Below are 114,557 nucleotides of genomic sequence, written 5' to 3'. Positions count from 1 at the left end.
CACCCCCCTCCCCCACCCCCCCCAAAACAGAAATTTCCATTTTGTGTGTGTATGATTGCCATTTTCTAGGCTCCCCCAGCTCACCCCCTCGCTGGCTGAGCTCTACAGCTGCTGGTCCCCCCCTGCCCAGGCTGGTGTGCCCTGTCCCACCTGCCCCCATGCAGCCAGAGGACTTGTCCTGGCCCTTGTTTCTGCATGACACAGCACTTCATCTTTGTGAATGCAGCTGTTATTGAAGCTGAAGGACTCTCAGGGCAGGGTAGTGGCTTACTGCCAGAACAGGGTTGCAGCCCTCTGAAGCATATGTAATCCATGCCCTGCCAAGCTGCTGAGGGAGGCAGAGCAATCAGCACAGTGGCTGGAGCCAGGCTAATCGCTCACTTAGATCAAGTCCTTCTCGAGACCTTCTTAATTATCTCTCTCTCTGATTGTGAGATTGTAGAGGAAACAAATCACCGATGTTTTGAAAAGTGAAGGCTGTCATCTTAATACTGCGCAGCCAGGCTACGATTTCAGGAAGCTCTGCTGCAGTTCTGCCTCTTAATTAGGGAGTGCAGGGTGGTGGGGCATTTGAGGTGGGAACAGGCTTGGGTTTAAAAGATGCCCCAAGTGCCCTACCATGTGCGATGACACCTACTCAGCAGATTTCCTATTTTCTGTTTGTCTCTGCTCTCATTGTGAACAATGTTTGCCTTGTCAAGAGTGGGGCTGGCAGATTAAATCGTCTGTTTGCCACTGGCAGTGCTGCATCCAGAATATGATCCAGTTTTCAGACCCTCCCCAATTCAAGAGGGATGTTAAGATGCTGGAGAGGTTACAGTGATGGGACACCAAGACATTGAGTGACCTAAAGCATATCACCTACAAGCAGGTGTTGAGGGATCTGGCCTTATTTAGTCTGGTGATGGCGTGGCTAACTAGGCATCTAACAGCAGTCTACAGCTACTTGAAGGGGACTTACAAAGAAAGTGAATCCAAGCTCTTCTTCCAGCAGTGACAGATGATGGACACAAGTTAAAGGCTGGGAGTCTCAAAGTGGCCACTAGGAAGAAACACCTCTGCTGGGCGTGTACTGCGTGTCACTGGAACAGGTTGCCCAGAATAGCTCTGAGCCCTCCATCCCCAGAGGTATTGAAACCTTGGCTAGTCAAAACCATGACCAACCTAGTCATGGTGACCTTCCGTGGGCAGGTGGCCCAGCTGACCTCCAAAGTCCTTTCCAACAACACAGTCATGATAGTGAGCAGGTATTTGCTAAATGCATCCTAAGTGTAATTTATGGTGCCGATTTCCTCACCCAAGTTTGTCTTCAAAGCCCAGCTTTCTGGCCCCAGTGAAAACCATGGACAAGACCATGCAGGTTTGGGGACTGCTGGAAATGTTTAACTCAAAGCCATTAGTAGTGAACTCACATGAAGGTGAGCAAGCACATAGCCTAAAGCTCATCAGCTAGCTGGAGTTTATGTCATCTGACTGACTCTAAAATGCCCTTGCTCGAGGTGGGATGATGTTTCTGGGCGTGCGACAGGTCTTAAATTGACAGCCCTCATCCTTGCTAGCTGGGAACTTGAGAAGAAAGGGAGCAAAGAGGAATGTTGTTAGATAACTTTAGCTTTCCTGCTCCATAACAGTAGGTAATTTTGAGTCTTCTGCTTGTCCTGCCACAATAACCTTGTGAGAAAGCAAAGCTACGCAGGCAAAAATCCCACCCTACAAAAATCCACCCTTAAACCGTGAGCCAGAAATAAAGCACACAGAGAGGAACTTTCTTTCTTCAATTTAATTGAAGTTACTTAGAAAAATAATCAGGCTTGAATGGCTTTTTTAAGGAAAGATTCATGAGCAGTTCACACTTGTGTTGGCAATGTATAATTTAGCTTTTTTCTTTATTAACAGTATATTTAGGTATGAGGAGATACTTTTCTACAACAAGCCTTCTACTGCATACAAATAGGTTAAAAAAAAAATCCAACCCCACATCGATGTTAAATTATTCGTACACATTGTATTGTGCATGCATGTAAGAAAATAACACTCTCTGTAACAAGAGTAATAGTAAGGACAGTCCCTTTTTGTACCTGAAAAGTGCAGCAGACTACAGTAAAACCCTAAAACATCTGGGGTCAACTTCTAAAAGCACTTCTGCTTGTGGATTATTTATTTCACTTATCTTACGCAGCGCATGGCTCAGGCAGTTTGCACGTTTCTGCGATAATGGACATGGTTTATGATGAGGCTGAAGCATGGACGACCAAGTCAGGTTCGGGGGGACCTCCCACCGCCCCGGAGTCACCACCATGTTCAGGTGGGCCAAATCCAGCCTGGGCTCCAGGTTAAGGTGCTTGGGGCCATCTGGGGGGGAAGAACCCCCGAACAAACTGGTATCCCGCTGGGTAAGGAGCCGCAGGCGCTGCTGGGCTCAGCACTGGCTCTGCCAAATGATGGGGAGGCACCGGCTGCTCAGAGATGGGGGTCATTGCTGCTTGAGCTCAGCGGCTTTGAGGGGGCTGGGGACAGAGGTTGGGAGCAGGACCTTCTCCACTGGGTCCTCTCTGTGCTCACCACTGCTCCACCATAACTAACGCACATCGTTCTAAACCAGCAGCTCCCCGGGTGGCCCTTGCAGCCCCACAGGCACATCTGGATTTTGCGTTTTGCTGTGGTTGCAGTTTTGCCCGTTCCTCTCCCAGGACCAGTTGTGGCCAGAACAAGAATGAACCCAGGAGGGAGGCAGAGCTCAGGAGCAGAGCATCCCCTCTTCTCCAGCGGCTGGGAAACCTCCTGGAGACGTGGGGGTAAAACCAATCTGGCTCCCCAGCTGCCCCACGATGCAGGTGGTGACCACCAGCTCACTGAGATAAGGAGGAACGACCCTGAACATCCTCCTGTGTGGGTGCAGTGGAAAGAGATTTTTTTTTTTTTTTTGGCTCAGTTAAACAACAAACCCAGTAGACCTAAAAAAAAAAAAAAAAAAAAAAAAAGGCTATTCCTTAACATTTGTGTTTCTCCTCTGACCTGGTGAGGGTTTTGTCCTCACTGCGCAGGACAGGATCACATCCAGCATGTCAGCTGTTCATTTTAAACACAGATCTACTGCCCCTTCACAGCACCCCAAAATAGATGTAACACACTAAATGGACAGTTTGCACTAGTTTGGGGTTGAGGTTTTTAAAAGGAAGTGACTTTTAAGTACCTACTGAAGTCTACATAAAAGCTATCTCAGTGCTGAGCATCCGCCTGCAGGGTAGCCCTCAGCGGGGAGGCAAAATTTGGGTAATCAAACCCAAAGCTGCTGCTAAAAATCCCAGCTCGAGCAGCGCTCATCCCTCAGATCTCCTGAACATGTTTTTCACCTAAAGCTTTTCTATCATAGCTGTCAAATAGGGTTTTTGTGTCTCCAAAGCAGTGAAACTAAAGAGAGTATTTCAGAACAGAAAAAAATGTGGTGATGACAGGGAGAAGTACAAAAAGAAAGGGGGGGAAGCTTACCCCATTTTAAAATATTTACTTTCTGAAGCAACTTTTTTCTTAAATGAAAAAAATTCCCATCACATTCTGTTGCGGAGTGGATGGACAGCTAACTGAAGAGAAAATTGTACCTAAATAAGAGCACTGTTGGCTACAAGACCAAACAAGCACACAAATAGCTTGCGGAAAACACTGGAGGAAGAAGAGGGGGAATCTACCCTCAGACAGATTTTTTTTTTTTTTTTTTTTAACAAACATATAATCATTGAACTAAGAACAAAAGAAAGCCAGGGCACACTGTGACAGGCACTTGCAACAGCTCTGCATACTCTAGATGAGACAAAACTGCTTTCAAGTAAAACACCAGCCAGCGATCAGCAGCCGCTCAGGAATTCAGAGCTGTTGGGCGCAGACAGCAAGCTCTTCACCAGCCACTGGGTCAGTGCTCTGGGTTATAGATAGGACCTGGGTTACAAAAACTGTGGCTGTTCCAGAATGGATAAGAGACTTATTTGTAGGGTATGATAAAAAAAATAATGACCTGAATCCTGGCTAAGAACAAATCCAATTGTGAAAGGACTTCAGCTGCTGTTTGTTATGTTAATTTGTTCTTCGCTGAGATTTGTTCAGTGATTTATTTTTATAAAATAAGATTGAACCTATTTTTCTTCTTTAACCACATATGTGTCCTGGAGACTAATGTAATTCAGTAGATATTATTGGCTACTGTATAACATGACATTTTCAGGATCTGTCTCTGATACTGTTAAAACAGCTCTGCCTTCAGCTGAGTTTATTTAAATCTTCATTAAGTTTTGGAAGGATTCTATCTCATCATAAGATTGACACGCAGGCAAGTTAAAACCCCATTTTAACCATCAATCAACTTTAAAACAGATTTTAGGTTCCAACAAGTGCCTTGATTTAAGGCTCTGCCTCCTTCTGCCCATGAGATGGCTGCTAGCCCTGCCGGCCCAGGATGGGACAGTTTGGGGGGGGCTGCAGACCATTCCCAGGCAGGCACCGGCTGCCCTCTTGGCCATACACCACACCTGCCTCAAACTGAAGCAAACATTTGGAGAAGCCTGTACTTCTGCTCACTAGCTTGCTAATACAGCTACACTGAAATCCCATTTTTCATTATTTATTTGCTGAGAGTAGATTACTGCTTGCTTGCCCAAAACAGTTGCTCTGTGTGCTATGCCTGGCACAATCTGCCATCCCAACAAGCTGTTACACACAAAACAACCGCTACTGAGACATTCACCTTAAGTAAAAAGGTGATGGTCTCCCGCTAGAGCTGACTTAGATGAAATAATAATCCACTGGAAACTAGAAACATCCTTGTCAATGGTATTTAGGCATTAACTAAAAAAAGCACTCCTCTCTCCTCCTGGGAAAATGCCACGAAACCAGCATGTAGGAAGATGAGACCTTTTTTATTGCCTTGCGTGATTAGAGATCAACACAACGATGACTTTCTGACTTTCCAAATGACATGCCCACATCCTTTATAGCAATGTATCGTGACTGATGTCTTTAGAGTCAATTTTGATTGTCCATCTTAAGATCACTTAGGAGGTGTGACTTGCAGAGGATAGAGCTCCTCCAGCCCCATCCTGGATATGAATTAAGTGAATGTCAATTGCTTTGGGAATTCAAAAATCTCTACAGTCACTTTCAAAATGCTGATTTTTTTCTGATGGACCATCTGCAAATTTGCATTCACTTGGGCTGGCAGAGTTCAAATTAAGGGACAATGGGACTGGTCATATTCATGATAAACTCATAAAGTCCAGACTTACAAAAAGATCATGGTTTCTCTTCCCAAGGAGTACATTCACATTTCTTTCAGTCATGGGTTTTAGATATCACGAATCTATCAAAATCCATTCTACTATTCCTTTTCAGGGCTAGATAGATTTTTTTTTAGTACACTTTGCAATATCACTTTCTGAAGAAATTGTTTCCACCACTCTTCTCAAAGTGTGTGTTATCAAGAGCCATTCCCGTATTTACCTGCCATCAACAGCTAGTGGAAGAATATTATTACCTAGAGACAAGCTCAACTGAGGGAAGCCCAAAACCAGACTCCTGTTGTCCAAATGTTATCTTATCTCTGCTGCTGAAGTGACACCTACCAAGAGACCATGTTTTAAATAAGTATAAATAACATTAATTAGAATTGGAGGAATGCAAGATCAATGAAATTCACCAGAACACAAGTAACATTTTTTAAAACAGTGTAGCAGTATTATTAATTTCTAAAGCTAGATCATCACAATCCTGTTACCCTGCAAAGAGAGCTGTCCTTTCCTACAGTTGATTTAAATAATTTTGACTGTGCTGCTCGCAGCATCATTCAAAAAAAGAAAATATTAATTTACAAAATAACCCATTCTCCATATTTATTATGACAAATAAAAATCTTAAATAAAACAGGCTTTCTTTCCCCTCTCTCCCCCCGACCCATCCCTCATTCCAATTTCAGGTAGCTTGGCACTGAGTAATTGAACATTAAAAAATCAAGTTTGTAGACTTCATACAGCTGTGTTTGGTGCTCGGAGCTGATGTTCTGGAAGAACTCTGTGGTCATTTCATCAGTAGTTCTCGTAGACTTTGCATAGGTGGGGAACTTCAGGTAGTTGCCTACTCCCGCCAGCTGGAGAATGTAATTTGAATCCTCTTCGAGTGTTTCGTATTTTCCTATGAGGTCGTAGTGGATGTGGCAAGGGTGGCAGAGGGAGTACACAGTCTGCCAGTGCTCGTTGAAGGGCTCCTCTCTTTGGGTGTGTGGATCAATGAGATACGCCACAAACTCTTCAAATTTCACATCATCGCCTTTACGCAGAGCTTCCTGGGTCGCGTTTTTCCTCTGGCGCCTCACGATTTTGGTGCCGTATCGCTTGTGGAAAGAAGTGTTGTACTTCTGGGTGAACTTGTTCCTGTAGGCTGACACCAGTCTCTCAAAAGGCTCACGAACAAAGAGGAACTTCATGTAGTTTTTCAAGCGGTGGTTGATCTCTGGGATGCTGTACTGGTTGAGGGTCTTCAGGTTCGAAGACACGTGGGCTTCACTGGCTGGAATTTCCATCGGATCGCCGTACTTGCCTCTTCCCGTCAAAACCATCATGACTCTCTTCCAGTTTGTGCAGGCGACTTTGGGAACATAGCAATAGATCATTTCATGATCTTCATCCACGACCAGGTGCTTGAGATCATTGGGTGTCAGCACACGGCGCTTCCTGCTAGATACACTGTTTGCTCGGCATGTGTCTGTCACTTGGTCTCGTCTAATCTGATGAAGAATTGCCGTGTTGGACAACTGCAAAGAAAGCACAGGCACCAGTAAGTCAAGCGGCTGGGAAACTCTTACTGCCTTTTTTCTTATTACACAAATTCATAGAGGAGTAGATTACTGCCTGTTCATATGTGGCTAAATAAAATTGTTCCTACACTAGAATATAAAACTTTGTCTCCAAACTTCTTGATACATGCTGCTTAAATGCTGTTCACAATGAAAGTGTCCAGGGCTTTGCTTTGAAGCCAGCCCAAAGGAGCACAAACACGCACACAGACTGATGGCAAGTGCATTTACAGCACCCTCATCCTGAGATGTGATCACCGCTTTTCTTTGTCCTGCAAAATGGATCTCCTCTCCACCCTGCAGTCCATCCCATGGCTGCAGCAGTGCTGGACCCTGTCTGACCTTTTGCTGCAGAGATGGGGTAGGGAGACACCAGATTAGGAAAATCTGCCAAAATAAAAACAATACGTCCTCTTGTTGCTCATGTCTTTTATGCTAGAGAATTAATAATCTTGGCTTATTTCTCAGCTATGACCTTGGCAGAAGAAATGAAGCCCATGGAGATTCCTGCTACTCCCAAAGGGGAACATTCACTCACATGTGACTTCTTGAGGAGTGGGGAGAATGTGAGCTATGAATTTGCCTCTCTGCTAAAGCCGTATTGACAGAGAAGGAAGGAGCGCATGGCCTTCTAAAACACACAGCACTGCGTTCACCCATAGCCCTTTATTATTTTGCTAATAGCACCTTTACTTTCTACTATTACTGCTACTGGATGCTTTGGAGAGGCTGTAATCTGCCTTGGGGAGGGCCACAGGGCAGCTGCGCAGAGATGGCCATGGTCTCGCCACCAGCCACCTCCCGCCCAGACTGTGTCCAGCAGCAACAGCAAGAGCTTCTGCTAAGGCAGGTAATGAGCTCCTTTGGAAAATGGGGAATATTAGCCTGAGCAAAGGACCATGCTGACGCAGGGCTCCTGTGTTTGGTTACTCAGAGCCACCTGAGGTGTCTCAGCAAGGCACAGTGTTCTGCTGTGCAGCCCTACCCTTGCTGCTACAAATGACACTTTACATATTCTGAATAAATTGCATCAAAGCAACAGGGGGAAGGTTTTGATAATGTTATTTACATTTACTTAACACCACCTACCTGTGGATTTCAAAGAACCTCATGCTCAATAATTAGTTTAGCCGCAAAGCCAAGTATTAAGGCAAGTATCAACCTTCCCATTTGATAGGCAAGGAGGTCTCAGATTCCTTCTTGAATGTTGAGTCTTTCAAAAATATTTATCTGATGCCTTCTAATTAGGTTAACATGAATCACAGGATGCTGCAATGAAGCATTTGAGGCAATACAGCCAGTATACATCTGCTATGGGAGGGGCTTTGGTTAGAGGGGTCCCCCCCCTCGCCAGTACAATACCCTTGGCAAGTGGTTTTGCACCAGCTTGGAGCTTCATATTGAACCTCCAGTTCCTGAAGTCATGGGTCAAATCTCTGCTTTCAATACCAATAGTTAGCCACGATTCATATTAAAAAAAAGCCCTCAAAGAACAGGATCCAAATGCACTTTAGAAGCAAAACCCAAACCAAACCCCAAGATGGGACCAAGCCAGTTGTAGGATTTCTGAGGCTTGGAGGTTAAGGAAACATAAGTTGTATTGTTACAGACAAGCCCGAAGAGCCCAGGTTTCACCCACCCAAGGGGCAGCAAAAACTTTTGCAGCACATAAGCAGCAGACTCTCCCTCCCTCTGAGCTGCAGTGGGTTGCAGAGGAATGTTTTGTGGGATGGGCACCACCAAGGGACTGGTGTGCCTCAGACTTGGGCAGGAAGTTTTTTTTCTTCAGGACAGCATTTATGTGCCAAGCCTGGGACCTCTGTGTTTTGTACAGTGCCACCCATCACTTCTCTGAATTCCTTGATACTTTCCTCATCTCATCTCTTTAGCTCCTTTGTTCAGTAAAACATTGGCTAATGGTTAAAACATGCACTAGCCCAGTGCAGCTCCTTTAGACGGCTTGGCTTGTCTTTTGTGTGTGTGTGGTATCCTCCTGAATGTCTCCCAGGTGCACTTCAAGGGCAGTTTTGTGTTATAGTCAAAGAGATGAGAAGCCAGATGTGAAATGTGCTTCATGTTTCCTAGGAAAACTCACTGGCAAGGAGTTTCCAAAATAAGATGTTAGAAAGCAGTTTTCAAGGACCACACATATTTTTTGAAGAAAATTACTTTTTCTGTTAAAAACCCACATAAAATCCCTATTTCAATTCCCTCTGTCCCTCAGAGACACACGAAGCTAATGATCAGCTCTATACTAGCTAGAGTTACCAGTGAATAATTTTCAAAGAACTAAAAATCCTCTGCAAACACACAGACATCCAAATTCTCATCTGCAGACAGATAAAATGCTGAAATTTCTCCTCCTGCAGATTTCCATCAATATCATATAGCACAATACTGCTGCTTACCTCTGGTTTTAGAGTAAAAAAAATAAGAAATGCCTGAATACACTGCTATGCTACAATATGTTAATGCACCGTATTTGCTTTTCTGGTGCTGTTCTTGGGACAAATACAGAATTAAGTGGATGAGATTCTAAGGCCTGTATTAGATAGAAGGCCAGATTTTATAATCTAATGGTTGTTTCAGACCCTAATCTGCAGACAAATCTGTGTAGAGCTGTGCTTTACTCCTGATTTCACTCCTACATCAATAGGCTAAGCACTTCTTCCCCATACATTAACATTAATGAGATTTTCAGGCATTCAGAGTAAAGGGAAAAATGCAGCCTTAGTATTTGCAATTACAAATGAGATTGTGCTACATTAAATTCACTTAAAAGATTAGATACTTGTGCATTTTGAAGTGGTACTTGTCTCCCACTCTTTTTAACATGGACAAAACATGAAGAAATGGCATAAAAGTTTGGTCAGCTACATTTACTAATGCATCAGCACTCCAGGGTCAGCTCTGCACATGCTCTGGCCTGTCTGGTAGCACACAGAATACATATTAAATATCAATGTAACAGTAAAAGGATATTGCCCTATCCTCATAAATTACAGTACCATTTGGTATGGCTGATGGATGGAGCACCATGAAGAAAACACAGTTTTGAATGCTCTACTCCCATATTTTTTTTTTGCCTATTGACTTCAGCTTATTGAAAAAAACCACCAATTGCTGCATCCATGGTCATTACCAGAGGTCCCCACTGATCTTCCAGTTCAAGAAGACACAATAAGAAATGGCCTAAATCATCCCACTTTGGGAAAGAGCACTTCTAACATGTGTGATGGTTACCCTGAGAGCAGCGTGAGAACAGTGATAAAGCCAGTGCTTGAGACTGTCCTCTGACAGTTCAACTTGGACTTCAGCTGGGCATTAAAGGTTTTGGGAAGACATTTGATGAAAGCATCCATTCTTCCCTGAAAGAACTGACAACACCATAGATGCACTTGATGATGCATTTTTTTTCCTGAAGAAGTTGTACAGGGGGACAGAGAAGAAGGGCATGTCTGGATGAAAGTTTGTCTTCCTTTTTTGATGCAGCAACCGAGTTGAACAGGGAGGCAACAGGAGCAGCGGGAGACTCCCAAGCTCTGCAGCATTCAAAAGAAGAAAAAATAAAAGTAGTCTGGGGACACTCTAATCCCAGAAGCTTCTCATCTCCACCAGTCCCAAACTAACAATGAGGGAGGAAAGCTGAGTCCAGCACACTCTGCTCATGTGGATGCCTTCTGTACAGAACAGCCAGGGGGGTGGCTCAGTGTCGTGCGCTAGAGAATGTACTGACCAGAAATACACATGCTGGCCAACTGATAATCATCAACCCACAACATGCAAAGGTTATTCAAGGTAAATCACAGTAACGAGATGGGAGGTATTTTCTTCTGGTTACTTAGGCACAGCAGGATAAAATAAGCTTTCCAAGCTGGACGGCCAAGCAGCAAGTTCAGATTTAAACACAGGATATTTATAATTGATGTTTTTTCTGAATATAGTAGTGTACTGCAAACTAGGAGCAGAGATCGATCCAATTCACAGGTACCTGCACTGAAAGCACTTTTTTTAATAGAAGGATGGAAATACCTAAGTGTCACTCAAAAAGAAACTCTATTAATTAAATTTTGTCTCACTATAAAAAATTAGTGTGCAAAGAAGTATCCCCTACACTTAGAAGGCAGGGTTTTATTTATTTCTCTTGCATTGCCTGCAGCTGCTGCTAGTTGTGCACATTACTGTAACCAGGCTCACAACCAACCTACGCTGGGAGTGCTAACATGACATTTGGGCATGGCAGACTAAAGGGCAAAATTATCCAAATTAGTTTAGAGTGGAGCAAGGAGGATAACAACTGTGAATGGGTTTTGTAGTCCCACGCTCTGCTAAATTGCTTTTTCTCTTCAGTTTTGCATTAATGAAGACTTTGCATCTGCCTTTGACTCTTCAGTTACACTTGTGTTTGGAGGTTTCTTTCCTGTCCTAAGCTAGAACCACGCAAGGTGCTGTGGGGTTCCCCTTGTCTGTGGTCCAAGCAGCTATCAGTCAAAATCAGCTGCATCTCTGCTGAACACCCAGTTGGGTCTATCCAGTAGCACTGTTAAGCTTAGCATACACATGAGCTCATCTCCACCAAATTCTTCTTAATGGTATTTGTTTAGAAGGTGTGTGCAGTAGGCTCATAATCCATTGAAAACAAGGTCTTAAAAGTGAAATGTGTCAGATAGACTAACTATAGGTGGCACTAACGGTCCTAGCTATGTGACATCGAGAGAGACTAGTATTTCAGTTGACTAAAATCTCTCAGGTATTATCAGCTCTCCTTCCACCAGCCCATCAACCAGACCATCAAGTTCTGGGAGGTGTTTGTTATTTAATATATAAAATGTTTCTTGGCATTATTTATATTTTCCCAAATGCTTCAGGGTTGGTTTTTTTTTTTTTTTTGAGCATGAGGTTAGATGCCAAGCATGTTTCTAATCCTGTTTTCACATAAAAGTGTGAATAAGATTCCTGCAACTTGATTGACAGCCTTGAAGTTACAAACATATTTCAGACTATTTTAATACTTGGCTTTTACAATTTGGATCCATAACTGCCCTGTGTGGTGTATATATATTCTATACACCGAATTCTAGACTGTTTTCTTAAAAATATTCGGCATTAGACAATAAAGGAGAACTAGCATTTTTTCATACTTGACAGTCCAAATACAAGCATTTTTCAAATAATCACAAATAATTATTGCTCTTTGTAGATTTCTACAGATGACAGACAATTACAGCTATGTGAATCACAACACTGAATCTAAAAGAACAATTACATTTTAGATATAGGATTTTATTAAACTGACCTGGACTGCAATAATTTTTTTTTAAAGTAATAGCTTTGCAATGTTTCATACTTTCATTTACTTGACATTTCATATGACCATAGCGTATTATTCCTAACTTGACTTTTTAAAAAACTTCCTGGTGCTCACCAAAACCTCAATCAATATTTGTTCACACTGCAATAAAGCAGACTAGAAAGCACATTGTGTGTACTGGAGATGGAAATGCTTAACATCTTCCCTGACAACTTGCAGACAGACAAACTGGAATACAAGTTTGCTATGAAAATGTCTCTACAGAGTGGTTGGATAATAGAAGATAATAAAACTAATATTAACTTAGGAGCATTTTTACTAAGCGAGAAAACTTTAGAGACAAATTATATCCTCTGAAAAAAACTTGAAATATTACAAAGTTGCTTTCTTTTCTCCATTTCATGCATTGAACTTATCGCCCCACAGAGAAGATAAGGCTCAATATGCATTTTTTTTCAAATCGTTCTCTGTATTGCAGCCCAAGATAACCACACCACTTTCAGTTCCCACTGCACAGAATGCAGCGGGGCTATGAAGAGAAGGATCAAAGCTGTTGAGAGTAAAACATACATACACAGTAGCTGCTAGCACTGTATTGTCAAAAATCCTAAATTGCTTCACAAATTCCCTCCTTCTTCCTATGCACATCCCCAACTTCGTCCATGTGCATCAATGTGCATGCATGTAAAAGGGAAGGGCGAAATAATTCAGCAGCTGCATTACTTTGGCTCTAGAGGCTACCATTATTTGAATAATGACACACCTCAAACCTGCATCAACTTTGGCATTTGCTCTTCTCTGTCCAAGTACATGATTGGGGTGCTAGAAAAGAAACAACACTAAACCAGTCAAAATCCAGCATCAGACACACATGCAACACATGCTGATACTTCCCTGGGAAAACTTCACAACTAAGTAATTAAGTGTTGGTCTTTTTGTCTTGGAGAGCCTAACTGACACGAAAACCTCCTTGAAAAATCACAGCCTGGCACCAAGTGATACCAGCTGTATGTTAAAACCAGCTTTTTAATCAGCTTAAGGCTCTGTCACACAATAAGGTATGGATTCAGGAAGAAAAGAGGGAGCCCCCTTCTAAATGCCACATTCTCCTATATAATCCCAAACATCTTTGGAAGTCTTTCCGTTCCTATTCTCCCTTCTTGAAACTATTTGGTGTCAGTACATAGGGATTTGAGCTAATAAGATGAATGTATGCATGCTGTAAAACATCCCCTCTGAACAAGGAGATGGAAAAATGGGAAGTCCCCAGGAAGACCAGGCATAAGGACCTATGGCCTGGTCACACAGCAGGTGAAGGACGTGCTGCCATGCGTGTTGCTGTTCTGAAGCTCTGGGGGAATCTTACAAACACAGGGCAGACAAAATCGACATGACCGAGTTGAAGTTCAATACACCCGAGAGGTAAGAAATCATCAGGAAGACCAGAGGAGCCTGGAGCTGAGAATAATTAAAGCAAAACCTCTTTGTGTTGGCGGGTTTCTTGGGATTTAATTTATAGAAGACAAGTTTGGGTCCTCGTGTTGCATGTATGAAGAGCACTCTGCATCGTCTTTCCGTTGGCTGACGCTGGCTGTCAGAAGGGAGGGTGAGAAGGGGGATTTGGCAGATGGCCAACCCTTTTTCTCCTCACAGCAAAAAGGAGTGGACGAAACCCCAGGCAGGGACCTCATCTACCGTGGTGGAGGGTGATGGAGCTGCAGTGCTTTCCTGTGTCAGAGGCTCTGCTGCTGGCAGCCTGACCTCCCCGCACCGCTGCTGAGGCGGCTCACTGCCGCTTTGATAGAAAAGGACAGCACGTGATGAATTTGTCCACTCCTGGCTCATTCTTTAAGTGCAGCCATAAATCACTGTATTAAAAAATTGAAAGGTTTGGCTGTCCTAGCAATTTAATTTTAAAATGAAAACTTTCTGGCCCTTCCTCCCCTCCAACCACACACACACATGCAGATGTGCACATGTGTGATGGCTGAAGCTGAGCTCTCTGTACCTGTGTGTATAACCTGTGACACACACAGGGACACAACCACGGTCCTTCTAACCCTCCTGGTCCCTAGGCATGGATGTTTCACCTCTATGCTACAATCACTGGTCACACAAAACTGTCTCAAGTAGCCCTTAGGAGTCCCCCCCCACCTATCACCCTTGATGGACTTAATTATCCTAATGGGTGATTTGACAAACATACAGCAGCAAAAAGTGAGTTTGCTCTCACACAGCTGGGGGACGGGGAGTGGGGACATGGCAGTGGGACACAACAGCATGTGATATCTGAGAGTGTGAGGCTGCACTCCATCTTCTTGGCTGAGGGGGAGCCGATTGCATTGAGTGCCTCACCTGGGAAAGCCCCTTCCTGAGGATAGGTCACTGCTGGCTGCAGCTGCTTGGGAAAGGGCCAGGCTTGCAGAACTGCCTCCAAGTCACCAGGGACTGTCGATAGGGTCAATGGGATTTCCACTGTTTATCTCACAACTCCCAGGTTGCGATCAAGGCATAGATGAATCACAAACTGGGACAACCCAAGCCTGGGGACATGCAAATGCATTGGGAGGCTTGAAGCCAAGGGAGTGACCTGTAGCTGCTATACCCTGCTATTACATCTCTGCTGTGGCAGCTGTTGATGTGGTTTTCAAGGAGAGGCTCGAGAACTGGTTAGGAAAAGGCATGCCACGGACATCTGCAAATGGTGCACCAGGAGGAGCACTGGGCTGGGGATGCATGGAGTCAGCCAGGGCGGAGCTGGGAGTAGCCCTTACAAAACAGAATAAGAAACTGCATTTTTAATGTCGCTGGCATCTAGCAGACAATGGAAAAACTGACATTTATTTCTCTGTTCAGCTGACATTTATTTCTCTGTTGCAAGACGTTGTGGTAGTAGGGGTGAGATAAACTGGGTGGAGGGAGGAAACAGGAGGAAGTAGATATGTAAATACAAAAACATATAAAATAATCCACAAGGAGAAAGGGAATAATCTGCTCTCTGCACTAATTGTGGTTAGGACAAGTAGCAATAAAGCTGAACAAGAGAGACCCAGTTTAGATGTAGGAAAAATCCCAACAGAAAGGGTGAGATATGTCTGTGCTGAAACAGAGTGAGGAAGTTCCAGCAATGGGAACCTCCAAGAACCTGCCCGAGAAGGTGTCAGAAGGACCCAAATGATCCTGCTGCCATGCAGGCAGGTGTCTCCCTGTGGGTCCTTCAAGCTTCACAAAGCTGGGACAGTGGCTTCTGGAAGCTAAGCTCACTGTTGCAAACCTAGGTATTTTACATGCTTCAGGAACAAGGCTTTCAGCAATGCTGCAGAGCCACATAGGCAGAGGGGCCAGTTAGTGCTTTGAATGAAACCTCTCTCGGGAAAAGGCAACAACATCAAACTACAGGGCGGGCAGAGACCAGACAGGTGCTCAGACACCACCAGGACAGACACCGTGCGAGACCACGCCCAGGACATGGTGGAGGAGATGTGGGCAGCCTGAATGCCTGGAGCTGCCTGGGACACATGTGCCCTGCTTCACCCCCAGCAGCTCTGACCTGGCAGCCAATTTTAATGGATTTCTCGGTAACACAAATCCTCCTCCTCTACCTCCGGGTTGCAGCTCAGGTGTCACACAGTCAAGTAGAAATACTTATTTTTCTCTCAGCAGGATATCTACTATTTTAACTGAATACAATTTACTCAATCCCATGCTAAACCAGGGTAATACGCTTCCAATTTTTAACTCAGCATGCAATGCATCAATATTGCTCCAAAGCTTCTGAAACCCAAATAGGAAAAACAGAAGATAGCTGCTGCATAGCTGGTTTCTTGACATATAATTCACAGGCTTTAGCAACCTGCTGGAAGAGAGGGGAACCCTGTAATTACATGTTTAGCTGCGCTGGGTCCCCTGTACCCCACAGCCGGGGCAGGCACTCTGTGTGGGACATTGTGGGATGTCCTGCTTCTAACATCTCCCTCCTGTGAACCAGGGATACGGGCTCAGGCCCCCACCAGAAAATGGTGCTGCTTTTTTTAAGGTAAGGTGTTGGAAGTAGGAGTGATAACACCCGATGCTGTATAACCCTGCTGTAAGCTCTCCACCGTGAGGCGCACTTGTTGTCTAACTGGATGGCGCAAAGGACCAGAGGAGATGGGAAAGAGAGAGCTCATCTCACCCCACAGCAGGTCAGTGGCAGAAGCAAGAACAGATTTCATCTCCTGTCTCAGTCTGACTCTTTTTTTTTTTTTTTCATGTAATGATTTGAATGAATTCATCCAGACACAGACGGGCAAAATACCTAAATCCTTTGGATAATGAATTTTCTTCTCCTCAATAAAACTATCACAAATTAACACTGAATTTCTTTTACTTCCCTTTGGTGAGGTTATATTGTGCTCAGACCAACCTTGCTGTTCCAAGGTAACCTTTCCTGGCACATTTTTCCACACCACTCACTAGTATTCACAGAAGGCAACTAACCAGGGTTGCTCTTTCTCCACAGACCTAATTACAGTTAACCAGAAACTTTTCACCTTTCTGCTGCTGTACTACAAGAATTAGATGACCCCCTGCTAGCATCCATTTATAATCTTAATTACAACAGGAAATTTTCCCAGGAAACCTTCTGGCTGTGGAATCAAGTAGTACAGAAATAAGATTCTGGGTTAACATGGAAAGCCTGTTTAACCAGTAGCGTCTTAGGTCTGATTTCTTCTACCTCGAGACAAGTCCCAAACAAGTCTGTAGGAGTAATTTAGTCCAACCATAAAGCCATCAGGATTAGGCCCAAGCAGGGACCAAAGCGAAAGACTGAAGATGTACCATGACACAGGAGAGGCATTTGTTTGCTTTTGCAATATTTTCTGATTTTGTTAAAAAAGACCCCAGATGTTTCAGTCTTTATGCACCGAAAGAAACTCTCTGCCAATAGCCAACCACAGATGACTCCACCACAAGCTTCTCCAGGAGGCAAAGAGCATCTACATAAGGCTGCTCTCTGTGGGCCACCGATGCCTCTTCCCAAATGCCAGTGTGCTCCATCCACTGTGCCAGCTCTACACAGATGACAACACCAATGCTCTGCGGACCCGACCACCAGGCCCTCGCTGGAAACTTCCCGTCTCCCTGGATCCCTCTGAACTGCAGTGGGGCAGACCTCAGCACAGCAATAAAAGAACAGAAATCATGCCTAGGTAATCCTCCTTAAATCCTGACAAACCTAAAAGTGTCTTGGTTGTATAAGCATCTGACATTAAATCTTCTTATGTCAGAGCATGAGGGCAATGTTAAAAGTAACTTTCATCAGTGATTTAAGACAACTGGAAGGTACAATTATTAGCACGATGCCTTGTTAATTTTCCTCATCTCTACAGCTGTGTTTACTGTGATTTCTAAGAGTTCTCTGTCTCATCTAATAACAGATCCATTTAGGGACTGCACACAATGTTAATTTACAATAGAAGAACAAATTCTTAGTATTTCTTTAAATGGCAACTATTTTTTTGAAACTGTTCCCTCAGCTACATCCTGAAAGAAGTTGCACATCATCTTTTTTTTCCCCTTTTTAAAAATGCTAATTCTTTTTTAAACTTCCCAAAGAAAACGAGCAGAAAAGGCCACTCTGAACTCTTGCTTTCGGGGTCCTTCTCTGGCTGCAGCCAAGCGCTGCCTCCTTCCTCTCTGCTCCTTTCACAGCTGCTGAATGAATGCCAGCCTCTCCTCAGTTCCCTCTCTATCTGATGAAAGGACTGACTCCCTCTTTGCTGCTCTCGTATCCTTGTCATCTGCCTTGTCCCACCTGCAGCTTGAGCTTTTTTTAAGAAAAAGGAGCTTCAGGACTGAGTTTTCAGCTAGCTCTTGCTCTGCAAGCAAAACCCCCAGAGTGGGTTCTTGCTGAGCTAACTGCAGCACCAGGCAGGCTCTCATGGCATTTGTGAGCATGGAGGACACTGACAGACCTGGGAGATATCCCCTCTCCCCAAGCAGCAGGGCAAGGCGAGTGTCAGAGAAGTGCCAACCTGCAGCGGGGTGGCCCAAAGGGTCAGGAGTGAGTCGAGGCATTCAGCTGCGCGGGCAAGGGGAGCCAAGAGCGTGCTCGATGGAAACGTGCCCTTTCCTGCGCAGCGGGGAACAGGACGGCTCTGTCCCACACACAGACCCACGCTGTTCCACCTCCCCCGGGCTCCTCGCGTAGCAGTGGGGTGAGCTTTGCCTTCAGCTCAAGTAAAATGCAGCGCCTGGCAGTTTACACCCACTGTGCTGCTTTTTGGTATTACAGCCTTGGAAACGTGCTTACAGGAGAAATGACTGCTTGGCTATCAAGACCTCCAGCTACCACTGGCTTCTGCTTGCCCACCTGTACCAGCCTGTTACTCTTTTCAGGGCTTTTTATTTTTCTTAAAGTTCTTAAAGAGCTACTTAAGTTTCTCTTTGATCAACAAATAATGCTATAGTAAGCTGGTTGGGAATACATACACAACCCTGTATACATGTGGATGCATACGCTTAAATACATCCATGCCCATGTCCCAGGGCTAAGCACCCAGATGGCCCGTTGGCTTATGTGGGTCACAGACCAGGGTGCAGAAGTATTTCCAGGCAGCACTGAAGCACTGAAAGGTGTTCTCATGCATAAGTAGGTGGGACTGAAAAAATTCATGAGCACCGTGGAAAGGAAGCATGCACTGGCGTTGATCTTGTTCAGGAGGGTGATCTGAGAAGCATCCATGGTCCTCACTGCCAGTCAGTACCTGGGAACTGCTGTCACCTCTCTGATGATCTCAATCAAGACAGCAGAGGCACCTGATGGCTCCTGAGAAAGACTGGGAGTTGATGCTGTTCTGGCTTATTGAATGGAGGTTGTCCTTCTCCAGGGCTGCCAGATGACATGGATTCAGAGGTGGAGAAAAGTGACAAGTTCACATAGCACTAGAATAGGTGGTATTCCTGAAGGAGAAGTAAACCTAAAGTACAGTTTCTAGCTAAGAGAGCTGTTATTTTAGATTCTCTATGCAGCAACTTCCACCCACTGGATCCATGAATGAAGATCTAATGATTCCTCCTCCACCTTGCAGTCTGCCTGCTGCAGGACCCATCTGTGTAAGGCAGTGAGACCTGCCAAGCACTGCCATGCCCTTCACCCTGTGGAGGGGCTTCCATGGCACAAACACCTCTCACAAATATGCTGATAATTAACAGTGGATTTTGCTCTTTGAACATATCCTGCCTTTTATGAGATGCATCAGCACATCTGACCTAGAGATTAACAATGGCTTCCAACTGCTTGCAACCCTTTCAGTTTTGCATTTCAAATACAAAATTGATTTAATGAAAGTCTGCTTATCCTGTCGTTTCTAAATCCCTTCTGGAGGTTTATACTAGCTGGAGCAGATCACCACGTGAAAGTTCATTTGCAAGGACCACACTTCTGATCAGGTGTCTGCAACCCTATATCCATTGCTGTAATCCATTCCCGTGCATATTTTCCAGCTGCTGTGTACCCCAGCTAGCACAAGCAGGGAAGTCTCACAAAGCCTCTTCCCAACTTCTCCTAGTGTTTTTAGAGACTTCCTCTTCCTGCTCCATGACCTAACTTTATCTCTGGCTTTGCTTGTTTAAAAATAATCTTTGCTCACAGGGGAAAGTAGTACATGGGATTCACTGTTTCCAGGAACAAACTGTAATTTAATTCAACTTATTCTGTCCTTCTGGGTGCTCTCTTCTTCCAGCTAGCCATCACCTCTCTTTATGCACATGCAAGTGCAAGCCCCCAACTTCAGTCCCTCTCCCCAGTGCTCTTCAGAAGTGGCCAAGGCCCCCTAACTGACCTTAACACCACTGTGTTCTCTCAACCCCTGGTTAATGCAATACAGGGTCCAAGGTAATCCTAGTTATTTTAAGGTTAGCCTTAACTCTTCATTCTGCCTGAACTTCTTTTTCACTTGTGCTTCTCACTGCTCTTTCCTCACTCTCCTCGACTGCTCTTCATTTAACCCCTCCAAGCATCCTTTTTGCCTGCTGCACTCAGTACCGCTAGAGCTCAAGTTGAACTTTCAAACCCACAGAGGGCTGGGAGCAGAGGGGGGAGATGCAAACATTTTCAAAGGAAGACATGAATGTTAAACACGATGAGTAAGAGGCTGCTCTGAAACACACATAGTACTTAGGAGACTGAGATAAAGCAGCTACCATACACCACTAGTTTAAACCTGATGCAGAACATCTGCTCCTGTTGCACTTTTAATGATTCATGTTCTCTTGTCTGCAGCTCCGGAGAAAGAAGGACCACCTGAGCAGAGATAAACCCACAGGTTCGCTTAAACTGTTTCTAGGAGGAGAAAATACTTACCAAGATTAGCTGAGAAAAAAATGAACTGCTGAACAGCCAGCTAGGCTATGCAGAGCCTACACATCAGACTAATAATACTATTTGTATCCTCTTCACTCACCACAACATTGCAGACGGGATTGGGCCCCTCTCGTTCTCCCCTTCCCACTTAGGTTTTGTGGATCAATTGAGATCAGCAAATCTTAGGAACTCAACAGTAGCCTAAAATTACAGCTTCTTGGAAGTACTATAAGATCTCTCTACTCCCTAAGGTGAAGTAGTGGAGCAGTCCTGAGTCCACTAAAATATGGGCATATTTTAGCTATGACCTGCCTCATCAGGGACTGATGGCAAGAGATGTACACATTCAATGGGAATAATTTGCAGGTTCCCAGATAAACCTCAGACAAACTGCAGAGGGATCTGCAGGTGCTGTCAGGATGGCCAATTCCTCCTGAAGCTGCATCTGGAGCTGCTATTGCAGACTGAGGTCTGGGATAAAAATAACACTCAGTACTTATCTAGTCTTTTTCCATCTGTAAACTTCAAAGCATAATGCATCATCCCTGCTTCCCAGATGTGAGATGCAAGCCACAAAGAACCAGTCCAGTGTTGCCGCATTTTTCTACCATCTTCACAAGCTGAACCTTCTCCTCTCCCAACATCTCCTCCCTTCCCAAGTGCACCTCTGCTGGTTTCAAGGCAAGGCAATCCAATGCTACCAGCACTTTCAATTTTCTGTGGCTCTGCTCATGCTTTAAGATGGAGGATGGGGTTTATTTCTCAGCCCTGGTTCCTGGTACTTCTCTGGGAGAATTTCAGAACAGAATAGCTCTTTATATATTTGTGCTCCACAAAGTTCCTAGTCCTCCCAGTTACAAAAAGGTTAAGTAAATCAATTAAACTGGAGTCTCAAAATTCAGGTTCAGAAATCACGACAGTAAAGAATGCTGGTATCAGCAGATTACAGATAATCAAAACATTTGGTTTAGACTTACACATTTCCCTCTTTGTTTCTGTCCTGACCAACACTTGTGAGATTCACCATTGGGTGTAACTTCCATATCAAGTTGGTGTCTATTAATTACAGACATTTGGCACTGCCTGTTGTGAAAATGTATAACATGTACTGCAGCAACACATATAGTTCTCCATTTATCAAAACAACTATCAGGTATGCCACTGAGATCTAATGGAAAGTCATCAAAGTTCAACGCAGTCAGAGTACTCCAAGATGTTGTACTGGGGTAAAAAAACCCCACACTTAAAGTACAAACAAAGAAAGGTTACACAGGTTGGTCTGGTTTTCAAATTGATAATGTGAGCTTGCCATACCCCTGAAAATCAACCTGTATGTTACTGAACAAAACACAAAGTTCACAGATCTATAAAGGTCATGATGAGAAGCAAAAGGCAGCATTTGTTTCTTTCTGGAAAAGTACTGGGTTCACTGCAAGAAAGAGGGATGTGAGAAGCATACAGTTTGTCTGGAATAGGTGGACAATTTAAGCCAAACACACCCAATCTGGAGAAGCAGCACTAACAAACTGGTTAGTGGGTACAGCTTAAATGAAGTCCTACAACTCTGCCTACCTGCTTTAGCCTACGACAACTTACTCATCTGTATTAAAACCAACTAGAAACACAGTAGAAGGTGAAGGAAAGCATAAAGGATGACAAGTCTTTTGAGGGATCCATGAAAAGAAAAACTGTAACAAAATCACTGGCTGCCTGGGAACAGCTCTCTGGGTTTGAATGGCATCTGGTAGCACAGTCTGGTACCTTGCCATTGGTACAAAGGTGAATGAATGTTCTAAAATGTCTGCCCATAGAGAAAAAAGTTAGTGAACAGGTTTATAAAGCATTACAGTCCTCTCCAAGGAAGCAGATGAAATCAGAGCCTGGCTCTGGCATTAAGAAGTGAAGGGGAAGGAACACAGAGAAGAAAACAAAAACGATACAGAGTAAAAATATTGCTCCTGCATCTCTGGGCTGAAAAGCCTCCCTTGAGAAACTCTCCCTTTTGATGGCAGAGGATGACATCTCTCTGGGATGAGAGAGGAAAGAAAAACAGAAAAGTCTGTGATAGATGAAAACTAATAAACAAAAGTGACTGTCTAGGGAATTAATATTTATGAAATGCAAAGGAGATTGTAGTAAAATAAAAGACAACACAAATAAAAGCAGAGTTGTTCTGAATTAAAAAAATCAAGATGCAGAGCCTGCAATCTCATGCTGTACTATCAAGAAAACAATTGCCCTCTGTCTCAGGCAATGTCAAAACAAAAAAAAATCAACCCAACACATAGGCCTGATCCGAAAGCCAGTGAAGTCAATAAAAAATTTCCTCTTGATTTCCCAAAGCTTTTGATTTGACTCTCTGGGAATTTCTGATGTTGCTAAGAGCTGGACCATCACCACTATCATCCCCTAAAGAAATCCTGTCCATCACACAGTGGCACAGAGAAATGCTATAGGGCCGAAGGGTTACTGCCAGAATTTGAACAGCTTCTCTGCTCAGCAGAGAATGATGATGCATCCTAAATCCTGGTGTGGGGCGTTGGGGGGAGTTACATGCTGTGTTACGGAGATGATTATTTCTGAAACTGCATACAGGAGTTGCTGCACCAATGGCCTCTTGATGCCTTTCAAAATCTTCCCATATCACAGGTATGAGCTAGAAAAGACATTTTCACTCAGAGAACCTCCTCCTGTCATTGAGTATCATAGTGTGCCATATTCAATGCACCGTCTACTTTTGTTTTTAAAGCCCATTTGGTTTGGGGGAGGAAAGTGTTTTATAATCCTAGTGCATCTCTCTGTTGAGAAGCATTTCTTCTGATTTCTGCTAAAGTTTATGTTTCCCTTCCCGCCCCACCCCACCATTAAATATAGCCATGGCCAGAAGATCACGAATGTGGAAATGCGTCAGTCAAAAAAATGGCTGAATGAAAACCACTGTGACAACCTCAATTCTGAGTTTGTTTCTCTGTGGGTTCACTTCTTAGATGGAGTTTTCATTTTAGGTAGGGTTGTTTTTCATTTACAGGCATGGATTGCTCTCGTTTGTGCCCAAGGACTTGCACTAACAAAGTCCTATGGTTCTGTGAAAGGAGTTATAAACCTAGATGTTAATCTGAAAATCTTACCTTCTGCATTATTTCCTTGTTTTAAAAGTGCTTCCCAGAGCACTTTAAACAGTGTAACTGCAGCCCAGGTCCCCAGCCTCAGTGTTATAGATGCCACATAAATTGTGGCATCCTTTCCTCACAAGTGATCATGTTTGAAAGAGCATTTGCTCTGACAAGGAGCGAGCATGTCCTCACCCCAGGGCACTCACAGTGCATGGACAGCCAAACCACGCAGACCCTCTGCTCAGACCCTCTTCCCAGGAGCATCCCTCAGTGACCAGCTCCGAGTTGAAGAGGGATGCTTACTCTGAGCCAACTCAATGTTGGGTCAAGGCTGTGTGGGGGGCCACAGGGTCCTTCTTCCCAGGAGGTGTGGTCAGGGGACAGGGCACAGTGCCCACAGGGGCAGCGGAGCGAGGGTGATGCTAACTCACCTTTGTCCCTTTGGTTTGCACAGGCATGACGGCACAGCACAGATGCCACCTGGCCTGATCCCACCCTGAGCCCATGGCCGTCTGGGTGACAACTCTGTACTGCTCCTGGAAATACCAGCTTCTTTCCAGGAAAGAAGGAGTGACCCTCTAGAGGGAAATGCCAGGTCACAGGGCATTTCAGGTCTATTAATATAATTTAGAAAGAAAAAGAAAATCCATGCTGGGCTATTAGCAAAAGTCAGGTGTTAGAGTGCAGGGAAGATGCATAAAACACTGCATTAAACTATGGCAGTTTTGCTCCACCTCAGAACATAGTTTATTGAACGGCTCCCAGAAGAGGGGAAAATGGATTTGGCACTCAGCAATGAAGTTCATAATTAATTTTTTACAGAAAATCCATGAGCTGTACTTGACTCTTGACAATTTTTTGTGGCGTTGGCTCGTGAACACCCTTGTCCAGTGCCGTCATTGGTGAGAGCAGGACGTACAGCTGGAGGAGGGCTCTGGGCTCTCCCATACCCTTTGCAAGCTGCCATCACAGAGGAGGAGCCCATGGAAGAGCCCAGTTCACCCTGCTGTGCCATTGGAAAGGAGCAGCAATTGGTCCCTTCACCCGTTCAAGGCCACCCCAACCACCTGGACAGCCATCAGGCAGGACCAAAGCTGTGGTTGACCTGACCTCCACTGAGCTCTGAAGCTGGGGGGAGCAGTGGTAGTGACCCATTCTCTGAGCTCTGCTGTGCTCAAAAGCCACACTCATGAACGTGTCGGTGGCAAACTAGGCCTGGTGTTTTGTGACTCACGGACCCTTGAGCATTTCTAACCATCTGGTTTCCCAGAACTGGACAATCTGATGGGTTTGCTGCCAAATTAACAAAATAAATTAAATGCATGGATATGTGAAATCATGGGAATGCAGTTAGGGACGTAATATATCGCTTCATGGAGATTCAAAACGCTCTGCACGTGAGATAAGACAGGGTGGGCATATAGAGATGGAATAATTTAAAAGATTCACCAGCACCATCCAAAAACACTTTCTGAAATTATTTATGCAACAAAATTTTATGTTAAAGGATGCTAGAGTCATGTAATAGGTAGCTAACAGCTATACAGCTACTGCAGAGAATAACAAACACAATTTTGGATGGAAAACTTATAGATGTGTTTTTAAAATGCACATGCCAATACCCACACTTTGCTTTTTTTAACATCCCTGCCTTCTGTGCATTCATGGCCTTCCTGAACGTTATGCGAAGTTTGAGAGGACTTGTAAATCAGTTTCTCTCCTGGACCTTTAAATAGCAAGGGATTAAAACTCAAAGCAATCTCTAATTGTATCAAAGAAACCGCTCAACCAGTTCTGGCTGTGGTCATCAGGCATGATGCAAGCTTGCCCCCTCTGTGCCTCAACAAAGTAGAGAAACCACAGACTATTCCCAGCCTCAGTTCTTAAAAGTCTAAAACCAGACAACTGTAATTTACACTATGGTTGGTCACACTAACCTATCTTTTATATATAACCTAGAAAGACCTTCAGAGGGAGAAAACACATATTTTACTTAGAGATTAAAGAAGAGCACTCAGCAGTGTTCTCACTGCTTTACACTGAATAGGTGAATGCCAAGAAAAACATGACTAGACCAGACCCATCTGTCATCTAAACATAAAGCAGCAGCCTTTCATTTGGGATATTTGTGAACAAGCAGACAGTTTATGTCTTTGTAGGAGCATATGTGATCCCCACAATTACAAACTCTCAGCCCCACTGTGAAGCACACAAACATTATCGCTCTTCAATAAATGTGAAACTTGGTCAAGCTGACATGGTGAGTCTGTGGCAGAGCCAAGCTTGACACCCAACAGTGTCCTGGTCTCTTGTCATTAACACCAGCTTCTGCAAGCAGTAAATCTACCAAAGTAATGAAAATAAAAGTTTACCAGTTTCTAGTCCAATGCTTCCCTTTCTGCATCACACTTTCCAATTTTCTTACTGAGTTCAGTGCTCAATGAAAAATGCATTTGCCATTGACAAGGCTGGAATTAAGCACAGCACAATTTTTTGCTGTGTCCACATTTCACTGCAAGAAGACTGTGGTTCAGATCATGGGCCTTATGAAAATTAATGTCAAGCTTGCCAGCGACTTCAAGGAATTCAGAATTTCCTCTGTTGTGTTTGTGCAATGTCCAGAGCTGTGAAGGGCTGATTGCTAGCTGAGACCAGTAAGTCTGGTTAATCATAATAATAATTAATAAAAGTGACGGAGAAACTGAGCAAACCCAAATTAGAAGGCAAAGAAAATGCACAACAGTGACCATACAGACAAATACCATTAAAATGCTTTGCCGCCTCATGGCAATGTCCTTTTCACTGCAAAGCCAGGTATGGAAGGTTTTCTTTCAAATGCCTTAGGGCTAGTGCATCAACAGCAGTTTCAGAGAAAAGTGACACTTTTTATAATAAGGGAGTGCACAGCAGACTTTTGTTAGGAAAAAACCAAACCAAACCAAACAAAAATCTACACATTTTTCCAGTTTCTACTCCTCTATGGGGCTGCTGTGTTTCATCAGCTTCAGATGATGGGAATTGTCCAGTAGCTATCATGAAAATATCCATCTGAGACAGTTATGAGAATTCTTGCAGGATGCAACGCATCCTGCTGAGGGCTGAGCAGACGACCTGCTATACATGAGGGAGATTTATATTATTAGGAGAGCTGCCCGCAGGTTTTATTATTAAGTTTCACACCAAAGTTTTCAGATGGGAGGAATTAAAAAATGACAACGGCAACTATTTTGATATCCTAAGCATGAGTCCAGTCCTGAAAGTTTACATGGTAATGTGACTGAGGACTGCAAACAGACGAGAAGAATTTGATGTCTAGATCAACAGACTGACAGTGTTCTGCAGGTGCCTCCTGCAGTGCTGGTGTTTGTTTTAAGCTCTCTCTCACTTTGACGAACATAATAGAGACATTGAGGTTTGGTAAGTTCTGACCTGAAGACATTTTTTCCAGCCTCACAGGTCATGTTTTCTGCCTCTTCAGTCACCAGGAGCCAAGGGGAAGTTCATGTCAAGATAGTATTTCATGCTCTCAGTAACAATTCAATTTCTGTAGCCAGATTTTTGGAACATAAAGTTCTTATTTTGGGCAAATCCCATGTGAAGGACATGCCTTAGTAGACAGAGGGATACCTTCAACTTACTGACCAGCTTATAGAATCTATTATTAGACAGAGAGATAGCCAAAAGCAACAAGTTAACAACAAGATACCAACAAGTGCCTCGTTGCACTTCATATATGAAAAACTATTTAGTGTAATGCATAACCTTGTTAATGCAATCCAGAAATACACATACTTTAAGTGAAAGAGAAAAGGTCTTCTTGCAATATTCTAATTTGGACCTTGATAAAAAAACCAGTCACTTTGTACTTCACGGTTCAGATGATCTCCAGAACGCCTGTAAAATGTTATGACTAGGGTGGTCGTAAGGGGAATAGGTGCCTTTGCTGGAAATTTCCATATTACATAATTACATTAATTTCCATATTGCAGTACAAAATTGCTATCTACGAGATAGAAGATTGCCTGGTTCTGCAGGCAAGGATGCGGGAACCCTCAGACTGGTGCTTAAGAGCTGATCTATGGAGAACCAGAACAAAAATCCCCTTTTTTAAACCAGCAATTTGTACAAGGTTGCAGCAGGCTGTCATTTTTTTTGTGTCTGCATAGTCTGGCAACCTGAGCACAAAATTTCTGCTTTCAGATCCACAACGTACTGAGGATCAGTTAATGTCAATGGAAATCCCTCCTGGGGACTGAATACAACATGAGAGAGAAAGATGGGTACAGAGATCTGAGAGCAAAATTTTCGCCCTGCAATTGGAAAGGCTGTTTTCTGGAAGGCACTCAGGAAAATGCCTCGTCTGTGCCACTGTCAGTCTTTCTGCACAACACTGCATAGCAAAGCGGCACTGGTTTTTCCACTAAGCTGGACCCTTAAAGAGTCCTTACAGGGGACCTACAGGAGAGACACTCTTTATCAGGGAGTGCAGTGATAAGATGAAGGGTAATGGTTTTAAGCTGAAAGAGGGTAGATTTAGCTTAGATATTAGGAAGAAATGTTTTACTGTGAGGGTGGTGAGGCACTGGAACAGGTTGCCCAAGGAAGCTGTGGATGCCCCATCCCTGGAGGTGTTCAAGGCCAGGCTGGATGAGGCTTTGAGCAACCTGGGCTAGTGGGAGGTGTCCCAGCCCATGGCAGGGGGGTTGGAACAGATGATTTTTAAGGTCACTTCCAGCCCAAACCATTCTATGATTCTGTGATTTTATGACCCTTTTTGAGCCATACCTGCAAAGAGGGTCTGATCAAAATTGCCAGCCTTCCGGGCAGACAGCCTGGTAAGCAACTGAGCATAACAGCAGGCTGTGTGGAGTATTCGGTGTACATCTCACAGATGTGATACGTAGGGCAGGCCCACCAGATGGGCAATCACATAACAAAATTTCTCTGCAATGCAATACCAGCTTTTCCCTTTCAGTCGGGAACCACAGGATGGACGGGTGAAGCAGCAGTATCGAGGTGGTGCAAAATAAGGTTTCCCTGGGCATCCAGATCTTGACCCTGGCTCACCTGTGCACAAGCTGAAGAAGAGCCCATGGTTGCTACAGTCTCATCGTCACCCTTGTTACCAGACTCAGCTGGGCATCCTGAGCTGGGTTCTGTCACAGCGAACTGGGTTTCTGTCTGGGACCCATGCAAAGGGGACAGCGAATGCCCTGGTTTGGGTTGGCTCTCAGCTGCCACACTGAGGGGACATAAAGTACATGTATTACCCTAAATATGTATGAAAACCAAAAGAAACCAAATTCACCATGCTTTTTTTCTTCCTAAGCTACATTCAGTCTATGGAAATTCTATGAGTGATTTTAGTTGAAAATAACAGGCCTGGTCCAAAGCCCCTTTAATGTCTTAGCCTGCTCAAATTCCTGGAGCCTGGATACACCATCAAGCTATGCAAACTTTACAAAACATTGCTGCTCTGTGTGCTTAATAGTGCTGAGTATCGGCCTGAGCTCTGCTCCCACCAAAGTCAGGTCAATGAGATAAACTCCCCACTTCAGTGAAATCAATGTAATGGCAAGTGCTTTTTGAAAGTCCCACCTCTCTCGCTTTGCAGTTGTGTGTTTTTATTAATTAATTGTTAAATTACAATTGAGAAAGGCAAAGCTGGTAGAAATACAGAAATAATAGCCAAGAAATATTGGCGTCATCCCACAATACCTAACTGAGTAACTGGCATGGCTCATCTGACCACTTACTCTACTTCCCATTGAAATGGGGTCTGTAAATAAGCATTGAGTAGATATATAACCCATGTGCCGAATTTTATTTTTGCTATAATAACAAAAGCCACAGAGAGAGATTCGTGATAACATGAATCCTCACTTGACTGCATACAAGCAGCAGCATTCATTACATGATGATGATGCATTTAGCCCTCAGAGTACAAAGAGAGTTAGGACTCTTTACCTTTTTTTTTTTTTTTTTTTTTTTTTTGCAATTTGCATGAGAAGTACAGAGCATTTAGTCTTTGAATTAATCAAAATTCACTGAATAAATATATTTGAATACATGAATAAATAATATACTGAGTAAAATAATGAAACTAATTTAAAATAATGCTGAGAACGAGGTCACAGTTTTTTATTAAATGTGACATTTTCCACAGTGTTTATACTGTAGAAGATAATGGCCTATATATTTTAAAGTGGGTAACAAAGCATCAAAAATCAACTTTAGATAAATTAAAGTAGCTTAATTTTCAGCTAGTAATAGGCTTTTAATCTGACTTTCTGAAAGTCAGGTTAAGAAGATTCAAGATGAAACTTGAGCTTGTGTGCCTAGGAAGAAAATCTTCATTTAAAACCAAAGCAACCACTTGACTGACAGTCAGTCCTAAGGACTAGGGGTCCAACTGAAAGATCAAACTTACTAAAGCTCTCAGATGCTTACCCTCAGAATTAAATAGAAATATTTCATCCAGTACTTGCATTTCAGCTATAGACATACCATAAATACAATATGCTGATTATCTTAAACATAAATGCTAAGTTTGAGCAAAATCCTGTTCTTGGAAGCAAGCAGAGAACTCCTATAGACATAAACAGGAACTAAGTTTGAAAAACTCTCATGAAAACCCACTAGATACAAAATCTTTTCACCAGCAGTTGACTTGAGGACAACTCTATTTTACTTGGCTGCCTAAAACAATTGCTTGCCCAGAAAAGTCAGCAAACAAAAATGCAAGTGAAGCAGGTACTAGAAATTAACTCAATTAATTTGTAAAAAGAAGAGAAAGAAAGGAAAGAAAGGAAAAAGACGGACGACATCTTAAATAGCGAAATCCATGGAACAGATCCTATAATACCACCACCACCTTACTTCATCCTTGGTGTCCTACCAGCCCGTATTCGACGAGCAATAAGGAAAGAGAGGACATATCAACGCATGGTAGCAGCCTGTTGGAAGATTGTTTTCATTTGCTTCTGCCTCCTCAGGGGTCATGTCAATTAGCACAAGGTAATCAGTACTTCATTAAAAATGTAATTAAAAACTTAACTCTAAGAGAGATTTCTAATGTTGTCCACTACCACCATATTTGAGTGCTGTAATTAAAAAAGACCTTCACTACACTTCACCACTTGTAACTGTGACTCCCTGTTAGGTTTCACCCATTGAGCAGCTACACTGAACACTCCTTCATGATCTGCTTGTTATTTACCCCTATGGTCTCAGCTGGCTGACAGGATGAGTTTCTTAGATTAAAAGGATCAAACAACTTAGCAAGAATCGGGGTAATTAGAAAGGTTTGTCCTGCTGTGCTCTGTCCTCCAAGGTAGTGGTGGAAAGGTTACTTTGCCACTAATATGTAATATGATGTACGACCATAGTAAAATGGGTTAAATACCCAGACCACTTGATGAAGCTACCTAATTCAGTGCATTAACGTGCTAGCCTTTTTTCCGCTGAACGAGATTCAAGTCCAAAGTTAATCTCTATACCAATCAGGCTGGACAAACCCAAGCCTGGGCCTGAGGACTGGTCTGCATGGTCCATCCCAGCGGTCAGCGCTCTGCCAGGCCCTGCGCAGCCCTCGCCCAGACAGTCCCTGGGCACGGTTCAAGGATTTGCCCCAACCTGGACCATCTGGATGGCTTGGATATGGCCATTCTGGTCTGGAGGCGAGCAGTGTGAGCTGCAGGGAAGCAATCTGTGCCATGGTAGTTCATCTCTGGGCCAGAGAATGATGCCTGGCTCTCTTTGCTCACTGTTACATCCCAGGTTTTGTGTTCGCTCTGCTCTAAAAAGCAAAATATTTTAGTTTATACTCTGCTATGCTTTTGAGTTTAAAAGCCTTTTTGGTCTTTTGGTTTTCACTAAGAAAAATTGTTGATGTTGCCCATCATTTTAACCTTTTCATCAAAGCCTTTATAAATCTCATGCATTCTAATGCAGTAAATTTTCTGGTATGGTAGAGTTATTTGCCCAAAGCAATATTCTATTCAGAAAGCATAATGCAAGCAGTGCTCTCGGCAAGTCATTAGGATTAGTGATGAAATGATCTGCAGTATGGCTGGCCCATGGAACCTGCAGAGAAAGAGCTCAAAGACTTTAGCTGACTCCACATAAACCTTCCTCATGTACAAAAAAAAAATTAATTTAGTCTCACAATAACTCAAGTTGAAGGCTGCCTTTAGGCTCTGATAACCTCCCCCCATCTAGCAAGTTTCCCCAGTAGTCCTGAGAGGAACTTTTCAGTGCTAGGAATGCATGAGTGGTTTCCACTGCTATGCCCAGGTATTTCAGCAGCTGAGGAAGTGGGTGGAGGAGGAGTCTGGGAGATATTCTTGGAAGACAAGTGGGGAACTGAGGATAGGAAAATCATGATTTATAGACCCACGTGAGTAATCCAGGTTGTAAGTCAGTGCCAATCACACTGCTACGAATGATGTCAGTGGAGTCGCAGAAGCAGGACAGAGATATTTCCCCAGTTCCAGCCAGTTAACCCTGGCACACCATAGATTACAAATCCCAGTGATTTATTATCCCAAGTCAGTTTACTAAGTCTTTGCCTTTAAGAGTACTTAGGTAACTGAGGTGAATTAAGCACAACCTCCAATGCAAAAAGCAATGAGTTTTGGAGGCCGTTCACAAAGCTGGCATTAGATAAAATAGCATCGCTTTAGGGACATACTCCATCCCACCAAATCTTTCCCCTCCAGTCTGAAAAATTGCTATCTTATGTCCCTTTTAATTAACTCTCATTTAGGCAATAATACCAGCAACTTCCATGTCATAACTCTTGTTAGGTAATTAGAAACAACTTGATACAAGCACAGAAGTCCTAGGTCCATGCGCAAAACCCTTACAACAAGCAGTGCTGCTCAGAGGGGACCAGATAACTGAGATCCCACTAGTATCGTTAAATAATGCCCACTTTAATAAATGCCATCTTCTGTCACCTGATATCCCCCTTGGATACTCTGAGCACAAAGTGTTCACTACCATCTTTTAGTCTCACAGGGCAGAATACTCATTCTGGGGGCGTTTCTGTCAATAATGCAAATACAATCCTGAATGTTTGTGAGAATGAGGCTGGGACTGGGCACTGCTGGACAGCAAGGCCCCAGTCATGCCTGGGTTAGTGTTGAGAGTTAAGCCCTCTGCACCGTCCGACGTGGTGAGCTTCAGAAACTTCCATGAAGCTTCTTGAAAGAGGCCCTCATGCAACACTGCCTGGAAGGCAGGTTCCTTCTCCAGGCTGAAGGTGCATGGAACATGTGACTTGGTGCCTGGTAAATACACCATGTAGGAAGTTAAAGAAGTGAAATCAGCCTTTTTTTTTTTTTTTTTTTTTCCCTCACAGATTTTTGGAGAACCTTTGCAGGAATAACTCCCAGCGTAAAGTTCTCCAGAAGGAGATGCCACATGGGAAGGTGCCAAGGACTAGGTGGCAGGAACCACCATAGTATGGACAGCTTGAGGCAAGTAAATAAATAAATAAATGAAACAAAAGTAAGGGGAACCATGCGAAGCACAAAGATAAAGAAACCAAATGAGCAGAACTGACAACCTAGAGGCATGTTCCCCATTTACATCCAGGCACTGGGATGGAGAGCACCTCAGTGCTGTTGGTAGAAAAGGAAAGTCTCCCATCCTGGCTGCCTCCCACCAAGGTCAGAATGGCCACATGGTATGCACACTTCAGGAGAAAACCTAGAGTTTACTTGGAAAAAAAACGTACTTGGGAATAATTCTGCTTTGACCAACTCCGGCAGCTCTGGGCCAGGCCCTTAGCCACAGCTTTCCTCTCATGCAAAATGCAGTTGGCAATTCCTACAACTGCTTGACATGCAGAATTATACGCATTTTCCCAGCATTTAGGAGATTAAATACTCCATGCTGTTTGATTTATTTCTGTTACTCTTGATACAAATCACACAAAACCATGATTCATGTTTTAATATTGATCCTGTAATTAGTTCAGTGCAGGTAAGCATTCACACGAGATACAGTCCTACATTTACTCACTTGGACGCCCTTGTAAGATTGGGCTTTAGATGCTAAACCTTTATAAAGAATCCTGTTTCATGGTATTCAAGAGCCTGTTTCACACTGTGGTAACAGCCTGCTGTAACGATACCTTATCTGAACTAGACTTCTCATCCAATTTGCATGGCCTCCCTCATGTACGCATCCAGATGGGACGTGAACAGCATCATCCTTGTTACCTAACCCCTACTCCTGGGGAGGAAGTGTCGGACAGTCAATGCACAGACTGAGGCTCCACAGGAGCCACCGATCTGGCTCATGCTCCTCTTGTCATCTCTCATTTTAAGAACCATCTGATGTCTCAGAAGCTCATCTCTAGCCATTCATGACAGCAATGCAATGGCTGCTGACTGCCTTCTGAATGCTCTTTACAGCTTTGCATTATCGCTGCCCGCCACACCGTATCGTTCTTTTTTGGGCAGAAGGAAATGCAGGGTGCTGGCATGGTATGTTTGAGAAGCTGCAGTGCACAGCATCCAAAGCACAACAAATTCACTGAATGCCACCAGAACCTGCTAAGCACTGGATCATAGCTTTAAAATCTCCTTACAGAAAGCTAAAAAGGACCTGACCATGGGATTTGGAGAGGGTGGAACCCCGGATCCCGTGACAAGCCATCTTACTGAGCCCTGCCAAGAGGCCTCCACCTCCAGCCGCAAGGCTGACGGGCCAGCCCGGCTGATCCTGCCAGCTGCAGCACCCTGGGTGGCTGGTGGGGACATGTGGAGGGTGAGCAGTCCCTTCTGCCGGGCTCTGGAGCAGCTGAGGATATGGCCAGAGAACCCAGGAACCCTTCTCTACCCCTCCAAAACCTCTTGCCGGGAGCCCCAGGGAGCTGAGCCCCGTATCAGATGATGCACCTACCCCACCATCTGACCTTCCCTCGCCCATCGCCACACTATGCCGGTGTGGGGTCCTCCTCTCCCTACAGAGAAAGAAGTATTTGCCCTGCACTAAAGCAGCTCTGTAGCTTCAGAGAAATTCTTCTCACTTTAGTTAAAAAGGGAATTAGAAATCCACTGGCTAAAGCTTAAAAAAAAATACTGCACCTATCTTACTATACTCTGAGTTTGGTGTGGTAGTGTGTGTAGAAAGTTCCTAATTGAACTGGACTTTTGATAACAAAACAATCATGTAAAAAACAACAACAACAACAACAAATCCTGTTGAATTTTGCGTGGCTATAAATACCAAGTCTGAACATTTTACAAGCCTTTTCACTGCTACCAGCATATCCCACCAAATTAAATACTAAACCATACCCACTTATTCAGAGCATTACATGGATGCAGTCCTTGGCTATTTTAGGCTTCCTTTTCAGTCTCACACACAAAGCACAATTGCAGATTTTCATGTAGTCTTTTTCATAAAGGTAAATTCTCATCGCAACTGATTTAGAAGCAAATCAGAGACATAGCCCGTAACACAGGCCCATTTTAGACATTCAGCACTCCAACTGGCATCACCCTGTAAGCTGAAATAAGCTTCTCCTTTCATTCAGGAGAGAGAGAAGGGAGCTATTTGTACGGATGGACATTACAGGCACTGTCTACTTCAGAGAACACATCCAAGAAGTGGCATTCAGCTGATGTAGTTAGTGGCCTGAACAGATCACGTATTAAAGGTCTTATTTACACAAATTTTTGAGAAAATATCAGACTCCAGTTTAGCTTATCATCTTGATGCAGCCATGCACTTAAATGTACATTTAACGATAAGCTTATGCTTGATTGTTGTGAAAATCAAGCAGCTGTTCTGCCACTTTGCAGAACTGTGCCTTCCGCTGTTTAAGAAACAGCTACAAAACTAATAGAAAAAGTTACTTAATCTCCCACAACATGCTAAGAACCTTTGAGGCCCTTATGAAATCATCATCATCATCATCTCTTTACATGACTGCTACAGTTTCTCAATACACAAGAATGCAATTATCCCCACACTTTGAGGGCAAATATGTAATTCCAGAGAATCCTGCCATGTAGTATGTGCCACTTGATGTCACATAAAAAGCAGTAGTTCCCAGACTACTGTCTTCCTCTATTGCTACTCCCTTCAAAAGATGAAGAAATGATTGAGGAAAGCTATGTTATCCAAACTGTCACCACAAACTGGAGATGGAGACTGAGAAACAGTGCTAGATACAAATTCATAGCTCCCATCTTCCCAGACTAGGCAGTGGAGATGGAGAATTATGTATTTATGAAGCATGCACCTTCCCTGAGGAAGTTCTGTTGAAACTAGTTGCTGATGTATTTGAGAAGGGCTTGCTTGAGGTGATAAAGTCAGTGGAATTAATTGCTTAAGTCAACGGAAGTAGTTCAGGACAACAAATTTTCTGGTTGTCAGGTTCATCATGGCTTTAACTGGAGACCCTGGTGCAGGGGACTACACTGTGAGATGTACAACCACATCTGCTCCCATGAACACAGAGAAAACATCATCCTGTGATACTGCAGCAATCACATACTTGGGCAGTAGACAATGTATTCTAGTGGTCTTTTATGGAGTGTTTTTGGACCATCAGATGTGAGAGTAAGGATAGCCAGCACCATCTGACTAGCCTTTCTGTGCCAAACGTCCTGCTAGCCACTGACACTGCCCATCTCCAGCAGTGGATCTGCTGCAAGGCACAGCTGAGAGCGGTCTCACTGCCCATCTCTTCCTCACGCAAGTTCCATTACACATCGGCAAGGTGTGACAGCAAAATCATGTCCTCACAACCTCTGCAGACCAAGCATTCACATCCTTCATTCACAAGCATTAACCTCAAATAAATAGACATTTCAGAGGGATCTAAGGATAGCCAGCTTGTCTCCTTGAACTTTTGCTTCAAAGAAAGCCTGTTTGTAAGCCCTGAAAAATAATGCTAAGGATGGATAAGTACGGAGTTGTCCTTCAGTTAGCTGCAGCTTTCCCAAAGTGTTAGGCTTGCACTGTGTTTTAATTATGAAAAAACAGGCCCTATTGCTTACATGGTAGAGAAGAAAGGATTTATAATGGCGTATGCTGCTTTTATTTTTGGTCTAACATCTGCAGAAGTGCATACTGGGAGGAAACCTCCCCTTACAACCTATCGGGAACACCACAGGCATGGTAGCAAATGACCTTGTGCGTAGAAAAGCGGCCAAACAGGACTCACACCTCTTGTGTAAAGAAAACATGTTGGGAGCAACAAGGAAGGAAAGCTGAAGCACATGCCACATTGGCTGTTGTCCTGAGCTACACATTAGTTTGTCTCAAGTTAGAAAAGCCCTTGGGCCACATACAGCTACACAATCAAAGTCTGTTTTATAACACCCAGAGGGACTGTGTTAAGGTTACCAGGCATCTTTAATCCTTTTCTAAGTTCTGAGAGACTTTCTTTTTCATGCATTCTTGCATGCAGCCCTGTTTAACTTAAAGTTAGTGATAACCACAACTTTTAACAGCAATGGAACTAAGAAGAGTCAAGGGAGCATTTGTGTTAAGGAAAGAGGAGAAGCTCCAAAGAGAAGTACAGATTCATCCTCAGATTTGCTAAGAAAATTGTTGTAAATTGCATTATTTTGGGAAAAAAATAAATTGAGAAGTTTCAATATAAGGAAAATGACAAAGATGGTGGAGACAGTTACTTCCTAGAAATACTTCCTTTACCCATGATAAAGGATCCTTTGCTAATCCCCTTAAGCACTCTACCAATATGAACACATGCAAATACACCAAATTCTTACAGAATACAAAGAGGTTTTCTCTCTGCAAGAACAATAACATAGGCCACAAGATGCATAATCTTCAGGATGCTGACTATTTTGGTCAATTACTTGAGTGGGGACAGCAGGTCTAGTGTCAGGAGAAACAACAGAGCTCTTATTCTTGGAACCAAACACAGTTATTTCTGAAGCTGAGCTCACAAAATTAACTCACAGACCTGTCAGTCAAATAAAGATCAACATGTGCCCAGATACAGCTCCATTGTAGGAAATGAGTTACTGCTTAAGAGAGACTCCCTTGAGATGAAGTTCACCTCTGGCAGGCCAACACCAGGAGACCATTATATCTCTTGGAACTTAAGGGAGGGATGTGAAACCAAGTGAGACCAACCAACGTCTTGACTGATCAGGGATTATTCACTGTTGGTTCTGCTCAACCATCAGGTACTTGACTGTAGCACATCTGCCCTGGGGCTTTGAACTGTGGATCTGTGGTATCCAAAAGCTTGAATAAGGTCAGTTTCATTGAGATAGAATGACAAAAAGAGGGCTCTGGGGAAAGCCGTGTTCATCTCTGGAAAGTAGCTAAGATGATTATGTTTCGAAAAGCTGCCTTCAAAGGAATAGCAAGTCTCAAGGCTGAGAGCAGCGATATTAGGATGACATCGAACTCAGAGCTGAAGCCTAACCCAAGAGGGCAGATGGCTGTTGGTGCAATCAGCTAGAAAAAAAACATATATACACCAAAGAAGCATCAGAGCAGAAACCATTCTGTCTTGTCCATGAGGGCAAGTGCTTGTAGCCTTAACAAATTGTCAAGATCTCAGTCAGAGCATAAGATTTACAGAGATTTACATGGAATTACAAAGCTACAACTGAAAGCCTGAGCGCTATATATATATATATATATATATATTCTTATTCAGTGTTCTTTTTAAGCAAAAGCCATGTTCAAGATAAAAAACCAGTCTGCACTGGATTTGATCACTAAAGATAAGCTTCTGCTGCTGACTTAACTCATGTGACTGGCTGCCTTGGTAAACTGAAGCTGGTTGCGAGTGACCATCCTGCAAAACCTTACTTGAGATAGTACATCCTCATGGGTACATCACACAGAGCACCAGACATAGCAAAGCCTTGTAGGGGAAAATCACCTAATCTCTTCCCAAAGTAGCTCTTTAGCACCCAACAAAGTGAGGTCCTGTCTGTCTTTCTGGGCACATTATAAATAGCAGAAAATCCTGAGGCAATATGAGAGGATTCTTGAGAGGGGGATGGTCCTTGCAGGACCCTTGCTGCAAGGAGGGCTGGTAAGCATCTGGAAACAAAGCAATATCTGAACATGTTGCCAGGTCGGTCTGCTGCCCCACCTCCTAAGCACCACTATGTCCAGAAGGGCAGGTTTTGTGTGCGGTCAAGGACTCTGAAATAATCTGAGTTGATGCTGCAGATAAGATAAAATCTCAGTCTGCAGCCCACTTGAAGCTCTCTGTTACACGAATTAAATTGCAGAAACACAAGACACAAGGATGATATTTCACACACCTGGGAATTATCTAGTGCAGCGGCTGGGGTTGTTAAAAGACCAGCAATTAACATAACCACATCTCACTCTACGAGAGGTCACTGTTTTTCAAGCCAAGGCTGAGATCATTCTCAAGGACATCTGTTTAAATGTTCCTCAACCTCCACTAACTGCAGGATAAGCATAGTATGTCACATGAATATACTGTAGATCAGTGCTTCATGGTCACAATTTTATAAAAGTGTACAGCAAGACTCAGAAACAAGTTTTAGATAACCTCTACTAAATGAGGTTGAAATGTACGAAAGGGTCCCTCTTACTTTTTGAGCTCTCCGAGTAACACAACAGATTAGTTTAATCCCAGTGGATATAAAATGCAATGATTCTGCCACAGCAATTTATGCACTGGATATTATTGGCCCTTAACATTAGCCATGGTAATTACTGTAGGAAGTGAGACAGGAACACAGGGTCTATCGGGGTCCTTTCAAGGGAAGAAGCCCATCAGCCTCCAGGCAGGCAGAGGCTAGGTCATGTCCTCACTGCCCCTCACTTGCCCTCAACCTGCCATTTTTTGAAATAACTAAAGAGGGTGGAGAATAATGTAGGCACAGAAATGGAGGTAAACACATTTGCTAAGGCTGAGATCCATTGCTCCTGGTGAAAAGTGCTCGACTTTCACCCATTTTGCTTCTGTTTCCCTGCCCACACCAGGGCTGCTCCATGACCAGTCACTGCTTTGAAGTGGGTAGAAGAGCTCAGGGTGAGCTAGACTGGGGAGGTGTTTCAGTGGAGTCAACTCACTGCAGGCAATGGGGTCTTTGCTGTCTGTTCTAAAAACGTGACTCCACACTGGGACTTCTGGGTGAACACAGATCTCTGTGTCAGGCACATATTTTATATGCATATGCATGTGCTTTTTTTAAGGGCTGTAATCACTGGATCTAAAAAAGAGGGAAAAACTAACAGAAGAGGCAGCCGACTAGCAAAAAGGACTTCTCTGGGTCTTAAAAGAGTTCACAGATTATATGCTAGCCTTCCACGGAGAAATGAATTTCACATGCCATTTCCCATCTTCCCTTCAAATATCTGATCCTGTTTTCAGCCTCTAGCCCTATTTAGAAAAATACTCTGTACTCCTGTGAAAGCTCAGAGCTAACTCTTCTATGGCTTGTATTAACAAAGAGTCTCTGTTGCCCATTTCCTGGAGGCAATCACGATCAAGCCCTCTATGAGTTACTTTTCCTTCAGACATATTCATCCATGGATGGCCGAAGCTTTCCAAGCTTCAAGTTAACACCACAGTACCTTTTACAAATTTTTGAGCAAATGTTTAGTTTCAGAGCCCGCTAAGGAGAGCTAAGAGGCCATCACAGGGCAGTCATTTGCTAAGCAAACTCACTTATCATCAAAGCAGAAGAGAAAGGAATGAAATACATTGATAAAAGTCAATAAGTCATTAAGAGAAGGAGGAGAAATATGTAGATGGTTGTTGAACATACTTAGAAAGGATCCCCAAGGGATCTAAAATTACACAGCATATATTCAGACCAACTGCTCAGCCGGAGGTAAAATAAGCAGATCCAAGATACCTACTCTTCCTTAAGCATGTGCTTTCTCAAGAACAGAAGGGTCAGATGATTTATTTGTGGAATGTCTTTCTTTTTCACACACACGCAAATTATTCAGCAACTCTAACCCACATTAAGACAATGACTCCAGCTGTAACTGCAGCCTCTTTGTAAAATGACAGATCATCTTATATTACCTGTACACTGAAAAGACAGACCCTATAAAATGAACTGCAAATGAAGAGCTGGATTGAAGCTCTTCTGAACTCCATCTGAAGGTGGTTCAGGAATCTGACTCCACCAGCATCTAAATGTTACCTGCCACCAGCACACCCTCTAATAGGAAGTAAGCTCCTCCCAGTTAGGGAAAAAAGCTTTCACTGTGATCTTTCTTTTGATGTACTCACAACTGTCAGCAAACCTGCAATTCATAATCTGTCCGGTTTTGACATGGAGGATATAGTTTGGTCCAGCATGTCAGACATCTTCATATCTTTGTGTAAGTGATCAGCTCTTCAAGAACTAACAGCCCTTTTAAATGCTGTTTTTCAGTTCTCAAAGCTATTGATCCAATTCCATTTCATAGCTACAAAGGAGGCTGTAGTGAACGCAAGGGCAGCACAGAAGAGTGATGGACATGTGTTCCCCCTTCCCAAATCAGGGCTGTACAGACTAGCAGGACCTCAGTGGTGGCTGGGAGAAGCTGCCTCTCAAGAAGCACGACGCCACCCAGCAGCTGCCTGGCAGTATCCTGCCTCTATGCAAGGCTCTCACTGAATTTCAGATGGGAAATTTTCTTCAGATAGGAAGAGGAAACCACTTCCTTGCACAGGACACTGTGGCTCCCAGCTTCTGCAGCCAATCTTGGCAGCTGCGCCAAATTTTGCTGTCCCCTGGCAGGCTGTTTCTCTTCATGTATCTGCAGGCAGCAAAGCAGATCTGCATCAAATGACACTCAGAAGTGCAAATTCTGCTCTCTGTTACCAGTGCTATCGGCTGGGGCAATCTGTGTCAGAGCATTAGGATGTATGAGGGAGGTCTCCTGTCTGAGCTCCCTGCCTTGTAAGCCTGATCTGAAGCTTGCTGCAGTCAGAGGAAGTCTTTCATTATTTTCAGTGAGCATGGATCAGCATCACTTTAAACCTTAATCACAATACCTTCTAAACACAGCCTTTCATACCTGAACGCTGTGCGAAGCTGAACAAAAGCAATATGCTTTATATAAACATGTGGAGGAAAGCATTATGAAATTCTTTATAAATTTCCTTTAATGGTCTTGTGAATTGAACCCTTTTACTCAGCACCTCATCACTATAAGAACCCATCATTATCTTCCTGCATACAGCATGAAAAACTAAATGTAGCCTCACTTTCCTGTACTTTCTTATTCTTCCTCACCGCTGGAATATCAGCTACAAAGGAGAGTGCTAACCTTCCAGCTAGCAAAACCAGAGTTTGAGTCACTGTTTAAAAAAATTATGTAACGTGACAAAGTCTCCGATGCCTCCACCTCCTCCAAATTCAATGCAATTTGGCCCGATAATTGTCCTGGAGCAAAGACAGAGAAAGTCAGCTAATAAAACCATGCTCCTAATAAAACCATCTAACATTCCATCCTCCGACATTGCCAGTCAACCACTCTTAAAATTACCCTTCATAAAATTTAATTCCTAGCTTCAGAGGGCCACAAATCCTCTGGAAGTCTAATTATATCATTTCTTGAACCCATGAGACTGATTTTGACACTGTATCTTCTTTAGGTAAGGTGCCATACAGAAGTGATTTCTTTTTTGCATACTGATGGCTCTAGCCCAACATCAACATGGAGAAAGCCAGAGACTCTATATGCAGCTAGAAATTAAACTTAATTTTAAGAACACAGGCATATATTTTTCTTTCACATTCATACAACATTGTCTACAGTGTAGCTGGCATACTCTGAGCTCTTCAAGGAAGGCAGAAAATACCATACAGTACCCGCTGTATGTTTTAATATCACTTCACTTGTCTATGGAAAACCCCACAAATTACAGACAGCATTTGATAGGGAAAATAAAATATCATCTACATTGCAACTGGTCTGCTGCCAGCTGTATGGTTCACATTTGAGATGCAGCTGCTGTATAGACAGAGGCATTTACCAGTTTTACCTAAGGCAGACGGTTAAGTAGGTTTCAGCTGCTACACAAAAGATCGTGAAGCTTTACTTGCCTGCAAATATAGTCTCTGCAGAGCCACAAAAGTTTTGAAGCCGTGTTGCATTTCAGATCCCCCAAACTGGGCCTGAATAGGCTGAGTATATCAAAAGGGTATTACCTAGTTTTTCTGTTGTTGATATGTACGCTGAAAGAAAAACCCTTTATTTCCAAACTATGTTTTCTTAAAATAAATTTGGAGTTTCAACTTTTTCATCTCTCATAATCCTCACAAAGCAGGATAGTGTGTGCCTTGGGAGGTGTTTAACTTGAACTTGTTGAAACAAAAGGCTCCAGATTTCATCAGTGCTATGTCTTTTACTTGCTGCAGGCAAAAAAACCCCAAAGCTGTGAGCAGTCCCATCAAGCTATTATCTTTGGGTCGTATTCTGACTGCTGGCTCCCTGCTCTTGAAGCAAGCTGCTCTGCTACAAAGAAATAGCTTCGAGTTGCAATTGAGACTAAACGTAAATAGATCACACCGAGCTGACCAATAAAGTTTGTGTGAATGTCTTTCTCTGATGGTGTTTCATTTGTCTGTGGAACATGCAAGAGAACAGAAAAGCATTCAGACAAGGAAAAAAAATGAAATATAACACAAAATTTGTCTGTAATTTTAATACTAGCAGTTGATTCATGCCATGGGAGGGCGGGGGAGCAGTTCTGTGGCAGTCTAAGTATCAACGATCATTTTTTTCCAGCATCACCGTAGCAACACTGTAGTTATTGTCAATGAAGCACTTTCATTCTAAGGTGCTATTTTTAGATGATTTTACCTTTCCAGAAGAATTACCCTCTGGGCTGCAATTTATCATGTTTGTTCCTTGGCCCATGGGTGAATTTTAGCGGGACCTTTATTTTATTTTTAAAGCAAAACCAACCAGCTCTGTTTTTCTCCCCGCAGACATTTCTGCACTCAGCTCAAAACGTCTCTGCTTTAACAGCTCAGACCTGGCAAGTGTCAATGAGGACTGAGTTCCTGGAGGAATTAAAAACAAAATGCCAGCCTCCCTCCCCCAACAACCACTGTTAAATGCAAAAGGAAGAACAAATCCATTCTCAGCACACAGAAAAACTGGGGCTGAGGATGGGGAAGGGGGAGAAGTGGGGACACTTGCAGGGAGGCTGAAGATCCAGCCTTCTCCAAGGCTGGAGCTGGTAGTTGCAGCAGCCTCCTTTGCCTGTGCCTCATCCATTCCTGGCAGCTTCCCAAATCTCGGCCTTTCCCCCATTGCACCATACCAGTAAGGCAGCTGCTGCCCGGCAGTGAGTATCCCTCTTGCCGGGATGCTCCTGCTTAGGCTGTCCCATCAGTGCAACCACGTGATGGCCAGCCTGTCCCAGGGGCTGCTCTGTGCCACTGTAGATAGAGAGGAGCATGGACTGGGAAGGCCACCTAAGAAGCAAGTGCCACTAAGTGTCCCCAGCACACCACATTCTGCATTTGGAGAGGTTAAATATATATTTATCCAGTGGATACACAGGACTGAGATTGCCACATATGTCCATAGAGCTTCAATTCAGAAGCACCAAATGGACATAGTAATGACTCAAAATCATGCCTGATCGGGCAGCCTACAAGCAGGAGCTGAGTATGCAGACACGAGATCTCTACTCCTACCTACTGCTATAAAGTTAAATAGATCCTGCACCTACTGAGTGCAACTGCATTCACATGAGAGGTTGACTTGGTAAAACTATTTCAGTATAATCCTCCATTCCCACATAAAATGAAGATAAATCTCCACATTACAGCAAAGCCTCAGGTTTCTAAGGACTGAGGTGTTGAGGAACGGTTTGGTGGGCACGTGATCAGTCAGTCAGGGTGACAATCCCCAAAGCAGTGCCACAGGACAAGCAAACAGAGACACCCAGGCACACAACACACGCCTGCACAAGTGCAGCCAGTTCTGCTGAGGAAAGTGTCTGTGTGACTCTCAGTCAGGCACAAAAGGTGTGCTTAGCACTGCTAAAACCACTGAGGGGGCACGGTGCAAGCCCCACGCATGGGCGACAGTCTGCTGGTGGCACCCTGAGGGCCCTCCATGGGGTTTTTTACATCCAGACATAGCTCCAGCTTCTGAATCACAGTATCTCTACAGCACCATGGCATTGTCATGAAACAAAACCAGCAGCAAACAGGTTAAGTACCTGGCCAAACATGGGGCATGGATCTGTATAAAGGCAGGAACAATTTCCTATTCACATTGCTGAATAATATTATTGCCTGAAACCGCAGTTGGCTTTCAGGGGCTGAAAACAGTTCCCGAGCCCCATGGTTTCCTCCACCCTCCCTCCCCCTCCACCCCTCCAAGCTGGGCTGAACACAATCCCTTGGCAAAGATACCATCCTCATCCCAGCAGCAGCTGTCCTCAGGCGGGATTTGGGAGCACTCCTGAACCTCTTGCTCCATCCCAGCCCCACAGCTCTCATCAAACCCTTCGTAATAACATCACCCTTTGCTCAGAGCCACAATCTCAAGATACCAGACACCCAACTAATGGAAATCAGAGTTTGGAAAACACTAGTTTTGCTCTCAAATTCAATCTCAAATAGGTGAATTATCCACCTGTTACTCTGGCACAGGTTTTATACCAGATCTCATAAAGCTTGTTTTTCTTAAATAACCATAGTCACAGGTGAAGAAGAATTTAAACAGATTATGGGGTGCTTTAAGAAGTCAAAGAAAAAAGTATCTGCTGCTTCCTGAACAGCTAAAACATTTCTTCAAAATGTAGGCTACATAGTGTCACACATTCTTCATACCAAAACTGTCTTTATTGATAAAGAAGCTAAGGAGATAACCTAGGTTGCTGTCTGATATATGACAATAGATCTACATTGAACCAGCACTGAAAACAGGACAATACTTTTCACAAAAATTCCGTTCTCCACTTCTGTTAGACTTTCTATATTTTAGAAGAAGAAAAACAAGCACTTTTCAGGCTTAACTATGTCTGGGAAAGCTGTAGTAAATCAGAAACTAGGATAATGTCACTGTTCCCAAACAGTTCTTTCACCTGCCACACTTCTATACTTACAGCACATCTTGTTAGGTTTTATTTTCATATTAAATTGAATGCCCTCATTCTGCTCTCAGCTTGTGGAGGCAGTAACAACAAGCATTTCTACAAATTATCTTTTCTGAGAGCTGCTATTATGCACCTGCACAAACTCCCTCCTTCTTCATGTGTAGCCTGCACAGATGAGAACGATTCACTGAAACACCAGCTTATGAGAGTATCAACTTTTTGTGCTGGTGATGGGGATACATTGCCATGCTGAAGTTTCTAATCTAAATAACTGAGTGTCTAAAGTATTGCAGGTTCATCATATGATAGCACAGGTTGGAAATCTTAACAGCCCTAAGATGATCTGACTGAAAGTTGGGCTGATTTTATAGATAGTGGGTCCAGAAGCTAATGCCAGGACCCAGCCAGTCCAGCAATATGCATGAGAATATAAGCACCCAAACATAGTGACACACCAAAAAATTTTGCTCATTGCTTAAAATTATAACTATTGCATTAAAAAAATCTATCTATCTTCTCCCTAAAGAAAACCAATTTAAGTGGAAACAAATAACTAGCATCCAGGGAAGCAGGAAAGACTGTAGAAACGCTAGCACGTAGGGCAAATTTCCTGAGGTAGTTCCTTTTCCTTAAAATATACCTCAGGCTGAACAAATCTGTCCACAAATTCAACAAACTATTTCAATCAAAAGTGGCAAACTTTTAGTAGGTAAGAAGTCCAACTATTTAATCGATAAAAATATTTTAAAGTCACTTGTGGGAGAAAAAAACCTAACATGCAAAAAATTATTTTTCTGTTCCATAAAAAATCATTCAGCTTGGGCTACGGAACAAAAAACAACTAAGCCCCCTTCATTTTGGATTTCATTTCAATTAGGAAACCTCTTTCTTTTGTTCACCTCAGATACATTTTCTGTTATTCTGTTGGACTGGCCAACCAGCTCAAGAAATCAAGTATTCAGCTCAACTACTACCAAGCCATGTATAATTCTAATTTAAGGTTCCTGTATGGCAATTGCTTGGTGATGACATGGGCCAGGTTTTGCAACAGCACAGCCTGCATCTTCTGCATACTTGCCAATATTTCAAAAACTATAAATGGAAATCTTCAGAGAGGAAAGTAGGGACATACCTAGGGAAACGCGCTAGGTTTTTTTTAGACTAGAAAATAGTCTGCACCTCATCTAAAAAGGCAAAGAGAAATGCAAGTTGACTCTTCTAAAGAAATAGAACTTGTACCTCATAATTATAAGGGCTGCTAATCACTTCTTTTGGGGCAGAATTTTGCCCTCATTTTTATATATGCCTATTGCACAATTCTGACTCCATTTTAGAGCAGAAAAATTTTAACTTCTTTACTGCTACCAGAAAGATCCACCTTTAGGCTCTCTTCCCTCTCTATCTGGATGACAAACTGCCTCAGCTCCAGTGTGAGCTAGCTGTCATCATGATAACAGCTCAGCTGAAGTCAGTATTACTATTTACCTGCCTAAAACCAAGCTTAAATGCAGTTTGTTGGATTTCACTCTATTTTGGTCTGCAGTTCTATCCTCCAGCCCTCACTGTGTATTTTAGCTTTTTTCTTTTTTTTTTAGCATATGATTTGGATTAGCCAAAGAAATTCTTTAAAAATACTCCAGTGGGAAGTCAAACACCAGCTCAAATAATCCAGCATTAAACTTAGAAAGTTTAACACATGAGTGCCAGACAACACTTTTGTCAATCCAGAAGCCAGTTTAGCAATTACGGAAAAAACAAAATACAGATCAACCAGGTTTTCCTGGCATTTCTTCCTTGGTCCTCACATCTCTTCTCTGAACTACTAGAAGTGGATGTTACCATCCATGTTTGAGGTGGAGGCTCTTCTCCCGCAGGCACTGTGATTGTGGCTTCTGCTGTTCCCTTATAGATCTAAAACCATGGTGTTCAGATGTGTTTTGTGGCTTATGATAGTCAGGGCAGAAGGAGAAGATGCTCTGTGCATCCTCCTGTGCTTGAACAAGGAACTCCCACAGCAAACTGGGTGGCTCCTAAGGGCTGAGATTGCCAGTGCAGGGAAGGACAATTGTGGATATCCAAATACAGTTTGAGAAAGGCTACATGCCCTAGCACATCTCCATCTTCAGGATCTGGAGGGCCACAAAAATGATCAGAAGGCTGGAGCACCTCCCATATGAGGACAGGCTGAGACAGTTGGGGCTGTTCAGCCTGGAGAAGAAAAAGCTCCAGAGAGACCTTATAGCAGCCTTCCAGTACCTAAAAGGGGGCTACAGGAGAGATGGGGAGGCGCTCTTTATCAGGGCATGTAGTGATAGGGTGAGGGGTAATGGTTTTAAGCTGAAAGAGGGGAGATTTAGATCAGATATTAGGAAGAAATGTTTTACTGTGAGGGTGGTGAGGCACTGGAACAGGTTGCCCAGGGAAGCTGTGGATGCCCCATCCCTGGAGGTGTTCAAGGCCAGGCTGGATGAGGCTTTGAGCAACCTGGTCTAGCGGGAGGTGTCCCTGCCCATGGCAGGGGGGTTGGAACTCAATGATCTTTAAGGTCCCTTCCAACCTTAACCATTCTGTGATTCTATGATCTTTAAAGACATGGTGCCTCTCCATAATACAACACAGTACCATGCAGAGGTGCCTATACTGGCAACCTGGACACCTGAAACAATGACACCTATGCAAAAATCTTCTCCCAATTATCTTGCATGTCGTAACATGGCTGCTGGACTTCATTCAGCCCTTTCAGAGGTAGCTTGGATATCTCCAGAGGTCCCTGCACCCTGCTGTTTAGCGAAACCTCGAGAGAAGCTAAGCCACATGGTTTGGCTACTTGCTAATCTGCAGGCAGGGAAGGAGCTGATGGAAGGGATGGGCTCAGCGTTCCTCCTCTCCTGCATGTCACTTGCCTCTGTCTGCTGCAATTCCCACTGGAGAAGAAATTTTGGGTTAAAGGGCATCCACCATCTCTAAAATCTGTGAAACACTGAAGCCAACCTGTCATTGATTTGATGTGGGCTATGTAAACAACATTCTAATTAAAGAAAAAAATAATTCTGTGTACTCTTGCTGCACATTACCCTTGAAAGTCTGCAGATTGGTTTTGCAAGTCTTAAATCATTCATGTATTTAAAAAAAAAAAAAAAGCTTTTCAGGTGGTTGCTTTTTTCCTGCATTTACAGGGAAGGGAACACCAAGACAGAAGGGCTGGGTTCTGCAAATCTTCAGCCTTCCCCATGGCCATTGCTTGGTTTTCTGGAAGTTTAGCTACAGCACAGTGTGCAGGAGTAGGCCAGCAGCAGTGCATTGCTCTGGGCCACGTCAGGAGCCTGGGAAGAGCCCCTGTCTCAGTCCTGCATCTCCATCAGGTCGCTCCTAACGTGGTTCCTTTGTTCAGAATCTGCAGCCTCTAGCATATACAACCCATGGGGGAGACAGCTCCTCATCTTGCATGTGTACAGTGTATGTCCTCATCTTCATTTTGGCACACTAACACAAACTATGTAGTCATACTAATAATAGCATTGGTATGGTTTTCATTTAAACATTTACAGTCATCTTTTAAGCTTTAAAAATTACTACAGCCCTGTGTCCTGGGCTGCTGCACATTGGCACAGATCTGTGTGCAGGTGGGGGATTTGCCTTACCTCTGTAAAGCAATAAAACTGTGATGTATCTTTTTAGTCTGCTGTTTTGAGCTACAAACATCCACTAAACTATTGTTTGTTACAAGCCTCCCCCTCCTCTGCATTATAAAACCTAAAACAGTTTTATGCTTAACTCCTAGTGGAAACATTACATTACCTGTGAAAACCTGATCAAACACTGCTGCTCTTTATGCCCTGTCACTGCTGATAGGCACAGTAATATATCCTGCCTTTCTCAATATAGACTCCCTTCCAATGAACAGGCTTAAGCTGGGGTATTTAAAATGAAATGCTCTTCGACACAAGGTCGTGCACCCCTTGTCCCCTCCATTTGCATTTATCACTTGATCAACTGAATAACTCTTTGTTTCCCACTGTCTCAAGCTTTTTTTTTTTTTTTTTCTTTTTCTAAAGCAGTTCTGTATGTTTTCTGGTCTGCTTTTTGTAACCACTATAATTCACTCCTCCAGCTGAAGGACTGATCATTTGTTTAACCCAGCTCTGCTTGAAATAAAAGCTTCATTTGTTGTTTCTTGCTTCGTTTACTTTTTAATGATGGCTAATAAAGACTAAAACACATATATACTATATATTTAAAAAAAACTCCAAAAAATCAACACGGAGGTGCAATTTTCAGTCATTGCTCCGGAGGGGCATGGGAGAGGAATAGGACTATTGTCAGGTAAGCCTGGGGTGTTTTGGAGGGGTGAGGGAAATGCTCAGCGCTTGCCAGCATCATTTCAGGCTGTTCTCAGTCCTGCTGGGTACTGGCTTTTCATGAGTACTGAAATACCTTCCTCTTTTAAATACATGAATAAACAAACAAACAAAAAAAACACTAAAATAAAAGCAAGACTGCCTGAGATCTTGCAGGAGCGGGGAGGGGTAATTTCAATGTGTCATTTGTTTCAGTCCAAATGACCAGCCAAACACTGCTCTCAGGAGTTTAGCTCCAAGCCCTCTCGCAGAGCAGTCATGCTCCAATGTCCCACTGCAAAACAGTTTGCATCCTGTTAAGGCTGACAACGCTATGTAGCATGTGCAGTGCACACATCCTAAGCCTCTGGAGGCTTCCATTTGCGCTAGTATGATCGAGGTCTGGATGAGCAAACCTGTTGTAGACTTCCCTGGGCATTGGGCACAATGTGTGCTGCTTCACTGATTTAATCGATGCTTGCAGATTGTGTTTGGTATCTTAGGAATTACTCAGACTTTCACCTATCTCAAAATGGTGACTCTTGCCTGCAGCCAATCCAGACAAAAAAAAGAACAGAAGAAAAAAACCCAAACCCTGACTAGATTTTATGAATGTACTGGTTTTGTCAAAGTTGGATTGTGCATGAGAAATGTATTGGTTATAATTCAGCCTCTAAAGCTACGTGAACCTCCAACAATCCAATTTACAAAGGACAATGGTTCTGTCAGAGCTGGTTTCTGTGCACTCTTGAAGAAAATTTCGTTTTGAATCAACTTCAGTTTTTCAAACACAGATTGTATTTTGAAGACCCAAGATCTGGGAATGCCTCACTGCCAGCTGCTTCAATTATACAGCAATTTTCATAATAACAATATGTTCTTACAGCCTTAGTGGCTGGGAGAAGGGATTAGGCTACCTCGCTGACACACCTAAATGAGACTCTCATCAGCCACCCAAGGTGAGGGAAAGCAGGACACCTCCCTGACATTTGAAGTCACACAGATGTGAAAGCACATCATCAGACTTAAAAACTAAACAGGAAATAAAACCAAACACATCTTTAGGTGTTTTATTTTTCAATCACACAACTCATTAGTTCTTTTATTATTTGGGAGCCAATGATGGTTGGGAAATGTGGCCCTTGGGGACTGCACTGAGAGTTTAAGGGAGCAGTGACAACCTGTGTATTTTCAATCACCCTCAGAGAGCCTCAGCAGAGGCAAAACCATCTTCCTGTTATCACCCTTTGGAAGATTGTACCCAGCACAGAAGATAAAACACTGGATAGAGAGAGAATCTGTCCCTCTTTTCCTCATGAGAGGGTGGCACCTAAGGATAGGACTGGGCCGAGGATGAATCTAGGGGGAGATGGTCCCTTCGTCTTGCCATGCCCCTGGATGCCAGTGGAGGAAGCAGTCCCATCAGCCAACAGTTCCCTCTGGAAAAACAGGAGACAATCTCAACAACCTCCAGCTTCCATCAATGGAGAGGAGAGATGTCCCTTCAGCATACGGGAGCAAAACTACCCCGTGCAGCAGCTGTCAGCAAAGAGGTTGCAGCAGCACAGGACAGGGAAGGAGTGCGAGGGCTTGCTGCAGTCCTGGCCTCCAAAGTGGAGTTCCTGGGCTGTTTGAATAAATGGGGGTTGACCCTACAATATGAAAGAAGAACAAGGTTAATTTGTGTCTCAGACAGAAGGAAATAAAGTGCTTGCTTGTGCTAAGCTTGACTCAAGCCAGCTATTAGTATAAAACTTGGCTATAAGGAGTGATTCAGTGGTGCTGCAGCAGAGCCTTCCTCCAGACAGCAAGTAAGCACGGGAGCAAAATAAATCTTCCCTTGGTTTCACCTCTGGATTTGCTCCCGAGATCACTCCCCCACTCCAGACACTTACAATCCCTATTGTGTTACCACTGTGATATATCATCATGCCAGGGATGTGACAGCATCTCTCAAACAACATTTTATAGCAGACATAAAGTTTAAGTTGGGGGGAGAGGGAGGTAGTAAAGGGAGAAATGATGCTTGTTACCATGCCAATCCACATGAAACCAGAAGGACCAGATTGCTGTGCTTTTCCAAAGAGCAGTTTTAAGCATAATTTCTCTGACGGTTCGTTTTTCTCTGTTTAACACTCTCACCAGTTATCAAAAATATTTTTAAGAGCACATAACTGCATCTGGAAACCCTTTGGGCCAGCAGTCCCCTAAGTGGACAAGCAGTCCTTCTCACACTTGGGCCTCTGACTCTGAGGGAGGCACTAGGGACAGGATCATTGCTAACAAAGATAGAGCCCCAAACCTGTATTTTTGAAAAGCTCCTCAGTTCAGCAGTTTGCTTTCTGTCTTTTTCTGTGTGAGTGATTGAATGGGATGTCTGTTGCTGGAAATCAGGACAGGGTGCAAGAAGACATGGGATTTAATAACCAGGTGTGACACTGCACAGTCACCAAACCCTTCTGAATCTCCACCTCCCTGCTTGTGCATGAGTATAATAATTACCATCTACCCTATGGGGTTTATTAAGTGTTATTAACTAATAGCAGGAGTGCTTTGCCTTATGATGCCCTGTAGAAGAAAATACTGTTGTGGCTACTCTCTGATTAAGAATCCAGTGGGTGCTTTACTCAGTCCCTAGGTATTCCTGATGGGCAGCAATAACAAGAAAGCTGCTTTTGAAAGCTAAAAGGCAGAGAAATGCTACTTAGCAGCATATCTAGTCTGACAGCATGTTGGAAAGGTCACTTTGAGGCTTACGTGATGACAGGGTTTTGTGCACACAGAGAATCGCTGTTCAGACCATTAGAGGACATAAAAGTAACATCTACCTAAACATTCCCATTATTCACCACACTTTGCAAACCCATCGTTTGTTCTCACCAAGCCTCTCCGATATGAGCAAATACCATTATCAACACTCAACAGGTGAGGGAACCGAGGTCCAGTGATGACCAAGGTGCCTCGGTGAGCAGAGAGAAGTGCCCAAATCTGTCCTGTTATCAGGCTGCCAAACAGCGGGGCCTTATGCAAGGCAAGACCTGCCAGCCTGCCTCACTACACGGCTGTCACATTACAGGACCCTTAAGCCTAAACACGCTGCTTACCACAGGTGATGTTCTGTCTCTAACAAAGAAGTCGTGTTTTAAGACCGCTTGTGAGGCAGTATGCCTCCAACCATGCCACTGACACAAAGTGAAGGACGTGGAGCTTGTAGAATACAAATATTCACCAGTTGGGGTCCGCTTAATCAGCTGTAAGCATGCTGAAACCCAAAAGCAAAGGCAGCAGAGGACATTTTCAAGCTGCAGCCTCCAGCGGACTCAGGCAGCCTGTCGGCATCTCCTTTGCCAGCAGCAGCTAAAACTCCAGTTCCCCTAGAGCAGCAGTCAGTGATAAACGTTTGAACAAATCCTCAAAAAATCTAATGCCTTGCAGGCTCTGGTCACATTTCCAGAATGCAAACATGAAGCAATAACTTCTCAGTTTGACAGTTTAAATTGGGAAATGGATAGGGTAGAGAGTAGCTGAAGAGAAACTTGCACTCGGTGCTGAAACAGAGGAGGAAAGCCCTTCCAAAACAAAACCAGAAACTCACTATCATTTTAGAAAGGGTAAAAAACCCCCAAACAACAAACCCCCCTAAATTCTTGGAAATACCAAGGTAATATAAAAATTATTCTCTTTTCTAGGCCAGAACAATTTTTTCATTCTGTATAATTATGCACAGGATCCAGGACAATGAGCCCAGATCTGTGGCACAGAGATGCTACCAACAGAGCAAATAAAGACCAGTGTGCAAAAGAAAGAAGTGGATGGCATCAGGAAAACAACCCTTAGACCTCTTTACATTCTGGTTATTTGTAAAGCTACCTGATTTTCAAGTGTGGAAGGTGCAGGTTATGATATTCCATGATTTGGGAAAGACATCAAGATTCATGACATTCATGATGTCCCTGAACTTCATCACCGTCTTACTGAGCCAGGAGCTGTAGAAGCAGAGGGTGAAAGTCAATCTACACGTAATCAACTGACAGGTTTTAAAGTGTATCTAAAAATACCATGAAGGTATGAGCACTTTTTTTCCTTCTTCTATAGACTGGGAACTAATTTTCCTTACAGAGGTCTGGAAACATTCCTGTTCGAGGGGTAGAGGGGTCAGACATCTCCACTGGAACCTGGGAAAAAGACTCCCTGATCTGACTATAATTTTATGGAGTGTGTCAGCAATTCAGGATGAGACTATGCCAGAAAGGCCTGAGGGAATATCCCAGGGAATAGTCAAAGCAGGACAGTTAAAACATGAAATTTTTGTAGGTAGAAGCTTTTCCCCTCACAAGTATCCATACAGCCACAAATATCAAGTGGAGACAGTAGAATAAAGCTTTTGTTAGCATCAGTTAAGCTTAAGTTAACATGAAAGTCAGGAAAAACTCAGCACTGACTGCACGCAGACCCCTAGAAGTAGAGTGGCATTTCCAAGGTCCAGTTAAGTAAGAAAAAAACCCCATTAATCCTACCAGGTTTCAGTTCAGGTCTGCAGTTTAACAATAGTATTTAGCAAAGGGAAAATCAAAGTAAAGCTATATTTCCATTAGATCAGAGACCTGAGGCACAACTACAGTGCAAATTAAAAATGAGTGGAGCATTTGAAAACTACACTGAGGCTAGGTGTAAAATGTTACTTTAAAATATGTGGTGACGACAAGTATAGAGGAAGAAGTTGCATAAATTTTTCTTGGCCAAATTACTTGGTGGAAGCAAAAGAGATTAAACGGGTGATTTAACAGATGCACCATGATCAAAATTTCAGATTGCAATATTAAGATGATTTAGTGCTTTAACTGGAGAACTAACAGTAGACCACCTGCCACGCTGATAAACTGAAAGAGAGGTCATCTTTCTCTCTCTCGCACACATACTCAAACACATGTTCACTCTTCTGGATTTCATTGAATGGTAGAGATTTGCTATATTAGGCAGAAAGAGCAGGGGCTAGGAAAGAGAAAAAGTCACTGGAATTTCTCCACTAAATTATTAACTACAGAAATTACAAAACCAAAAATCTGCTAATGAACAGAAGTTGCTTTTCTCAAGGGGCAGAGAGGTAACTCCTTGCGGAAGAACGCTGACTGAAGGCGCTGCTCCCCCATCCTGAACTATCTAAGAGCAAGTGACTCACCAAAAATAGTAACACAGAGTTTTCTGTTTGTAATATACTGAAAGCTATAGGGCTTGATTCATAAACTCTGCCAAATCCATGGGAGTCCATGTGATTCACTCAAATGGGCTTTGGACCAGATCCACGGCAGATTTCATTTTATGGAGGGTCTCAGAAAACCATAAATTCGTTACTCAGATATAAGAGCACCAACTTCCTGCACTGGGGACTAAAAAGAAAGAAGAGTTACTCCGTTGAGGAGTAAAGCTTCACTGTTGCAATACAGTCACCCTCCTCTCAATAAGGCACTTATTTTAACTCCTGCGTGTATTTGAGGTTTGTGAGAGCTGCTAGGGTAAGGAGGCAGGGACAGTAAGCATGGCAACGCACTTCCCTGCTCTCCCCTGCCACCATCAGAAGATACTAACTAACCCCAGCAAGCTCTGTGCTCACTGAACTAGCAAAGCTAACATGGTTGTGATAAAAGCTGGCATCCAAACTCACTTAATGCAGATCACCACATCTCTGCTGCTGACTGCTCCAGCAGATGCATCACTCCAACCACCACCAGCCTCAGTCGACTTCCCATTACTGAGCTAGGCTGGGAGAGCCCCGGGATGTCCTTACCTGGACCTGCTTACTGGGGTACTTTGGGGAATTATCCACACTTTTCACACCTCCTGAAACACAGACATGCTGACCAGACTCAAGCAAGGTTCACTGAGGTCCAAGCAACAGCCCAGCACACCTGGGATGCACAGGGACATCCACTTGCCCCACTCCTGTCCAGGCACTGCAGGTCTGGCACACGGGGACTTCAGTCCTCTTGGGATGTGGACACCACAAGTCATTTCTTGGTCACGATGGGATTAACATTAAGTGGTGTTGAGGACCTCTCTGCCTTCTTTACCCCATAAAGCCCAGCATCAGTGCTTTGAGTTGGCTATTACCCAATTCTTCCTTGAGAGCAATCTACACCCTACAGCCACGGTGCCCTTGGCTGCTGCACATCTTCTCTTATTCAGGGTAGGAGAGAACTCTCCTTTTGAGCTGATTCCCCTTTCCAAAGAGGAAAAAGAAAGGAAAAAAAATCTATATGCTACATAGGCATTTTGGAGCCCCACCCTTCAGAGGCACTGTCTGCCTGGCAGAGGCCAACAGTGTTTTTACTGCATATTTTTACACATCCTGAACTTTGGGAACCGCATGTTCAGCTGTGGCAAACACACCCATTTCATTTACACAGTCCTGTGTTAGTCCTTGTCCCACATCCCAAAAGTGAGGTTAGTCTGCGTGCCGGAGCAAATGTATGAGAGTAAATAAACTCAGAAATTGGTTTACACTGCATTTAACTGATGTGCATTAAAAAAACATATTTTCACACCTTATCAAACCGTTTAATATTCCAGAAGTATGGAACCAAGTTTTTCAGACCTGCATTAATCCAAACTGGAAGCATCTCTTTCTGGGATCAAGTAAGTGCTTGTCACATAAAAATAACCTCGAAGTCAAAAAAGACTGTACTTGAATAACCAAAATGAGGGGAGAAGGGATTAATAAACAAATAAACAAAACTCTGAAAATAATACTGAGGAGCTAAAATTGCCCAGTTAATTTTAAAGATCACACATGGCACTTTTTCCAAACAAAAAACAAGCTCCTGACTGCTAAGATTTAATATGAAGCCCCTTAAAAAAATGAAAATGCACCAGAGGCACAGGAACTTTTAGCATAGCTGGCCTAATGTAAAACAAAGTATGTAATTGTCAGCGATTAACAAAATTGTGCCTTGAAGAGTTGCTAATTTATCCAAAGCTCAACTTCAAGCAAGGATTGACTACTTAATGATTTTCATTTTTCCATCGACTGTCATACCCCAGGGAAGTTGCTAAGAATTTGGCTTCTTAAGTAATTGCTCCAGGGCTGGATTTCTCCCTGGGATGCAATAAAAGTGGACTTCCCTACCATCTTCTTCCACTTCTCTCCTCTGCTTCCTTCAAGGGCTGCCTGCACTTTTGGGAGAGCAGTGACAGAAGGGTGGCACTGACACTTTGTTAAGTAGGACAGCACAAACTTCAGTTACATCTCCACCTCTGGTGAAAGCCATCATGTAGGAAATCAGAAGGGAATCCCTACTGACTTGTTGTGGGAGACCACCAGAGAGAGCCCAGTCCTTTGAGAAGCAGGCACCAGTGACATGCTCTGTAAGAGATGGGCAGGACCAAGAGAAATACTTAGCGGGAAACACTGAATTCCTCAGAGAGCAGGGTGAAGCCCACTGTGCTTTCAAGTGGCATCGGCATTCATGGAAAGCCTGCAGTACCTGTCAATCACGCCGCACCCAAGTGCAGGTGTGGTTGCCAACAGCAAATTACCGCAACCTCTAATTTGTTGCTTTTTCGATATCAAATTATTTTTCATTGCCAGAGTGTTGTATAAACCCATAATAAACTCATTTTAACCTAACTCATTGCGTGTTACTGTGCGCCTTACTCCATTTCTAAGCTGCCTATGGACCTGTTTCCTATGGATTTTCTATGGCTGCATCCTGAGGTTGGGGGGCTCACACACAACCCTTTTAAGGACCTTTATATTTATCAACCAAAATCAGAGTCCAAACCAGATGGTTGCATTACCTCACACGATTAACATAGGGACAAAATTAATTTTCTGTCCCCCCCCCCCCACTGAGGTTCATCAGAATGTGTGCCAAGAAAGATGATATTCAGAGCTAAGCCCTTCAAAAGACATCTGTGCCAGGCCTGGTAGAAGGGAAATCATTCCCTAAAGATTAAGAAAATAAAAATCCAACCAGAGCAAGTACCTTGCTCCCAGCTTCTGCAGATTCATAGGATTAGGAAAGATTACCAGGAACATCGAGCCTGAGCTACTGCATCGGCCGGAGCGCAGAGTTTCACAGACAGGCTCCAAGCTGAGTAACTTGTCAATGTGAATTTTTAATGACGTTTTGATTGCTAACATATGTTGTAGCTGGGCTTGCTCCAGAGCCCAGCTGAAGTCAGCTGGCGCCTGTCAGGGTGCCGGTCTGTGTCACGCTTCGTTCAGTTTAACGGGGGACTCCCACTGAAGCAGGTAGTCCTGGTTTCCCTGCCCAGCCCAGTGTTGCCTGAACCAGGTCCACTCATCGATCGGACAGAAGCATTGCTGGGGACAGCTCGTTCCCACTTACCTGCACATCTCCACAAAACTCTGTCACAAATGCAAAGCCGTCAGGGCTGGCTCTGCACTGCGCCAAGAGCACCCACTGTCTGCCCCAGGAGCTATCACCTGCCTAAATGCACACCGGAGGGAAAGATATCAGGAGCTTTAAAAGTTAGGAATTAAGTAAAAGCCCAAGGCATGTGAAAAGTTGACAATAAATGCTCATTGTTCAGCTTTTGTGGTGTTTGCTCCCTCTCCAACGCAGGCATTGTCCGTGTATCCAGTGCTTTTCCTCCTAAAGCATCAACTTTTCAATATATTACAAGACATCAAGAAATAAAAGCAACATGAAGTGACTTAGTGTGTGCGGTCTTACATATGGAGGGTGTTACCAGCAGAAGCATTTTGTTCAACAAAGCGTCTTCCGCATTCACTGAGGAATACATACCCATTACTTCTTACTTTGATAAGTGTAAACTGTTTGTAATTCAGGATAAAAATATGAGTAACATAAAAATACAGGTTCTCCCAGGCACCTGAGCCCAAAATCTGTGTATAAGCAGAATAGCAACCGATGGCGGTGGGAGCTGCGTGTGCTCAACAAGCCTGAAACAGAAACCCTTGTTTGCTCTTTCAAAGGAGCATAAGAGACAAACATAACCAACTCCCATCCAACCATCACAGAAGTTAGGTGCCTAACTGCTTTAGGTGCCTGTGAAAATGCTGTCTGTAACTCTTTTTTTTGTGGTTATGATGTTCCAGAAATAAACACCTTGAGACACTGAAATGAAAAGTAGGACTGCCACATAGCAAACCACGCTTCTCCTGATTATCAGGAAAAACCCCCACTCTTACTGTTAGTACAGTTTTTTCTTCCTTCACAGGGAACAGTTGATATTTGTGATAGCTTTAGCTGTAGCTTGTAGCAGCTGTGTAGTATGCATCACATTAAATATACTGGTGGGTCCTGCATGGTCATTCTGGCACTGTTTCTATTTCACACAAAGCCTTCAGTTTTTCTGTTTAACCTCAATCATTTATCAATCATTCACCAATGCCAATAAATCAAAGTGTCTGGGGACCCTTAAACATAAAAATAAGGAGCTGTAAAAAAATATTACTACAGCAATTAAAGACTCAAATAGTAATAAACTCTACTTGCATTACACCTTTAGAAAGCCCTCTGAAATTAAACAAACATCCAATATCAACAATATGAAAGGGGCTTTTTCTTCTAGTTTATAATAGCTACTGTTTTATCCAGAGCAGAAGAGAATTAGCGTTATTTTTATAGATCATGGAGACTAAAGGTGAATGTGAAAAATGGGGGAGGGGGAAAGAAGTAGTGAAAAGGTAAAATAAATTACAGTGATTTTTTATTTCCAGCGGTCTAAAATAACATGTACCAGAATTTACAAAATAAATGTGAATCTTTATCCACAAAGTGCAATCTTTTGATTTGGATCAAGACTGTATGGTTAACAGATCTATTTTGAGTCAACCTTAGAGCCGAGTGTTTTAAAGTAAGTAAAGTTTTCTATTTTAATACATAAACTTATTTTTCTGTTGTTTTTCTCAAAAGGCATTTTTATTTTCCAGAAAAGCCTTTTTTTTCTTTTTTTTTTTTTTTTTTAACTGACACCCAAAATCAGGGAAAAAAGTTTACAGCAATCAAGAAAATAAACTGACAAAACTTGGCCGGATGGTTGAAACCATAATACACGGAGATGACCGGACCTAGAGATTACCTAAATTAAGATCGCTGTCGCAGCTGCTATAAACCCTGACGAAAAGGCAGCACTTCTCTTTGGAAGGGGTGATATGCTGTAACCATCATGGCAGTCCATCACTGGCAAGGAGAGACCACATACCACTGCATTCACCGTGAGAGCCTGGTGATTAATGGCCATTAAAACTAACGCAGTAACATTGGTGCATCTCACAGAGAGCCCAGGCTTGGGTTTTACCCATGCCAAAATCCTGAGGTTTTGTCAAGGTATTCCTGCCTCCCCTCGCAAGGGGACAGGAGCCTCTGACTTCACACGGTTTTTCCACCAAGGAGCTCTTGGGAGGGTGCCATGAGGTGGGTACTGCCTGTACTGCTGGCAGGGGAGGGCTCTCCCCAGGGCTTCTTGGTTCCACACCTTAGCTGAGGGCCAAAACCTACTGTGAAGAGGTTACTTTTTTTACAGTAAAAAAACTGCAGGGATACTGAGTGCTGGGATTGCTGTCTTTATTAAAAATTAACAGTTACACAGTGCAGTTTGTTTGGGTTGGCTTTTGTTACTACCCTGCCACAATTACTGCCAACAGAAGAGGGCTAATGAGTCTAAGCAAACAATAAATGCTGCTTTTTAATTTTCTTCCTTCCCCCTTTGCTGGAGATTTTTGACAGGACCAGGGCTATAAGAGCGAGCAGTGGCCAAGCCCACGGCCAAGCCTGAGGAGATGTGGAGAGCCCCAAGGCCAGTGGCTTTCTTGCAGGACCCCAGCTCGGGCCTGTCAGTGGCTGCAGACGTGCCCATTAACATTTTTCAGACACAAAACAATGTAAACTGCTTTCTTACATTTATCAATCATCTCCAAAGTGTCCTGACTGTAAAGAAACTCATAAACAGTGACATCTTCTCAGAGAATCGTCCTGGGGACTGAAGAAGGTACCACTGGAGGCTGTACCTAGCTGGGCTTCTGCCACCAGTGGAAATTTCCTTCACTCTTTTTTTGCAACAGTATTCTCTTTCAGTAGTTTCCTCTCTACTATAAAGTGTGCTTTTATTATATCTGTGTTGAGCCGGTTCCAATGACGCACCAAAAATAGATGAAACTACCCCAGTGTGTTTTCCTACCGCCAAACTGCAAGCTGTGCTGTCTGCGGCAGCAAGTGCCAGCATCAAGACCAGGCATTCAGCAAAGCGCTTACCTGTGCCAAGCGCAGGTACTGCCAACATCGCCACCAGGATGGGGCCAATAAATCCAAGCACACTGTGCATCTCTTGCCTATGCTCCCTGTGTGCACTCAAAAGTTCAGGGACCTCTTTCACAGACCAGCCATTACTCATCTCTGTGCACCTTCGTCTTTCAAAGACCAGGCAAGCTGCAAATCTACAGGAGGAAGACAAAAGGACCCGGCACAAAATCTTGTAAAAGCTGCAAAATTAAAAGGGAGTATCTTTGGGAACAAAGCTGTAGGCTTTGAGGATGGCTCCAGAGGGGCCTGGCAGCCTGCACCCCAGCCACTCCAGCCAGAGAACTGGCTGAGGAGGCTGCACTGAGGGCGCAGGGTGGCCAGGCGCCTGCCAGCTCGTCATGTTTAATAAATTAGCATGGATAAGGAAGCTAAGATTGGGCTCATAGGGACTGAATATATACAGACCTCTCTATGAAGGTGCAGGAATGGCACTGCTTGGGTCTGACTCATTGTGTCCTTGTTACGTTGCCGGTTGCTTGGAGACTGACTGAAGGCACAAAGCAAAGATACCGGCTTGGGAATCACTACCTTGCCTTATTTTCTTTTTCTCTATGCACATAATTTTCCTTTAAAGGCCTGCCTTGCCTCTGCAGATTGCTCAACTCCCTCTGCCACTGTGGAAAACTACGGCAGAGGCAGCCGGGTGTCCAGGAACACTGTCAGCGTTGTTCCACCCTCACCTCCCAGCCCCGGCTCCGCGGGCTGCAGGGGGAAAGAAAGCACGTCTTTATTCCTCTACAGGCTCTCCTGGATGCTAAATTTTACCTTAAGCCAAAGCAGTTACAGATTGCTCATTGAGAGACGTTCCCACATATTTCCAACAGGTTACCCTGAAGTCCTCAAACATCCTTAGCCAGGAATAAATATCTACAAATCCCAAAAAGCAGTGGAAATGCAATGGGGGACTTGAGTGTGTTCCGCTACTCGACGGGCATGGCACAAGCGAGCTCTGATGGTTAATGTGTAAATCTTGCTTGGCTCTTTCCTTACACAAAGCTGAGCAGCGTGGAGACAATTATTTGTAATTTAACAAGTGCTGAAATTTAATGCTCATTGTATCTTGAGTGCTAACAGTATCACCCTGTAAAGTATAGGAGCCTGTAAAGTATAAGCAGGACTTTTAAGACACTGTTAAATTACATGAACTAGAGTCTAATACATTGGTATAAAAGTAAGGATTGTGTGTCCACCTCCAACAGCCCTGCATCTCATGTATTCTTAATAGCTGGAAACCAAGGAGTATGCAGTGGTATAGGGTAATGAATGACCTCTTACTTATCTGTTTTAACAGATCTTTATTCCCCTAATCAATCTCATCATTCACACCAGGGGAATCAGCTAAAAGCTTTTTAAAAATACATAGGTGTGCTCAGCGCACATCCTGCAGATTTTTCTGAAAAGACAATTTTTGTAAATAAATTATTAAAATGGAAGCAGAAGCAGAGAGACTTTTGTGGGAACTGCAACATGCAAAGGTTCCCTCTCTGGGGGCCAGAGGGCAGGAGGGAAGCAAGCCGACCTCAAAGACACAAGGTAGCTGCTCAGACCTCAGAGTTGCTCTCTGAGGGTTGTCACCCAAAGGGGTTGTCCCCTGATTTTTGCTGAAGCAAATGACTGAGGTAACAAAAAAGTGGCGCTGAGTTACTTGTAATTTCAGGAAGGGGAAAAAAAAGGCTACCGACTGTGAAAGAAGGAGTCCCACAGAGTTTACTTACAGTCCACTCAACTCAAAGGAATGAAATCCCCCACAATGAGTCAAATGACCTTAAGACTCCAAGGGCACATTGTAGTTGCATATGGGGCTACATGGCAGGAGGATGGGTTTTGGGAACACCAGCTCATCTGCACCTTGGGCCCTGCTCCAAAGCCACAGACACAGTCCTTGCTCAGTGGCACGTTGCTCTGCCACCTGAGACACCCCACGCTCCTGTGGCACTGAGATGGCACAGCAAGGCACCATGCTCCATGAAGAACCAAGAAGCAAGCAAATGAGACATGACAATTCTGTACTAATATGTGCAGACAAACTGTTCCCTAATTTTTTCTCTTTGCCCTACAGCTGCTCCCAGCAATTCAGCCTGGGCAGGCTGACATATGCTTGGTCAATAGTCAACTAATTCAAGAACAGCAGGATGCAAAGATGGCTTAAAATTGTGTTAGTTCCATGAGGCCAGGGCTGCGGTGCTTCAATTGCAACAGGCAGCCTCAATGCTGGATCCTAATGGTCTATGAACGGTGCTGTGCTCAGCAGGATCTGCTCCTGCTTTCTCTGCAGAGATATAATACCTCAAAGTAAGCCAAAACCCATTCCACAAACGGTTTTTAACTAGCTGTCTTAACTGTCAGCAGGTAAAAACAAAGCTTTCTGCAAGATTAAATAGCTTTTAACAAAAAATTGGGTGAAAACCCCTAATCAAAACACGACTTTTCCAGTGAAACTCTATAAAGGTATGCAAGCTAGAGACAGACTGCACGACAGGGTGGTCACACAACCCTTCACAGAAAGCCTTTATCGCAAGTAAGCCAAGTGAAAGGTGCAAAAAATCAACTGAACTTAACATTGATGCTGCTCGTGATCATTCAGGTTTTTTTTCTTGAATGACCCAGATACGGTTTGGCTCCGTGACAAGACAAAAAGAAACGCAAAGCAGCTCTTTAACACCCAAGTTTGTCCTCAGTGCTCAGTCCTGGTGCATTGTGCCTGCAAACTTCTCAATCCCTGCTCTGAAGCAAAGCCAGTGCCTTGCAGGAAAAAAGAAAACCAATAAAATCAAACCAAAAACATATGTAATTGTCCAAAATTACACTGAAGGTGTATGTGAAAGAAAAAAAAGAGTGGTGAAGAGTGATGTGAGCAACCTTCCCTTCTCTGTTTTATGAATTTTGCAGGCTGCTCCCTGCAGCCTCGATCCACCGCTAATACCGGCTTTGAATAGGATCTCTCATTGCACTTCTCTGTGCCAGTGGAAGCCAGACAGCTAACTAGTGTATCCTATAATAAATAAACAAACATCCCCCCTGCCCCCAAACACATGTAAAAGATGGATTTAAATCATTAAGATTTACTTAGCTCTGAAAGGGAACACTTTTTCACCAGACTGCAGAAAACCCCACTGCAATGGAGGGTCTTAGATTTTCAGAAGAAACAGGAGTTCAAGTAACCAAATTCTATTGATTTTCAAGGTAATTTGGCCATGGAGCTCCCTTGTGCACCTTCTCCCTGAGCTCCTGTTCTTACTGAAAGTTAGATTTGTACTAACTGGAAAAGAAGTAGCTGAGTAATTGTGAAAGGTTACAAGTTGCTTTTAAAATAACAGTTTACATAGGTTTGCTTTTTCCTTCCCCGTGGCTGTACAGTTCCAGCCAGAGTAATGCATCTCTCTGGACATAATCTGGATGGGGAAAACCCGAATGAAATTCCTTATTCTACCACTAACATTTTGTATGGACTTGGGCAGCCGGTTGGGAGTTTTAAGTATTTCTGAGTCCAGCAATGAGTTTTCAAAAGTCCTGGAACACTTCCTTTCTTTGGATTTCTAACAAGGACAATGAGGTATTTTAAAACTCCCTTAAAACGCAAGTTTGACAGGATTTGCAAACACTCTGTTGATAAGAGCAAGGATTGCTCTTTACAGCTGGAACTTTCCATCCAAATAATATCAAAGCTCTTTATACACAAGAATGATTAAAGATGAGGAACATGCCTGCGATACAGGTTCATTACTTGCTTAGAACTCAAATTTGGCAAAGCAAGTAAGCACTCCAGGATGGGGGCCAAGGTAATGTTTCATCATGTCAGGACTGAGAAGACTCCCAAGACTTCCTCAGGCTTCCTTTAGGCTATCCAAGCACTACGTGTAGGGTAGACCCTCCTCAGCAGCCAGACTGCAAGGGCGTTTTGCCAGGACCTTGTCAAAGTCCCAGACAAACCACGTCTCTTGCATTCAGGCAGGCAAGCATGGGTTTTTTTTCTGTCCTTGTCCAGCATGGCACCGAAGCCACATGCAGCATCTGGAAGGCTGATCTCATGTGCTATTTCCTGTCTAAGCGGACCTTGATGAAATTCCCCCTTAGGCCTCAGTAAAAAATTGAGTAGCCCATGTAAATTCAAAGAGGAAAGAGTAGAAGTAATTCCATCTTCATGCAAATTTCCCACCTCCCTTTCCTGCCTCAAACACATCAATCAAATGCAACAACAGGAGATATAAAAGTCATACAAGAAGCTTCAAATGGCCTTGACTTTCTTCATGGAAGTATCTTATCTTCCCTTTGTTTCATTACTTCTGATTTCTGACATAAAGCTCACACAAATGAGGGGGAAAATGGTAAAAAAGAGAGCACCATGACGTATCCGGGAGCAGTCAGACCGGACTTAAAACAACCAAACTCACATGTAAGATCACAACTAAGAAGACCCTTTACAAAGTGTTTTATTGGTGGTTGCTTACATCGTGGGCACCATGCACCGTGGAGGGGACTACAATTTCTATGACATTTTTTCAGAACTGAATTATCTCATATTTGCCTTGACCCATATATAGGAGGTGCAAGATGTAGCATGCAGCTTTGCTCTCCCACACCTTATGGCTGTTCCCAACTCCCAGAGGCTTCTCGGCAAGTCTGGGAGGCACCATCACTCTTGGAGAAGGTTTCACACAAACAGAGGACAAGATCAACGAGGCACCTGCTGGAGAAGGCTTCTGCCAATTTGCACTAACTAAAAAGGCAACTTCTTTTTGACAGAATGAACCTCGGCTTCCACAAACCTTAGCAGTTCCTTCATGAAGCTATGCTGCACCCTTAGTGAATTGGCCACTGAGAATTTGATCCTAAATGTAGCACAGCCTTTCAATCAAATTCCCCTTATGTGCTGAACTATAAGCCTGCCAAGCAGTAGGAATGCTGAAGCATTAAATAAAGAACATTTTCAGCAGTCAAGGCCAAGGTTAAAAACATAAGGAATGTGACGAGTTATTTTTGCAGTGAATTTATTGTACAGGCAAAGTAATAAACCATTTGCATTTGAAGGCTCTATAGCATAATGATGTAGATTAGTAGTGCTTCTGTTGATTCTTTTTTTTTTTTTTTTTTTTTAACACAGTGAAACCTACTGTTGTCTTTTACAGGGCTCTGCTCATGCTCTTTCAGCCTCTGTGGCACTCCAGTGAAGGCAGCTGCCGTACGACCACAGTGGCATGCTCAGAGGACTGTCTCACAGCTGAACTTCTGGAGCACCAAACCACTACATAGAGGAAAGCCCTTTTCTCCCAAACTTCCAGTATTCCTTAAGGAAGGAGGAGGGTGGACTGTCTTTTTACAGTATTATTTCTAAAGCATAATTTCCTTAATAAACTACTAATAAAAGAAAAGCATGTTATTTTTAGACTGGGATGAAGAGGGCTTCCCTTTTTTCGGATACAAGCGTACACAGGCTCTGGTTCAGTCACTTGGAGGCAGAAGACCCCATCTGCAGATGTCTACATACCTGGGGTTCTGCTAGCAACCATTCAGGCTTGCAAATTAAAAACCTGTCTAAAAACCTGACACTATTCATGCACTTAAATGCTTTTAAGAATATGGGTTTGATCCAAAAGTCCATTAAGGCAAATGTAAAGACGAATTGATTTTCCACTGACTTTGTATTAGGGCCTAAACTTGCAGCACTGGTCTAAAGATCATCTAATTCCCTCAGCTTTTAAATAAAATCTATTCAAAGCCTCAATTTACAAATGCAGGCATTATAACGGGGCATTCAAATGCTGCTGGCAGATTCTCAAAATTAGCTCTTTGGTCTGTAAAATACGCATTAAGCATACCTTGGTGCCAATATAAACATCCAGCTGCAGAGATTTCTAAAAAGTCTCATTATGATTGCTCTCAACAAAACACATTACCACTTGCGACTATTAAAGTGTGAGGGAACCAGAGGAATGAATGAGAAAGCAAAGCTGAGTGACCTCACTTCAATTCCTCTCTATCTACTGCTTCCTACTTGCGAAGGCTGCCTGGCAAGGTGAAGACAGCTGACAGCTTTCCAGGATAAGAGGACTCACAATGAGACAGACAGGAATTCATTGGCAGCCAAGGAAAATGTTAAGGTATGCAACAGGTGGAATCTGGCACTGTGGAAACCAGGAAGAGATGAAAAGATGTTTTGCAAGGTGAAAAATGGTACAGAGAGAGATGAAAGTGTGTGCATTTAAAATCAGAGTATTTGAGCAAAGCAGTTGCGAAGTTGCTTACGGTAAAGCAAAGGTTTCCTTCCACACAAGGACTGACACGAAGGCCAATCAGTTAAGGTTCACTATGGCAGCTAATCTAAAACATTTATCTGTTCCCCAAAACATCAGGGACAGTTTGAGCACACTGCCCATTTAAAATGCCCTGGCATGTGCTCCTCGAGCTAAAAAATGCAGACTGGGAAAGCAGGCTGAAAGGATATGGAAAGCAAAAGACTTAAAGGTGAAGAAGAGCTACTAAGTTACACTTAAAGCACATATTAAAATTCACAGTTAATAATCAGCAATAAAACTCTGCCAAAACTGCTGTACCTCTTCCAGTAGCATTTTCTAAATATGCAAAAATAAAAATTTAATGAAAGCTTGAGGCTGCCAAGTTTCCAAACTTGAGCAAACAATACCAGGTCAGAAGATCATCTGATCCCAAACACTCCTATTCCTCCTCTCCCTGAGAGATCCTGGGTTACAAAAAACTACTCTTTATAAAGAGTGCAAGGGGTAGCTCTCTTCCATCGGCTAAGGGCTTTAATGAGACACTTCCTGATGAGCTCTGTGTTTATCACTGGCCGCTGTTGTCTCGATGAGCCTGGCATGTGCTGCAAGTGGTGGCAGCAAAGCTGTGCTGGAGCACCGAATGAGGCCTTTAAAACACTGTTCATAGCAGTGTGAGATGGAGATGGGACTCCCTGATTATGGAGCTCATTGCTTCAGAGTGCACAATACACTGTCTGTGCCAGGAGCCGTGACCTGTGTTCACTGATATTAAACCCCTCTCAGTAGCAGAAGACAGGGACGCATCTTCAGGTGGTGTTTCATGATACACCAGGATCTCACCTCTGTTTTTCTGCAGTGGGTTGTTAACCAGGAGTGGAAACCACTGTCAAAAATTTCCTAAAAATGTGGTTGACGAAAGACAGCCAAGTAAAGAAGCCAGCATCCCTTTGTGCTGGGATTACGGGTGCCGGTGGGCAGAGCTCTGAAGAAGAAAAATGCTGTAATGACATTTCTGCTACTTGTTTCACATCAAAAATTCCACAAAACTGAAGGTGTTTTTCAGTTTACTCATGGAAAGGGGAGAAAAAACTGACCCCAAGTAAAACAAGAATCTCACTCCTTTTCCTTCTCTCACAACCTCTGTATTCCCCTCAGAAAAAAATATGTGGAAATATTCAAATACTTTTTGTATTGATACTGGGAAGTAAGAAGATGCATCACTGAGGGCCTTTGCCACGCTGAAATCCCAAAAGACAGATGACTAGCCAATGCTGACACCCTGCTCACATATTCCTCCGATAATTTTTACAGCATGTCACCGAATGCATGATGAGAATACAATGCCTGCTATTATGCTCAGCTCTCACTGTTAACACATTTATACCAGTGCTTCACTTTGTCCTGCGCTGGGTGACTGAAAATTACCAAGGACACTAGGACTCGGATGTGCTAATGCTAGTAATTTCCACAGCATCCAGCTGCTTAACTAAACACTGTCTCCACAGTCTTTTCCATTTCATTTAAAAGATCCTTTCTCACATGTCATGGGGGCAACTTTCAAGGTTATAGTATGAGCCATTTGGACATCCAGCACCCATTTAGGAGGTGCCTGGTGTACCCTGTTGAAGTTCGTTTTGCCAGTATATAGCTGTCTCTTCCCCACATACCTTACAGTTGTTCCGATAGTCTCAGTTATGGGTGTATCTACAACACATTCCCTGCTGCTGGGCAGAATAAATAGACCTGCTCTGAGATTTACATTGCCATCATTAGACCATTATCATCATCCAAACGTGAAGTTGCTGCCCAGATTGAGGTGCAGTGCTTTACTCACTGTATTTTCCCTTCTAGGAAGGGAAACATAAAGGCTCGCAAATACATAGTTCTGTATTTCACTGTCTGGGTGCTGTGCTGGGCTGAGGATTTTTAATTGGCTGCTCATTTTAACAAAATCCTAAACATCACTAATGAAAAATGAAACACTTTTGCAAAACTTTACTTTTAGTCAAAAAGCCATTTTTTTTCATGAATTTAGTGGCAGCCTGGGTGATAACATTATAATAAAGAACCAAGTAGGGGTCTAAACATCAGACCTGCTTCAGTACATAAATCACCATTAAATTGTGCTGGTTCTGGGGAAATTGGTTTTAACAGCACATTTAACCACAGACGTAATAAAAAAGGAAATTTTCCCGCCCATGTTGAGCTGCTCAGGATGAAGAGAGATTTGGGGGTTCATTCAGGAGAACTTGCTTTCTTCTTTTTTAGGCTATGGGATGAACAAACAGCCACTCGGGTTGGTGTTGCCATGTATGGCAGTGGGTGGTCTTGCAACAATCGTAAAAACCCTAACTTTGGCTTTGGTGAGTCCCAGTGTACCTAAGGCAATTCCCCGAGACACAGAAGAAGAAGAATGACTTAATGAATCCAAATGTAGGTTTAGGACAGAGGTCTGAACTTCCTAACTGCTTTGTATGCAGGTATTCACCCTGCAGTTACACAAGACAGATGTATGAGATACAGTTACAGGGCACAGACTTGAACATAACGCTAATTTGTAGACAACCTTGTCCTTTCCCTTTCATCCAGACCGGGGCTACAACGCTTCCTGAGGTATCCCACAGAGAATGAGATCATGAGAATTGCCCCTATCTCTTGCAGAGTTCTAATCAGATGTAGAAGTAGAATGGAAAATAATTAAAATATTTTTCTTTAAATTAATGGTAAAGTTCATTTTTGCCCACTTCGGAGAGAGACTCCTAACTACCACACACTACATAAGATTTTTTTTTTTTTTTTAAAAAAGGTTATTTCAACAACGTAAGCATTTGAATAAAATGGATTTTTTAAATCCAATTTGTGATTTTTCATGGAGATTCAATGACATGAAAGATTCTCGTAAGCCTATTGCAGTGCGGTTTCCTAAGCTGCTGGAACACATTATCAATAATAACTTCCTCTAAGATTCAAAAGGAAAAAATACATCGGAACAACACATCTGAGAAGTCCCACAACATTGTTTTCTGCAAAACAAACAGTGCAGGAAGTTAGACATTACAAACTGGAGAGACAGTTTTGAATACTTTGAAAGCTTTCATTGGAAAAAATAACATTTTGCCTCCAGCCCTTTAGCTTGCATCTGTCATTCTCCTGAGCAATGGAGAAATCCTCCAAGTGACACTCCAGCACTTTTGCTGTCATCAGTAGACAACCTGCATGTAGGACTGTCCAGTTCGGTTATTTCATGTACATACATGCTCTTGCATACAGCTGGATTTAAAGCCCACCCCTGAAGTCAATGAGAATTATTTCTATTAACATTAATGGGGATTTAAATCAAGCCCTGCTTCTTATCATCAGCTGTGTATTAACTGGTTAATCCTTTAAGTGTCTGACTTTGCAAAATGCCCACAATCTCTAGAGAGGCACAGGGCAGATCGTAGCTTGTTTCTACTTTTCTCTTTCTCCTGGTTTTTCTTCTAAACTGTTTTTATTCTTCAACAACTGCATCACATACAAAAGTAAGTTTTAGAAGAAATAATTCATTAATAACAGAACTTGTGTGCCTTATCAGCCTCTTAAGCTTTCATGTGCCAAGAAAGACTCAACTAAACACAGTGGGCTTAATACTGAAGCCTTTAAACAAGCCAAACTCTCCCTCAAATCCAGGGCTAAGTAGCACCCAGCCCACTGCGAACAGATCATGAATTAAAGATTATTCTTCAGTAAGGCAACAGATGAGTCAACTTCCCTAGTAATTTAGGGTGTTCCTTCAGAAATGGCTGCTGTCACATATGGAAATGACATTGAATGGGAAAATGGCTTTTGGAGAACTCTCAGGAAATTTCTATTGAAAACCCTCAGCAGACTGCACCAAAGTCAACTTCTACCTGCAGCTAAGAGAGGGCTCAGATCTGTGTAGAGGTCCTGCGAGACTGTTTTTTCAAATTTCACTGAGCAAAGCTACAACACAGCCCTGCTGAAGGATGGGAGAGCCAAGAGCAGCCACGGCAGGTCCTGAACTCAGTATCATTACTGCGGAATGGTCCTTGTGGCCAGATTTACCAGGGGCATGGCAAGCTTCAACCCACACACACTCCAGTATGTCCTTCAGATGACCTGGACAGGTCTGTCATTGCCATCACAACTTCAGCCAATATTAGTAAATAAACTATTGACAGCCATTTAATCTACCAAAATCATTACTGTTTGCCATACAGACACACCAAAAAGCCATCATCTGGTCTCCCTCACCTTTTGTGGGATCATCTTTACAAAAGACAGAGTGCTAAATAATGCTGCTAATTCAGAGAGCTCCAGTCAGGCAATCTGCTCCAGAGGATTAACAGAAATAAACTCTTCTCAGGTACCTAAGGCACCGAGAGGAGCAGCTATCGGTCCAAGTTTTTATCACTCTCCTCAGCAGAAGGTGCAAGATCTATAAAGGTGGTTTGCTTTTTAAATTTTTTTGCCTCAACAGGGTGAGATGATCATGTCCCCAGGGACAGACACTACCTATCACTCTGCCCATCACTGTGCAGCAAAGACACATGCTACAATCTCCACTTCTGCTGAGAACAGAATAAGAGGTGCTACGTTCTTTTTCCCTGCCAGATGTGGCATTTGTTGCCAGCAACATTAATTATGTTTCCAGACATAAAAAACCACTAAAAGACTTGTTAATAAATTAGTAGAGATGTTCATACTGTAACGTAATAAAATTACAACTACAGTATTTTCTCACTGTACAGAGTATGCCTTGCCTCCCCACACCAAGGTCTATCTAGTCAGATATCTTAAAATAAATGTCATTTATTATGCCTCCATACAAATCCCATTACTTGCTCAACAAACAGTTTTGTTTTCCTGTCTGGGCATCTCTCCAAACACAGGCTGCTGTGTATGCTTTTGTAATTACTGATCCACTGTATAAGAAACTATTGCATGTTTCTGACTGACTAATTAAAGGCAAAGAACAGCCTTCCTGAGACCTTGATTTAATTGTTATTCTTCCCTTGGCTTCCTCTGTGATCTCCACCAAGAGATGTAATCTCTCTACGCTTCATTTTCCCACCTGGAAAACAGGGATGGGAACCTCTCATCCACCTCACCTACTTATGAGATCCTCATACAAGGGGCCATGGTTTCAATTGACTCCCAAGTGCTCCTGTAATATACATGTGGTTCAACAAAGGCCCAGGGCAAACCCAAGCCTTCAGGCCAACATGGGTCTCCCCGCAGGCACCTCCAGCAGTGGCACAGCTATTGCACAGCAACTTTGCAAATCCACTGTCATTGCACAGGGAGCAGCAGACTACAAACTTGGTAATGGGAAGACAGACCACAAAAAAAGTAACCCATCCAGTCATTCCCTGAGCCGCAGCCCAGTTTACTCCCCAGGTCTGCAGCCCATTGGATCGCTAGAGCTCCATACTGGTCCCAGTGAAGTGGCTAAGAGGACTCCCATCAGCTGTGGGGCAGGGGACTGCCATCCCTCCCCTGCCCAGGAGGGTGCCAGGAGCCAGCAGTGCGCCTCCAGCCCGGGAACGGCCGCAGACCTGCGCTCTGGGGGGTCCTAAACAAGTGTTTAAAGGCATGAGTGGAGACCTAAAAGCAACCTTTTCTTCAAGTGCGTGTTTTAGACTAAATCATAAATTTTCTACAGCTCTCTCTGGGTAATGTTGTCATCTGGTTTTCTTACATAGTAACACTGAAGGGCAATAACTGTTATCCTCACCAGGAGATCCGGGGAAAAAAAGAGGTGAGACTTTAAAAGTTCATTACAGAAATTCCTGTGGTTTTTGCAATATCTTTGTGCAAATTAAAAGGAAACAGCTGTCATTTTAAAGCAAAACTCATGTGTTTGGATTAAATATTTCATGCAAATACAAAGTTTGGAGGAACAGTTAAAGTTGAAATGTCAAAGCAGCCTCCGACACTGCTTGTCTCAGGTGACTATGGAATTTTATCTCTGATCCATTAGAGCAATGTAGTTTTTCTTGACTAAGCACAATTTTAACCTAATTTGCACTTTTTAAGCACTACTCTAAGTTTGTAATATTAACAATAATAATAATTACAAGTGAGTAGATAGACAATGGTAAGACTTCAATTACACCACTGGAGGAAAGTAACTTACCATCACAGAAACAAGAGGAGATAGGCAAATATTAACATAAAAGCAGAGGTCAAATTCTGTATCAACTGTCACTTGTAGAGACATTCAGTACTATTATGTCTATTTATGTCAGTTAAATATATGACCTTTTGTTATTAATACTTTTATCTTCAAATTGGAATAAGCTGACAATGTTTGCCTAATATAATCTTCTTTATTTTACAGGAATTGATCATGTTGGAAAAGGGTTAAAGCATAGAGGCTAGGTTGGGAGGTCTTAATTTCTCTATCCTTTCTTCAGGTGCAGAAGAGATGAAAATTGCTGTTGATAGTAGGAATTGAAGTAGGATGAGGCAAAACAGAACAGTGACATTGTACCGGTAAAATGCTGACTAGAGATTTATATATTATTCTAAGCTTTATTAAGAGGTAGACTAAGTCAAGCCCCATAAAGTGGGGACCTGACTTTAAAGTATTATTTTTTTTCTGAAATAGATTAGGATACAAAAAGGAAAATGAAAAAAAGGATTTATTTTCCCAGCACCATACTGATATTTTTCTCATTTTAATACCAATTTGGCAAATATAACCATGGAGTAAGTTATCTGGACAGCACAACAACAAAACAAGTTTGAGACTACGTGGGGAGCACATTTGGAAGAGCTTTTGCAGCTCCTAATAAGCCAAACGGGGAAGCACACTCAGTAATGGTGTTTCCAAGCAGGATGTCCATAATCCTGACAAATGGGGAACTGGGAGTCGCCTGGAGCAACGCAGAGACTGTGGCTGTTACATGTAAAGCACTCTGGCCATAATGAGCTGCTACATTCAACCTAGCCTAACAAACTAGGGTTTTTTTTTCCCCAAGCTGCCTTTTCCCCCCTACACTTCAAACCTGAATAAGACCAACTTACTCTGCCTACGTCCAACCAAGAGCAGCCTCGCTGCCTTCAGCTACTGCCCAAGGGAGGAGCCTTCAGCTCCAATGTCCCTTCCATGCAACCTGCCCGCTCCACTGCTATGTCCAGGGTAATAACTAAAAACATTACGATCCTTCAGATAAACCCAGTCTGAAAACATATCTCTGGATCCCTTCCTAGAAAGCAACTTTTTTTTTTTTCCCTCCCCAACTTAAAATACCAGGAAAATACAGCAGGTTGTAAAGGATGCTGAAGGAGAGCACGGAAGGAGTCCCTGTGCTTCCCCAGCCTGAGAGCCGTGTCTCTCCTCTCTGCTCTCTTTTGTTGCTTGAAGCATTAACAGGGTGAACACAACACAAAAAACAGTTCACAAGAAATTCACTTCATAGTCAATGAGGTTTAAACTTCCTTAAACTTCCAGGCTGCCATGTATTGAGGACAGACAGACAATACAACATTAAGCTTTGCAGGTGTCACCAACACATATCACAGGTACAGCAGCATGCTCTGTATTTAACTCTCCCATTTCTGGATGAATTGGTGCCTTTAATACTTACTTCTGGACAAATACATATTAGTCTAGTTGCTACAGAAACAGGAAACACAAGGGGTCCGGTTCTGCTCTCCCATAAGTGCTTCCACTGACTTTAAGGAGACTATAAACCCAAGCAAAGGCAGGACTAGCTCTGTTCAATTAGAATATAAACTCAGTGTTCTAAACAGGAACATGTATGTACAAAAGGAAGAATTATATCCCTCCAGGCACTGCCTGCTTCGCTGTAAAAATCTACACACTACCTTTGGAGCTTTTATTAATAGTCACTTTATTCTACCTGCATGTTTTTCTTAGTAACAGATTTATGCAAAGCTGATGATTTGAAAGGAGGACTCTGGTGAACAGTATACTTTATATTAAGGTTTGTCACCAAATGTTATTGCTGTTTCCTTCAGAACCCTGTGTAGGTTACAAATACATTTTGTTTCAGCTGTTATGCTGATAAATGAATTTTCCTTTTACATGAAGAACTGCTTAGGAGACAGCAAACCACAGTGTGCAGCTTTTGCAGCCCTCGTGTCTTCTGTGCTGAAACTGCTGCAGTAGTTGACTCTCTCTGGTAACCACCATGGTCTCGAGGCAGAGGGAACCAGCTGAGCCACTTGGCAAACTTCAGCAAGGACATTTCAGCACAGAAGAGATTTTGACCCCATCCTTTGATCTCTTTGTATACAAAACCCTGTTGACCAAGCAACATCAAGCTCTCAGCCACACTGAAAGAGAGAGGGAGAGAAAGAGGAAGTGAGAAGCAGAGGAGAGAGAAAAAATCCCATAATGCTGCAGTTTCCCGGGTGGAAAGAGCAGACTTTCCTCTGGCTACCGCTGCAACCTTTTTATGTTATGAAAGCAGAGCAGGAAGAAAGTGAAAAAACTGAAACACAATAGCTGTACAGAAGCATGCTGATAAGAAAATGACTGGCATTTACGGAGAAGATTACTGACATTTTCACTGTGCCTATTTTGTCAATCTTGAGAAGGCCTAGCATCTATCAGGCATTTGACGAATCATGCAACACATCACCTTGCGAACTGAGTGCAATCAAGATCAGCCAAATGGGGATAGATTTCAATGAACATGACATCAGAAACACCTTACTTGATGAAGGCATGAGTAGGTTCATGTAAGAGCAGCATTTAAACAATCCCACTAAAGGGCACCGAGCAAAGGCTGATGAAGAAAATCAAACATGAGGGAGAAGTGAAAGTCCTCTAAAGCTGAAGCTGGAAATTAAACTTTTGTACAGAGAGCCAAAACCATTGCCGTAGTTCCTCTCTAAGCAGTGACTGATCCTGATACAATTTTCAGTGAAGACGACTTCAAATCCTGCCAACCGTGAGTTTGCTCTGTGCTAGAGAAAACTTACCCACTTTGTTGGAGTGATTTCTAATGGTTTGAATTTTCTCCTCCTTAGCTGCAAATCTTATCTTAAAACTTAAGCATTGACTTGTAAGCCTAGAAGCCTTCTTAGATAAGACATAACTTCATTAGGAAGACTGCTGGGATACTGATTGAATCAGGAGACCAGAGGCAAATCCAGAATGAAGTTTTCCATGAATTTAAGGATACTCAGTTGGCCTGATTTGTTCATTCTCTCATAAGTAATACTTCATTTATTTCAATCTCTTAGACCAAAACTTTTCTGCTATATTTGTCATAAACACCTTTTGCTTTATTTATAATGCTAAATTAATAACAAACACCCAGAGCTGTTGAAACACATCTGTAGAAATATGCAAATTATCGCCCAGTGCAAAATGGGAATTTTCAACCAAACCAGATCACCAAGTTGAAACAATTTTGGTCATGTATGAGGAAATCAAAGCAGTCAGGAAAATGAAGGTTGCCATTGCACTCCAAAGGGCAGAGAGAGTATGTGGGACAATCTCTCTCCCATTCACCCACTCTTCCTGCTTAGCTATCAGGCAATATGGTTATAGCCTGCTCCGTCTCTGTGGTTAGTATCACTTTGTACAAATAATTAACATGTATTCTAGTGGAAAGAAGATCTAAATGCCTTGACTCCAAAAACTAGTGTCCTAAGTCACAAACCTGATGTTACGTCCTTCATATTGAGAGACATCAGCTACATCCACCAAGCTATCATGTAAGAGAAACCCACCAGTAATTCTTCTGGCAGTGTTGTGAATCTAGTCCTGAAAAACAAGTTTTGTTGGTAAATGCACTGTGTATTATACAGAACAAAAAGTCACTGGGTTTTACTTCCAAAGCACAGACAGAACAAACAGCACCCTTCACTTGCTCCCATCTGTACCAGCCAGAAGCTCTGGCAACTCTAGTGGGTTGGTCTCTCTAAGCCATCTCAGGCAAGGTGAGACGAGAAGGCATTCCCCTCCTACCTGCATCACCACATTAACCTAAACCCCAGCTAACAATGCCTGCAGCACATTAGCAAACACTCACGTAATCCCTTCTGCTGTCTGGATTGGGGAGAAGCAGGGGCAAAAACAGGCAGAGCCCTTAGTGGTCTCAAACAGCATTCTACAAAACAGAGTATCTCTTCTAATAAATCATCTCTGATAGCCTCTGCTGGGCCACACAGCCCAAAGAGGACTCAAATTGGAGTAATTTAGACATTGAGTGGGAGAGAGAGGTGAGGTGTAAATTAAAGATTTAACTCACATTTCCTTTTTCGGTTTTGCAATTATTTAAGACTTGAGAGTTAAAAACTTTTTTCCTGCTATTTCCTTCTTTGAATCTTAGGTTTGTAAAATACGTAAATATATATATATATTCCTTTGGATTTTATTACTAAATGGGACCATAAAGTAGTAAGACACAAATCTAAATTATACTCTAGCTCATGAGTTTGACTTTAAGGTTACATGGCTGCTTTCAGTGCATTGGAGGAATCACCTTAAAAAACAGAAGCTGAGTGCTCCAAGGCCAGAACAGAGCACACGTGCACATTGGGCACCAGGATTAAAAGAGCCCATGGCAAGGTGAGAGGATGCTAATTTACTGATGTTCACATAGTACTAGAAATCTTCTGACTGAAGGCTGTACAGAAGTATAGAGAATTATTAACTACAGACACACCAACTGTGAATTTATGAATAATGAAGAAAGCAAAGGAAGAACAACCACATAGTTCATTTTCCCTAATCATTGCCTCTTCAGTATTCACCCACACAGTCAGATTGGCAGACGGCAACTGCAGCTAATATCATATGTAAAAAGGACAGAGATTTAGTAATACAGCATTCCCATACAAGCCTCAATTTGGCAATTTTTTCAAGTTCACTCTTGAAGCTCAGCACTTGCCTAAGAACACCACTGAATAAAGGTCTCAGCATCCAGCAGTGCATGAAGCCAGAGGAACACAGAAGGCAGCAGAGCCCAGAAATTATGGTGAGGGGTGCAGTACAAATCCTTAAAACACTGCCTGAGAGCCTCATTCAATAAAGCATGAAGAGCTTCACAGGTGAACAGCACCCTGGCGACAAGTCCAGGCCTTTCATGTATTGAAGAATACATTAAAATGTGCTCTGTGTTGCCAGAAGGTAGAAGGGGTTTCTCTGTTGGTTTTCACTTCAGGCTTCCTTGTATCACAATATTTATTGAGTACGTGCACCTAATCAACTCATGGCACGTCACCAAAGCTCCTAACCCGTTAATATGAGCCCAGGCTCTTTACAGAACAGCAATTGCTGGGTGTCTCACAAGCAGTCAACTCATCAAAAAAGGGTCAAAAGAGAGAGTTCAGGAAGCAGACTGCAGAAACAACACTTGGCAAATCCAATTCCATCTCTGTAATGCAAAGGATTGAAAATCACTACATTGCAGTACCAGAGGTTCCTTGACATCTGGTGGAGAGATGTAACTATAAAGCTTATTTATGACTGCAGCAGCCATAATGGACTTCTTTTTTTAGGTCTTATTAATCCCTTTCTAGTCTCACGTTAACAGGCAGGAATCTCATCCGTGTTCCACTTTGAACTGATTTAGGATATATGACTTACTGCATACTGCTCAAATTTAGGAGTATAGCTTAGAAGTCATTACTTACAGTAGCAGCTGCCAATGATAAAACAACTATTATACTCTTGTGACAGGGGTTGACAGCATAATGAAATTTTTAGGATTTCAATTTTGGGTTTGCTAGGATGTCTGCAATATTGGGGAAAAATAACCGAGCAAGAGAAACGGTATTCTGCCAGAGCTTTTCAAGGCCTTTATCAAAAGATAGAGAATTATCTATGCGGGGCGTGTTTTCCACATGAGCTTAGATATTAATTTATATGGCTATCTACAGAGATCATTACTTACCAGATCACAGTGTCTCAACTGACAGAAGCATTACGTATCTGCAATTCAGGGAAATCCTGTGTTGTTCCAGGTTTAGCCTTGAACTGGTAGTGAATGTTCAATTTTTTAATGGTGATCACTGTATATCCACCCAAATAATGAAACCACCTTAAAGCATTTACAGAAGCTAAAAATGAGGAGAATTTCCCTCTTTCAAAACATGCCTTAGCTCTGAAAGGCATTAATGCAAAAAAAGCACCACGCTATTCCACAAACCTGCTTATTTATACAAAAATCCTAAGGGATTAAAAATAAAGCCCAAGCCCCACTGCCCAAATTTCTCCAGGTTTTTACTGCTTTCAACCCTCCAGAATCAGAATTGATTAAAAAAACCCCAGCCTACATCCTATTCCCCCTTTTCCACCATCAAACAATCCTGTTGAGAATATTTCAGACTCGGACAACTACTGCCACACCAAAGTCAAGGAGTTCAGCAAAGTTATTGCATTCATCCTCTGAGACACTGGCAATGGGGGTAAAAAGAGGCCAAACTGGAAACTACAGTGCCTGCACCAGCCTCCCCATGGGTGTTATTTGGCCTGGTGAACATTTGTTCCTGATTACATGGTGAGGGAGGGGAGAAGAAAAAGAGATAAAAATTTGTCCGATTTTCAGAGCCCAAACTGAGCTTCGAAAGCAGACACTTGAGAAGCCCTTCCCTGCGTCAGCTGAGAGCACAGAACCGGTGTGTTTGAACATTTTTATACAGCAGCTATTTTATGCTAGAGTTAAACTTTCAAATTCCCCACAGCACTGTCTGCCTGGAGCACCATTTATAGCAATCCTAAAAACCACACCTCCACCTCTGTCCTGGGATCACGGCTTCAGAAATCGGCAGACAAGGGACACATAGGCTCCTCTCGCCACCTCCACAGCATGAGGCTCCCATCCAAACACCAATTAAGTCAACAGCCCTCTTACCTTACTGAAGCCAAGAGGAGGGCAGGCTCCAGTGAATAATATTAGTATCACCAAAAGATGGGGCTGAAAGAAGACATATGCTGGCCTTCAAATTTAAAGTGTACAGATACTAAAGGAGTCTTTGAGGACAAAGTGGTCCATCCAAGCCTTAAGGTCAAAATCTAAGCTCTAGTGTAAACCCTGCAGCTGTCTATATAAGGTCTGAAGAAGTACAGATGATATACAGATGATGTATGAATATGACATACAACGGATCTTGTGCTTGCAATACTCTGGTAAAACACTTGGTGCCAAGTGGCTGCTGAGTGAGGGAAAGGATGCAGAAAGCAGATCAAGACCCAGCCGGATGACTCAGTCTAGCTACAGGATCAATAAACTCAGCAGCAACAAAAACACATTAGCATTTCTTCACCAACCCTGACCCTTCAAAACTTGCAGAGGCCAGAGAATGCACTACCACGAAGAGCCATCGCAGTGGGCTGCCAGAAGTTTTTGATGAGTCCCAGGCTGCCCACAGCCAGAGTACTGGGAGCCGCCGAGTAACAAAAGCAAGACCAGGAGACATTACTTCATAAAACACAATTAGAAGAATTTAAACATTGTTCGATGGAATGATGCACTGTTCCATGTAATTGCTTGTTTGATAAATAGCAGGCAGTTACAGCTCACACTTTTAGCCTTGAATGATTGCCAAACTGAGTTATTTTGGGAGGTAGAACTGAATCAGCAGTTCACTTACAAAAATTAAGCTCTGGAGAATGTGAAACAATGAAATATTTCTGCTCATTAAAGAAGCTACTGGTACTAGATAATCAGCATACAGACACAGCCCAGAAAGGTGGAATATTTATGTGCCCAAATCACTTTTCCTGAGATTAATCTGATAGGCAAATTGTCTACAGCTTGATAGCACCCCTTAAATTTATTTCCCCGAAAGATTTACAGCCATGTCCTAATCACTGCTCTGCACCACATGGTCACAGTGCTCATACAACATCCCAGTAGCTGACTGGGGCTCTCTGAGTCACCCCCATGAACCCTACTCTGAAATCAAGCAGTAAATGTAAAGGCTATTTCTACACCAGATATCGTGCTAAAATTTAGGAGTCATTAAGCAGTGCATAGAAACAGAGGTTGTGGTTGCTGTCCCCCTCACCTCAGACACACGTCCTGATCCTCAAGGCACAGCACTTCTTGGCAGCCACAGAAAACACTGAAAGGAACTGATGGCTGGATACTGTTCTTTTTTGCCCGGGTGACTGCCCCCAGAGAACAGCAGCAGAAGCTGTAACCTATCTGATTTGTGGTTCAATCCACATCTGACAGTTCAGCATCCTTCAGAACATAAAAAATTCATGGCCATACATATGTGTAAATTACTTTTGGAATAAACGTAATAAAATAATTTGTGACACTCTCCATAGACAATAGCAGCAAGGGTAATTTGCTTCACAAAGAAAAAAAAAAAGTGTATATTTCCTCCTACAGTGGGAATTGATTTCCCACTGGATAATATTAGCTTGAGTAGGAATATGTGCAAATTTTAGTTCCAGGACAATTACATGTTTTAGAGCTGATATTTCATAACTCATCAAAAGCAGAGACTGAAATTTTTGATACTTTAAAAGGCAATGCCTCATTTTTCCAAAGGGAATTACAATGTCCCTTTCTAGCTTTCAGAGATACTGAACCATCAAACTTTACTTTCAATTTTGTTACAGTTGAGAAAAAACTGTAAAGTAATTTGCAAGAGTTTCTAAAATTTTGTTTTAATTTCTTCCCTCTCTCCTTGGAGCCTCTGTGGTTACTGTAGAGTTTTACAAGCAGAACGCTATTGATGTAAGTCAAGAACGATGCAAAGTTGAGAGTTATCCTAAATCCATGCTGACAAGCTTTTCTATCGTACAAATGAAGTGTGTACCACTTCTCTATCTGTTAACTGCTCAGCATCTCAGGAAGGATACCTCTTCACATATATGCCCAACTATATCATTATTTTGGGATACATAATTCAGAATCTGGGAGTTTAGAACAGAAGGTGATGAAAAATAACAGATTAAAAGGAAAAAGTGTAAGCTGGCAGAGGTACATTATCCTGGGGAAAAATTTATAGCGTAAGATCAAACGTATTTATTCTTGTAACTCTTTCATGACGACAGATCATCAGGAATACAGCTTCATCCAGCCCTCAAGCGAGCGATGTGTCAGAAAAGGGGGTCCTGCCAAGTGGTGACTTGTGACTGGAGCGAGACCTGCAGGGTCACAGTCAATTCCCTGGTGCCCTCCCACTTCTGCCCCCACTGGTCCCAGTTTGGTTGTGCTTCAAAGGCTACAGCTGAACAGGATCGCAGCAGGAGACGTATACCAAAACAAGACACACCAGATTGGAATAACGCATCTGGTATTGTGGAAATTCCTTTCTAGGTGCTATTTTTAACACCTACAATTAAATGTGCTTTATGGATATTCCATTTCCAGCACAGTTATTACTATTCGATTGCCGTTAATGTAAATGCTGGGTGATGGTTAATGCCAAGCCATGTGATTAAATTATTTCCTTTCCCATCTGGGTTTCTACAGTCTTAAATTAAAAAAAAGAAAAAAAGGACACCGGTGAGATCACAGCTGAAACATTCATCCTGGTCCCCACAACACATTTTGGAAGAAAACTCTGTTTACAGGATAAATCACATCACAGGCTTTAACCCCTCTATACTACTTAGTGCATAGTGGATAATACTACAGTTAAAAATACTAATGAAAAATGACTAATGGTAAGTAAATGATTCACTTAACTTGGCTCTCTCTGTAATGTATTCTTCATATGACAGGCATTTATTAGCTCTCACTGACGACTCCGCAGACGCCCTGCTATGCGCAGAGTGCCTGTCTACACATTAAAACTTAATGCACATAGCAAGAATTATTGATGTTAGCTCTGTTCTAAAAGGGCATACCAGCAGGATTTTTTTTTAATGCTATGGCTTTATTTTCCTTAGCTACTAAATAATAATGGAACTTCCGTTTTATCATAAGCCAGTAGTCCAAAACACCAATTAATTTCCTCACATTATTTTGCCCACAACTGTTGTCTTTTTGTGTGATTATTTTTTACAGACACATTAAAATAAGTACACGTGTGATGTTTCGAGATTAAAAAAGCAGCTTGGAAATCATAGCGCTGGAACATTGTGTGCTATCTGTATGCCTGGGGAAGCAGCGAGTCTTAATGGACCTTGTGTTTTCCTCAGGATTTCAGCACTTGTAAGAACAGCCAAATGCTGATAATTACTGGAAACAAATACTGCATGAAGATGAATACTGCCTTGAATACGCACATACAATTGCCTCTGCTTTACTGAAAGTATACATGCTATGAATGAGCTGGAGCCCAGTGCTGATGAAGCATCTCACATGCTAACGCACAGCCACTCTGCTGCTTATGGGCTTTTTCCACCCGGGAAGCTGCTGATTGCACTCAACTCCAGGCCTCGCTTTTGACATTGCTGGGTGTCCACCAAGCCTGATGTTAATGCCCAATTTAACTGCCTTCGAGTCTACATCCTAGACACTTGGGAACCTCAGAAAATCCCTGGAACCTCAGTCTTTCTCAAAACCAATACATCTTCCCCCTCTTCTTGAGCTAAACAGACCTCAGGCAATTATACACAGCTTTTTAACAGTGCTTGGCCACCACTGAAGGAGATACTCTGGTCCGTTTGGTTTGTTCAGCTCCCTCTGGTTCAGCACACCCAAGCATCAGCTCACCCTGCATGGGGACGGAGAAGTGGGGAGCCCGCGTGTTGCTGCTGGGGAAGCTGGGCGGTCACCATTCCTCTCTACACCTCAGAGAGCCAGACCACAGAGTGTCGCTTCCTGCAGTTGGACACATCCCGCCTGGAAAGATGTGACTGCAACCTGCCCAAAAGCAAACCTCACTTGCACACATGTTCAGGTATTGCTGCTGCCTTGTGAGGACCCACAAGAAGGCACCTGGCCATGGCTGCTTCAGGCCAATCCCCCCACTGCTCTGAACCTGGTGTAACCCTTACACCAGTGGACACTGAGCAAAGAGTGGATGCAGAATGATGCTGTTTGGAGTTGGCAGACGAAGACACCTGGGATGAATCCCTTTGCTGACTCAAGGAACTCCATAAAGCCTCTACAACAACTGGAAAAAAAATAAGCCTCCAAGTCGAGCAGCCGAAGTGCTCCCTCCATTTATTTTCCTCTGTATAGAGATAGAAAAGGAAGCACTTTCGAAACTGCTTGAGTGTCTGTCCCTAAGACTTAACCATCCAAAACCTGAGTGAATCACTGACTTTTCTAATTGCCAAAGCCAGTCTGGAAATAGACTTCAATCTAAGACACACAAGCTCTTACCCTACACCTAAATATAATCTCCACTAACAGCCTGTGCTACACTGCTTTAATGTAAATGGCAATTTAGACCAGATATAGTAAGGGCCTATAATCTTTTAGCTATGTTTAAACAAAAGAGAGGTCAACAGGGTATTTACCATAATCCATTTTTAGGTTTCATGAAATTACAGTGTAAGAAACAAATCAAGCCTGGCCTTTATGATCAGGCAAGAATGGCTCTCTGTGCCTTTTATTTAAAAAAAAAAAAGCTGAAGATGGAAGGAAATGGAATGATTTGTTAAATGGATATATTTGATAAGGGAACATTAATGCATTTTTCAATAGTAAAAGTGAAGAATGCTGTTCCAGATAGACATTTCATTTTTGTTACAAAGACAGTGCTTGATTACAGTTTAGGGAAATGAACTGAAAGAACAGATGTACTATTTTTTTGATAGGTAGTCAGAAGGGTATTTTACAGAGTCTGGAAAGAGTTGGAAGGCAGATGATTCAAAGGATAATTGAAGAATGATATTTAAACAGGTTACATTTGTGCCCTCAGGCATTAAACATAGGAGACTGTTTTTAATTCTCAACATGGGAGCTTGTGTTGCTGCAAAGCAAATTAATACAATGAATAATTTTGTTTCACAGACATGTAGTAACTGCTGGTTAGCAAGTAGGGAATTTTCCGCAATACAGGGAAACAGCAACACTTCATCTGAAGTTATTTTGAATAAGCCAGATGCTATTCAGTTTAATATTCATCATAATTCATTATGTTACAGTATAACATTTCCAGTGGTTTCAGAACAGAGATCAAAAACATCTGGGAGTAACATAGTGTTGTGGTTTGACCCTGGCTAGCAGTGAACACCACGCAGCCACTTGCTCACCCCCACTCCCTCCAGGGATGGGGGAGAGAATTGAAGGGGTAAAGGGAAAAGAGACTTGTGGATCAAGACAAGAACAATTTAATAACTAAAAAACCAATAAAATTAAAATAACAATGGTAATAATAATGTGGACAATAATAATAATAATATATACACATATCCAAATGAGTGATACACAGTGCTACTGCTCACCACATGATGACTAAGGCTCAGCCTGTTCCTGGCTAATGATCCCTGAGCAGAGAGAGTCCCAAAACCACAATCCCAGAAAAGGGATAAGGGCCCAAGAGTCCAAGAGAGCAAGAGCCGACTGAGAGAGTAAAAGACAACCCCAAGAGAGAAGGGTGACACCAAGAGAGTGAACTTCCAGACAGAACCTCACCTATATACTGGGCATGACATGCATGATATGGAATATACCATTGGCCAATCTGGATCTCAAGCCTAAACCTAAGGTCGAATTCTAGGTTAGGAATTGGGGCTGTGCTCCCTCCCAGCTTCTCCTGCACCTGCAGACACTGGCAGGGCAGAGAAGCTGAAAAGTCCTTGACTGTCCTGCCAGCAACTACAAACATCAGTATGTTATCAGCCTCCTCCTTAGCTCAAATCCAAAACATAGCCTCACACTAGCTACTATGAAGAAACCTCTCCCAGACAAAACCAGGACACATAGACAGTAACAAGAATGTGCAGAGACAGCCCCAGGTGCAGGACTCTGGCTCTCCAGTGTGTCGGGTCTGTGATGCAGAGGTCCAGCACAGCCTGATGGCATGCAGATCACAGCTGGTCCATGCCTCTGGGGCCTAAGGGTGCTGGTGAAGGTTATCAGGCAGGTGGCAATGTCCCCTCCTCCACAGTGGACCTCGTGCTTAGAGCCACAAAGATGATGAAGGGAATGGAGCATCTCCCTTATGAGGAAAGGCTGAGGGAGCTGTGTCTCTTTAGCTTGGAAAAGAGGAGGCTGAGGGGTGACCTAATCAATGTTTATAAATATGTAAAGGGTGAGTGTCAGGAGGATGGAGCCAGGCTCTTCTCTGTGACATCCAGTGATAGGACAAGGGGCAATGGGTGCAAGCTGGAACATAGGTGAGGGTGATAGAGCACTGGAACAGGCTGCCCAGAGAGGTTGTGGAGTCTCCTTCTCTGGAGACATTCAAAGCCCTCCTGGATGCGTTCCTGTGTGATCTGATCTAGGTCTGCCTGCTCCGGCAGGGGGATTGGATTAGATGATCTTTCGAGGTCCCTTCCAATCTGTAACATTCTGTGATTCTGTGCTTGAAAGCAGCACCTGCATCTCTGTCCCCTGCTTGAGATGTCCCAGCTACATGCAACCCTGCTGCACTCTTGGTACAAGTTGGGACTCCCTGGTCATGGCATAGGGACATCTGGGGCATGTAGGATTTCAGTATTTAGCATTGTACTACTTCGTATAAGCTACATCTTTAGCGCCAACTTCAGTATCAGATTTAAGGAAAAAAAGGTTTCTTTCTAAGGGTTTCAGCCCTCACTAACATGTGCTCTGAACTATGTAACAGCAGGGCAGTCTCTTGAAAACCCCTTAATTCTCAGCCTCTGATGCTCCCATATCCTGCTTAGCAACAGAGCACACATTAACTCTTTCCAATAAAACCTATATGTATCAATTAGCAAATTTAAGTGGAGTATGCACTACATCCATATCAATGACACATTGTGCTGGTTTTGGCTGGGACAGAGTTATATTTCTTCATAGTAGCTAGTATGGGGCTACGTTTTGGATTTGTGCTAGAAATGGTGTTGATGATTCAGGGATGTTTTAGCTACTGCTGAGCACTGCTTACACAGCATCAAGGCCTTTTCTGCTTCTCACATCACCCCACCAATGAGCAGGCTGGGGGATACACAAGGAGTTGGGAGGGGACACAGCTGGGACAGCTGACCCCAACTGACCAAAGGGATATTCCACACCATACAATGTCATGCCCAGCATACAAAGCTGGTGGAGGAAGAAAGAAGGGGGGGATGTTCAGAGTGATGGTGTTTTGTGTTCCCAAGTAACTGTTGCGCATGATGGAGCCCTGCTTTCTAGGGGATGGCTGAACACCTGCCTGCTGATAGAAAGTGGTGAATTAATTCCTTGTTTTGCTTTGCTTGCGTGCACAGCTTTCACTTTACCTATTAAACCACCTTTATCTCAATGAGTTTTCACTCTTTTACTCTTCTGATTCTGTCCCCCATCCCACCAGTGGGGTGAGCGAGTGGCTGAATGGTGCTTATTGCTGGCTGGGGTTAAACCATGACACACATTAGTGTATCATGATTAATGTTGTGCACTTCATACCAACTGAATTGCTAATGATAAGCCACTTAATTCTGAGCTGAAACAATTACTCTTCCCATTGAGAATACTTATTTCAGCTCAAAGCTTGGCAGCTGGAGTACAGAAAGCCAACCATACCCAGTCATGCAAATACATCTTGGGGAATCAAAATTCAGGTTTACTAATATGTATTTCATATGCATAATAAAGTATTTGGCATACAAAAACATAACTTTTCAAGACTGGTACAAAATCTGTTGGCAGGACTGAGCACATCCTTAATTCATAGGTTTCAGTAGCAGCTGGGGTATGCACACATGCATGTTCATATTTGTGCATGAGAAAGCAGTTTGTGCTTCATCTATAAAGGCCTCCACACAAGCATTGGCGCTCCCTGATGTCATATGGATGGATGAACTTTTCAGACTCACTACATATTGGTGGATGCAACAGTGACAATGTTATATGTCAGAAAAGCAAATGGGTGCATCCTGATTTGGATTCGTTATAGTTAGGACCAAATACTTGGCTTGCTTTCAAGTAAGTGAGGAATTTAAGCGATACATTTTACGGCAGCTGCGTAGTTTTGGTAGACGCACAATTTAACTTGTAACTGGTAATTATACTTGTCATTTTCTACAATCAAAACACTATGCAGACAGCAATTATACCACCAATATGCCCCTGAGAAATAGATAAACAAGCATAACTCATTTTTCAAGTGTGGAATCAGAGACATAATGATCTGATGACAGAAAATACTAATGGCAAAACCATTATTAAAATGTAGGATGCGTTCATTGTGCAAACTAGCCTGGACAGCAGCGTTGGTTGAACACAGCTGCAGCACAGCAGGATGCAAGGATTGAGCCTTGCCAGGCCGCTGCTGCTGCTGCAACTTTGATGTGATGGTGATTACTGTTATCATTATGGTGAATCAACAAATGCATTGATGTTCCCACATTTAAGAGACAGAGACTACAGTATGCATGACTGAGTATCACTGAACAGATGCTAGGTCTCTGGGACCAGTTGCTCAATGTAGTATTTAAGACACAATCAGAGCTACTAACAACGTGAATGGAGCATTTCCGTAAGTCTGTGCAACTAAGGGACTGACCCCAGGGCAAAGTAAGCATCGGGAGAGTCTTTCTGCTGACTTCAGTAGCCGTTGAATGAGTCTCCTCTTATGCATATAAAAGGGGCTGCTCCAACATCTGCAAGAGCTGGCAAGAAGACTTTCGTTGACTTCCAAAAAACATCATTTTGTCACCTACACACCGACCTACCAAGCAGTACAGTATTTAATGTCCTATTCCACGTGGACTTGCAGCTTTGTAGTGAAATGTACTCTAGCACTTCACCATATGAGGGATCTGAGGCTGATGCGTGTGACACTGAGGACGCACAAGGGAGCACATCATTCCAAGAGACTCTTGTGGTGCTCAGGAGATGTTACTTAGAGGAAAGTCAGAAGCTGCTTCTCAGAATTAATTTTGCAGAATAAAGCAACAGTAACTGTTAACTGCAACAAATTTGTAACTCTAATTTCTAAATGAGTGGTTTATTTACAGTGCCTGCAGCTGGCAGCTGAGGTTACCCCTTAAGTTATATCTTTGCTTGGCCTCTGCAATTACCCTTCATGCCCTGTTTCTCCAACACAGAACCCATGTGAAGAAACAACAGTCCCATATAAGTATGTTTGCTAAAGATACACAGGCTGGCCAAGCCCAATTGCATCCAGCCTGCTTTCCTATCCCTTATTCTTGTTCCTCAGGCCTCTTCGATTTTTCAACATACTTCTTAACAGAGCAAAAGAAAACACAACAGCAACCATTTTCTGGGTAAGTGACCCAAGTTAGAGACCACCAGTAGTTCCATGACAGATCCATGGGAAACACATGCCAACATCCACATACGCTGTGCAAGGCAAATCTGGACAAAGCAAGAATCATTTCAATGTACATCTTCCAAAGACAGGGGCAGGTTTGGCAGGGAAAGAAGGAAGTTTACTTAGGTTATTTTTGGATGCAGATAACTGACTGAATACATGGATTTTTATCATGTCGATACTTATACAATACTGACTGGTTAGTGACAAGACAGATCTTGAACCTGCATGACTGCAGGCCAACCTTTAAGGAGAGATGTCAGTACTTTGCCAGCGGTCGGATAGACAGGTTTGGTGTCTTAGCAGATGACACCTTCCGTCTTACTTCTTTAGCCACCGATTTAATTACACGGGTAATGTCATGAGAAGCAGAAATCAATTATTCATTAAAGCTGCCTAAGAAATAATTCTTTTATCCCATGTATTTTGTTACAAGATCATTTACACCTGGGTAAAAAGGCAGTTTTCTTCCTTCAGTGTCAATATTTTATACAGTAACTCACTTAACAGCCCAAGTGAAAACTGAAGTGGGTCTGTCAAAAAGGATCAGGACATGTTACTCTATGCAAGGCAAAAGGGTGATGCTTGAAAACTTCACCAAACCGTCCACCACATATCATCTGCTGTGTAATTCAGGGATCATAAGCAGGATGCATGGAGCTATCCGTTACATCTCTTTGAAAACAAAGCCCTTTGTTGCATTTACATCTCAGCCTCCCATGACTTCTTTAGAGGTTGTTGGACGTAAAACCACAGATCTTGCACTGCCTGTTTTCTAGCTCCCTCCATTTTTAATAAACACAAGACCTGGCCTGCCATTATGATCTTGACACAAAGGACTTCTTCCACATTCCCATTAAAAACAATACTGCTTTTTGTAAAGTCAAAAGAAGACCTTGAGCTCTCTTTACAAGCAGACAGACAAAAGTCTTTTCTTTTGCCTGGTTTGCTTTTATTGACTAAAAATAAACAAATAAATGAGAGCATAATTTTCAGAGGGACAAGTCTCTCCTCTCTATCTGCTTTGCCATTAACTGTCCACCCTTGTTCTCTTGCTGGCTGGCTCCACCACTTTCTGATAAAGCCATGACCATAAACCTGCACAGTAACTCATGTGAAAACATTCTTGTCTTTGTAAGATAAAAGGTAGGAATGGGAGAGGGAAGCTGAGCAGAGCTGAAGACATCAGGCTGAGGAGACTTCAGGGTGGGAGGAAACAGGGAGGAGGAATGGCAAGAATAGAGAAGTAGTTCTTGGCAAAGAGAAAACCTTACCCCCCTTCACACAGCTGCAAATTCAGCAACAGTTTATTAACCCAAGTTTACATGAAGTGAAGAAGATAAAAACAGCTGCACAGAAAGCAGGGGAATCACTCCTCTCCCTACAGCTAGATACCCTGCATGTGGTATAACTGAGCCCTACAAGGCTGTCTGTGAGCTGGACATGACTCAGCTGTGTGCATCGTGCTCCACCATCACACTGCCAATGCCAAGCTTTCTATGGTGTAAAATTTACTCCCAAACATATGCAACCACATATTTGTATATGCACATTGCATTTGTTTTTAGTGTTACCCCAGAGCCCCTGAGTCCTTGCCAGAGGCCAAACCCTACCTCGGTGAGAAACTGCGTGGAAATAGAGGAGAAAGAGTCTCTACAGACTCACATCTGTGCATCAGGCAGAGCACAGAGCCAAGTACCTACATTCTTCAGATAGAGACTCAGATTAGCAGCAAACCATGCACGAATGGGAGCATGCATTGAGGGGGTGAGAGAAGCCTACAGGTACTGGACTTGCCCACTTAGTGACAGTGTGTCCATGCCTGGAAAGTGCAGTGTGGAAGGATTTGTTTCCAGACTATAAATATCTGGCATTTAAATGTAAGAAAGTCCATACATAGGCTTTTGTAGGTCCAAAGCTATGGAAAAAAGAAGGGAAAAGCCTCTGCTGTGCCTACACAAACTGCTCAGAATAGACATTCTTGGCTATGACTTTATAACTTGATGTCACTGGCACAACAATCTTTTACAGAAAGAAAGCAGCAATTGCTGAAATACTTAATAGTGCATCTCACCTTCACCACAGGAACCTTCATTCAATTTACATTAAGTAAGACATAACGTTTTGGAAAAGTACCAACAATTTCAGCTTCTCCTTACCATTTCAATGAAACAATTCTTTTCTCCTTCAGCTGAGCTAATTATGAATATTTAATGTATCAAAATGAACTGAAAGCTACAACTGTGCATCTGCTCTCCAGCTCTTCATCCATGTATTGACATCAAGGCTTAGTTCCCAAAATATGACATTAACTATATTGCTATGTAAATACAACTCCTTCAACTACCATTTCATAAGTAAAATGCCTGACTTGAATAGACGAAACTGTCCTCTCCCAGCTAGAGATGTCTTTGTTACTTCGGCTCCTGATGTCAATTCCCTGTGCCAGTTCATCTTTTGTCCTCTAATTGAATTAATATTCACTTCCTCTTACTAATCCCCAGACGCTTGTCTGAAATGATCTAAGATACAGCCCACGTTTACAAGAAGAGAAAAGATTTATATCAGGGCATCAGTTTGATAGCTACAGAGGTTTGCTAATTTGCTGTGCAGCCAGGCAATCTGACTGCAGGAATATTCTGATTTTTTACTGCTCCTCTACAGCTTGGATGTAATGTTTTGCTTTTAGCCCTGTGCTGGAACCACACTCAGAATAATGTTCTGATGTGATTTAAGATCGTAAAGAAAGGAACACTCCTTCCTGGATTTTCCAGACACCAGAAATACATATAAACTTCAGTGCACTGTAGGTTTGCCAACTCTTTGGTTTGGCTATAGTTATTATGTCACTATGAGTAAAAAAAAAAAAGGTGAATCTTTTCAGCATCAGACTTACACTCTTCAGCATTTTCTAGTGCAACAGAATGTGTGGAATGGTGAAAACAGAGATAAAACAACGGCTGCAATTATAGCTCCCTTCTGATCCCCTGGATCAAAACGTTTAACTAAAAGTTTGGCCTCTTTAGAGCTTAGGAGTTTTGCCATCAATTTTCAAGAGATCAGGTTTCACTTTTGTCCCAAAATTATGAATGGAAAAAAATATCTATGCTGACAGCACACTGGAAATCCTAGAATACATAGCCACTGTCCCCCTCGAATGCAACCACACAATAGTCTCAGTGTGAAGGAAATAAAACACTGGCCCCCGCATTTTGCTGTCCCCCTGCAAATGTAGGAATGGTTCAAACATAAGACCCCATCCACACCAGGATATACAACTGCTACAACTTGGTTAGCCAGCAATGATCCACTTGAGTAGCCCCAATATGATTGCTACTATGTTATTTTTTTAGAGGAAAAAAAGACCTACACAATATAAACACTAGTGTTGCTGTGTCCAGATGCTGCATAGATATTACCTTATAAAAAATACTTTTTTCTCTTCTCTTTCCACACCTCTTCCACATGAGTAAGAAGCAAGGTCTGAAAACTAGTGAATAAAAGCAGTTTAAGTGTGGCTGACCCAGGTGATGATTACTGAGACAACCCATCTTTCAGTCTGGTGATTAACCAAGCAAACATAAGAACAACTCCAACGACCAGCAGCTAGGGGCACACATCCTCTGCTTGCAGAGATTTGGTTCCTGGTTCTCTGGTTCTGGGGGGAACGCCTAGACCTTCGGCAACAACAGCCCCAGCCCCTCTAGTTCCCACTTTGGATTCATTGAACTGTTAATTACTGCTGTCATGAGGGTCTGAGGACATCAGGTAAACAAGACTGACAGACCAAGGCACAATTTTCTCCTTGTTTTAGTAGACCAACAGACGAGCACATAAGGTCTTCTTCTCTTACTCTGTTATCATCTCAGATCACCGTAACAAGAGACTTAATGAAGAGCCTGTTAGTCTGAAAGCTTACTTGATTCATCTATTTAGTTACCAAATGCAAGACAGCATCAACAGGAGAGACTGAAGCCACTCACCGCACTGCGTCACCCCTGTGCATGCTTTGAGCACCCTGCTGAGAGGCGTGGGATGTACAAATCGCCTCAAGTCCATCATTACCCCACATACACCAGCGAGATTAACCCCAAGGCAAGCCAAGTGTTTCCCAGCTATTATTACTGGAAAAAAATAATCCCAAATTCACAGCTAGTTTCAGTCACCCCCAAGCTGCATATTTTCCAGCTGACCTTTTTGCTCAGCGCTTTCTGTAACCATGGGGTGCAGCCCTATGGGAGAGGAAGCGTGCTTCTCCAGTGCACTAAGCAAGCAGTGTGGATTAGACTGCAGCAACTGGCTCAACCCACCTTACACCTCCCCACAAACTTCAGCAAAGAGAAAACCTACTTAGAAAGTGTCCTTAAATAATCTCTGCTTGATTTAACGATTTACACATTTGTAGGAAAATTCATCAGGCTGCCTCCCTGCAGTAACATGCATTTTCTTAGCACACCAGTTCCAAAAGGTACACTGGCTTCTGCAGTCACATCTTTCAAGGGGCAGTATTTTAATCTTGTTTTGTCTATGGTATTTACAGAGATTCCTGAATCTCTCTGCATAAACTGACAAGCAGATTATTGCACTTTTACTGAAGAACGCTTTGGTGAGGTGCAACTGGTTACATTACTGAGGTTAATTTATATTGAACAGAGTTAAAAAGTGAATGACTAATATATATCGATATTACATACAATATCATTGAATATTACAGGTCAGTTTGTAGGACTTGAGGCGGTACATCAGATACAGTTAGTCTGTAAAAATAGTACTTAGAGAATCTAAACTCTTGAAAATAATTGCAAATTTAACATCTGCTCCTTCCCCTCCTTAATATTAAATTTAGATGGTAAAGGAGAATTACCAGTACCAGTAGATAGGTCTGATGTCTGTATTCTTTCATTTTCATAACTATGTCTATCGGGATACATTACAGTCCCTCAGGGAGAGAGCAGTTGCAACTGGGCTCTCTGGATTTAAAGACATCATCTGGCCCTGTTGCAAGTGGGCTACGATTCTGCTGCATGAAGTTAAGAAACTTCCCGGATAACAAAAAACAACAGGGGAAAAAAAAGGCAGGTGTTTAAACAAACACAGTTGCTACCTTTCACACAACGGAGAAACCTGCCCAAAAGCTACTTGCACCAGAAATATGCAAGTGAGGCTACAGTTTACAAGGTCTAGGCTGAGAATATTGGGATACAGCTACTTATCCAGTGACGCCGGAGCGCTTGTTAATGCGTAGGCAGAAAGGATGCACTCTGCCTCTGCAGGAGCTGTTGGCAGGAATCTCTGCTCATTACACCTATTTGCAAACACTGATGTTCTCCCACTGTTCTCTGCTTCCTAATCCTCCAAACCACCACACCCCCCTGCATTTTGAGGAATGATCATCCAGGTTTTCTGGTATATAACTTTCAAGTGGGGAGGAAGAAGAAGGAATTTAATGCAGAGGAAGAGGCAGGCGCCCCATTTGAACACTACTCAGTTTGGAGCAAGCATTTGACTGAACCAACATGTTTCAGCTCACCAGAGGCCCAATTTGGAGACAATTAAAGACAAAAAGATGCTGAACGGCACCAGGTCAGAGTGCTGGAGCCCAGGTCTTCTCTCCACCCAGCTGCCCAAGCGCTTGTCTAACAGGCAGCCCACACATGGCACACAAATATCCAGCTTTGAAACCTGTGTTACCCTCTTTCCCCTCCAATACATAAAACCCTTTGGTTTTGGCCATGTCTCATATATTATTAAATCTTTCTTCTCATACTTTTATGCCTCCAGAAAGCCTTTATAATAAAACTCATATGCTCTCAAAATAAAAAAATATGAGTCAAGGACTGGAGAAATTAAAAAGATGTGTCTCTGATGCTTCTTTTTCTATCAGGGAAATCTGAGCTATTTCGAGTGACAACTGTATTTTTTCATTTCATGCAGGTAACAAATATTTTATTAAACACAAGTGCCCAAAAATTCATCCCAATGCACTACAGTAACTTCAATGAGTGTGTCCTGGGGATAATTCTGGCCTTGAGTGCTGGTAGTTACTGTACATACTTGTCTGATTAATTCCTCTTGACTTACAAAAGCATCCATCATGTCACAATGGATGATCTATTAAGCACACTATACCTGAAACCCTCCCCAAGTCATTTCCCCAGCATCTAAAACAGGCTCTTATCATTTCTAATCAGTAATTAATAACAAAGCATTCTCACTAGTGCAATTTTTCTGCTAAGGTTAATGTAATATTTCATCCCAGGCCAGATGTTGTTTTATGACTTCCAAGCATGACAGTAAGCAATGTCTTTGCATAAGAAGTCATCCACGGAGTAAATCAATTAGCTTCTCTTTCATCAGCAGGCATTTTTCTGCCACAAGGGAGGCTAATTAGATATAAAGTTCTTGTTTACCAACAGGAGTATATACCTGAAGTTTGGCATTGTATGTTGACTTTTCTTCCCTACGTCTCCCTTCTGCATCTTTTCCATTAAGGAGTTTTTAATATATGGTCAACCAAATAATGTGATTATGAGCTGCACTTACCACATTGTTATTAACTACACAGATTTGCCTACAAAGATCAACATCAATCACACAACATGTTTTCCGTATTGGTAAAACTTCTGGGCCACCTCTTGCCCTCAAGAAGGACACATATGTATTTATAACTACTCATCTCAGTTGCAAAGCATCAATAAATTCTAATGTATTGTTCTTTAGATAAACTGCACTGTTTGTCCTACTCCAAAGTTCACATCTGGACATCTGTACTGCTGTGCCTGCAAGGAAATTTGGCACCCAGAATACATAGAAGTGAAAACTGGAGAAAAATTAGTGTATAGCACTGGTGTATTGCACTGGTGTAATCTTGTCTTACTGATATTGGCAAGTAACTTCGGAGACCTATGATTTTTCCTCCCTTTTGATTGATAAAGTAATTGTCTGGCATCTCAGGCTCTTCTTGTATGATATACCTGAAGAATCACCTCCTATGTAAACCTATCCTCTTTCAACAGTTCAAAAACATTGCCCCTCATCCTATCACTTCAGGTCCTGGTGAAAAGTCTTTTTATAAGCCCCCTTTACATGCTGAAAGGTCCCCCCAGAGCCTTCTCGTCTTCAGGCTGAACAACTCCAACTCTCTCTCTCAGTCTTTCTCCACTGGAGAACAGGATTACCAAGGGCAGAAAGACCAGGTTACAAGCACTTGAACCTTTTATGCAAAGTGCTTTGGATGATACGTACATAGAGCTTGGACCACAAAGCTCATCACAAATCTCTGTCCAGGAACCAGTACAGTTGCCCACAGAGTCATCCTAGTGAGAGGAAACCAATTGAAGATACAAAATTGCCAATCCAAGTGAAAGCTGAGTGCTGTGGGCTGAACTAGTTTGATGTTTGCTGATGCTATCCAGGCAGCCCGAGCCACGGATAATCATGTGGCAGCTCTCAAAAAAGGAGCGTTTGCAGCCTGAGGTGACTATGGATCCATAAACGCTGTCTGCAAGGCAACAGCTCACTTTCTTCCTTTCACTTGGTGGGAAGTAGGGGAGAAAAAAAGCAGAAGTAACAGAAGAAATGTGTTATTTCAGAATGATGGCTCCAAGCCAGTCCAATACAATTTCATAACACAAAGGCAACGTGAGGTCCACAGCTCTGACTCACCATGTTTAGCAAATCACTTTTACATCCTGGCTCCAGCTACATGAAAATCTACCACCTAGAAATATATCTCCTCAACAAAAAGAAATGTGTTTGAAAAGGAAAGCAACAAATGGCAAACAGCTTGACCTTTAGTGAAATAGTCACGTTGACTCATGATTAAAGTCAGGCAATGTCAAACTAGAAACTGAAACAAACTCATCCTTGGATTTGGATCCTAATGGATACAGGTCTGGATCTCTGCTGTGTTTCTCTCAGTAATCTAAGTAGTTATACCAAACAATGATGCAGCCTGCATTTAATGAGAATTAAATGTTAATCTTGACAACTAGAAGACAAATTCTAACTTTAAAGATGCAGTTATTTCCCATTCCTTTAACATTTTGTTTATTTTGGTTTGCAATTTCTTGTAACTCAGTAGTACACTCATTGCACCAAACAGATCAATGTCAACCACTAAGTGTGCAAGCCTCATGTATGATATGGCCCAGTTCTGAACTTCTGGTGACTCCAGCTCATGGGCTGATCCACAATTACCTGTTATATTTGGAGCAGTGCAACTGTACACAGTCATTCAAATTACAAGACACAGTTGTGTACATTGTCTTCTAAGAATACATCTTGCAAATATTTGTTTACCCATATTCTTAAATTCCTGGGGCTTCATATGCAAAAAAAAAAAAAACCAAACCACTGAAGATGCAAGCTTATGTCACATTCCTGCAAGGCTCTTCATCTGTGTTCAGTTACATGTAGATTTTCTCCTTTGCTACTTGCTGTGTGCTGAATCCTCTTTCTCTTTCATTTACAACTATGTGTCAGAAGGAAAATAGTTCTGGTTAATACAGATCCAAATTGGCTTTTTAATACACTTGTTAAAGAAATGGTCCATTTCAGCCCTCAAAATTTGCCACAGGTATCTTTGCACCTTATTACTAAACCTCTACCTGAAAATGAAAGGAAAAAAAGATAATAGGGTCTGAAAGACATGCTGCACACTGCGTGCCATGTATGTGGAGACCACAGCCTGAAAATCCACTTAGTGTAAATCCAGTTCAGCTATATTGACTTTTCTTTCCCTCACAGTATATTAGTGCTCATGAAACATCTTGCCATGAAAGCCCTAGAGAAAAAATCTTTTGTCCACAGACAAATGCACTTCCCACATTCTGCTCTATTAGAACAGGTGAAAGGGCAAAAGCTTGTTCCTACTTTTACAATAATCACAAGGCCAGACACTCAACTAAGACATAAATAACACATGGGCTTTGTCGTGAACACTTGCTCTAGCCCTAATCAGTGCTATCTCCACCCCCTTATCCTCTCCTTCTCCATCAAACATATGAACAATTATGATCAGTCCACTAGAAATTTGACTGCAATTCTAACATTCAGCTCCTACAAGCCACCAGACCACCCTTTCAGTCACCTCCAGATCATTGCTGCATTTGAATTTACTCAAGCCAAATCTTCCCTTCTGTTTTTGTGTTTTTTCTCTTTCCTTTTTCTTTTTCATTTTCTTCATTTCCTTTCCTCTTTTCCTTTTTCCTTTCCTTTCCTTCCCTTCCCTTTCACTTCCCTTTCTCCCCCTTCCTCTTCCTTTTCCAATTCCCCTTCCCCTTCCATTTCCTTCCATTTCCTTTTGTTTACAGTCATTTACCAAGCCAAAAAGAGATTCAGAAGACAAATGGTGGCATCTGCAAACAACTCAAACAACTCCATAGAAGGAAACAAAACAGTGCAGGATCACAGAAGCGGTTATATGTCAACACAGTAAATACCCACAGTCAAATTCTCAGCTGGTGTAAATCAACTTGTCTCCATCTGGTTTTATGAGGGCAGTGCAACCTGATGCTGAACACACAGCAGAAAAACTTCATTCATATTAAACTACAGCATTTTAAATCTGAGAGTATTGACCCTATCTGGCACCTATTTTAATCGATGGCCAAACTGTCATCTCCCCTGATAGCGAACAGCCAGGAGCACACAGCACATGAGGACATATGGACCCTTAATACCATCTCAAAGCAGGGAGCCCCGTACAGACCCCTTCCTTGCCCACCTCTCTCCAGGGTCCTGGGGACATTTCCAGAACAGCAGCAGCAGCAATGGGTGCACACTGCTGCTTAAACAAGGAAACCTGAAGAACATGAAATGTACAGTGCACTCTGTAAAAGAGGATGGTGAGCCACAGTTGGGTTCTTCTATTATCCTAGATAATGTAAAAAACATGCACATGGACACATTAAATATTTAAAATTTCCTACCCTTAAAAAAAAATCACAACTGCACCTAGTTTGTAGTAATCCAAAGCCATAGCTGCAGGGCATCTTTCAGCGGCTTAAGTCTGGTGTTTGAATTATACAGACTCATTTGAACTACAAGGAGAATTACAAATATCTGCTCAATCAGCTCCACCGTTCCTCTGAGCCAGATAAACTGAGTGCTAAAGAGTTCCTGTGATGGCACACACAGCCATTGGCACCCAGGAGAAAAATGTGGGTTCACAGCACCAGGAGTCCAAAAGGTTCTGGCTGGTCAAGCGTTAAACATCTAACCAGTGTTTCCATTACCTGTATCAGTAAGAGACACTTTGGCCAAAAATATCTTCTTGCATATTGATCGTATGTTGACTTCTGAGCTGACTGTACAAATGGCTGATTGCAACTGCTTCAGCAAGGAACTGCAAAGGAAGATTAGGGGTCTGATCTCTAACCCCCCACCTTCACAACTGCTGGTGAATTTTTGAGAAGCAAGCATCCTACTGCCAAAATATAGACCAGTCTCTAATCTGACACCTTAAGAAAGGTGAGACAGACATTTCTTTGGGCAAAAATGGAAAAAGAAAGATGACCCACATACTTGAAAAAATATTCCAAGGGTCATCTCCAATCTGTTGTCTTCTATGGCAGCCTCTACTCACTGACTTATCTTGCTCCTGTTTTCCCAAAACGCATGCACTTGCTTGCCTGACATTGCCAGTCCCTCTAGGACTGAGTGCAGCATGCAAAGCCCCATCCAAAAGCAAACAATTATCAAGAACAAAGGAAAAAAGAAAAACTAAAAACTTGATAAGAACAGATGTCAGGAAGCTGATGGAAACACTTCGGTGTGAAAAAACAACATCTGCTTAGTTCAACATCAGCTGCAAGAATTGCCACGCTTCCTCAAACACTGACTTTTCTGGCTGCCTTGTAGGTGAGCCCGGAAATGGATGCTAATACTTTGCTTGGTCAGGGCGCAGAGAAAGGAAGGAGAGGCATGAAGGAGCTGCCAGCTGTGTCCCCTGCTTCAGGAAGCTCAGGAAATCTTTTCAGTTGACCAAGCTTGCAAGGACTCTGCGATTATGGCCCTTCAATGGATGGGGATATTTCTTTCTTATGGGATGGCCTTTAATGATGTTAAAGGGCAAGAAGGTTTTGACTGACACACAGCAGACCCCAGAGAGAATAATTACTCAGCCAGGCTCTCTTCCCTCACCTGCCCTTCCTGAGCATCTGCAAAGAGTCTTTAAATTTAACCTGCAAATGGTAATATTTTTCCTTTGCAGCACTGGATTGTTCCTCTTCGGGGCTTTTACATGGACTTTCCATTTACGCAACGCTAACTCCCATAATGGTCAATAAAGGCCAGCATATTAGTACGATAAACTCATGTTCCCAGCCATGCACAGAATTCAAATTGAATTAGAAAGTCAGCCTATGTTCATAAAAACAACACTATCCAGGAAATAGAGCTTTCCTGCACTACGTAACACATAACACATATCACATATCTTTGGGTTGTTGTCAATTCTTCATACAAATACTTCAAATCACTTAGACTTCATTTTGCACACTATATAGTGAGTCTCTTAATAATCAAATAGTATTTAAAACATTTACTGCCTTGTTAAATCTAACAAGTTAGATTTATTGGGATAGTCACTTTCCTTAATAGCCAATTTAGTAAAACTCAATGTATTCATTGATGGATAAATATATAATAGGCAGTTGTTAAACCTTAATAAATATGTTTAACAGTCAGCTGGCATTTTGTCTCAATGGCAGCACTTCTCCTCGGCTGCCAACAGGAAATGCTGCTCCTGAATGTGCCAATTCAGCCCACATGTAGGGAATAAACCTATCTAGAGGAGCAAACGGGAGCAAGACTTTCAGGTAGCTTTCCTGCGCTGCTTATCACAAGAAGAACTCTAGCTGAGGTTATCCTAAACTCCCATCAACACCATCAGGTGTTAAATAGCACACAGTGCAAGGAAGAGTGTGAGCTACTGTGTTTGCCTAGACCCCATACAAGCAACGAACCAGGACAGGAAGGGTTGCTGGCTACCTGAAAGCCATATAAATGCTATCCATGTATTATTATTGCAACTTAAGGTCTTACCGCACTCCCTGTTTCTTGCACATCATGTCACATTCTCTCATCCCACCCTGCCACTCTGTGTGTTATCAACAGATTAAATTACAATGCCTCAGCTTCCATTTAGGAGATCTAAAAACACTCTTTTAAAAAAAAATTAGAAGAGTCTGCACCATTAGACAACTAAAAACCTTTAAAAACCAGGCCCTTAGCTCAAACTGTAGAACTTTATGGCTCAACTCTGCAGGTCCAGGATCAGTCCTCCAAGCTGAAGGCAGCTATTGCATATAAATGAGAAAAAACAGATCAAAATATCTTCGAGACTGTATTTGTGCACTGGGCTGGGAAATTTGATCATAGCCACAAGACACTCACCTGGGTGGGATTATACAGTTCCTGGAGTGGGCTTCTGGATCCTTTCCGGCAGCAAATGTCCATCCCAAATGGATTTCTACGCATTACTGCAAGGGGAAATTAAAATTAATACAGGTTAGCAACATTGGTTAGCAGTAACCTATTGCAATACCTATAGCAAGAAGATATTTTCTGACAGATTAGGGGGTTCTAGAGACAGAATTGTGTCTTACTTCCTAATTTTACTTTCCCTAGAAATTGTCCGAGAGATACATCCTTTATCTATTGTGGAAGTTACTTAAAAAAAAAAAATGTTCCCTGGTTCTCCTCTTACAAAAGATATTATCCAACAACTTCCAGCTTGGGTGCACAAAAGTTCAAGCACAGGAACCAAAGCGATGGAATTATCAGTGCTGGTGCTTCTCTGACCATCAGGGAAGAGTCAGATGGATTCCTATAAACAGCACCTCTGAGAGGCAATGTTTGAGCCTCTCTCAGCCTAAATACAGAAGTACACAGGATCCTAATATTAGAACATCTAATTTTAAAGCTTTTGGCCTAACTCTTTGGTTTCTCTTAGAACAGACACTCAGCAGTACACGACACACATAACAGTCAATCATTGCTGCACTTCCTGCTGCAAACGATATTTTGCTCTATGTATTGCAACTGAATATTTGACTGATCCAAAAACCAACCCCTACCATGATAACCCAGTTGGATATCAGCAGGTTTCCAAACCAAAGGTTTTGTCAAAGGTCTGACTGAGGATTATTTTGGATGATAAAGCTTTTTCAGGAGAGACATTGATCTGATCATGAGTTTCAAGTTAGACCTTTGTGGCCATAGAAATCCACATAAGAAGCCATTTGGCTCCAACCACCCTCTAGAGTCACAAGCTTGCCTGTCGTCTAATCTCACGTGGTCCTCATCATCCTCTGCAAACACTCCTCTTGCTCTGCTAACTGTGGAAGGAGCATCAGGCAATCAGGTGCCCACATCAGGCATCGCAGTGAGGGCAGATTCGTCTCATCAAGGTTTAATTAAGACACAACCAAAAGGAAAGAAGACATGTTCCTGCTGGGGATCCAAAGGCATTAAGCAGAGTCAGGCATGCTTTTACCACCGCTTGCCATGTTTTGTAACCAGCAACTATTGAAGTGTCCTATAGCAACAGTTCTGAGCTGCCCCACTTGCAGACTTCATATTGCAGGCTTCAAGCCAAGCATCAGAGAATGCAGTCAAGACATGCTTTAATACAGAGGGCTGATACACAATCACAACTGATATGTCAAGTAACATGCACCACAGAAAACTGTATACAGTTCCAATCTGGAAACATAATAGATTCTTTCACTCACTTTGCATCTATGTTTCAATTGAAGGTAATTTATCTAATAATGCGCTGTGTTGCTTTTCCACTGAGCAAGAGAAATTCCACGGGTCTTGTGGCAGGAGTCAGACATATATGCTCAGTAAACAGACTGGTTAAATGTTTTGATTTTCTTCACAATTAGGATAGGAATGTTATTAGAGGCTATAATTTTAATTTACGTGTTTAAATACCTGATTAACTTCTGAGCATTTTTAGTCATTCAGCAAGTATTGGGATTACCTGAGTTTTGTGCTAATGTGTGTTTTAAAAAGTTAACCTAGAAAGTGTGTAAAATAGTTAAAACTTTAAAAAGATTTTGCATGAGTAATATCAGCTACCAGTGTCTGGATGTGATTTTAAGAAGAAAACACTAAAGTGAGGGTGTGAGACATCCAGCAGTCATCCTATCCCCATCTGTAACACCCCTCTGTACTCCTGTACCAGGAACTGTGTCCAGGTGTGCTTCAACAATGATTTTGCACCCTCCTCACCATTACAAGAACACTTTCTAAAATGGAGCCTTCCAGTCAGGAGCAAAACACATCAATTCTATTTAAAAAACCAAAGAAGGGGGGACAGGAGAGGGGAACACTTCAGTGTATCCAAGTCATTAGACTGTGATTTACCAGGAACCTGAAACACTGATTCCTTGTACGAAACTGAAGAAGAATAATTCTAGCGTGTTGTTCCCTAATTTATTACTTCACTTTTCATTTCCATTAAATACAGTAAACAGTAATGTGTATAAATGTGCACAAATGTATCCCTTCCTGCTTCACTTAGCCAGCAGGTATCAACACAGCAACATTTCATATGCAGCACTAACAGCCATAAAGATTAAATTATTTGCACAACATGCAAGATTTGATTCCCAGATGTAAACAAACAAAAAAAGCAACTGTCTCCCCAGCAAAAGCTAAATGCTAATGTAGAACCTTAGCCACAGAAACCATTAAACCTTTTTTTATGATTCCAGATATTATTTAATTGGTTTGTTTTCTCAATAAAGCCTTTAGAAGAAGACTGCAGAGTTAGCATAGCAATACAGCAGTTCAACACAGGACTTGGTTCCCTGTTTATTGGTGTCAGGAACAGCACGCCCTGACCCAGCTGTACATGGCACCTCTGGGCACACCTAGAAAATACTTGTGTCTGGAATTTAACTGGAGCATCGAAATAAACAGGAATACTCCCCTTTCCTCAGCAGAAATCCCACTCAGACCTTTTGCAAAATTGTCCTTAGGTGAATAACTATCAGGGATGTTAGTCCAAAACACTTCCTGGCACGCCTGTGGACAAACTCACCTCTCAGGGCTCTTGCAACCTGTTTTCTACTGTCTCAGCTTCCCTGAGGCAATGTTTCATTATGTGAATGACATGACCTTTTCTTGCCTGAATCTCCTCTATAGCAGCCTGCAGTAAGAAAGCTGTAATATGGACGCTAAGTGCAGCTATCCTAATTTTAACAACACTTTCACTAAGACTCTGTCACACTATTGTGGTAGTGAAAACTAAAAAATTAAGCCCTTTACCTTCACCAAACCTTCTTATTAACACAGTAAATATCTAAATTTACATTTTATGGCTTGGGCTGATCTCCATAAATAATTACAGTTAATTATAATCTAATGATAAGTATTGCATATGCATGGCTCCAAGAACTGATTAAAAGATCACATTCATGCTCACTAAGTGTGTGAAGCAGCTGACAGCAGCATTCAATGCCTTTAATGATTAAAGAGTAGTACTAATGCTGCAACTGCAGCAAAATCAGCAATCCCCTGAATTAAGCCAGCACTGTGAGCAGCTGAATGAAATGTTGGTTTGTTACTGAAATACAAGAGCTGTAAGCACAAGACCTTTCCTCCATCTCCAGGAACAATTTGTCCAAAATGCAATCTTGGCTCATCTCGTTAAAATCTGTGGACTCACTATTCATTAATTCAATAGCAAGTCTGGAGAGTGTGTTATCAAGGCACCAAATTTCAGTGTCTCAAGAGAGAAAGATAAACAGCCCTGTGGAATCGAAAGCTTATCAACATAATAATCATCTGTGTATTCCCACACAGAGAGAAGGAAACCATACGTGCAGGCCTTAAATTATCTCAGAACAGAAACATCCATGCACAACTTCTGGAAAACTCCATTTAGACCCACCAGTACCATGAGCAGGAATTTGACCTGTGAATTAAAGTCCACTGAGCACGAGAACACAGCGCTCCTCAGGCAAACCTTCTTCAGTGTATGCACAGAAAAAAGTCCAGAGGTTTTGCCACAGCCTTGATCCATTAGATGACTATGAATTAAAATGCAATCCTTCACATTAAAAGCATATTTTGGAAAGGTATGGTTTGGGAGCATAGTGAGAGCTTGCAGGTCATCATCCAGGCCAGGTAACCTTTGAAACTCCTGCCACGGTCCAACAATCAATGTGTTTACAAGCCTCTCTTCCCCAGGCCCCTGGGTGCTGAACCCATGATGGCAGAGGCAGGGTTACAAGTGACACAGTAAATGCACATGGCAAGGCACCTACCAGATCTTGGCATCTATGAGAGGGGATGTCACCTCTAGGTTGTATCTAGCCAAAAATGCAAGACAACAGTGCCTAGAATAATGGGCACGGGTGGGGAGGAGGAAGGTGCAGGCAGGTATGGTATAAAGCCTTCATTTTGCTGTGTGACATTTCAGAAACTGAAGATCATTCACATGGAAGCATGTGAACCAGGCTTAAGCTGTCACCTCCACTAGGCAGAAGGCATTTATAAATGTATCTGGTAATCTACAAAGTCCCTGTCCCAGAAAGGGAGACCTCCAGTATTCCCACAGGATGAACAATGACAGGAGAAAATACTAAAAATAAGAAGCCACATCAATGCAATTTCGGCTTCTCCTTATCGGGAGCTACAGAGAAACTGAGAGAGGGGACACGACGGCACTTCTCTAGTGAGATTACTGTCCTGAAAATGTATGTGAACAGTGGGACTACCTAGAGAGAAGAGAAAGTGGGGAGAAAACCATAGGAACTAAGACTCTTGGAGACTTAAAACCAAAACGGTCACCTTCTCACAGTGTTGGAAGGGTAAATGAAACCATTTCTCACAAGCATGTGTGGGATCAAGTAACACAGGAGACTCTGCCAGAAGAGACAAACAAAATAATTTGTCACTTCTTCCCCTGGCCTTACAGAGACAAACAAGTGACATTTTGAAGGCTGGATGTGTGCAATCAGCAGACACCTATATCACTACCATCCTACAATCCCATAAACACCAGAGGCTCCCATTTCCAAAACTTCTGTAGAATACAAGTTCCTTGACTGCTGTCTGGCAACTATTTCCTACTCGGTAACGTTTAATTTCCATTGCTTGGGCTATTCTAATTACTTGCAAGATAACGAAAACCAAATGTAAAAACTTTACCTCTGTTCACTGTCTCTTAAATTAACTGTCTCATATTACAAATATTTGAGAAAAGTTCTGAGGACATATTAATATTTAATTTTTCATTACATTGGTCTAAAGTACAAAGACAAAATTCCCTAATACAGCATTGCTGAAAGCTGATATACATAATTCATTCCACCTATTTGGGATACAAGTTGTCTCGCTGAAGAAAAAGTATGCATTGCCAGCAGTATGTTGAGGTTCCCATTGAAGATGGGATCCCATTCTTGTTCTAAAGAAAAAGGCTCTAGCCAAGTCAAATATATTCCTTTTTTGGTCTGATTTCTCTTCTTTTGTGAATTGATTTTTCTATGAATGGCTGAAAATTGACAGCAGTCTGCTTGCTTCTTTTGGCTGAAGTACCTTGCTTTACAGCTAACGTTGCTGTCCAGCTGCCTCTAACTTCAGGCCAGGGTCAATGCTTTCCATGAAGCATCACATTGACAGCAAAGAGCAGGTACCAAACCTAGTAACTTCTCCTAGAGTCTTAAACAATCAGGCTGTGACTGAACATTCACCTAAACATCCCCTACCCAAACAAGACAGAAAAATCAGTGCCACTTGGCCCAGGCAAGATGTTACTTACATCTTTGGTGTCTTTAGACACATTTAAACAAGCTACTGCCCTCAAACTTCCTGCATTTTTAAAGCAAAGCAAGAATAATCATAACCATACTGAGGGTTTAGAGAGTCTCTTGGGCTGAAGATTTGGACACGGTCTGTCTTCCAAACTCTCACACAGACTTCTGCTCCGACCCCAAAGCAGCACAGAAAATTACTTCTATTGGCTACATAGGATGAAGCACTGAAATACACATTCAAATACTACACTAAACACTTTCTCAGAGCCACTGACACATCCATAGCTCAATCATAAGCATATGTCTGTAAATGACATTATAAAACTACTGCTCCATCTGTACTGGCAAGAATTATGTTCAGGGCAAACTGGTCACATCTGAATACAAACCAAGCAGGGCTCAATTCAGCAATATTTTGCACACACAGTGCTCTTGAGGCATGCAAATACTCAGGGCAAAGTTGAAGTAAGTGACCCTAGGAAGCAGCCCTTCTCCAGAGTTCGTCAGAAGCTCTTGGACTGAATTTTTTGCAATTTCGAACATCCTGTCTACATACCTTTCAGACACTTGGCTAAAATCATGCTGAACAAGCTTGTCATTAGTAACCAGCTCGTTCTGCTTCAGGAAAATGAGCCTTCCATAATAATTGACAACAATCTGCTCTGCAAGACTTCAGCCAAATCCAAACCGCAAGCAAAATCGGAAACTCGGTGACAAAGAGACTACCTCATTCATTTCAAACTTCATTAAAATTCCTATGTTCCCTTCTACAGACTAATCAGGCTAAGGACACTGAACGGCATGAAAGGGTTAATTTTTAATCAGCAACCAGAAGCACGAGGAGTGAATGCAAATGATGTCACCCAGCACTGGCTCCAGAGCCTGAGGAAGGAAACTTTCAGATAGCTCTCCCGGCAATGATTTACGAACACTAATCCTTCAGCAGCAGTTCACAAAGATCAACAGATTGATAGCATGACATCTTGTGACATCTGGGGCCTCGTGCTTTGCTGTTTTCAGCTCAGGATTTCAGACTAAATTATCGGTCCTTCATCTGGAGACCACAGGTGCAAGAATTTATGACTAAACTCTTGTCCAGCCTCTTTCATTTTCTTAAGGCAAAACTGCAGCTTTCTTTACTGGAGCTTTGGAGATCTATTTCTAGAAAGTAAAAAACAATTAGGTATTGTATATGAGCATGCCAAAGTCTTAAATGCAGAGAATGAGAAAATTCTTATTCTCCACAATAACAGAGAACCAGACAGAAACTAGAAACATAGGGTTTTACTCAGTGTGAGAAATCAGCAAAAATCTGTGGCCAGAGCACCTTACCAAACGAAACACCACTGTGCCTCACAGCCAAACCAGGACCTTACTGAGCTGGGGGCTGTATGTACACAGCAAAGAAACAACCCCAAAAGCTCCGGTGTTTCAGAACTCCACCCAAGGAACAGGGATGCTGTACTTTAGATTAGCAATACTGGTTCACTGATTCAACATGTCCATCCTACCCTCCCCCAGTGTTTCCACTCCCACTCATGTACCAGAGGGACTTACTAAAATGAGACTGTGGATGGATATGAAAAAAAGTGAAGGATGAAAACCAAAGAAGAGGCCACACCTTAGTGAAATGATTACAGCTGGGACAAGCAGCAAAGCCACCAGTTATGGGACCAGGGACCAGCAAAATAACAGTCCTCAGTTCACAGGTCAGAAAAATAGAGGCAAAGAGGTTAAAAACTTGCACGAAGCAAATTAGTTGCTACAGATCAAATTAATTTTAGGAAGCGAGATGTCTATTATAAGCTACTCATTCAAGATCCTACAATTAGGAGAGAGCCACAGCTGCAGAAATGGGTCACTCCACGTGCCTCTGGAGGTGGCTCCCCTCCTTTCCAGTGACGAGCAAGCCTAGATGGGTTTATGGTTGAAGTTACATGAAATAAATCCTGGCACAGCAAGGAAATGAATCTTAACATTTGTTTCTAAGCTCTAATCACTAATTACAAAGGTTGTAAATGCCCTCCAAAGAATAGAGAGATATTTAATTACTTTTTGCTTTAGACAGCTTTCCAGAAAGAAATTTGTATTTTATCCTGTTTGTTCTCAGATTAGCATGGGAATGGGTTTAATTGGGCACAGTGGGGAAGTTAATATCCTTGGGTGAAATTATGCAGATACTTAGATCCTTGGCCACCCTACGGACATTGCATGTGGCATAAATTAGCACAACATCTTTCCTGTTAATGAACAATGAGCAACTTTTTTCACAGTAATTTTTAAAAAATGTTAATCCATATGGAATTTCTTTAGAAGTCTTGAGAAATTATCCACATACCTAAATCAACAGACTTTTCCACAGGCTTTATTTCTCACATGAGCAGAGCTCCATCTTGTTTATCTCTGTCACACACAGGCATACACTGCTTTTAACACATCAAGTTTTTGTAGGCGCAAACTACAAACTATATTAGACTTGGTCAGAACTTTTCTGACGCCACCTTGTCTTCTCTTGCATGAAATGCAGATTCAGGGGCACCAAAGTATTTCACATGTCAATTGCGGATGGATCGCTGACCACCTCAGCTGCCTTCTCATCTCTGTGTATGCCCTGGTTTACACCATCCATTAGCAAAGACAGATGTCTTGAAACGTTGATCAAAATGGTCTCCTTCTTTCCCCCCAGAACTATTTCAAAGTCTTCATAAATATTATTTTTTTTTTACCATTCACATCAACTTAAGAAGTTGTTCTTTGTTTCCTTTTTTTCTTTTTTTTTTTCCCTCTCAAACACAACTTTCTACAAAGGAAGTAAGAAACTACAGAATTGTGACCAACTTTAACTATATGTATTTCACAAACTTGTATTATGAATTTGCCTGAAGGAACACTGTGGATCCAGTATATCAAAATACAAAGAAAAGGTCTCTTTCTGGACATTACACTTTTTGCTACTTTTCCACTACAAGTTAGACATGTGTTTTGCAAAATGAAACTTTTGCAAAATTTCTACTGAAGCTCACAGGTTTCCAAATATGCCTCCCTCCAATTTCTAGATATGCGCTGTAACAACATGAGCAGGAACATCTGCCGCTGGGTTCTCTTTATAGCAAAGAGCTGAATGCTCTACTCTGTTCTTGTTATCAGCCTGGTTTTCAAGCCTGTAGATAGTTGGCTATATCCCATCTCTCTGATGCAAGTTCAAACAAAAACCGTGTAAATGTAGGTCCAGGGAAAAAAACCCCTACATCTGCATTGTCCTAAAAAAATGAGAAACCAGATTTCTTTTTCTGTATTTCCCACTACTTCCATTACACTGTCAGTACCAGTCTACTTAACAAACATGATGAGAGCTCTAAAAAAAAAAAAAAAAAAAAAAAAAAAAAAAAAGAGGGAGTGAAAAACCTTTAAAGGAGGAAGGTTCCTTTAGAAAGCTCTAATTTTAAAAGCATTTATCTTGAATCATGGTCAAAATGAGAACGACAGCTGCTGCAGCTGCAGTCTATTTGAGCTACTGTTTCTTTGCTGTTCTTCAACAGATGTGCACTGAAGATGAAACACAAAATCATATTTGCTGTGGATATACTCAAATGCACAGCAAGTCTTCTCACAAGCCGAGCAGAATAGACAATAAAGCTGCCTCAGTCATTCTAACCTGGGGCAATGAAAGGCTCAAACTTTTGCTCTCTGTTTTAACTTCAGGCAGATGTATTGCACACCTGACCTGACACAAACAGAAATCAACTGCCACAAGTGATTTCTGTCCTAGCAACAAGTCCAGATGGACCAAGATTTACCACCTCTGAAGCAGTGCCCCTGATATTTTTTAGTGCGATCACATCCTCCTGATACTTCACTGTAATTTAAGAACAATAATTTTCTTTACAAAAAAGAAGCATTAAAAAATTAGATAAGCGGGAAAGAAAGTATGAAATCCCGCGGTAATCGCTTCCAGAGCAGTCATTCATTATGGCAAAGAGGATTATGACTGCAGCTTGTTGGATAAGCAGATGAGCTCTTACAAATTAAGGATGCTACTTCCTTGGCAATGTGAGGGCCAAATGCTGATACTAAAAGGAAAACAGTACCACAGACACTGAAGGCCTGATTCTGCAAGTTGCATAAATGTCTGGACTAATAAATAATACACAGCTGAGCTTTGCTGTTTTATTCCAAGAGCTTATTCTGTTCAATCCTTCTAGACTCCAAGTAATCCCAAGACACAGAGATGCAATCGGCTTCTTTGCAAGATCTTTTACTCTTCCAACATCCAGTTATTGCCTCAGCTGACTGGGACCAGGGCAGGTCCAGGTCTGCAGAGCACTGCATTGGACTGTGGAAGCTCTCCAGCGCTCCTGCCTTCTTCCAGTGGGATCCATATGCGGAAGCTGGGAAGCTGCTTTCACACACTCCTCTCTCTCTGTTAGCAACGAGCTGTACACAGATAATATTGCTTTCAGATGTAAGAATCCCCTCATGTGGCAGATTTGAAATATTCCAAACCACAGATCCTTCAAAACACTTTACATATGAATAGGACATTGTCAACTCCCTCAGACCCAGGCTGCACTTCACGACACAGAAGAGTAAAATACACATTAGCACTATAAAACTTTATCTCAATTAGCATAATCTCTATTTCCATTATAGAGCCCAGCTTTACAGTCAACCTTGGGTGATGTACTGAGCATTCTGGATCTGTCTTTCTCTAAGAAGAAATTCCCCAAACACAAGAAAACCATTCAGAGTGGTGAATGCATGAGCTTTCAGTGCCCACTTATCTTTCAGCAGTTCCACTCCCTTCCTCTGTCTCCTTCCACTGCTCCCATCATTTCAATGAGTTCAATTAAAACCTTCTGATTCACTTTGTCTACAGCGAGGAAATGCAGTCGTGCCTCACACATAGCTGAGCAGATGGGCCAAGCACACCAACTCCAAGTCCAAGACGAAAAAGGAGTGAATGAGGAAAGAGTTTTCTGTGATTTTACTTCCAATGAGAGCATTAGAAAGAGAACCAAACCATGCAGCAGTTGCAAATGACACATCTTCTGGTATCACTACCAAACAGGATGCTGGATAGACTAAAAATTTTAAACTGATTGAGACTCTTCCTCCAAATATTATGGATATGCTATAAAGCATGGGAAAGAAATATATATGAGGCCACTATGCAAGCAGCTTTCTTCTGGAATAAACAGGAATGAAGGAATCTCACATTATTTCAAGGTTCCAGAATAGTGGATACCTATCTGACTGTTATTGGTAATAATATTTCATAATTAGCACGCAAAAGAATAAGATTTCATTTCTGTCACTAATAGCCTGCCAAATGCATTGTGAAACTTCTAGTAATGTTGCAGCTGGTGACCAATAAGTATCTTAAACATAGGATCACTCTGACAGTGTGACTCTGAAGGAGACAGACACCAGAACTGCTAGACAGACCCACGAACTTAAACATTTTTCCATGGGAGACAAATTCTGTTCTTGCACTTGTGAGGTCTCATCACCTGTAGCTCATCTTTCAGAAAGACAACTCATCTTTCTAAATTCACCAAGAACAGAAAATCTACCCTGGGAAACTGAGTTGATGTCAAGCCCTCCTCTCCAAACATACCCTTTTGCTAAGCTGAATTGACTCACCTTCCAGCCACTGGACTGTGGTGCATCTGTCTGCTCCCCATGGCCATAGTTCTCTCCTCTATGCAGGAAACTATATGTTTTGACCAAGGCACCCCTTAGATTTCCATCATTCTGCAGCAAGTTCGCTAGGCAATTCTTCACTTCTCTTGCTTTCTTCTGAACACGTTCAAAGATAACACTACAACTTTCTGAAATCAAGGTGCACCTACATCACACAGCACCACAGCAAAGGCTGCCGCAGGACCCATATGACAAGCAAGTATAACCTCCTCTGTCTAGCTCTGTACTCCACCCTTACACGTGCCCAGGCACCATTAGCTCCCCTGGGGCTCAGGAAGCAGGCAGGCCAGCTAGTGAACTATCATCCTCAAAGCCTTTCAGACCTCCCTTTCAACCAAATAGGGTTCTTGACTCAGTAAGCATCACTTGGGTTTTATTCCTTTACACACTCACTAAAATTCACACTATTTGCTGTCATCCAAGTCACTAGGTATTCACAATTCTGTATTAATGACTTGCTGCTTCCCTCCTCTCCATTTATTATTGCCCTAACTTTTGCATTCTCTGTAAACTTGATCAACAAATGACTATGTTTTGTTCTGGATCATAAATTAGAACATTTAACTAACATCAGCCCCAAATCCAGTCCCCCAAGGATCCCATGGGAAATGTATCTGCTTAGTGACAATTTCCCAGTTACAGGTATTTTTACAAACTGTCAAACATTTTTAAAATCACTATTATGTGTGCCAGATTGATACACATTCACTTGCCAATTTAACTTTTGGTTTATTCATTTCCATATGCACCTGTATAGGAGTAATTCTGACATTCAAATATTGTATCATTAAAACAAAGAGGGTCATCAGCTTGGAGAATTCATCTAAAAAGACGTATTTGTGGAAAATGTTTGGGTTAGTCGTCTACCTTTAACCTCCCAAGGCTGCAGAGAAGGCTTCTGTGATATACTGCAGTCCTGCTTTGCTCTCAGCCCTGCATGGGCTAATTTTATCACAAGTTCTTGAAAGCTGAAACAGTGAAACTGCATTTTAATTGAAACTATTTTACGCTTCCAGCTTAAAAATACATAGCAGAATAAAAATTACAGTTTAAGTGATGCTTTTTCAAGCCACAAAGTTGAATGGTAGATAGGACCGATCTGGAGGGAGCAATCTCAGAATGATGCTGCTTTTGGGGTAGTCTTTACATTTTATGCTGAAAACTCCATTTGTCTTTATTAAATATTAATCAGCCATTACCAAGGATACATACATAAAAGCTGAGTTAAATAACAGAATTATAGAATCATAGAATCATTAA

General features: G+C 42.5%; 1 protein-coding gene across 1 annotated transcript; it reads right to left on the bottom strand.

Moving 5' to 3' along the window:
• Positions 1-5,354: 5,354 nt before the first annotated feature.
• CHST11 (carbohydrate (chondroitin 4) sulfotransferase 11) lies at positions 5,355-102,302 on the bottom strand. The gene is made up of 2 exons (XM_010078224.1): positions 102,217-102,302; positions 5,355-6,793 (listed from the first exon to the last, which is right to left on the bottom strand). Exons 1-2 carry the CDS (start codon positions 102,298-102,300, stop codon positions 5,945-5,947), a joined length of 933 nt encoding a protein of 310 aa, XP_010076526.1. The 5' UTR covers positions 102,301-102,302; the 3' UTR covers positions 5,355-5,944.
• Between the last annotated feature and the right edge of the window lie 12,255 nt (positions 102,303-114,557).

The sequence above is a fragment of the Pterocles gutturalis genome, unplaced genomic scaffold (genome assembly GCF_000699245.1).
Source record: "Pterocles gutturalis isolate BGI_N339 unplaced genomic scaffold, ASM69924v1 scaffold37178, whole genome shotgun sequence".
NCBI lineage: Eukaryota > Metazoa > Chordata > Aves > Pterocliformes > Pteroclidae > Pterocles > Pterocles gutturalis.
The sequence above is the reverse complement of the archived record's forward strand: the minus strand, read 5'-3'. Positions and strand labels throughout refer to the sequence as shown.

Bases quoted from the DNA above. Each gene is read 5' to 3' on its own strand.
- CHST11 (XM_010078224.1), bottom strand. From the start codon at position 102,300: ATGCGTAGAAATCCATTTGGGATGGACATTTGCTGCCGGAAAGGATCC. The intron at 6,794-102,216 runs GTGAGTGTCTTG...CTTTCTTTGCAG, and splicing joins AACTGTATAATCCCACCCAG to TTGTCCAACACGGCAATTCT.